Raw genomic sequence first — 121,841 nt, forward strand, 5'->3', positions numbered from 1 at the left:
GTTTCCAGCGGTCAGATGACAAAGATCTGTAAAAACCTGAGAATTATCCCACTTATAAATACATCGAACATCCCCGCGGTGTTTTATAAAAGAGAATCATCGTTTTATTGAAGCGTTTCTGCCCGAAGGAGCGAACATCACGAGTTCCAGCAGCTGAGCTTCAGTCCTACTGAAAGAAAATCTCCAGACGAGGCGGATCTTTCACGTTTAACAGTTTTCTGAAACAGGAACATCGATTCTCGCCGTAGCTCCTCTGAAATGGGAGAATCTATAATCAGCCTCTCCTTCTAAAACACTTGATTGATGCTCGATCATGTTACAGAAAAAAAAAACCTAAAACAGGACAGAAAACCCCAAAAAACACAAGAAAACTTGGACCAATTCTTTTTAAATTGAAACTGCTGTTTCTGATCATCTACCTGAAGTCTGCAGGAAATCCCCGTTCTGAGACCCTGTTTATGGTGTATTTCAGGTGAAGTTGCCTTTTGGAGCTCGGAGTGACTGAAAACACAGCAGCTTCCACAGAGGAACTGCAGAAAAGGCAGATTTCATGACAGATTCAGCAAAAAGCGAGTGTGAGGGACCGAGAGGCGACCCCGAACCCGGGATGTGGTCCAGCAAGGCTTGGAGGGATCAGAAGGTAAAACTCAAAGTTTCTCCAAAACACATTTATTCAGAGCATGAAGATTCAAGACTCAGCACTAAGTTTGAATCAGCTGGCAGCTCCAGACTGCCTCTCTTCCAGTCTCAACACCTGGTCTTCCTCTCCCCCTTCATTAGTCCAGCCCAAACCTAATTATCCAATCAGGACAGGCCTGGACTGAACCAAACAGGAGGGGGGGGGGGGTTGAGACACCATACGTTAATTTTTACTAAATCTAAGAAAATTGTTTGGTGGTAAATAAAGACAGAGTTAAATTCTCAAATCTAAACAAGACCTTCAACTGTGACCAGATCCCCTAAAATACAGACACAAACAGCCTGGTCCCTCACGCTGAATCTTTTCTTATTTGAATTAAAGCTGAAGGGAAACGCGAGCTGTCGTTACGTCACCTCCTGCTTGGCCTCAAGAAGACTGAATGTGGCTCCTGGACTAAAATGAACGGATTAATTAAGAACTCGTTTCTCTTCCCAGTTGGTCCAAATTCAAAACGAGCTCATTTTCAATTCTTGAAATGAAATGGTGGTTCTATCATGAATAAAATATGATTTTAGATGAGGAGGCAGCGGCGGAGCGCCGTCGAGCTTCCAGCTCCTTCTGGCACGGAACTTGTTGCTCTTGGATCAGAGTTGAAGGAAAAACAAGGAAAGCAGATAAACAGTGATCCAGATCCAGATAAACAGTCGCCGTGTTTCCCATCAGCCGGCCGGACCTGCCGGGTGTTTAATGGGGTCCCGTGTCTGTCGTCTGGACGTGTGCAGAGCCTCGTGTCTCCGCCGCCGCCGCCGTCGCTATCGCCATCGTCCTTCATCCCGTTTTCATTCGAAAAACTTCAAACTTTTGAGCCAAATAATCCAGAGGAGACTTCGGCGTCTACTCTGGGAGATTCATACGATCCTCCATCCTGCTTCATCCAGAGCTCAGGGAGAACATGCAGACTCCACAGACTGGAAGCTCTGACAGTCTGTTTACGCAACGTGTCAGGCGATTCGCATCTCTTTTGCATTTTCGTTTCAGAAATGTTTTGAGAACGATGTCCGTTTCCATAGAAACGCTGAAAACGACGGAGTTAGCATGCTGTAGCGTGTTGTTACCACCAATTCCCAAGTTTCCCCGTTTCCATGGAGACGGACTTCAACCTTAGAAAGTTGCATCCGAGCTCTGTTGTGGTGTTTCTGGGGGGCCGAGACTGACGGAGGACGGGAAGCTGACGGGGGACATGAGGCTGACAGGGGACGTGAGGCTGACGGGGGACGTGAGGCTGACGGGGGACATGAGGCTGACGGAGGACGTGAGACTGACGGGGGACATGAGGCTGACGGAGGACGTGAGGCTGACGAGGGACGTGAGGCTGACGAGGGACGTGAGGCTGACGGGGGACGTGAGGCTGACGGAGGACATGAGACTGATGGAGGACGGGAAGCTGACGGGGGACATGAGGCTGACAGGGGACGTGAGGCTGACGGGGGACATGAGGCTGACGGAGGACGTGAGGCTGACGGGGGACGTGAGGCTGACGGGGGACGTGAGGCTGACGGGGGACATGAGGCTGACGGAGGACATGAGACTGATGGAGGACGGGAAGCTGACGGGGGACGTGAGGCTGACGGGGGACATGAGGCTGACGGGGGACATGAGGCTGCAGCCGAGTCCCATGAGAGTGATAAAAGCATGACGGCGCTCAAACCCTCCGAGGCGTCGCTCCAGGAACAGGAAGTGTGTGTGTGTGTGTGTGTGTGTGTGTGTGTGTGTGTGTGTGTGTGTGTGAGGCTCCACAGGCTGAACAACCCAACCAACCTTCACCCAACGCAGGAATGTCGGAAGAATGTGAGTGTGGTCTGAACGTGGCGACGTGGTGCGGTGGCAAGAAGAGAGAGAGAGAAAGAAAGAAAGAAAACAACAGCAAGAAAAACAAAAAACTGCCTCCTGTTTTTCAAAATAAGACTCAGGAATTCCTCATTTCTTCACAAGGTCAATGAGTGTTAATCCCAGCAGATGGATCGGAAGATGAGGTGATGGAAACTATGAGAAAGAGGAGGAGGAGGAAGAGGAAAGGGAGGAAGAGGAGGAAGAAGAGGAGGAGGAGGTGAATTAGAGAGGGGGGGAGAAGGAGGAAGAAGAAGAGGTGAGGTGGGGAGGAGGGGGAGGGAGGAAGAGGAGGAAGAGGAGGAAGAGGAGGAGGTTTGCTGAGTCTCCAGAACTTTGTAATCTGTAGTAGACGTGACATCACTCCAACAGAACAGGCTTGTTAACATGAAGCAGACTGGTGTGTGTGTGTGTGTGTGTGTGTGTGTGTGTGTGTGTGTGTGTGTGTGTGTGTGTGCGTGTGTGTGTGTGTGCGTGTGTGTGTGTGTGCGCATGTGTCCGCCCTCAGAATTCTCCTTGTTTGTCATGAATCCCACTTCAAAAGCATTTATTCATAGTATCGGTTCCTTCGACCTCCCGACCCTCCTTGAAACAACATCCAGCGTTTCCTCCAAATCAAGAAAAACATTTTCCCTCTGGAAACATTTGCTTCAATATGAAGTCCCTGCCTGATCCGGATGATTGAGCTTGGACGACTTTCTGAAGCTCTCAGCTTTAAAGCTCGTTTTTCTGAGTCTGTTCAATAGAAACTCAATAGCGCTGCATTTTCATTTGAAAGGTTTTCGTGTAAACAGGGTTGTTATTGTGTTTGGAGGCGGGGCTTAGGCAAGCATCAATTACTTTTTCCACATTGTTATAAGTTTATAGAAATACTATATGAAAGTCTTTATTTTTAGTTTCACAATTTATGCAAGCAATAATTAAAAACTTGATAAAATATAGTTTTCTATGATATAATTCTTCACTTGTGAGACTGTGGAGCTCTTTAAGAGTGATTCTTTTCTTATTATTTTACAGACTTTGATCGATATGTAACTAGTAGGTTATCGGTATTTTCTCTAGTCACAAATGGAAGAATTTGGGACAATTTATGCAAGAAGAATTATATGTGCATGCAAAATAATATGATGGAGAAAATATTAGCTGGTACAAGTAGTTTATGAGAAATAAGCATTTATACATGAAGAAATGTATGTTTTTGGAAAAAAATACTTTTTTGAAAAGAGACATTTTTCAGCATTAATATCTGATGTTTCAGTATTTTTGTGTGATGAGGACTGAAAAATATATTGTTATATGAAAAGAAATATATCTTCATGCAAGAAGAAAAATGTAAAAATAAAAAGTAAACGTTCACAATAATATTAACTGGAGCTATAACTACATTTATTTTTCTTTTAAATTTTTATTTATTTATTTATTTTTAATTAAAGACTGTAAAACAGACACAGATGAGTTGTTTGAACCTGCAGCAGTGAGAAATAACGTGTCCGGCCTACCTGCGGGCCTGCGGGGTGCGCTGGGGATCACTCCGCCGGGTGCTGCCGCCGTGCGGGGCGGTGAGGTGAGAACTCCTCCGCGGGACTCCTGCAAGCTGCACACGGACTGTTTCCACCGACGGGCGAAGCGTGTGAGCGCTCAGAGCCCAAAGCAGCGCTCCACACAGCAAACACCGCCCCTCACACAGCAAACACCGCCCCTCCGAGCTCCCGGCGGCGGCCTTCACACACCCCGCTCACCGCGCAGTCCGCCCGGAGCTCAGTCTGCCACAAGCACATCGGACGGAAAAACTGTTTATATATCTGTGAACTTATCATTTATTTATTCAAAAATATCATTGAAAGTTTTAAAATTAAAATGAAACCATTGAAAAAGATTTGTTTAAAAAAGAGAAAAACCTCTTTTGACATCTGAAAGGACTCAACAATTCAAGTGAAAACGCATCGTTTTTCCCATTTCGCTTCAGAAAAGGTTCGTGTTTACTCAGTAATAATTTTAAAACGATGTCCGTTTACATGGAAACGCTGAAAAAATGTAGGCATGTTGGGCCAGGAGTTGATGTTGTTTGTTTTGCAGATAAACATTAACAATGGCGGAACACAGACAGTCAGACTGACTGAGGAAGAAGTTGGATCGTTGCTATGGTGACGGTCGGCTGTAAAAACCACCAAGTCCCAGAGAACATGGACTGTGGGTCAGTCTGGAGGAAAACGTTCATTTCATGTGTGCACAACTATTCATTACTGGTGCGCATGCGCAATGGCAGTCTCAAAAGTTGCGTTTTCCATTTCCATGGAGATTTAGAAATCCTCCACATATCACTCATCCTCTCAGTGACTTTCATTCTCCATCACGAGGGGCTTCATTTATGCATCAGTGTGTGTGTGTGTGTGTGTGTGTGTGTGTGTGTGTGTGTGTGTGTGTGTGTGTGTGTGTGTGTGTGTTTTTCAGGATTTAACAGAAAAACATTGTATTTGATGATCATTTAACTCAATCAACAAAGTTCAACCCTTTCACAAGTCAAATTTTTACATGGACAGTTGTTGCCATCTGCTGGTAAAATCATGTAATTACAGTGCAATAGAATAGAAATACTTCATTAAAGGGCAACTCCGGTTTTTTGACACCTGGACCTTATTTATAGGTGTGTGCATGCTCATATACTCACTCAGACAAACATCGTGCAGCTCGGAGTCCTTCAGAAGTTATTTAGATCCAAACGATGTAGCCGCACTAGCGGGGGTGCCACAGCAATGGAGCGTTAGCGCGGGACATAATCTCTGCAAAGTCGCTCATTTCGGCTGTATTTTTCCTCCATCGGCGTTGGGTTGCCTTTCGGTCGGAAGGGGGGCCTCCGGCGGTGTCCCGCGGCCTGGGTTGGAGCGCGCATCCGCCGGGCGGGGGAGATCTGGATTCTCCCGGCGAGGAGAGAGGTCCGGCCGCGGCGCGGCGGGCCGTCGTGCGTCCCGCGGCCGGCGTGGAGCGCGCATCCGCCGGGGAGCAGAGATACGCTTCCTCCTGGCGAGGAGAGACATCCAGCGGCCCAGCGGCCGCGTGTGAGCCGTGCGTCTTCGCGGGTGTCCGGAGCCTCCGTGGAGCAACTGAGGGCCGTTTTCCAACTCGGCTCCTGGAAGTCAGACGCCGGGGCACCGTGACAGCCGAGGCCGACTCAAAGTGCCTCTCTGCTGGGGAGAGGAGCTCCGCAACGTTCCCATCCGAGCTAATTGTGGCTAAGTTAGCGAAAACTGTCAGCTCTTCAGCTGAACCACCTGAAGACGGTAGACGAGCTGACTTTATGAAAACACTGGCGATGGATGAAGAAATACAGCCGAGATGAGCGACTTTGCATAGGTTATGTCCCGCGCTAACGCTCCATTGCTGTGGCACCCCCGCTCGTGCGGCTACATCGTTTGGATCTAAATAACTTCTGAAGGACTCCGAGCTGCACGATGTTTGTCTGAGTGAGTATATGAGCATGACACACCTATAAATAAGGTCCAGGTGTCAAAAAACCGGAGTTGCCCTTTAACGCTGGGGCAAATTGTGTACAGTATGATGAACAAATATACATCTTATTTCTGTCAAAAAAAACTATTGAAAAGCATAACACCTATTTTTTTCAATCAGACTCAAATATTCAGTTTAAATTTTTTTTTTTGCTACTAAGTTTTATTTTTGAGCTTCATCCAAAGTAACTACTCTGAAATAATGTTCCTCAAACAGATCCTTTTAACCCAGTAACTCCAGGTGGGAGCAGGCTACACCCTGGCCGGGCCACCGGTCCATCACAAGTGTTGATTGGTTCTTGGACCTCATACTCTAAAAGCATGAACCTCCTCACCACATGGGTCTCCTCCAAGTCCAGAAACTGGTCTGTGCATCAAGAAACTTGATGGTCGCTGATGGAATGAACACCATCAGCTTACAATATTTGATTTTGGGACATTTTCCTCTCACAGTTTTACGTTTCTTGCTAAGTATGTTGTGAACCAGTTTGAAAGGAAATATTTTATTTCTTCAAATTGAATAAATGAATGTTTCTGTTGTGAATTAAAACAAAAAATGTTTATCATCTACATTACATATTCTGAAAGCTTCATGGAGCTGCTGCAGAGCTGCAGGCTGAAGCATCTGCTCCAGGTCAACGTTCAGATCAAGGATCTGGACATACTGATCACCTCTTCCTCTCCACTGCCTCAGTGTTCTGGAATAACCCTGTAACCCATCTCTCTTGGCCAGGTTTGGTATTGATGCTAAGAACTGCAGATCGACTGCTTCTTTCCGGGCCGTCGGTGATCTGAGGTTGTTCAAACACTGATTCTCCATCGCTGCCATCAACGCCAGCCTCCTCTCCAGAGACCTTATCAATAACCTTCCACCAGTCAATCCGGAAGTGCGCCCGCTCTTGGGCGCCCTCTGCTGGTCATCTGAGGCACACGTATCAGGCTAGCTGTGGTTAAAATAGATTAAAATACATAAAAGTAAAAAACACTCAAAGTGTGTGAGGCCCCGTTGTCTCAAACTGCTTCAGCAACTAAAGTAGCAAAAACAACTCAAACAGCTTTAACTTGAAAAACTTAAAAACAGCTTAAAATGATAGAATAGCCAAAATAGGGCGACTTACAAAAAGCGTAAATGCTAAACGGCTTTAACCGCAAGAACAGTTAAAGAAAGAAAAGGGGTTGAAAAAAAGTCATTTAAAAGGGCCACAAATCTAAAATAAGACAGATTACACTCATGAAATGTGACGGAAATGGAAAGTGTCAAAAACGACCGAGCAGCTGACCAGAGGCTGTGGATCCTCAGCTGTGAATTATAAAGTGTGTGTGTATGTGTGTGTGTGTGTGTGTGTGTGTGAGATGAGCTGGAGGCGCTTCACACACTTGACCTCCTCCAGAGACCAGGAGGCTCAGAACTCAAGAAATCCTCCACATGTCACTCATCCTCCCAGTGACCTGCATTTTCCACCACGAGGTTCTTCATCCAGCTAGTGTGTGTGTGTGTGTGTGTGTGTGTGTGTGTGTGTGTGTGTGTGTGTGTGTGTGTCGGGATTAATGGAAAACCAGGCTGACAATTATTTAAATCGCTTTAACAAAGTTCAAGCTTTCCACAGGTCGATACACGGATATTTGTCACCACCTGTTGGTCACATTGTGGAATTGCTGCTCTTCTAAAAAAATGGAATAGAAAACATGTTTTATTAATCCTGGGCTATTTTTTCTTTTTTTTCCTAAATTACAATAAAATAGATTTCATTTGTTGGCATACAGTTGAAGAACCCGAGCAGATGCTGGGTTCGGTCCACTGGAATGACGGATCTCTGATCCAGGTTCTGGACCAGGAGTGGTTTTGAGCTGAAGAGGCTGGAGGAGTAAACATGGCCGACGGTCCGCAGCGGAAACTCTTTGGTTTGTTTCTCCGATCGGGACCGGAACGTCCCAGTTCAGGGTCCGTTAGACGTCTGAGGACGGCTCCAGCGTGTGCGCTTGAGTGTGTGTGTGTGTGTGTGTGTGTGTGTGTGTGTGAGAGAGAGAGAGAGAGAGATGAAGTGCTGTGCGTTCATCACACACACAGTTGAGTCTGTCTCGGTCCGATCTGCTCCGTCCGGCTCGGACTCGCAGCCGCTCTGCTAAACGCCGTTTCCGTTCAGCGCCGTGAAGTTCAAGCCGGCCGGGTTCCTCCTGGCGGCCGAGCGGCCGGCGCCGCCGCGGCCGTCCGTGGAGCCGCCGACCTCGAACACCTCGTGGATGGCTTTCCGGAAGCAGTGGAAGTTGTATTCTATCAGACCTGCGGAGGGGAGACGAGCGGAGTCAGAAAAACCCAACTTCCCTCCACAAGAGGATCGAAGAGGATCTCGAACCCTGCAGCTGGTTAGCTTAGCATCATGTTAGCACTGCAGTCGCCTGGAAACACTGGAAAATGTCTTTACTTCTTAATTTGTACTGAAAGTGTTTGTGAAATGTTCAAACTTGATCCATTTCCGGGAGTTTTCAGATCGGTGTGTTTTGGATAAACAGCGACTGATGCTGTGTTGCTGGTTTAGCAGACGGCGTGAGGTGTTCGGCGGCGGCGGCGGATGTTTGACCTTTCCTCTCGAAGCTCTCCTCCCGCAGGATGCAGACCAGGGCCAGGAACCTGGTGACCTCCTTCAGGTAGAGCACCGTGCTGTTGTTCAGCTTGATGATGGCCACCGACTCTTTATCGTAGGCGCAGCCGCCGGCGCCGTCCTCCACCAGCCTGACACACACACACACACGTCTTACACACTCCCCCACGACAGGCAGCACCTCTGCTCGCTCTGCTCTCACCCGTAGATGGAGGAGACGTCGATGACCACGTCGATCATGTCGCAGCAGAGCTCGTAGGACTGCATGTCGACGGGCGAGCTGTCCGTCGCCACGTAGATCTTGCTGAGCACGTCGAACAGGAAGGCCTTCTCGATGCCCGAGTGCTGCCGGGACACGCGCCGCGTTAGCGCACGGCGGAAACCTGACAGTGAGGACGGCGGGGCGGACCTACAGAGATGAAGATGTTGAGCAGGTTCTCCAGCGTCGGCAGCTGAGGGATCAGCTTCTGGACCACTTTGCTGAAGGCCTCGAAGATGGAGTGGTCGTAGATGCTGGTCAGGTAGAAGCTGAGAGGAGACAGGAAGCAAGGCTCAGCACGGAAAACCAACCGACTCCTGGGGAACAGGCGCTCAACCAATGAAACAATCCCACTGGAGCGCATCCAGAAAACCAAATTCACTGATTTTATTCTGTTCTGACAAAGAAAAGCAAAGAAATCCAGCCGCTTGTAATCCGCTCTGTCTAGAACACAAAAATAACAAAAGAAAGCTAAATATTAAGTTATCTTGGAACAGAGGGGGAGAAACAATCATTTCACATAAAATCAATAGAGTTGGTCAAAAAGTCCAATTCTAATATTGAACATTTACTTGTTTTTTAAAGCAGATAAGATTTGCAGCAGTGCTGTGGTTTCTTATCGGAAACATGTTTAAAAAAACGCCATCGGATCGCTCCGAGTCAATATTTGAAGGAAAACTCGAGGCTCGTGCAAGCGTGGAAGCAGGCCAGGCAGCTCAATGTGGTGAAACGGCAGATTAAAGCCAGAAAAGGGGGAAGAAAATGATTCAAACGAATCACAGGAGCTGGAAAGTGTTGAAAATGGAAAGGAGTTTTTTAAAGACGTGCAGAGAAAAGTGCTTCAACCTGCGGAGGAGAAGAGTCGCCTTGTCCTGTCCATCTGAGCGTTCTCCGTCCGCCCGGGACTCACCTGAGGTGGACCCGCTCCAGCCCGGCGTCGGCCAGGTCGTCGTTGGCCCGCTGGTGGATGTCCCGCTGCGCCTCGATCTTGTGGTCGTCCGACAGGCCGTCCACTTTGTGGATGAACACCTCGAAGTTGATGTCCGGGTTGACCTTGTGCGCTCGGCACACGGTGAGATGCAGCCGCACCAGAGCCTCCATGTAGTCGTCCTGCGGGCAGCCCAGAGACACGGCGGGGGTCAAACATGAGGCCCGTGGGCCAAAACCGGCCTGCAAGAGGCTCCAATCCGGCCAAACCAGCAAAGAAATTTTAACATTTTTAAAGCAACTATGATTTTTTAAGACATTTCTTGTACCTGAGCGTCGATGACGAAGATGAGCGCCCCGGCTCCCTTGAAGATCATCTCGCTGTCGAACGTGGGGTCGAAGAAGTCCACTTGGCCCGGGAAGTCCCAGATCTGGAAGTTGATGAAGGAGCTGCCCGAGATGTCGTCCTTGTAGATTTTGTTGGTGCTCTCCAGGAACAGAGTCTCATTCGGGGACATCTTGTGGAAAACAACCTGGGAGACAGAATACTCAGTCACTTTCACTTCATTACACAACATTTTCACCGAAATGTCAAACAGAAATTACAAAACACCGACTGTGGATTCAGATACTCCATTATTTAAAACAGCACTCAAATGATAAATCCACTGACATTATTTGGCATTTTTTAAATCATAAGAAGGAAATTAGAACTTCAAAATCACTTAAGAAGATAGCATAACTGAGCATCCTACTAAAGTACAAAAACAGTACTCAGTTGCAGTGATGTTTTGTAACATGTTACTTCCACTGTTGCAAAAAGAACAATCAAGGTGCCTGTTCCAACCATCACTTTTTTGAGATCCACCACTTGATTCACAGGTCTTTCGATAAATAAAAAGTAATAAAATCATCCAAAAAGTGTGAAACGAGGTTGTTTTTGGATTAGTTCTCCGTCACGTGAACGCACCTCGTGGTTCGGTTTATGTGCGAAACATTCTGTGTTGCGTTCACGGACAGCGGGCGGGCTCGGTAGTTGTATCACTCATCGTACCTTCTGGATGGAGGACTTCCCACTCCGTCTCAGACCCATCAGCAGGATCCGCGGCTTGTCGGCCGACGCGCTGTCCTCCTCCATCTCCCCCTCCTCTCCTCCGTAGTCAAAGCTTTTGGGGAACGAGCCCACGCCGCCATAGCTGCCTGTTAAATTGTCTTCCTCGTCCATCGTTGGTGTTGTTGTTAACGAGCTAGCACATGAAGCACTGTTTACATGTCAAAGTGAGGCTTTAAACGACAACACATCCTCTTGAAGCTTACCGTAAAAGTCTCAAAGAGGCTAATCTAACATGACAGCGGCGTAGATGTTGATTGGTGGACTTCGAAAAAGCAGAAATGATTCCTAAAAGAAGCTAACTCAATCACAACTTGAACACTTCCGCCCTGTCACGGTTAAACCCCGCCCCCTTTGAGCTGATTGGCTGTTTGCTCGAAACTTGATCATGTGACTGCAGTCCAGTGAAGATCAGCTGCCGACTCAGAGTGAGTAGTCTTTTTTAATAATTCTTTGTACATTTGTGACGATTTCAGCGTGGTTTAAGCGCATTTCCTTCACAGTGTGCGCTTCTTAAGGACGTGTTGTTGATTTAACCGGTTAACCAGTCTCACCTTTCCCCCCGCGCTTTGCAAAATGATTTTGACGCACTTCCCGAATCATCGTTTAGCTTTTTTCAGCTAATTTAATTTACTTTATATGTTTTAAACTTCTGTTTACTGTTTGCTGCCTCTGTCCCAGACTGTTTGTGCTCAGCTAGAACACCAAACAGTCTCTGGGGAACCAGGAAATGCTTTCATCTTACACAACAGCAGCTTATTTTAAGACACTTTGTGGTTTCGCTTTCTATAAATTCACATTATGATGATACATCGAGGGTAATGCATGTCGCAGAACTGACCTAAATGTCAAACCTCAGATAACGTGTCCTGGACTGTGAGTGTCAGGTGGAAGGGGATATTTTAATGCATTTAAGGGTGTTTGTAAAATGTGTGTGAATGGAAAATTTGTGAATTAATGCATTGTAGTAAAGGGCTAATAATGATAAATAACGTGTTCAATTATATTTTATGTGATTATAGACTGTTATTGATTGAGACACTTGTAACCTCAGTGTGTTGCTGAACAAGAGGTTTAAGTACTTGACACAAGAAAAACACTTAAATATGCCTTTTATAGATGATAGATTTTGTGTAGAACTGAAGAAAACCATTCGATTTATTGCCTAAATATTCTATTATTATGTATAATTCTCGCAGATTCTGCACAAGCAGCACTAATGTCAGGTTTTAAGCACAGATCTTTTGTCACTGATTTTTCATTGTTGTAAAGGAATAAATTGAAACAAAACTGTCGACTGAAGGCATTGTATAACATCAGGGGTGCTTAACTTAATCCTGGTAAAAGTTCTGTTACTTCATTACCTTTTGCAAAGTTTTTCAGCACTTAAATGATAATCTGTAGATTTAAAGTAAAAGAAACTAGAATAGTAAACCATTTCTCCGAATAATACATTTAATTTGAACACATTTTAAAATCTTAAAGTGCTAAAGCTTTAACTGTTTGTCTGCTATTTGTACACCATAAAACTTAAACGTTTCAAGCATGTTTCCAGTTGAAATAGTCATAATTATGGCCTCTGATTTTAACAAAGATTCAAACATCTGGTCTATAAAAGATTCAGACAATTTGAGATGTTTCTATGATAAAAAAACTGAAATTTAATAGAAAAAAGTTGGTGAAAATCCAGTTTATTTGTAATAAATCTGAAATAAGTTTAACTGTTTTTGTTTAGATCTTCCTGCAGACGGAGCTGTTTGTTACAAACCACCTAATGTTTTCTAATTTATTTACCTTAAATCTTTGTTCTGAAAAATGGTCTTTTCATTGATCGGCTCTGAAGAAAATGTGTTTCTTTTTTTTAATTGTTTTTTTGTAAAGTTTGCACTGAATGAGGTGGACCTTTGTTGCAGCTTTCAGGATGAGCGCCGTGCTCCTCTTCCTCCTCGTCGGGGGTCCGGTGCTGCTGGTCGCCTCTAAACCGGTTCAGGAAACCAGCAACGGCTCCGTACCGCTGGTGCTGTGGCACGGGATGGGTGAGTGTGAGCACACACACTTCACCAACCCCCCCACTGACACTGACGTTAAAGTAAACGCTTGAAGCACAAAATGTAAAGAACTATCAGGATAATAATGTATCTCTAAAAACAAAACAATGGAAATGTGCAAAAATGATTGTTTTATCAGATATAGAAACATTTTTATCTCAGATATAACACTGCACGATGCCTCGCTGCTCCTGCTGTAAATCGTGTGTGTGTGTGTGTGTGTGTGTGTGTGTGTCCGCCCGCCAGGCGACAGCTGCTGCAACCCGCTCAGCATGGGATTCATAAAGAAGATGATCGAGGAGGAGATCCCCGGGATCTACGTGGTCTCTCTGATGATCGGGAAGAACGTGATGGAGGTGACACGCACGCACGCACGCACGCACGCACACACTGCAGAGGTCTAATCTGTTACACAGAGGAAGCAGCAGATCAAATTAAAAACCTGAAAACATTTGGTCAGTTTCAGGACCGTTAAATTCCGGAACAGAGAAAAGATCCAGGAAGTGTTTTCAGATTTTAAAAGCAGCCGTTCAAACACATCTAAACTCCAGATTAAAAATCTGGAATAAACACCTAATGGTTTATCTACACTGAACCTGATCATACTGCAGTGGATTAATGTGTGTAAGGTGTGTGAGGTGGATGGTTTGGGCTCTTTGATAATAAATATGTAGTGCAATGATGAATCATCATAATAATCCTCCGACTCCAGTTCCACCAGAGAAACGCTGCTCTGCAGCCTTCTCTCCAGCAGGGTCAGAGGTCAGGGTTAACCGAGCACCAGGCTTCAGCCGCTCGCTCTGATCCGTCTCTCTCTCTCTCTCCTCCTGCAGGACACAGAAAACGGCTTCTTCATGGACGTCAACCGGCAGGTGTCGCTGGTCTGCAGCACTCTGGCCCGGGACCCCCGCCTGCAGGGAGGCTACAACGCCATGGGCTTCTCCCAGGGGGGGCAGTTCCTGTACGTCCAGCACACGCACACACACTCACTCACACACACAAAATCACACACCACTACAGGATGAACAAAAGTATGCAAACACAGAAAACCCAAGCATGAGAGGAATAAAACCAGCAAGTCCTCCTTCTCGTCTTCATTCTGCAGCTCTGAGTTACTTTATGAAAGTTCTCACGTTTAAACTGATCTCCAGAACATCTCATGACACTTCCTCCCAGGCGGCCCTGAACGCACCATCAGCGAATTCTGAAAGAAAGACTCAGCAAACAGCTGGTGTTCTTGATTTAAAATGTGGAACCATAAAGCAGACAGATTTCTCCTCATGTTGATCGATCGGCTCCCCTCTTAGTTCAACAAACTCTGGAGTCGTGTTTATTGATCCAACGAACATCATCATCAACAGTTCTCAAATCTGATGTTAGAGGATCAATTCTCATGATTAAATCAAGTTTTACTCACATATTGATTAACCCACTGGACTTGTCTGATGGCACTACTTCTTCCTCTGGCTGTGAGGTTGTCCTCACAGGTGTGCCTCATTAAAGGTCACGGTGCATTCATTAAAACTGGGGAAAGGGAAAACTCTACATGTCTGGAGTTTGGAGAAAAAAAACTCTGACATCTCTCAACAAAATAGAATATTTAAAGATTCAGCTGTGAGATTTGTTATTTATGTGAACCGTAACTGAACCAGTGGCCGTTTTACGCCATTCTGTTATGTTGCACTATTTTTCTTCTGTTGCCGTTTTGTTTGCTTTTCAAACTATCAATGCATTCACTGAAAAACACTTTTCATCCAGTTTTTTCACAGTTTTCTTTAAAAACTAGGATTGAACTTATAAAGTGGTACCGCAGACATTTGCTGCCGTTCCACTGAGGATGTTAGATTTCTTTGTGGAAATGGAAACTCGTAAATTTACCAGCTTTGAGTTGAAAGCAAAACAAAATAAAAAAATGCCTCCAAATCTTCAGAAACACAAGAAATAAAATCATAAAATAACAGAAGCAAGACAGGAATTAAATGTTATGAAGTCAGTTATATGAAGCATTTCTTCAGAAATAACTGACATTATCCTCACCGTCTCAGGATTCATGAGTTGTGATCGGTGTGATTTTGAAGTCGTGTCTCAGTCAGCCTCTCAGCTTCTCATCCAAAAAACAAACACTTCCTGTTCAGGGTCTGGGGACCTGGTCCCGTTCCAGTCCGATTTGACTGTATACATGCAGAAGGAGATCCAAACCGGGTCCAGTCGATATTTCAACTCCAGTTCAGTGTTTTCTGAGGACCTGCAGTTGGAATTAGGTTCTGATGTGGTTAAAATGGACTTTTTTAATCAGATCTTCCTTCTCAGTTCTGAAGTCTTTGACATGTCGCCCACAGGAGAGCCGTGGCTCAGCGATGTCCGTCTCCTCCAATGAAAACTCTGATTTCCGTGGGCGGCCAGCACCAAGGTGAGCCGACTCTCCCTCCACACACTCTTCCTCTGTCCGGTGCGGCTGGTTCACCGGTGTGTGTTTTGGTCCCTCAGGGGTGTACGGGCTGCCCAGGTGTCCCGGAGAGAACTCCACCCTCTGCGACATGATCCGGAAATTGCTGAACAGCGGGGCGTACTCCGACCTGGTGCAGAAACAGTGAGTGAGACCCGGTCCGGTCCGGTCCGGTCCGGTCCAGTCTCAGATGGACTCATTCTGTTGTCCGGCAGCCTGGTGCAGGCGCAGTACTGGCACGACCCGCTCAACGACGACCTGTACAGGAAGCACAGCCTCTTCCTGGCCGACATCAACCAGGAGCGGGTCAGTATGAGAACGCCGCCGCCGCCGCCTCGCCTCCCCGCCGCCGCGTCTCACCCGCCCGTCCATCTTTCTCCTGAAGGTCGTGAACGAGACGTACAAGAAGAACCTGCAGCTGCTGCAGCGGTTCGTCCTGGTCAAGTTCCTGCGGGACTCGGTGGTCGACCCCGTGGACAGCGAGGTGAGCCGGCCGCCGTCTTTCATCACGCCGCCTCGTCTCCAAACGCCAAATTCAAACCCGGCTTCTCCTCGCAGTGGTTCGGCTTCCTGAAGACCGGACAGGCCAAGGAGACGGAGACGCTGCAGGAGAGCGCGCTCTACAAGGAGGTAAAAAAAAAACACACACACACACGCATGCACACACACACAGGTTTGTATTTCTATCCTTGTGAGGACACTCATTGACATAATGCATTTACTAGCCCCTAACCCTAAAGAAATGTTTTTGCACTTTTACTTTTTTCAGTACCAACAACATGGTCAAGAAAACAGTTTCCCCTCTTTAGGACCAGAAAAAGGTCCCACAAGGCACATCGTGCAGGTTTTCCTATGTCTCCACAAGGATAGAAAAACACACACACAAAACAACTGCAGTAGTAACACACAGTAATTAGACTCACTGCTTTTTTCATTTCGATAACTGTATTTTTAACAGAGATTTTAAGTTGGTCTTCATGGAGCTTTATTTTGAAAGAAAATCCAACAAAGTGAAAAAGGAAAGTCTTTGTTTGATTCCCGATCAAGACGTTCTGGAGAGAAATCAGTGGCTGCAGACAGTCTCCATGCCGGAACTTAAAAAATGACTTTAAATTCAACTTCTGACCTGGACACTGGCTTCAAATACAAAACAACTCAATTTAAAAAATGCGATTCCGAGCCTGATTAACTTGGAAGTCAAGTGATTAATCAAGATTCTAAAAAAATAGTATTTTGAGAGTCCCATGTTTTACGTTTTTCGCCCATCCTGTGATTTTGACTCCGGGTTAAAGAGCAACAGTTTATCTGATCTGAAGTGGGCGTGGTCTAACCCCTGCAGGACCGCCTGGGCCTCGCCGCCATGGACGCCGCCGGGAAGCTGGTGTTCCTGTCCTGCGACGGCGATCACCTGCAGTTCACCAGGGAGTGGTTCAAAGAGAAGCTGCTGCCCTTCCTGCAGTGACGGCGGTCGCCTGGCGCTGCTCCGCCCGCACCGATCCTCCTGCTTCAGCTTCAGAATGAGACTTTAACCACGAGCCGGTCCCTCGCGTCGCTCTGAACCCAGAACAACTGACATGATGTCTGCAGAATCAACAGGAAATTGTGAACTTTAAAAATGTTTTCTCTGTTTTATGTGAAGTGATTAACCTGTTCATGCCTCCGAGCCAATAAAGACAAAACAACCTGCGTCTATTGCAACACTTTTAATGATTTCTCCAGTACTAATGAGCAGATTTTGGACCCAAAAAAAGAAGAGAGACAATATAAAAGAAGATTGAGCGAAGAGGCGGCGAGACGAGCAGTGATGCAGCTCATGGTTCTCCACGTTCCTCCACGTGTGGAATGTCTGGTTCCATCCTGGGAATGTGTGTGTGTGTGTGTGCGGGTTTAAGACGCAGCTGCATGATGCTAACGGGATGTGTTCACGTGCCGAAACGGGTCATTTTTACATCGTTTTCCACTACGATGGTTAATGTGGTCGCGCGCCGGACGCCGCCGCCGCTGCTCTTTGATTTTTTTTTTTTTCAAGTGCCTGGATGGTGATTTGCATAAAGATGAGGAGAAACCGATCGGACGAGGAGCGGAGCTCCTCATTGGCTACGCAATTTAGCTTCGCATGATCCGGAGAGATTAGAAAACCGCAGGCTGAGAGCGTCCAGCTGTTGGCAAAACTCGTTTTTGGGACCGAATTGGAGCGACGCCGCTCCCGCCGACGCTGTCCTCCCATTGGTTGGCGGAGCTGGGCTCTGATTGGCTGACGGAGGATCTGAGCTGTGGGGGGGGGGGGGGGGGGGGGGGGGGGGGGGGGGGGGGGGAGGGGATAAAGGAAAGCATGGGGGTGGAGGTGGTGGTGGAGGAAGAAGAGGGTTTATCCGGCGATCTCCGTCGCCGTGGTGACCAGCTTGCTGCCGTCCCAGACGGTCTTGAACTGCTCGGGGAGCGGGATCTCCGTCTGGGGGGGGGGGGGGGGACAGGAGGTGTGAGTTCCTGTTCGGAGTGCAGGCAGAAGGTGGAGGCGGCGGGCGGAGCTACTCACGAACTCTCCGTCCTTGTTGGGCACCAGGATGTTCATCTCGGAGCTCTTGGCGCTGATGATCTCGCAGCTCAGCGAGTCTTTGCTCAGGTAAACATGGCAGCCGTCCGTCTTGTTGATGGAGATGGTCGGGACCTTCCCCATCACCTGACGGAGAGGGAGACCCAGTCACGACGTGTCCAGAAACCATCTTAACACCCGGCGGAGCGGCGACGCACCTGGACCTTAACGTCCTTGCAGTTGATGATGTCGACGATGCCGACCACGTCGTGGAACACCAGGCCCATCTTCTTACAGTTATCTGGAGGAGAGTCGCGTTTAGAGAAGGGCGGATGATGGAAAATAAAACTGAGGGTTTAAATGTAAACGAAGCCGAGTTCAGTGTTGGTTTTCATGAGGTTTTATCACACACATCACCTGCTAGTTGCCCCTGGTGGCCACACGGGGGCAGTAAAGCTCCAGGAGAGCTGAGATTTTCAGAATTCAGAATTTTCAGCCTTTTCAGGTTTTTTTTCAGTTTTTTTTTTTAGCTTTTCATTCAAACTGAAGCCTTTTTAATAAATTTAAATCAGGAACATGCATACTGCTGTTTCAAAGCATTTTTTATTGTGATTGGTGTTTTTTTTTCTACTTTAATTGCTGTAGATTTTGAATAAAATAGGCCACCTTGACACAGATTTGTGTCTCAGTATTTTATCAGGTCAGAGTCTTTTAATGTTAGAGTTCTATTCAGCTCTTGAGTTAATTTATTGCAAAGTTGTAAAGTTTATGAGACTTCCTGGTTGAATAAAACCAGCAGGATCTGGATCTGGCAGGTGAAGAATGTGAAACTGCAGCTGAAAGCTTTAGTTATGAGACTCAAGGCACCACCTGGTGGTGCAGATTGGTACTGCGGTGCTGAAACCCGCTGGGTTTACCAGCAGGAGGTTTCTGTGCCTCCACCACTAGAGGGCGGTGTGTGAGCGTCTCCTGCTCACCTAGAGTGATGGAGTTGATCTTGCCCTGGACCTGCAGTGTGCTCTTGTTGCACTTGTAGGCGTAGACCACCTGCTTGAGCTCGGTGTTGCTGATCACCAGGTCCTGCACTCCCTCCTGGTTCTCCTGCGGGGCGGCGGAGGCAGAGACACGGCGGCGGCGGAGGTTAACGCCCGACGCTTCACCCACGCCCGGCCCCGCCCACCGCTCCCCCTCCCCCCTCCACTCACCACTTTCCACTTCTTGCCCTCCAGCTCCAGGACGGGGGGCTGCTTGGCGGCCGGGGCCGGGGCCGCCGCCGCCGGCCGGGGGGAGGAGAAGGGCTTGGGACCGCTCCGGACCGGGCCGCTCTGACCCCTCAGGGCCGGGTTCTTGTGGGTCTTCTGGTCGTCGCCGATGTGCTTCAGACCTGCAAGAAAAGAAAGACAACAGGAAACGAGTCAGACGCACCGGACAGAGAGCGCTCACAGCTTCACGCTTTCTGTAACATTTAAACCTTGTCCTGGTGGTTTGGCCGCATTGGAGCCTCTTGTGGGCTGGTTCTGGTCCATGGGCCTTATGTTTGACACCCCTGACCTACAGCATGTATTAACACCATTTTAATGGCAAAATAATTGTTTTTTTTTAAATGTTTTATTATTTGTTTTTACTTCCAATTACATTTGATTTGTTTTTTTTTTTTCTGCAATTTTAATTTTTTAACCCTAACTATGTGAATTCCGGGGCTTTGACACCTTTACACTCCAAATCTTTATTTTTCTGACTTCTTCCGCCATTTTTTGACGCATAACTCCTCCTACAGGTTTTGTCTGATTTGAAATATCAAATATCAAAATGTGCAGCTTTTTAAGGACGTGGGTGCCACGTTCTAGCTTTTTAAAATCTTTTAAACTTTTGGAAATATTTCAACTTTTGCACAACTTTTTGCCCCGTGTTAACAGATAGAGACATTTTTTAAACTTGTAACCCTTGAAATCCTGAAGGTCTTAACAGATTTTAACTATTGAACTTCATTGAAAAGCTCAACTTTTTCAACCTTTTCCAGGTTTTTAAACCTTTATCTACTTTTTATCAACGTTTTTCTTGAACTTCTTCTGCATTAGCATTTCAGCTCAACATTCACACTAGCATTTTCTTCAAGAAATGCAAATTTTTCTAGTTTTTATTTCCTTTTATTCATTCTTTCTTATTAATCTTTTCATGCTTTTTTTAGACATAATTTCAATTCCAATATTTTTTTTTTTTTAAATCTTTTTTGTCAAATTTCTTTTTTCCTGATCTTTCTCATCCTCATGATTATCCAAGATTTTCTTGGTTTATTTTTTAATTGGCGTTTCATTTTAGTCCCTCCTTATTTTACTTTTTTTCATGATTTATTCTTCAGTCTTTTGGTCATTTCAACGTGAATTCAGATTGAATCTCGTCTCCTATCGTTGTTAAACCCGAGACGAGACGATGTCCGTCGCTCCAGCAGGATGGGGGTGGAGGTGGAGGCGGTGAGTTTCCCGGACTGACCCTTGGTGATGTCCGCGCCCTTGTTGATGGAGGCGAACAGAGCGTTCCGGTCCTCCCCGCCGGCGCCGGAGGACGAGGAGCTGCTGGTGTCCATGGAGGGAGGAGGAGGAGGTCCGGGAGGAGGCGGAGGAGGAGCACCGCCGGCGGGGGGAGGGGGGGCGGCAGAGGCCGAGGCGACGGGGCCCTGAGGAGAGAGAGAGAGAGAGAGAGGAGTCAGGACCACTCCGGAGCACCGGGGGCAGCCGGAGCGCCGGGCACTCACAGACTTGCTCCACACCAGCCCGGTGGTGTGGTGCGTCTTGATGTAGCTCTGCAGGGCGGTCCAGATGGAGAGGTACGCCTTCACCCAGTCCACGTGGGTCTTGTCCCTGACAGGAAGAGCGCAGAGCGAGCAGGGCTCCGATTCAATACAGGAAGTCAGAGTGTCGAGTCAGGCAAACAGGAATCGGAAAGAAGCACCGACTTCTCCTTGTAGTCCTTCAGCACGCGGTTGGTGTAGAACATGGCGGCGTCCTGCATCTCTTTAACGTAGGGGCCGGGCTTCGGAGCCTGAAAACACACACACACGCACACGCACACATACACAGCGTCTGAGGTCAGAGGTCAGAGCTGCTGGACTCACTTCATGAATTATACATCAGACTCTCCAAACACTGAAACATTCACACTGCGAAACACTGAAACTCCTGTCAGCAGCGGCCACGACGCCGCCACCGACGCACAATCTCAATGTGACACACACACACATACACACACACACACTTTACACTTCTATCGAAAACACACAGCTGAAGTTTTGTCCCTTTAAGGTCTGAAAACACACACGGTTTTGTCCCTTTAAGGTCTGAAAACACACACGGTGTGTGTGTTTTCAGACCTTAAAGGGACAAAACTTCAGCTTCGTGGAAAAACAGATTTAGTTTCCTTCTGAGGACCGACGTCAGAAAAGCTTCCAGCTCTGAGCTCCACTTCTGACTCATAACTTCAGCCATAAAGCAGATTTCTGCTTCTCTTTATTTAAACGGCGAGGAGGCGGAGCTTAGGAATCCCCTCCTCGGCTCTGCTTTCACACCCCTTTTTGGGGGGAACCATTCAACCGTAAGCCCCGCCCCGCCCTTCCTGCTCACCATGGCGACCCATCCCAGCGCCGGCACGCTCTCGCTGACGGCCGACAGGTGGTTGAAGAGCGGCGAGGTGCGGTTCTGCTCCCGGAAGCTCTGGACCTGCTGGATGGCTCTGGAGACGGGCTGCAGCAGGGAGGTGAGGACCGCCTGGGGGGGGAGGGGAAGGGGGGGCGGAGGTCTTTAACGGGCTCGTTCTCGGTTCTCTTACGGTTCGGCTCGTGTGTGTGTTGGAGGGGAACTGACGTCGGAGGGCTTCTGGGAGGACGAGGCCATCCGGATCAGCTCCCTCTGACTGGAGAACGCCTGCTTCACCATGTTCGCCTGGAGAGGCGGAGAAACAAAAACGGGTCTCAGGTTCAGGATCCGGGACACTTCGGGTTCTCCGTGTCCCCCCCCCCCCCCCGCCACCTACATGCTTCAGGACGTCTCCTCCGATCTTCTGGCTGAGCGACATGTATTCGGCCAGCGGTCCCTCCATGATGGCGTCGAAGTCGGACACCAGCTGGGAGTCCGCTGCAGAGACAAACATCAGAAACACGACGTCTTAAAGACGACAAACCGCCATCCCTCCCCGACGACCAGGACTCCGCCCACCTCCACCGCCGGAGCCTCCACCGCCGCCGCCGCCCGACAGGGACTCCAGCCGGCCCACCGCCACCTCCAGCCGCTGCACCAGACTCGCCAACTCTGCCATGCCTGAGGGGAGAGAGAGAGATGGCCGCCGTTACAATCCAGCGACGGCGAGCAGCAGTCTGGATCCTCGGAAGCCGAGAAGCTTCCAGAACAGAAACACCTTCCCAGGACGGACGACAAACTCCACGAGGTGCTGGTCATCCTGGGGATTTCTCTGATCCAGCTGTTCAAACGACCCCCGAACCCTCCCACCTCCAGAAAGACCCCCGAGGGGTCAAAACCTCAAGGAACCTGTAGGTCGGGAGGCATGAAAACAGCAGGTCTCGACGCGTTGCCGTGGAAACGTGAAGCTTTTCTGTTTCAGAGGATCTGCGGTGGTGTTACGGAGCTCCACCCTCACGGCGGGCGGAGGAACCAGAGGAAACGGGCTCAACGCGCCTCGACATGCAGGCGAAGGTATGCAGGCCGCCGGCCTCCCGTCACATAACACACTCCGACACACACCGGCACACACTCCGACACACACTCTGACCCACATTAAGCCCAGTCTGGGAGAATCTTACATTCGGAGAGCAGGGGGAAGGTTACATAAGACGGCTGTAATCTGAGCTTCAGGTGTGTTTACCTGCTGATACACACTCTCACCCTCACTCTCCCTGCAGGAAACGCCTCAGCACTCCAATCACAACTCCAGCCTGACGTTCGAACATTCTCTAGAGGATCTTTACCCAAACATAACAGCAAATCTTTATCAGTTCTGCACTGACAAATATTCTGCTGAATCAATTCAGATTAACCGCTGTGAAGGCGCCGTCTGAGTTCACCTGGAGGAACCGGGATCTGCTCCGGGCCTGTTTGACCCTCGGACCACGTCGGGTTCAGAGCGTTTCCAGAAGAGAGGGGGCGGGGCCTGGAGCAGGTGAGTCAACAGCATTAAAAACAGGTCCTTAAAGGGTGTGAAAGAGTCGGTCTGACTTCATGAGGGCAGAGCGATCACGGTATCGGTTATTAACCGGCTCCGGTCACTTCCTGCTCTCAGCTGAGCGGCGACTCGTCACAGGGAGGGAGCGGCGTCTCCGACAGCAGCACTCGGGAGTAAACAGGCTCACAAAGGCGATCAGGTCTGCTCTTTCACCGGACAAACAAACCTCCTGTCTCTCTGGAGGGCGAGGCGCTCGGAGCGCAAAGTCCAGGAAGTGAAGAGGAAAACCGAGGGTTTAGTCCAGAAAACCACAGAATTCCTTTAAGAAAAACACCAAATCAAACTGAACTAAGTGGAAGTGTGTTTTAACTTCTTCACCTCTGGATGGGAGAAAATAGCTTTTAGAATCTGGGAAACTATTTTCCCTCCAATATGTGGGAGAATGAGAGTGAAGCCGCTCGCCGTGTGGAGAATTCAGTCTTCAGATCCCATTTACACGACAACGGCGCTCAGAGTCACTGAAAACACAACTTTTCAAAAACACTCCGACTCTCCATGAAAAACATTCACAACAAAACGTTTCTGAAAAGAAAAGGCAAAAGTGAATATTCTGACTATTGAAGTCCTGAAACGTTCAAACTCAGCTTTAACTTTCCAAAGAGGTCAGCTTGACTTCATTTAGACATTTTGCACATTCTGAGTCGTTTTTTCATCTTTTCTTCTCACTTTCAGAAGCTGTTCATGACTTTGCATGTCCGTGGGTGGTTTTGCATCACTCTGACGTAACTCAGAGTCTCTTTTGACAATTTGCATATTTTTTCTGGCTGCTTTTGAATCTCTTGGAAGGTTTTCATGTCTCCTAATTCTGCCTCTCTGGTGCTTTCATAATCCCATGTTTTTGCCTCTTTCTCTGTAATCTCATGTGTTCGACAGTCTTCTGCTTGTTCATGGAGCCTTGGTCTCCTCTTCTTTGTTTTCCAACCGTCTGCACTTTTAGTTATTTTACATTTCTTATATTCTTCTCAAATTAAACCAGATGTGGTCATTTTCTATGATCCCACATTGTTTTGGTTGGTTAGAGTCTTTCTAATGGTCACTGACTGGCATTCTAAGCCTTTTGTTCATTGGTTGGTTTGTGCTTCTGTATCATTTGATATATTTAAGAGTTAAACTGTGTACATGCATGACTTTTTAGTTAATTTGCTGTTTTCTTTCCTCCTCCAGTCGTGTTGACCCTCATCAGTTACACACATTTGGTGTTATTGTGGTCAATATGTGACTTCATTCATCTTTTTTTTTGTAATTTTGAACACCTATTTTTATGCCAGTCTTGTTCTGATCCATCTTCATGGTAGCTTGCACGTGCTTTGATATTTCTGATGATTTTCCTGCTTCTCTAACAGGTTCTTGAACGCAGCACAGACATCTTCATTGTAAATCTGCATTAAACTTGATATAAACACGTTTGTAGGTCAAACTGCAGCACGAAAAATCTGCAGATGGAACTCAGGGACCTACTTAGTGCAGTGAAGGGGGGCAGAGCCTCTGGGTGGGGGGGCAGTGCAGACATAACAGAGGCAGCATCTGCAGTCGAATTTTAAACTATTTTCTTGAAATAAAAAGGTTTCCACAGTGGCCAAGCTCCAGCCTTCCCCTCCGGGGGGGGGGGGGGGGGGGGGGGGGCTTTCAGGCCGGCTCCAGCCGCTGCTCAGAGCTCCATCCCCGGCTTCAATCACTGCTAGCGAGGCTAAAGGCTGCTAGCAAGCTGAACCGGGTGGGTGTTACGTTGATTTCTGCATCCCGGTCAAGATCAGCCCACAAGAGAGAATTCTGGCCGATACATCCGCACATTCAAGTCACATAAAAGACCAAGTGGAATAAAACTAGAATGTTTTCATCTGAGTGACGAGTCTTTCAGCCAAACAGAGGCTTCGGTGCCGAGGAAGCATTCTGAAGGGGTGACAGATTGTGTCGTAACACCCAAACGGCGACGCTGACAGCTAGCTAACGGCACTGCGATAAAACTCACTCTGCCGGAGCAACATTGGCTCAGAATGATCCTAACAGTGCAGCCGGAGTTAGTGAGCAGAGTCGGTGACTTATTTTCCGCCCCGTCTGTCATTGTTGGATGTCTGTCTGCTGAATGTTTCGGTATTTCCTGGATTTTTTTCCCCACACACACATTATTACACACCCCTCCCCAAGTTAGCAAAGAAAAAGCAGAAGTTCAGACATTTAACCGAGTCTTCACAGATTTAGAGGTCAAAGGGAGCGATATGGTTAAAATACATGTCAGATTACGAGTTAGCGTCACACGGATTTCAATAAATAATTTGTGAATGATCGGGCGCCGCGCGCGGTGACGCGCAGGCTGCCGGACGCGGCGACGCGCTGCCGCTTCCTCCTTTATCCCCCTCGTTCCCCTCCTGGCGCCTCCGTAAAGCCCATAAAGCGCACCCAGAGGCCAGACATCCCAACATCAGCCCGCTGCTCACCTGCTGAACCGGGTCGAGCAGTGATTCGGGGATCCGCCGCTTCAGGAGTGTGCAGAGAGCAGACGACGCAGACGCGAGCGCTGTCTGTTCTTCCTGGATGAGGGCGCGCTTCCGTTTCCGCCCCGATTCCGCCCTCCGCCGAGTCCTCTTCCATAAAAGGAGAGAGAGGCCGAGAGAAAGAGAGAGAAAAAGACCTGAATCTGCATCTGTCTGCTTCCTGTAGGAACACATCTGGATCCGCACAGCCAGGCTGTCAGAACCAGGACCAGGACCAGGACCAGAACCGGAACCACGCACGCAGCGGTCTGCAGGAAAACCTGCAAATCCTGACACTGTTCTACATGCATCGTCCTCCACCCCTCCACTGAGAAAACACCTCTCCAGTCTCACAGGACTCATGCACCGTGCACCAGTCTGCAGGGACCTGCGTGTTTCTCCTCCTGACATGTTTATCAGTCCCGGTCCGGAGAACCCACCGGCCACACCTGCCGCGAGGAAACACCTGGAGAACATGTCCTGACAGCACAGAGAAACGGGGTTTAGGGTCACGTGCACATTCTGCACTTTTTTTTTTTGAATCTCTTTGTTTTGTGGTCATTTTGCATCTTTTTTAGCTGAGTTGTGCAAAACTGCACATGCAAAAACAAATCTAAAATACTGGAAAAGTCCATTACAGCACGATTACAGGGGTTGAAATTACACAAAACACAACACTGCATTTTAAAACATATTCAAGTAGTGGCAGTCTACTATGTAGCCTGGGGTTAGGCTCAGTAATGGCCATGTAATTACAAATTGCGCTATTTTTAACTTAAACTTAACAGCATGCCTGTTTGTGGCACATTTGTAGCTTCGCAAACATTTTATCATGCTGTTGTACAACATATCTGAGCCAGACATGCATCTATATTTAGTTTGCATGGTCATTGCCCAGAAACACTGCAGGAAAACTCCCCAAATGCTGAGCTTTGTACATTTCTCTGCGTGCTGGAAGTACAGTACATTTTCCATAGCTGTACTATAAGAGCAGGGCTGCATGCGGCTGTGTTGAACCAGTTCAGTGTCTCTGTGGCAGCTTTACTCTCATTAAAACTTTTCTCAGGTTTCTTTTTGCCTTTTTTCATAATTAAACATATTTTTTGTGATAGGTCACCTATCATAGGTGTGTAACTCCTTTGTCCCACTGGTCATTTTATTCCCATTATTGCACTTTAAATTAACCACTGCCCTCAACGTACATGAATCTTCACGTATTTAAATCGTATTTTCAGTTGTTTTACATGTCTTCAGATTCAGAGGTGGGAATAATACTAAAAGTACATTCAAGCACATTACTGACACTGCACTCGGTTACAATTTAAAGTATTTTAAGTCACTTTTAGCCACTGTGCACTCATAGAGTTAGATAAAATTTAAATCTTCATTTATGGTGGGGAAAATCGATACAAATGAATCCATGAACTCCAGTTTGTGTTCAATGTCTTTGTTCAGATGAGAAAAACTCAACAAACCAAAACATTTTGATAATTTACAGACCATCCAGTTGCATCAGGTAATGCTCACAGAAAGAAGGGAGGGGAGCTCCTTCACTTAAATCAGCTTCAAAACAAAGAGAAAGAACAAAAAGAGATCGTTCCCCTGGACAGGAAGCTTCTCCTTCTCCTTCACAGTGGATTCATTTCTCCTCCAGGAACAGAGGAAACTTTCAGTGTGGCGGAAAAAGAAAACATGACCTTCAAAAAGTGTCTGGAAACAAATCTGAACCGGAGAAAAGGAAAAAATGGAGCAACACTGAACTCGTCCGGCTGTTTTCCACCACAAACACAAATCCCAACAAAACAACAACGCACTGTGCAAATAAATGTGGCTGTTTCAGAGAGTCAAACAGAGATGGCACTTGGGCGCGCTCGATTCGTTTGTGGCAGAGAGATGGCCGGACAAATTCAGGAAGCCAGAGAAAAATGTCTTTAAAAGAGAAAAGAGAAGGGTCTTTAACAGCAGGAGTGATCCGCGAGAGACGGAGAGGCTGAAACCCAGACGAGAGGGAATCTTCTTTAAAGCAGCGGTTTTCACAGAGTGGGAGGATTAAAACAAACTCCCGCTAACGGCCGTTTGCAACCAGAGACTCACAAGTTTCAAATAATTTAGAAGTTTTATACAGAAGATTGAATATTCCAAACCTTTCATTTTTCTCGTTTTAGCTCATAAGTTATGAAACTCAGAAACACTGAATCTAAAAATAACAGGATATTTCATTAAATCACCAAAACATTTGCTAAAGTGTAAAATTTAACCAACAAATACATTCATTTATATGATAATGTTGATTTATTGCAAACAGCCAATAAATGATAAATCTTATTCACGCTGGTTCAATTCTTTAGATGTTAAATATCTGGGAAGTCTTTTTTTTTTTCAATAAATCCAACTGCTACATTAGTTTATTTTGCTATGAAGTGAAAAATGTAATTATTTAAAGTGACTTAATATGAAATTGTACATTATCAAATCAAACCTCGACAAACTTGATCAGAACCATTTTCTTGAAGAACTGAATGTGAAAATTCTTTGAAATCGTTTGAAAACGGTGTCTTAATAGAATAATTCCAGTTTGATTCTCCATTTATTTCAGTCCTGAACCTTGGATGAGGCTCCGCCCACACTTTAAAACCCTCTGCTTTAAAATATCCAACAACAAAAACAGCAAAAAAAAAAAAAAAACAAACAAAAAACTCTTAAAAGTGATGAAAACTTCACATTCAAAGTGGCGCCGCGTTCAGGGAATCCTTCAGGGGAGGAAATCTACAGTTTATTCATTTAAGGTGCTTCTGGACACGTTTCCTGAACATCTTCCGTCCCGACGGGGAAAAATAAAATAAAAGTATTGTAAAATGCAGCAGAGTCACATCAGTATGGCTGATTCTTCCAGCTTGAACCTTTTGACCTTTTTTCCCTTTTGGACATTGAGACGTTAAATCAAAGTGCAGGAACTCACAGCATGAGGAGGAACGCAAACAGGAAGTGGTTCATCAAGACGTGAAGGAACGGCGGTCCGGACTCCAGTGTGTGTCGATGACAGGGTTAAAACGCAGACTTTGTGTTTTGTTTTTGGCACGGCAGCCAGAGGAATCGAACATGCAGCCCGTCGGTCCGGCGCAGCGGCCCGCCCTCGCTCCTCATGCACTCCTCTCTTTTGGTTTGTGTTTCCCGTTTTTCTCTTCGTCCGCGCATTGGTTTGAAGACAAATGGCAGTGTTTGGTAGCGTCATGTGGACCTGAAAGTGTGTGTGTGTGTGAGTGTGTGTGTGCAGTGGCTGGTTGGGTGTAAATCTACGCCGGCGTCCCTCACGGCCTCCGGTCGGCCGGAGACTCGCTCTACATTCTTCAAGCTAAATAACAGCAGAGTTTCACAGCATTCACACACAGCGTCCTCGGTGTGTGTGTGTGTGTGTGTGTGTGTGTGTGTGTGTGTGTGTGTGTGTGTGTGTGTGTGTGTGTGTGTTGGCTCAGTGGTGGAGCAGGGGGCTTCATAGTGGTGGTTCTCAGTGGGTCAACATGTTTCCAGCATGTTCTTCCTCCTCGGTCTTCATGAGAGCGAGGCTGTGTGTTTCAGTGAGTGTGTTGGTGGTGCTGGGTGGGGGTGGGGGTGGGGGGGGGTTTATCCCTCCACCCCTCCTCCTCCTCCTCCACCCCTCCCGTCCTGCTATAGCAGCTCCTCGCGCTGCTTCTTGCCCCGGGCCGGGCCCTGGCCGTTCCTCAGGGAGCCGTTCTGGGGCCGCAGCAGGTGGCCCCGCTCCGCCTCCGTCCACGGAGCGCCGCCCGGTGCGTCGTCGCTGTCCAGGTCCGAGTCCGAGTGCATGAGGGCGGAGGAGGTGGGGGCGGGCGCCGGCTTCAGGCGGGCTGCAGGAGGAGGAAGAGGATGAAAGTCAACAGTGTGAACTTCAGGCTCCAGCGTCTGTTTTCTCTTTGCTTCAGACGAAAACGTCCAAAACGAAGCAGAAGCAGGTGGTGATCATGTGACCAAGTCAGGAAACAGATTACCGATTACTTTGTTCATCTGTTGGTATTTCACTTCCATCACTGAAATAAATCCAAAAAATGTTTTCCTCATACATTTGAAATTAACTCACTATTTTGCCGTTAAAGAATCTGTGTGTCGTAATAAACTTTTCGTTTCTGCGACGTTTTCAAGTGGAAAAAACTAAACTAGTGGCTCCAAGAAGCAGCTCGGCGTGCCGACTGCATCGTTTTCACCGTTTGTGTGTTTCTCACCAGTTCTGGGCGGCTGGAGCTCCAGGCTGTCTTGGTCGTCACCTTCCAGCATTTTATACCGACTCTTGCTTCTGCGCGCCTTGCTCTTCCGCCTGCGAGACGGAGGAAAGAAACAAGAAGTTCTCCAGCGTTGCTCCTCGCCGCGGCGTGCCGACTCCCCCCTCCTGCCCTCACCTGCTGCAGCAGCACGCCACCCCCCAGACCAGCGTTGCCGTGGCGACCAGGATCATGAAGGAGGTGATGGTGACGTAGAGAACGCTCCACTCTGCGGGCGGGAAGAGGAGGTCAGTCGGGTCGGTCGGGGTCGGTCGGGGTCGGTCGGGGTCGGTCGGGGGTCGGTCGGGGTCGGTCGGGGGTCGGTCGGGGGTCGGTCGGGGGTCGGTCGGGGGTCGGTCGGGGGTCGGTCGGGGTCGGTCGGTCCGGGTCGGTCCGGGTCGGTCAGGTGGTTCAGGTGGTTCAGGGTCTCTACTGGAGCCGGTTCTCACCACAGTTGCTCTCGGCGTCTCCCAGCTGAGCCCGGATGACGTTCTCCATCCAGAACGGGTGGCAGACGCAGCGCCGAGTGAAGGAGTCACACTCCCCGTGGTTAGAGCAGTTCAGCTGGCAGACTGAGGAGGAGGAGGGGTGATGAAGAGGAGAAGCAGGAGGAGTGATGAAGAGGAGAAGGTGATGAAGACAAGGAGGAGGTGAAGAGGAGAAGGTGATGAAGAGGAGTGATGAAAAGGAGGAGGTGATGAAGAGGAGGAGGGGGAGAAGTGATGAAGAGGATGAGGAGCAGTGACGAGGAGGGGGAGAGGTGATAAGGAGGAGAAGAAAGAGTGGTGATGAAGAGGAGTGAAGAGGAGAAGGAGAGATGGTGATGAAGATAAGGAGAAGAGGTGATGAAGAGGAGCGGGGGGAGAAGAGATGAAGAGGAGGAGAAGAAGGAGTGGTGATGAAGAGCAGCAGTGATGAAGAGGAGCAGTGATGAAGAGGAGAGGAGCGGTGATGAAGAGGAGCAGTGATGAAGAGGAGCAGTAGTGATGAAGAGGAGGAGAAGAAGGCAGAGTAGTGATGAAGAGGAGGAGAGGAGGGGTGATGAAGAGGAGCAGTAGTGATGAAGAGGAGCAGTAGTGATGAAGAGGAGCAGTAGTGATGAAGAGGAGCAGTAGTGATGAAGAGGAGGAGAAGAAGGCAGAGTAGTGATGAAGAGGAGGAGAGGAGGGGTGATGAAGAGGAGCAGTAGTGATGAAGAGGAGCAGTAGTGATGAAGAAGAGGAGAAGAAGGCAGAGTAGTGATGAAGAGGAGGAGAGGAGGGGCGATGAAGAGGAGCAGTGGTGATGAAGAGAAGTAGTGATGAAGAGGAGCAGTAGTGATGAAGAAGAGGAGAAGAAGGCAGAGTAGTGATGAAGAGGAGGAGAGGAGGGGTGATGAAGAGGAGCAGTGGTGATGAAGAGCAGCGTCCTCTGGCTCTACTCACCGACGGTATCGACTCGTCGGGCCTTGAAGATCAGGAAGTCGTTCTTCTGCTTCCTCAGTTTGTTCCTCAGGCCGAGCGCGACGCTGCGGCCGGACAGCGGGGGGCGCCCCGGCCCGCCGGACACCAGGAAGACCAGCCGGGTGCTGGGGGGGCAGGAGGACCATGAACATGAGCTTTTATTCTGAAAGGACTCGCCACACTGTCAGAAAGCCGTCCTGCTGAACACGTCTCCAGTCAAACCTCCTGTTCTCAGAGATTCTGAGGGAGAGGACGGGCGGAGGACGAGGGGCGGGGGGCGGGGGGCGGGGGGCGGGGCACCTGTGCTCGTTGAAGGCGCTGATCTCTCGGACCACGATGTCGCTGTCCAGCACGCCCAGCAGGACGCCCACCTGCCGCAGCAGCATGTCCCGGTGGCGCTGGGACAGCTGGGAGACGGACACCTCCAGCACCAGCTCCACCAGGTCCCGCTGCCACACGTCTGCCGGGGGCGGGGCCAGAGGGTTACAGTCTGACTGGGTGGAGGGGGGGTGTGTGTCAGAGTGTGTGTGTGTGTACCTGGTCTGACCTCCACCGTGCCCCTGTCCCTGCTGCTCTGACCTTTGCTGTCGGTCACAGTCAGGATGAAGCTGTACTTCCCCTCCACCAGGTTCCCCAGGAACAGCACCGCCTGGTGGTCGGAGTTGTTCAGCACATCCTGGTCGAAGAGGAAAAAGGAAACGCACGGAAGTGAACAATTCTGTATTTAAAACAACAGCCTTTAAAACAACAGCAGTTTCAGCTGTTCGCCTTCAGCAGGACTCACCCCGGCAGCAGGGCTGCTGTCCTCTCTGGTCCACAGGAAGCTCACTCCTCCCTTGTCGTCGGTGGACTGGGACCCGTCCAGAGTGGCGGTCCGGGCCGGGAGAGAGACGGGCGGGCTGGAGACCACACGGGCCCTCGGGGGCTGGTCCATCTCTGGAGGACAGACCGGGACAGGACCAGCTGTCTTTAATATGACTAATTCCTCTGACAGCTGTGGCTTGAAGAGGAGGAGCTATAGTTGTGTTTTGGTTTAGATGATCGTCCTCATTAACACACACTCTCACACACACACACACACACGCACACACCTTCCTTGACGACCACGGTGACGGTGTCGCTGCTCTCCAGCTTCCTCTCGTCGGTGACCGTCAGGGTGAACTCGTAGGTGCCGACCTCCAGGCCCGTCACCGTGGCGACGGCGCTGTCCGCGTTCTCGATCTTGACGCCGTCGGGGCCGCTGGGGGAGGAGCAGAGGGCGGTGAAGCGGCGCCTCTCTCCCTCTCTCTCTCGCTCGCCCGGGGTCACTCACCTGCTCTTCTTCCAGTGGAACGTCTGGATCTTCTGGTCGTCGCTGCTCTTGCTGCCGTCCAGCGTGGTTCGGTCGATGGGCAGCGTCAGCTCCTTCTCCGGCCCGGCGTCCGCGACCGGCGGCTTGTTGTTTTCTGCGGGAGAGAACGATCAAAACGCCACAACAAGCTGAATAAATACAGATCACCGAACAGCAAATCACTAAATGACGGGAATTAGACCGCTGGTAATTTGTCCCTGCGACCACAGCCCAGATCTGTCATTACGGCGTGACGGCGGCGCCGCAGGCCTGGAATCAGAGTCTCTCAGATACCGTGACTCATGTGAGGCGGTGAGGCCTGCAGCTGGATGTTTGTGCACATGATGGCGGCGGCGGCGGCGGCAGGTGGGCTCGTTCGCTCGCCGATCCACTCGGTCTGACTCAGAACAACCCGACACGGAGGAGAGAGCGGCGCTCGCCGCACGCCTCACGCCCCAAAAGCAAGTCTGAATAAGGATCCAGGGCAGACAGGGAGCAGGGCGCCGTCTTTCCACTGAATTCTGCTCCAGATGGATTCATTCTAACTGGCTTCATGTTGAGATTAGAGTCATTTTCTGTGGTAATTGTAAAAAAATCTGACATTTTCATTGTTTATACTTTGCTCCACAACAAAGACAGAACCTAGTTTAAAGGTTTTTATGGCTCTACGTCACAGGTCCAACCGACTGGAGAGGAAATCAGGCCGTCAGTGACCCCTGACCTCCTCTGCTCTGCTCTAGCTGAAGTTCAAAGCCTTCTGTCTCTCTTCATATGATCCCAGACAGGCTCCATAAAGTTCAGATCCGGGCTCTAAATCCGTCTTCATACCGTTAAACGCTACGTAACGGCGTCGGGGTTCGACTGGAGCCCAGAGTTTGATGGTCCTGATGGAAGACCAGTATTTCTAGCAGGACAGACGTCTCTCAGCAGCTGTGGAGCCTGATCCAATTCCCAGCCCTCACACACACACACACACACACACACACACACACACACACCTGGCTGCACGATGACGGTGACCTGGGCGGTGTCGTGCTGCCCGGCCGAGTCGGTCACGGTCAGCTGGAAGGTGTAATCCCCCTCCTGCATGGCGGACAGCTGCAGGATCGGCGTGCGGACGCCCTGGGGAGAGCACACACACACACACACACACTCAGAAGGTTTAGGAATCTGAATCCAAACCACTGATAATGAGAGAAACTAAAACATCTCAGAGTGATCAATAATGCAGTTTAAGACGTGAAGTGGGTCATTGTGCAGATTATAATCCAGACGTCCCAGTTTCTCGTCTCTGTCTGAGAAGAAGCTGCTGTAAAGACGGTTTCCTCTGCAGCGTCATGAACCTGAACCTCCCGTCAGGCCAGTGGAGTCTGCATGTTCTCCCTGCTCATCAGGAGGTCCGGCTCCCTCGCACAGCGAGTCGCGTTACCCGAGTTTATTCTGACTTTTCTACAGCTTCTCCTTTCTGAGCGAACTGCAGCTCCTGCTGTGAGAATCCCGGCGTGTTGATGCACACGTCTGTGCAATTTCTCTGTAGCTGGTGTCAAAAATGTCAGGAGGAGGAAGAGAGCGAGGAAGAACGCTTTCAGAAAAATGATGAGCCGGAGATACTGACTGAAAACGGGAAACTTCGATGACGTTTTGGTTGTTTTTTTTAACATAACGGTGCTGGAAGGAAATGAAGATTTTTAGAAAACACTCCCCTTTCTAATGTTGACTGAACTGAACTCTCCAGCTGTTTGGACAAGTGTAACTAGACGAGCAGAGGAAAACAAAAACATCTCCAAAAGTATCAAGTCCCATTTTTTCTTCCTTCACTTTTATTTATTGAGAAGCTCTTTACTGTTATTCAAGCAGCGAGGCGTCAAAGCCTGAAGCAGAACCGAAACGGAAGCAGGTGAACCGTGACGCCTCAGAAACCGGCCCTCCCCCTCCCCAGCCGCTCCTCCATGCGCCTCACCTGCATCTCCACCACCTTGTCCTTGCTCTCGGGGCTGAGCGACCACTCGTAGGACAGCGAGTCGTGGTCGTCGGTGCTCTGGTTGCCGTACAGACTGATGGAGTTGCGCGGCAGCTGGATGACCTGGTTGGGGCCGGCGTTGGCCACCGGCCGGTAGTCCTTGGCCTTGTTGACGGCGAGAGCGGCCAGGGTGGAGTCCGTGGCGCCGTCCGAGTCCGTCACCGTCAAGCTGGGGAAGAAAGGCGGTGAAGACCGGTTTCACTGAGCGGCGACCGGCGGAGCGTCCGGACAGCGGGGCGGAGGACGGAACCTGAAGGTGTAGTTCCCCGGCACCAGGCTGGTGAGCGTGAGCACGGCGGTGTCGGCCGAGACCTTCTCCTCCCTCAGCGGGCCCTTCACCTCCTCCCAGCGCCACGACACCACCCTGTCGTCGTCGGTGCTCTCTGGAGGGGCGGAGCAGAGGAGCCGGTTCAAAGCCCCGCCGGCGTGGGCGTGCATGTGAGCGTGCACGTGCGGCGGGGAGACTCACGGCTGCCGTCGATCACGGTGGAGGTGGTGGGCAGGGAGATCTCCTGGAACTTCGGGGAGACGACGGCGACGGGCGGCTTGTTGACCCGCGGCTCTGCCGGGCGGAAAACACGGCGTTAGGCGAGCGGGAATCGAACCGGCGTCAGCGGCTTGTGGCCCGAAGGCGGGGAGGGAAAACAAGGCGGCGCGGCCGAGCGTGACGGCAGAGGGAGGAACATCCCCGTCCGTTATCTCCACCCGGCTCGGACACTCACACTCACACTCACACTCACACTCACACTCACACTCACACTCACACTCACACTCACACTCACACTCACACTCACACTCACACTCACACTCACACTCACACTCACACTCACACTCACACACCTGGTTTGACCGTGACGTTGACGTAGCCCTCGCCGTGGGCGCCTTCTCCGTCCACCGTCACCTCGAACTCGTACAGGCCCACGGTCAGCTGGGGACAGAGGGACAGGAAGTGAGCTCCGCCTCCAACCGGCGGCGCCGTGTTTTTCAGCGCAGGCGGTCAGAGAGACGGCGGCCGCCGTCCGTACCTTGCTGAGCTTCAGCGTGGCGCTGTGCTTCCCCTCCATCTCCCCGCTGTAATCTTTGGGATGAGTTATCAGACGCCAGTCAAATGCATAGTTTGTCCCTGCAGGGCGACACACACACACACACACACACACACACACGTTAGCAGCGTTCTCATGCACTTAATTAAAATCCATCCACGTCTGCTGAAGCGTGTCAGGGAGGGATCAGCGGATTAACGGAACCGTGACGCGTTTCCTTCCAAACTGTATCATCTTGGCGGATTGGAGACTAACGGCGTGTCGACGCCGAGTCAGGAGGAAATCTGACAAACAGGCTGGAAAAGCATTAAGGAGAGAACCTGCATGTGCCATAAATCTCACACACACACACACACGTCAGGGAAAGCTGCAGCCACAGCAGACTGGTGACGGGCGGCGGCGGTGGCGGCGGCGGCGGCGGTTCTACCTGCGGGGGGCGTGGGGACCACGAAGGCGTTGAGCTCCACCTCGTTGCTGGGCAGCGTCACCTCCTTGCTCTGTCCTGCCGACACCACCAGCTCCCGCACTGCTCCCACGGAGACGGAGACACGGGGACGGACAACGGAAGGACGGAGAATTAGCACCGTCAGGAAACGCGTCAGCGGAGTGTGTGTGTGTGTGTTGCTGCCGGCAGCATTTCTTCCACCTCGTTGTTTTGATTTTACGGCCTGTCTCGTGCTCTCCCTCCCCTCCCACCACCATGAGCTACACACACACCCCCCCTCCCCCGGTGTGTGTTTCTGTCAGCCGACTCGTCAGGCTGCTCCCCGGAGGCCGATCACGACTGGAAATAGAGCCGAGAGCAGCGCCAGCTCAGCCGGCGCCGCCAGGGAAACATGTAAATGACGGAAGGAGCCCGGCGTCGGCGCGTTTGTTCTTTCAGAGCTGCGGTTGTGTTTCGGTTCCTCGTGTGCGTTTCGGCTCGTTGCGGCGCCCGTCATCGTTTCACTACTCATCAATCTGGAGGACAATGGCAGCAGTGTCGCATCCGGCAGAAACGCCGCTCTAAATCACTCACAGCTGCCAGACGGAGGGGAAACACGTCGGCGGAGGACGGCTGATGATCGGGTTTGTGAGAACGATCTTCCAGAGAAGCTGATCCTTAAAGTTTGCTTTCCTTCGATTCCTTATTTTTCACCTCTTTTCCAGTTCAACAAACTGAAAATGAGACAAGTTTAGAGTTTTAAGTGTCCCTAAAAACCGATGAGGAATCCGGACCGCGTGTTCTGTGGCGGAAACGGATACGTGAATCGTAGGTAATCTGATTAAACTGGCGTCATGTAAACATTCCAGTCTGATCAGATCCGACTGGAGGAGATGGTGTCGATACGCTACCCTCTGATCAGAGACCCACGGATAAAAGCACAACTCAATCAACACTGGAGGACTTTTGCGTCTTCCAGTCATGAATGTTCGATTTCCTCTGAGATCTGCGCCACAAGCGTGTGAATTTCAAACTTGACGAAGGAACAAAACTGTAGGAACTTTATCGAATTGTTGCAGCTCGGTGACGCTGCAGCAGGAAACAGTTTACGTCTCAACTATAACACACTCTTTTACAGGTGTGCCATAAACTTGCCCTGACCTTAAAGCAACAGAAGCGTCCTTCTGTTGACGGTGTCGTCACCCGCCGTGACTCACACCGTTTATTGGTCATAACCATGTGGGACCGATCGGACCAGATCTTCCCGTCCGCGGAGGCGAAGCGGGACTCGGCACATTCCCGCCGCTGCCGGCCGGGCGGCTCCACGGCCGCCGCTCACGCCGCTTTCATCTGGGAGAAGCGACACGTGAGCAGCCCGCGCTGCCGTGAAGGGCGTGGGCCAAGGCATCGTAATCTTCTGCAAAGATAATACAGCGGGAATACTGTGTGCACAATCATGCCCTGTGGGCAGAATCAGGCTGCAGCCAAAGGAAGAGCCGTCCATGTTCACCTGCTGCAGCTGGGATTGTAAACTCTGCTGGATAAAGTCATAATCCAGCTCGTCTCCACAAACAACCACGTGTTTGTCGTGACTGTTTTGTTATGAGAGGAAAAAAAAGCAGTCCAATCATTAAACACAGCTTGATAAAGGGTGTAACTGTCATTCGGCCTTCTTAATCATCATTAATATATCCAACAGGCACGCATGTTATCTAGTTTAGAGCTGCTACATTATAATTAAACATGTGCAATGTGCAGATTATTCTCAAAACGCATTTCCTTGTTTGATACACAGGAGTTTCATTTGCTTTAATCAGGGGTATCAAAAATAAGGCTCGTGGGCCGAATTTGGACAGCAACAGGCTCGAATCTGGTCATACCACCAAGAAAATGGTAAAATTAGCCTCAGGGTGTGAAAACATGCAGAATGCAACCGTTTTTTGCACATTTCACTGCATTTTGCAGCAGAAGATTTCATCAAAACTGGCTTTATGTTGAGACTGGAGTCATTATCTGTAGTGAGTGATTGTTTTTTGTTAAAATATCAACATTTTATCTCATATAGTTTGTGCCAGTGATGTTTGGTGAAAGTCAGGCGTGACAGGAGTGGAGGATTTTTGATGTGTGAAACCGAAAATGTTCTCCAACACAGTACCAGTATAGCAGCATTACATTATTCATGCCTTCATAATTAAAACATGGAGCTCTATTAGCGTGCTCACTCACCGGCCTGTGTGGGAGACGTGGTGACCGTGGCGGCGGTGGTGCTGGCTGAGCTGCCAGCGCTGCTATTGGAAGACGACGACGCATCGACGGCGTCGTCCAGCGTCGAGTTCTGCTGCGCGGGAGCCGGAGCCGGGTCCGAGCTCCCGTTGGCCCCCTGGCTCAGGTTCCGGTGGGCCGTCTGGAGAAGCGCGGCGCCGCCGGGGGCCGTGGGAGCCGCTGGTGACGCGTCCTGCTCGGAGCTTTCCTGCAGACACGAACACGAGGAAGCATGTCAAAGATCAGGGCTGCTAACAAAAACATGAAGCTAACAAAAACAGGGCTGTGAAGATACGGAATAACAATTCACTCCTTCATGAGGCTCAACTTTCTTCATCATCTTAAACTCTCAGAACAATAAGTGATGTTGTGCGACGTTACCGTGCCCGGAGGATCTTTATTGGGGCTTTCTGGCTGACGAGCCTTTTGGCGCTTCAGTCTGACTGGACCCTGGGAGAGGAGACGGACAAAGAGTGAAAAACTAGAACATTCCAGAGGAAATTTTACTTTGTGCCTGCCAGCCGCTGCCAACTGTTCACTGTGAGCTCCAAGCTGAGATCAGCCATGACAGTGAGTCAGCAGTTTTTCATCCAGTTTGCATGGTTGAAGAAATTGTGTTTTTCAAGAATCAAGAGGTGAAACTCAAATTTATTTATTTATTTACTTAGTGTCACAAGGCTTAGATGGAATCATCCTGAAATGCTCATGTCTGTCGGATCATTCATTCAGCCACAGCGAGTTTGTAAAAATGTGTGAACTTTTGGATTCAGGCGAGAAAATCTCTGCCCGGCAGCACTCTTCTCAAACAAATGCATCAGGAGAGAGAACCATTTGAGATAGAGACAAAATGAAAGCATTTTGAGAATCACAATGAAGATACCTCCATTTTGATGTATGATTTGTGATGATTGAGTCAGAAATGTGTAAGTGAGAATGACAGAAAAACTTTTTTTGGTTTAAATGGAGAGCCTTTCACTCTGTCACTCTCCAATACACACCCACTATAAGCTCCAAAAACAGCTGGAATTCTGACCAAACTTTAAAGCTCACAGTTTAAATTTGGTAGAAAATATTGAAATGAGGTTTTCATATCTAGATAGAGGACAACAATTCCCACGTTTTGATATTTAAATGACATCTCTACATCAAAGTATGGCGAGGCATGATGGACTTCTTGGGGATGATCTTGTGTGCTTTTCGGGCGACTCATCCAGAATACATGGGGAAAAAAATTGCTGGTTTATGACAATTTTGTCAGACATTTTTCCACCAGAATGCTGAGAAAAGTCACAGCACACCACTCCCAGAATTTAGACACGTTTTGATGTGGTTTGTTTTCACCCAAAAGCCCTTCGCCTAGGTGTGGACTGTCTTTTTTTTTCTTTTCATAGATAAAAGGTTTGATGCATGTATTCAGTTAGTTTTCTCCTCCTGTAGATGAGGTTGGCCTAACCCTTAACTCCGAGGCGACAGCGACTCCATGGCCGGCTGGTACCTTGGAGAGCAGCTGCAGGAGGCCCAGCGACTCCTCGTGGGGCTGCGGCAGGGAGCTGATGGGGCAGCCCGCCCTCCGGGAGCAGCCGAGCAGCACGCAGCGCCCGCCGATGCTCCACACGGCGTGGCAGCTGGGCTCCAGGCAGCACGACTCCCAGCACGTGGCCCCGGCCCGGCCCTCCGCCAGCGGGTACCAGCCCAGGCCCACGGTGCTGCTCCAGTGGATGCCCAGCACGCCGCCGGTCACCCGGCACAGGTTCGCCGACACACCTGGAACAGGAAGAGCAACTCTGGAGTCGGACTGGCACTCGACCAATCGCAGCGTTTCAGTCACACGACCAGAAGACGCAGATTACGCAGATTGAATGTGTGTACGAGGCAGAGCCAGTGTTTGATCGACTCGACGGTAAGGGCGCCAAGTGGCTGAGAAGAGCAGGTCGTCTAGGAATATGCTCTATAATCTGGATGTTAGAGGAGGAAGATGCTCTATAATCTGGATGTTATAGGGAGGAAGATGCTCTATAATCTGGATGTTATAGGGAGGAAGATGCTCTATAATCTGGATGTTATAGGGAGGAAGATGCTCTATAATCTGGATGTTAGAGGGAGGAAGATGCTCTATAATCTGGATGTTAGAGGGAGGAAGATGCTCTATAATCTGGATGTTATGAGGAGGAAGATGCTCTATAATCTGGATGTTAGAGGAGGAGGATGCTCTATAATCTGGATGTTAGAGGAGGAAGATGCTCTATAATCTGGATGTTAGAGGGAGGAAGATGCTCTATAATCTGGATGTTAGAGGGAGGAAGATGCTCTATAATCTGGATGTTAGAGGAGGAGGATGCTCTATAATCTGGATGTTATAGGGAGGAAGATGCTCTATAATCTGGATGTTAGAGGAGGAAGATGCTCTATAATCTGGATGTTAGAGGAGGAAGATGCTCTATAATCTGGATGTTAGAGGAGGAAGATGCTCTATAATCTGGATGTTATAGGGAGGAAGATGCTCTATAATCTGGATGTTATAGGGAGGAAGATGCTCTGTAATCTGGATGTTATAGGGAGGAAGATGCTCTATAATCCGGATGTTAGAGGGAGGAAGATGCTCTATAGTCTGGACGTTAGAGGGAGGAAGATGCTCTATAATCTGGACGTTACAGGGAGGAAGATGCTCTATAATCTGGACGTTAGAGGGAGGAAGATGCTCTATAATCTGCTCTATAATAAAACACTAGTTCTCATAAAACAGGTTTAGTGAAATGATCAGAGAGAGATGTCAGCTCTAAACCAGCCTGCAGTTAGAAACTATTAAATTAAAAAGGGGGGGTTTTCCCACTTTATGCTAGTTATCTGTTTTTCCCTTAAGAGAAATTTTACACCGACTCTCATGTGAAATGTTTCTTGATCAAAAGGATCTCTGAGGGGAAGCGGCGGCTCTGCCACGGCTTTTCCACGTCGCCCTGCTTGGTATCAATCAGGCCATTGTTCGGCCGTCTGGCATTGTTGAAGCCGAAGGGGCAAAGCGAAAAAAACCAAGCGAGGCGAATTTCTCCTCCCGACCAGGGAGACTTTTCACAGCTCAGGCACTGACTGAACATTTCTGGGAAAAGCCGACAGGCAGCCGTAGTTTCCAGCAGTCGGCCAAGTCAGCGGCGGAGCGAGGAAGTGAGGCTTTTCCCTGACAAAACAGGACGCTGATTAAAACCCCGAGCACAGTGCGCGGCGTGCACGGACCTCCACACACACAGCGCGCAGAGCGCATCGGGCTGGAATCAGCAGGGCAGCGAGGTGCTGCAGTTAACGAGGATGTGTGTGTATATGTGTGTGTGTGTGTGTGTGTGTGTGTGTGTGTGTGTGGCTCAGTCCAGTTCGGGGTTCTTCCACCTGACCACTCGTTTCTTCTCTCGCCAGTTAAAATAAAGCAGCGACTGGAACCACTGAGTGAAAAATTAAACTGAGCTTCTGTTTCAGTTCCAATCCGGTATGAGGAAACGGTGTCCTCTCTCTCTCGGCTCCATCAAACTGGATGATCTTGTTTTAAAACAGCAACAACTGGAAACGATTGCACTGTTGCTGGTGTGCAACTAAACTTTGCACGTTAGGTAAGAATATCGGCGCTGGTTGGGTCGTTTCTTGGCGCTCTGGCGTTGAACAGTTGGAACACTCCCGCCATGGATTCAGCCGGATCTCGTCTCCCGGTGTGTGCAAAGTGTGTATTTTCAGTGTGTCGGCGGTTGGAGCTTCTGATGTCTGATTGGCAGAGATGAGTCCAGTTTCTGGATTTCGGGGTCAAAACACCAAGCGGCGTAAACAAAAGCGGCACAGTTTGAGGAAGGCCGGTCGCTTTGGCCTGTGTTCAGTCATCCTCTCTTCCCACCGCCACTCAACACACACACACACACAGAGACACACACAGAGCCTCGATTGTCCTCGCTCAGGCAGCGGGGGTGCAGGCGCTCGTCCGCCTCCCCGCCTCAGATTAGCGGGGCGGTAAACAGCGGCTCTACCAACCCAAACCGCCCGATTATCACAATAAACTCCTGAGGAGGATGTGGATCCGCCCTGAGCAAGCAGAGGCGTGGGAACCCGGCGGGCCGCCGGCTCACCTGCGGGGAGCGCCAGGAGCCAGAGGGAGGTCAGCGGCAGCAGCAGGAGGCGGGGCCAGCTCCGGGGCAGCAGCTTGTGGTGCGCATCGGACATTTTCCCACCGGGACCAGGGAACCTGGAGGGGAGACACGGGTCCGGGCCGCCGTGTGAATTCAGACTCCGAAAAGCAGAGGAGTGTGATCTGATGCGTCGTCACGCCGGATTACTCCACTGCTCTGTTTACTCAAAGCATCTGCGACTTTTTAAACCGGGTGGTGTCAAACCGGCCTCCCGGTGAGCGAACCGGCTGCAGACGTGGAACAGCTCCCATCAGAGGTCTGAATCTTTACTGGACTGAAGGTGAAGAAAACTCAAACTGACTCCAGTCATTCGGTGACGAGCCTGACTGATCGGGTGGGAGGGGGGGGGGGGGGGGGGGACCCGGGGGGTTTACCTTCCTCCCGGCCGGCCGGGCGGCGGAAGAGCGGTTAGGTCGGTAGAGACGTGATGCGGGGCGACGGGTGGAGACGGGTCAACACCAGCTCTCTGAGGAGGAGATCCAACATGGCCGCCTCAGGGAGCCTCACGGGCGCCGCTGCTCCAACACTACGCTGAGGAGAGAGGAGAGTGGGATTATTCACAGCGCCGCACGGTGGGAAGTGGGAGATACCCCCCCTTTACACATTCGGTGTTTCCCTACAGTTTCTGACACTTCTTGGCTCCTTTTCAGCATTTGTAAAATGTTTTCTGTGAACAGTATTAGTGGAATGATCATAATGTTACAGCTGTCCGGTGTAGATTCAAACCAGTTTCCAACGAAATAATAAAGCTTTTAAAAGCATGAATCTCCACTGAAAATGAGCTGAAGGTTGGTGTTCGGGTGCCGATGCTCATAACCCAGAGAGCCAGGTCTGGAAACCCAGACGGGTCGTCACCGTGTGGCCGAGAGTGAACCGCAGAACACCGACGGCACCGTTCCATCTGACAGCTTCACGGCAGACAGCGGAGCAGCTGTCAGCTGGAGGAGCAGCAATCAGCAGCGATCAGCCCTGCAGGAGCGTTCTGCAGATCGGCCTCGCCTCGCAGGGCTCCAGCAGCCAGACGTTAACGTTCCCTTCCACCGGAGCGCTGCTCACTGGAGCTTCTCACCGGTACTAAAAGTAGAATCAACACTTCCTGCTTTCAGGCCCCGCTCACCGTTTTCAGAAAGGTTTCGTCTCAGCGAGACTGCTTTAGGTTTAGACTCATTGCTTTTCTCTCTTCGTCCTCTCAGCCTCCACCTCCGAGACGCGATCTGGATCTGATGAAGCCTTGTTTCCTTGTAAAGGAGGATTTTTTTTTTTTTTCCCCAGAACGGCTGTTTTTCGGCTGAACATCCAGAACTACACAAATCACACCTCCTTAATTAAACCACCACATGTAAAACGGTGGATAATATCTACCGATTCTGCAGAAACCTGAAAGAAATAAACATCCGTCCGTTTCCTGGAGCCGCGCTCCGACCTGGAGGATCACCTGATGCTAATCGATTCTGTCACAAGACGGCATTCCTCCCTCCTCCTGCCACTGTTCACTTCATTCACTGTAAACAACTGGAGAAAAACCAACCGACTGAAGCCGGTCGTGACAGTGTGATGATACAGTAACGCACACACTCACACACACACACACACCCACACACACACACTCCAACTGATCTGAACAGAGCAGAAGTCCACAAGTAATCTGATGTTTACTTTTCCCTGCAGCTCACGTGAGGAAACCCGACAATGATTAACGTCCAGTCTGAGGCGGCGCTTCTGCACGTTTCGCTCCGACCACACGTCCCATCTGGGTCAAGCACCGCGATAAGGAATGTATGGCAGAGGAAGACTGAACATTATCCCCTCCAAACCCTCCGCAGGCTCCCACCGGCACATGGGGATCCCAAAAAGAAAGAAAAGAAAAAAAAAGAAAAGGGGGAGTGAACGTTTCCAGTCCCGGTACATTATGTTCAAGAACTGCGCTGCAATGTGGAAATAATTCCAGCTGCCTGCTCAGAGCCGTGTGGCTGCAGAGCCCTGCTCTCCATTCATCAGTGATCATTAATAGATCACTTTACTGCAGGAAATCAGCGTAGTTTAGCACCAGCAGAGACAGAGAGGCAGATTTAACGCCTACAAATGAAGGAAACGCGAGTTTGAAGCTTTTATATCGAGTTCGCTAAGCTGCATTTGGAAACTTGGGTGACAGTTTTTGCGGTTTTAGCTTCTTTTTGTCTTGTAGAGCAGCAGCGTCGGCAGTGAAGGCAGACCAGGTGCCGACGTTCACGTCTCGACAGTCCAGTTCTGTCAAGCTGTTACGCTGCAGCAACTAACCTGGAAACTCCTCCTGCTCGTTTAATGAAGCTAATTTCAGATACCTGTTAGCTGCGGGTCAGTTTTGGCCCACCCGCCTTATGTTTGACACCCCTGAGTGAAACAGAAAAGAACTGACCAACAGAAGGTGATGAACCGTCAGCATCTGCATCGTGAGTCGTCGGTTGAAACACACCTGATTGGTCGGTCCGTCTGCAGGTCTGCATTCCTGCTCGGTGGTCGTTCGGCTTCGACGGCTCCTGGATTCACGACAATCAAACGGCCGTTGATCCCAAAGTCAGAGCTCCGCCGCCATGCTCCGGGCTCCGGGGGGCCGGCGGCGACTCTCGGCGGCGCTGGGTCACCTGTGCTGGTGACAGCCGGCCCATTAGCTCCGGCAGAACAACGACCCGTGTGACCGGAGACGCCCCCTCACCAGCGTCCGAGGAAGACAGACGCTCCTCTTTCCACCGGTTCCTCCCAGGAGTCGACGGCAGGCCGCCGGCTGAGGAGCGGCTTCCAGGCCGACGAGCCGCGAAGCGTTTCTCTGCAGCGACACCGACTCCCACACACCGCTCCTCCTCACTGCTGCAGGAAGGAAAAAGAAACAACACGAATCAGCTTCCAATCTGGAAAAGACAACTGCGAACGCCAACAGTCTAGGTTCTGAGATCGTGTGATGAAGCTCTGTGTTTACGGCAATGAAGAGACGACTGATTCGCTGCATTCGGTTTTAAGTAGCTTATTTTATGATGACACGGGTTTTCTCTTTGACGGTGGATGTTTAGAGCAGATAAAAAGGCGCTACTTCAGAAAAAAGTCCAAGTTCATGGAGCTTGACATGCTACAGTGAAAAAACGGATTTTTCTTGTGTTTTCGTTTCTCGACAGTTTCACGTTTACGCGACTATGTGGTTAGCCTGCCAGACCACCAGAGGGCGCTGTTGGGTGTGTTTGCAATGAAACCACACACACATTACAGAGGGAAAACGTGGATATTCGTACAGACATCGTACAAACAGTGACACATTCAGAGTGCAAACAAATCTTGACTTTAGCAGATATTTCTTTTATTTTTCATGTCTGTAATCTTTTTGTCTCCCACAGGTTTTGGCTTCACTGTAATATTTTGGCTCATCAGAGCTCAGAGTTGACCGTTTGAAGCAATCTGTGAGGGTTTAAAGGAAAAAGGGTCCAAAATAATCCATCAAAACACTCTTCAGGGATTTCTTACTGTTATTATTACATTTTCAGTCACGACCGCCACCTGTTCACAGCCTCGCACGGTTCTGTTTATAGACGGAGGTCTGCCTTCGTGTCTCCGGGGTTTGCTGTGCAGCTGTGCAGCAAGTCAGCTTTTTCATGCAGGACTTCACTGGACTGGATCGATATCGAATAGACGTCGGCGAGCTCAAGTCTGACTGAGGCTAGCAGCTGGGTATCAGTCATTTCTGTGTTAGTCAGTAATTTAAATTTTGGTGGGATTTGGTTGAAAGCGTCTCATCCCTTCAGAACCAGCCTGTCCTGTCACACTTCGGATTCTTCTCTCTTATCATGTAGACTGAACCACAACAACGAGCGGCGACCGGGAGCTTCAAGCATTGTTGTGTTAACAGTTCTTCTGTCAGACTTCCCGGGGGACTCCATACACCACCTTGTGGTGAAAACTGGTATTGCAAGACTAAACAGGTTGGGGAAAGTTGGTTAACAAGCTGATTTTGGTCTCTGAAAGGACATTGGAACTTTCTTTTCAACCAATTTTGAATTGTACTGTTCACAGCTCGAGGTCTTTACAGTAAGCAAGTCCCCTGTTCAGATCCAGGAGCGAAGGGTCCATGAATGCTAACAGCAAGTAAAATCCACAGCAAATGAAGCAAACCTTGGAATGAAGTCTGCACCTGTCGTAACGGTTGAATTATTTCATCCTCTCTCTACTACACCTATAATTAATACCGTTCTGACAGTGTGCCCTTAAATAAAGCACATGGTTTCACATTTTATACCGTTAATTCTCAACAAATTAAAGGAAAAACTGCAGCAAAATAAAATGTTCTGACCTTCAGATTTTCACTGTCGTGAACTGCAACACTACTATGATTTGCAAATCATGAATGTAAAAAAATGCACTGAAACTATGCTGATCACACAACGTGCACATTGAGCATGTTGATATCACAATAAAGACTAACTCCAGATACATTGTGAGGAATTAACATATAATTATGATTAATGAAAGTAATAAAATCCACATATATCATATCTTTGACTGAGAGGATGACAGTGTATAAATGCGGTTCTCGTATGATAAACTGTTAGATTAACTCTCGTCTCAGTTGCTTCACTGTGACTCAATACACCACCTTGTGGCTCAAACTGGAAATGCATGGCTAACTCAGCCGGGTTAACTTGTGAGAATTAAGACATGTTGGTGGATTTAGTCACAGGACATCAGAATACTACCATCCAGATGCCACCAGGGCTGTTACTCATGGCTCGATCTGGGAATTAAACTGATTCAGATTAACACAAAATCCTGCACAAAGTGAATATTTAAAGTGTGACTGCATGGAGTGGAGGAAGCAGCATCTCGGAGGCATTTCATACAAAATGGTGGGTTCGTGCATTATGTATCTGAGGAGGCTGAGACCCTGTGAGAGCATCAGGCAGCAGGTTTACGAGCTGGAGATTGAGCTGTCAGATTATTTAACGCAGGCCGATCACTGCGTAGTGATCCGCTCTGTCACCAACCCCGCACGAGGACCGTGCAGGTCCGGCACCGGGGCTCTGATCCGGCTGCAAATCCACCGAGCAAACCGAGGTCCGGGAACTCGGCACGGCTCGACTGGAGCTTGCACGCCGTATTTCACCTGTTTAATCCGGGATCACCCGCGTTTGAGGCACCTTGAGGCTAACAGCTGCTGACACGGCTGAGCGCGGAGCGGAGCGGAGGACGGGGACTTACTGCGGCCGGACACGGCTCCGACTGAGGCCGGGCTGCCGGCGGGGGCTCGTCCCGGGGCTGCTGCTGTCCTCCGGACTGTAAATTGGGTCAGTTATTCCTCCGTGTCGTACAGCTGATGAGCCTCTCTGAGCGCCCCGTCAAGACTGACAGCTATATATGTGTATGTGAAGCGCTTCCGGTGGAGGGACTGTCGAAATTAAAGCTCCCAGCGACAAAACCTGGTGAAAATATGTTTGAATGCAAATAGGGCAGCAAATTGAATAAAAACTAAAACAAAACAATCTATAGAAATTCACTTTTCAGTAATAAATTAATGATTTCAATTAACTTTTAAAATATAGAGAAACATAAAAATGTAAACCCCACACAGTAAACTTCCGGTACGCCGCTCGTTATGATTCACTGTGGATTTAGCTTTCACAGTAAAAGCACTTATTTGTTACCGTTTATATTTTCTGTAATTTATTTTTCATTTTAAGCCCAAAATTGTCTTTTATTTGAAAACAGTGGATGTGAATGAATCCATTTGGAAATAAAAAAGGATAAAACGTTTTGACACTCAAAGCACAGCAACATATTTCAAAGAGAGTGGGGTGTTTTAGTCTTTAAACTAAACAAAAAATAATTTAGTCTTTTTTCACTGGAGCACTCTGGGGAGCAGGTGGGGCTCAAGGGACTCAGTGTGGGAACTGAACATGTAAACTGCTGATCCCAAGTCCACTTCTGTAGCCTCCCCAGAACATTAGAATTTTATTTAACTTTCCTGAAAAAAACAACAACAACTTTGTCTTTTTGGCAAATTCACTCTGTTCTGTGGTTTCCCAAGGAGATCAGTAAAGTATGCTTTCTGCTTATTTATATACAAGGAATGAAACATTGTAAAAAGACATCTCAGAATGAATACCAACACGTGTCGGTCCAAAATGTGGCTTTAAAAAACAGCACTCTTAAACAATGAAAATTGAATGTTTTCTGTCTTATTTATTAATTTCACTTTCATTTATTCATTTCTTGAGAGTTGTTTCATTTTTCGAATTTTGAGTCATCAACATTGTTTTTATTATGATTGTTGTTCTTTTCTGTTTTTATTTCAATTCTTATTTTTCAATGAAGTTGAAGGATTCTGTTTGTTGGGCATTGTTTCCATCATCTTGGTCACTAACTGCTTTTCTTTAAAACGGTTTTTAAATCCCACTGAAAAATCAGACAGCAAACCATGAAAAAACAAAAATTTTTTTCAACATATATTTTAGTCAAATTTCAATGGCAATTTCATAATAGTACACCAGAATGAGGACATTCAAAGGGAATTCATTCTTAAATCTTTTATCTGCGTTTAGAAAAAAAGAAAGCTTTATAGAATACATATGCTGAAACATTTTCTATTGTTATTTTGTTTTAGAATAGAAATAAGATAACAATTGATTTCTTATCTTGCCTCATATACAGTACATTCCTGTTTGAATTATCACATTTTTACTGTTGTTGTTGTTACTGTAATCATGAGTTTGTTTATTGTTCATATTTTGGAATGTCAGGGAATGTCCATTTATCTGTTAACTTTGTTTTCTGCTACTTCCATCCTTTCTATGCTATATGTACAGTAAAGCCTGTAGGCATTAGTACGTATTATTAAAAATGGTTAACACTCTTACTTATTTTTTTCATTCTGAATTATTTGATATTTAATTTTGATCACTATCTGTTCTTTGTGGAGGAATGCTGCAAATGTTCTAATCATCAGAATAACATTTTAGAAAGGAATAATTCAAACAATTCAAGTCTGGAGTGAGGCGACACGAACAAGTCGATTCTATCTAAACGTGCCAGTGTAAATAAAGTTTTTATCTTTAAACCGGACGTGCCAGTCCCGCCTTCCTCTGTCTCTGATTGGCTCAATCTGTTTGCTCTCCCTCGCTCTAAGTAATCACTGACTAAATTCAGCCGGAGCGATCGCTGCTGGCCAATCAGAGGCTGGAGGAGGCGGGCTTTGGCGGCGGAGCGATATAAAATGGCGTCTGGGCCCCTCAACAAGGCCCGCGCTGATTGGCTGGCGCATCAATTTGGAGGCTTTTTATTGGTGCGCGGCGGCGTTATTTTGATAGCTTTCTTCCCGGCAGTGCTCTGGAGCGAAACGTGTAAACGCTCTGTCCGTAAGTTAAATTTTAACTCTTTTCTTCCTTTTTAAATCCAGTCGACGTTGCTGTTCGGTTCTATGAGGATTCACCAGAGCAGGCCTGAAGCAGTTATCCGGGCCCTGCCGCGGTGAAGGCGCAGCGTGTTTGTAGCTTACTGAAGTTAGTTTTTTTTTAATTGTTTGGTTCATTTTTTCCTCCAGTTCTCGAGGTCACAATGGCTGATAAAGCAGGCGACCTGCCCGGGAAGGATGCGGGGGGAGAGGAGCGCGCAGAGCGGGCAGAAGCAGGCAGTGGAGCCGGATCGGAGGAGGCCGGAAGACCCCCCATGACCGAAGCCCAGAGGGTCGTCCTGGAGAGATGCATCCGAGCCCTGAAGGAGGCCACGAAGGACAGCCAGACCCTCGCTGCTCTCCTGCTGGTCAGAAACACTCCATCTGTCCACGTGCACATCCTGATACTGCCCGCGGTCATTCCGTTTAAAGGCTATTAGAAGTTAAGGCTCTTTTGGCTCTTTTGTGTACCAGAAAGCATCTACTGGATGGACAAAAGTTTTTACTGAATTGTTAACAATCTGTGGGGGGGGGGAAACTTTTTAGAATCCAAAACTGTTTCCTGATCCTCCCATATGGGGTTACTCCTGAACCTTTGGTCCATGTCCTGATTGTGTTTCAGTTGTGAGGCAGAGCTGATCAGTCTTTGTTTCCTCCAGATCACTCGCCTGTGTCCGGCCAACGACCTGGACAAAGACACGCTGCGGCGGATCTTCGAGGCGGTGGGCCTCAGCCTCCCGGCGCGGCTCCTGGTGACGGCCTACAGGAGGAGCGAGAGCTCCAGCCTGTCGCCGCTCGACCTGCTGTCGCTGGGCACGGCGCTGCTGTCGGCCCTGAGCACCGACTCGGAGATGGCGGAGCACCCCCAGCTGCTCACCACCGTCCCCATCCTGCTGGGCCTCGTGGCCAGCGGCCCCATGCTGGAGGACCCCGCCTCCGGGACCGAGGCCACGTCCTGCGGCGCCGCATCGCCTGGAGACGCTGAGACGGGAGCCGACGGCGCCGCAGCAGCAAGCACAGCGTCCGCGTCCAAAGAAACTCGCGGCGGCGGTGGCCGTCTGGACGAGGCCATGGCCGCCGACTGCTACCAGGTCCTGATGGCGGTGTGCGCCTCGCCCAGGGGGCCGGACCACCTGCTGAGCAGGGGCGCCGTGCCGGCCCTGTGCCAGGCGGTGGAGAGGAAACAGACTCTGAGCCGCGAGAAGGGGCTGCGCCTGCTGGGCGGCCTCCTCACGGGGAAGACCCGGGAGCGGGCGTGGCGGAAGCACACGGTGGAGCTGCTGGGCCTGCTGCTGCGGCTGTGCGGGGACTTCGCCCAGGCGTCCCCGGACGCCCGGCTGGACTCGTGCTCGCAGCTGGTGCGGTTCCTGCCGACGCCGGTGGTGGCGGCGAGCAGCGGCGAGCTGAAGGAGGCGGTGGGCCGGGTGTGGACGGCGCTCAGGCCCATGGTGCAGTCCAGGCTGACGGCCCAGATGCTGGGGCCCGTCCTGGTCCTGAGCGCCTGCCTGCTGGACCTGTACGGCTGGCAGCCGGTCGGGCCGCCCAACTTCTGCTGCCTGCTGGTGAACCGGGCCTGCGTGGAGGTCCGGGTGGGGCTGGAGGGACCGCCGGGCACCGAGCTGAGCTCCGAGCTGCAGCAGACGCTCGCAGGTAAACGCAGGTGACTGTCATGTCGTCCGGCGTCTCGGTGCCTCGCTGAGCCGCCTCTCCGCGTTCCGCCCGTCCAGGTTGTTACCGGATCATGGAGGCGGCCTTCGAGCAGGCCTGCTGCCAGCGGGACGCCGAGCCGGACGCCGAGCCGCAGAGCTCGGGCCCGTCGCTCAGCCTGCAGCAGAGCCGGCAGGTCTTCAAGGTGCTGGAGGGGGGCTTCGCCGCGCTCATGTACTACCTGCAGCAGGTGAGGCGCTCGCCGCACTGACGTGTCGCACAGCAGGGGTGTCAAACATGGAACTGGAACGGCCCGTTCGTGTTCTTCCTCCTCCTCAGGTGAACGCCGCTCAGTACGACGACCCCTTCGTCTTCGCCACCTACCGCTGCGTGTGCCTGTGGCTGGCCGAGGAGACGTCCTGCCTGAAGGAGGAGGTGATGGCGCTGCTGCCCTTCCTGGTGGGCTACGCCCGCAGCCACCTGCAGAGCGCCGCCTCCGGCGAGCAGCTGGCCGCCTGGATGGAGCTGATGTCGATGGACGAGGACAAGGACACCTGGAACGGCCGCGAGGCTCTGAGGTAGCGAGACGGCGAGGAGACGGAGTTTAGTGTTCAGGAGTGAGACAAACCGTGGCCCCGCCCCCCCCCCCCTCCAGGTACCTCCTCCCGGCGCTGTGCCACCTCTCGGCGGAGGACAAACCCCGGAAGGTCCTGCTGTCCCTGGACGTGCCGGCGCTGCTGGTGGACTTCCTGTCTCAGAGCTGGAGCTCGCTGAAGGAGAAGAGCTGGGCGGTGCCGGAGCGGAACCCCAGCATGGAGAGCATGTGCTCCACCCTGCTCAACTTCGCCGTGACGGAGCCGGACAGGGTCAGGTAGGCGGCGGCGCCCCGGCGTCCCCACGCCGCCCGCCGGGTCTGAGCAGTCCTTGCGTTGCAGGAGCGACCCGTGTTTCCGAGTGCTGGAGGCCCACCTGAGCGACGCCCTGCCCCAGCTGGTGAGCAAGCCCGGCCTGCTGGTGCTGGCGGCCAACTACTGCACCCTGGGACTGATGATGGCGAGGCTGAAGACGGCGCCTGCAGGTCAGACTCTCAGAATGAAACGGGGGTTTGGCGTGTGGTGTGGTGACCCCTGGTGGACAGATGGGGAACAACAGGCTCTTGTTTTCCTCTCCAGGCCGCATCGAGGCGGGTCAGCGGCGCTTCTTCTCCATGGCGCTCCGCTTCCTGCGCACCGCCCTGGACTCCAGCGGCGCGCCGGGCCCGGTGCAGGTGAGCGCCACCTGGAAGGAGAGCTGGTACGAGGTGGCGGAGCTGTGGCGGCTGAGCCTGCAGGCGCTGTGCGCCTGCCTGCGGGAGCAGCCGGGCCTGGCGGCGCTGCTGCGGGAGGACGGCTGGCTGCGCCACGTGCTGGACACGCTGCAGCGCTGCAGCGCGCTGCCCGACCCGCAGAGCCAGGCCTCGCTGGAGGAGGTGCTGTGCGCCGCCGCCCGGCTCTGCAACGTCTGCCGGGAGGACGTGGCGGAGGCCGTGAAGAGCCAGACGGGGGCGCTGAGCAGCATGAGCAGCCTGAAGAAGACTCTGGGCTGAGAGCGACCAAACTGACGCAGACTCGCCGTTTTTCTCCCAGTGAAGGACGTTTTAGGGGATTTTAACGTAAAATGTGACTGAATTCGCTGTTCTGCTTTTAATATGCTTAATAAAGGTATTTTGTTTACATATTAAGCTTGTCTCTTACTTCAGCAGTTTTAATGTGCCAAAAACAGGACGGATGTGTCGGAGCTGCTGTTTTAATCTGGGCGGTTATTCTGCTCTCGTCGTCTGAATCACCAGTTTAAACTGCATCTTTTAGTTTTCCTAATTTATATCTTTAAGAATCCAGAGGTGTTGTAGCTTCCAGATCAAAGGTCAGAAACGCATCGAGACTCAACGATCTTGAGTACAGGGGTGGTAAACATGAGGCCTGTGGACCAAGACTGGCCTCTCCAAAGAACCAAGTGTGGTCTTTCTCTTGGTCAGTTTGCATTTTATGTGTTGGGAAATGAACGCCTCAAAAAAACGGTATCTGAGGGGGAGAAACGTGTCCTCAGACCTCATGTTGGGAACCTCTGATGCATTTTGAGGACTTGTCACCACAAGGTGGCGCACTGGGACTTCATGTGAAACTTTGTCCTCGCGCTTCCAGAGAGTTTCTGCATCTCTTCAATTTTGATTTGATTGATTCCTCCGGAACAGAAATACAAAAGACCACCGGGGCGTTTCGTGGTTGAAATATTTGTATGAGGAAGATTTAATCCGGTGAAAAAGTAGTAAAATGTGGAAATGCTTGCTGTAGATCACGAGTCCTGCTGCTGCCCTTCGGCGTTCATCCCCTTCATCAACACATTCTTCTCCTCTGAATCAGCTCACCATGAATCTCAGATAAAATCTGACCCAAAAAAATCATCTCCGAACAGCAGTGTCTGCAGACGAGACTTTAAAATGCTGCTTTTATTCTCACGTGATGCGTCTAACCTCTGGATCATGTTTCCAGTGTTTTTGATTAAACTTTCCTGATGAACTCAGATCATTCAAGTGAGCCTAAAACTGTCTTTAAAGACTCAAAGAAAGATGTGATTCTTATAAGAATAAGAAAACCTTCATCAGTCGATTTGCGACCACAGCAGAAGCAGTAAATAGATTTATGTCTTTTTAATATGGCTCATCAGGCTCTGAAAATGTCAATTGTCCAAAACATTTTGATCCAAATGAAGAGAAAAGATGTGTGAAGCTGGAAAATGTTCCTGAATGGGTTGCAGGAAGTGAAACTCCAGATAGCTTCATGTGTTTAGTTTGTTGTTGTTAGTTTTAGATGTCCCAACTTGTCTGGAGGATGAAAATTGATTAAAGATCAGTAAAACTGGGTCAAGTTGATCACTTTCAGCATCTGATGTGTTGGAAAATGTTCTTTTTCTTGTATTTTCTGTTTCCAAAAGTCCCAACCTTTCCAAAACAGGCCCGTTTTAACTCGGAATCATCTCTGAACGTGTGTCTGTATGCGGTTTATCTATCCTCTGTGCCGCTTTATCCAGCTGTGGATACAGGGAGAACACAGGGAGAACATGCAAACTCCCAACAGAACAGAGAAGCCTCCACTGTGAGATGGTTGGTGACACACTGAGCCCATAAACACGTTTCAAACACATTCAGGATCATGTTTACTTTCCTTATAATTAAAAATCATTATGGTTATTACTGCTTTATATTGATTTCAGTTTAAATAATGACTGAAATTTGCAACAAAACATAAATCTTTAGAAATAATCTGTGTTGCAGAAGAAGAGCAGCTCCTGATGTGACTCTCTGAGAAGATTAGAGACATTTGGAGGCGTTGGCACAGTGAGAAATTAAAGGACACCATCTTCTCCAGCGCCAAAGTTTTCCTCCATCAGCCCACCCTCTGCACCTCCCGTCACCTCCCGCCCTCTTTTAAACACCCCCCCCCCCCCCGCGTCCCCCCACCCCCCACCTCTCTGACTCACCCGTACAAACTCCCGCATCGCCTCTCAAACTAACTCACTCCTCTCTGCACCTCCAGCCGCGCTCCTTTTCCGTCCACTGCGTCACTTTAACCCCCTCAGCTGCTGCAGCCTGTGCGCGCGCGCCACCATGCTCTGGAAATCCCGATCCAAGACCGACGACCTGCAGGTAAAAAAAACCAAACAACAAAACAGCAACGAAAACACCACAAAACAACAACACACTTTGTTTTTCCGTGACTTTGTCTTCAGCAGGTGTTTCACTGGAGCAGCGCGCTAAAGGCGGCACAAAGACTCACAGTCTTCTCCTTTTTAAATATAGACATCAGAAAATCTAATTTACTTAATATTGATTCGTATTTATATTTGGAATTTGTTTTAAGGTAAATAGAATGTTTTAAATGTAGACGTGTGGCTGTATGTTCCGGAGTGTCCGTGCGTAAAACAAACAAAAAAAGATGAAAAAAGAGAGAGAGACGTTCGATATACATGGCAAGGATGTGAAAAATTCTTTGTATTTCTCTGAAAATGAGCAACAAACAAAGCGTTTGTCGTTTGTTCTGCGTGCGTAAAATCCACATCGTAATGAGGGGGAAGGCTGAACAATAAATCAAAAAGTACAGCGGGTCTTTGAATTAACGGGCGTCTGAATGAATATATCTCTTTAAGAGAAGTGGACCCTGTCGACCCCTCCCCTCGGCCTGTCGGGTGCGCGCAAAAACCTATAAGTAGTGCGCTCATGGAGAGGCTGCAGGACTCCGTGTGTGCTGGTGCGCGCTTGTGCGTAACTGGCAGCAGCTTCGTTTCATCTGCGCGTAAAAAAAAAAAAAAAAAAAAAAAGAGTCAGTGTGACAGAAACGGGGAGAGGGAGACAAGGGGAAGTGAATACCGGCACCTCTGAATTTAATGGACCGTTAACAGAGTCTGGATTACTTCTTTTTCCCTCCACTGACATCGTTCCAGTCGTCGGAAGCCTGCGCGTCCTGTTGAATTTCAAAATTGGGGGAAATCCAGAGTGGTCCAGATGTTAATTCACACCTATTCGGCTATGGTGAGTTAAGAACAAAACAAAACAAAAAAACTCCTCTTTATAGTGTCTGTCAGCTGATGTCGCTTTATTAAACTAATAAAACTCAATTTTATGAGTTGCTCGGAGAGTCTTTAGATTCCATCTTAAAGGTTGTGCGTAAATGTTGTTGTGAGGAGATAACAAGGCACGAGAACACTCCATGGGATTGTTGGAATTTAGGATAATTTGGCAGCATTGTGTTCGAGTGTCTTCTGCTCTGTGTGAAATGTGGCTCGCGTGTGCTCGCGCTCCCAGAAGGAACCTTTCTGACTCCTGCCTCTCGGTGCGACGCGTCCGTCCGCACAGATGCTCTTTGTCTGCTCGGTGTCACCGGATGACAGGAGGGTGTCCTGCCGCTGCCCAACGTGTGGCACGCGCCACAGAGCACTGTCTCTCTCCCCACTCAGCGTCAGTGCGTCTTTGCGTCCTTCCAAATAAACTTCACCAAGGTGGAACTGGACAGGTGCCGCGTGCTGGCGGCCAGGGGACCGATGTGCGCTTTTAAACGTGGCCTTCTTTTGGCCGACAGTTAATGGACACTGTTCCGCCACAGCAGCATTGATCGGGTGACCCAGCTTCGAGGAGAAAAATCCAATTCCACCGGGGTGTGTGTGTGTGGGGAGGAATGTAGGCTACCGGACTGCGGTTTGGTTTTTTTCTTTTCTTTTTTTTTTTCCACAGTGGCATCTAATCGAGCAGTTTGTTTTCTCGCGCCTCTTCAACACATTTTGCAGTATTTTTTTTAAAAAGGATTGTTGGGGTTCCATTGTGTTTTGTTGCCACAGCCGCGCGCTCCCGTGCCGCTGTGTGCTCCCTGTCCTTTGTGCGGCTCCTTGGTGGCCGTGACCTTTCTGACACCGTTCACAGCGGCGCCGACGGCGTCCTCTGCCAGCGCGCATCACTTCCAGCCCTGCTGCTATTTTCAGCATCTCTAATAACATGGAAATCCATGCATTTATGGATAAAAACCCTTTCTGCTAAATTACACTTTTTAAGTTTTTATATTTATTGTCTTTTTCCCCCTCATATTTAGTTAAATTCACACAGGGAAGATTGAATTTGTCAGAGCGCACGAGTTGAGGACTTTATCTGACATCTATTGAAGTCGTCAACACGGGTTTTAATCTTTTGGGGAAAATGTTTTAGAGAACCTAAAGGTTCCGAAATGAAGCAAACTTTTTTAAAAATGTGTTGCAGGAGCGCGCGGACGGACTGAGCGGCTCTTCGCCGAGTGGGCGCCTCTCCCAGCTGTCCTCCCTCAACCAGGCCGCCTACTCCTCGGCCCCCCCGCTCTGCCACACTCCGGCCTCCGACTTCCAGCCTCCGTACTTCCCCCCTCCCTACCCGCAGTCCTCCCTGCCGTACTCCCAGAGCCAGGACTCGGCCTACTCCCACCTGTCGGACCCCTACCCTTCCATCAACTCCATCCATCAGCACCAGCAGGCCGCATGGCACTCGCAGAGGTCGCGCTCGGAGGAAGGGGGGCTGCTGTCACAGTCTCACCGAGCTCTGAGCCTGGACCCCCGCCGGGAGTACCCAGCTGTCCCCCGGCTCTTGCACGGTCTCGGGGAGGGCGCAGCCGCGCTTGGAGACGGTCCTCTCGGGATGCACCTGGGGCATCACGGCCTGGATGATATTCAGGTGACTCTAATGATCCCTTTATTTTCTCTGTTGCTGTGATTTGATTTTTTTACGCAGCGGAAAGTCTGTGCGTAAAGATCACTCGCTCGAGACGCACGGAAGATTTCTGCTGAACAAAACCTTCTCCATTCGTTAGAATAATTTATCTTTATTTGTCTCATTTTATAGAGAAGGGGCTCAGGAAGCTATGACAGCCTTTAATATAAAACGTTTCATTGGTGGTAACAAGGCCTCGGGGCAGATTCTCCCCCACTTGACTTCATTTTTAAATCACACACTTCGTTTTTATGAGGATTTTACTTCCAACACTTTTGAGCAAAAATGTTTAGTTATTAACTACCATATTTTATGAATAGTTTCTTTTGATGAATGTTTGATATTTCCTCCTGCTGCTGTCTTTATGCTTTCTAAAGCACCTCGAGGCCTTTTCGCCTGCTTTTCCTCCAAAAATGATCAAGAAGAAAAACGGGTGCGCGTTTAAGGCGAGCAAATACATCACGTTTAAAATAATTTTGGGATAATTTTCAATTGATTTATGCGAAGTGAGCTTGCGTTTAACTTACAAAAATAGGATATTTCCTGTGCGTTTTTATTTTTCTATTTTTTTTAAGGTAACCTCAGATTTTTACGCATGAATTGTTCTAACCTGAAATGTAATAATTTTCGTCAGAGGTTTCGTTTAGAATCGATGTGTTGCAAACACGCAAACGCAAATCTCTTTGTGAAGCAGGATATTTTAGAGATGAAGTGTCCTCTCTGTCTCGTGCGTCCTCCGGTCCGGTGCGTCGCGGAGACAAAGTGACCGTGCAGCCTGCTGCACGCTGAAGAAAGAATAGTTTCTGTGCGTTATTGAGCAGTCAGCTTCCCTGCAGCAGGTGCAGCTGCAGACGCTGTTTGTTGCCTCCTTGCAGAATTAAAAAAAAAAGAAAAAAAAAAAAGAAAAGAAAAGAAAGAAAAAAGAAACACACCGAGACCAATTGATGTGCACGCCCATTAATGGGAAAGAAAGGTTTGAGAGGCAGAGCCAAGCGGAGGGAGAGCAGGGAGTCAGCGCGGCCGTGTCGCTGCTAAACGCTCCCACTTGACAAGGACCTTTTTATTTGATTAATGGATTATATCCTTCGTGTTTGAACCCTGTTATGGAGTCTGAATAAAGGAGACATCCGAGACGCTTTTCACCCTCCGAGAGAGAAAAGATCAAATGACTTTCAGTCAGTCTCTCCAACCGGAGCGCGAGTTATTTCTTTTATTTAACATGTTTAAATTCCCCAGAAAGAAATTCACTCTTATTTCTGCTTTAAGGTTATTGTGAATCGGTGCGTCTTTATGTTTATATTTTACATTTTCTCCAAAATTCACAGGATTTTACTTGAAAAAGCACCAAAAAAGACTTAAAATTCATGAGAAATGACGTGCCACTGTGCGTGTGTGTGGCAATGTGTAGTGTGTGGCAATGTGTAGTGTGTGTGTGTGGCAATGTGTGTATGTAAAGTAAAATATCTTCCTCACTAAAAGCAGCTCACACTGAATCAAAATCAGTCTGCATGTTTCCTTTTTATCTGCATACTAAATGCAAGAAAGAGAGAGAGAGAGAGAGAGGGTGTGTGTGTGTGTGTGTGTGTGTGTGTGTGTGTGTGGCTGCTGGATAAATGATAGTGACTGTCTGTCTGTCTGACACAGGGAATGGAGGAAGGATCAGCCCTGGGCATCCTGGACCACTCTGTCATTAAAAAAGGTAAGAGGTGGGAGAGCTTTGTGTGTGTGTGTGTGTGTGTGTGTGTGTGTGTGTGAGAGAGAGAGAGAGAGAGAGAGAGAGGGGGGGGGGCAGAGGGGAAGAAGAAGACCGAGTGTGTGTGTGTATGTGTGTGTGTGTGTGTGTGTGTGTGTGTGTGTGTGTGTGTGTGTGTGTGTGTGCACCTATATAATTGTGCTATACACGCTGAAGGGGGTTTTATGTTTAGGGGCACTCTAACACCAGTTTTTGACACACACATACACACATACGTGCACGCACACGCGCGCGCACACACACGCGCGCGCACACACACACATACAGAACACGCACACACACTATAAATAATTCTGTTTTGCTATTTCATTTGAAGTCAAGAAGTCCTCTAATACTCAGCTGCAGACTTCACCCCAAAGGCACACATTCTTAATGAACTGTTCATGGTCATATGAGAGTGTGTGTGTGTGTGTGTGTGTGTGTGTGTGTGTGTGTGTGTGTGTGTGTGTGTGTGTGTGTGCGCAGAAAGATGGCTTGGAGTGAAGAAGAGAGAGCGAGAGAAGTGGGGCAGAGAAGAAAAGGGAGGGAAACATGATAAAAGAGGAGTTGTGGGGAAATGTGCGGAGTGTGATGACTGGAACATTACCGGCTCCGGCTCCGGCTGGAGACACCGAGGCTCCGCTGGAAAAACCCAGAGCTGCATCTCTGCTGCCGCTGGAGCTCAAACCTCGCTTAGCCGAACACTCCGACGCTCGTTCATCTCTCTGTGCGTGAAGGAAGGAGGTTTGTGAGGAAATCAAGCGATCAGAGGTGAATTTAAACACATCAACAGTCTCAGATGCTGCAGAATGAGAGGAGATGCTACATGCAGTTGGATCTTTATCAAACTTTGCTCCCTGACACACAAATGTGGCTCAGCAAGAAGAAAATGAAGGATCTGTTCAGTATAAACCCTCCTCCCAGGCCGGACTGGTTCAATCAGCTATAAACAACTGGAGTTAATAGTCACTGATTCCTCTTCTGCACTTTAAACCCTCTTTGTTCAGAGAGACACAATTGCAGGTTTTACGCTGGATTTTTGTAGCTGCTGAAAGTAAATCTTGACTCAGGTGATATAAAGAAAAAGAGGTTTGCGCACAAACAGGCCTGAGTTTGTTCTTTAAAGAGTAAATAGTAGCAGCGACAGCAGATCCTGCTCCCGTGTGCTGAATTCTCCTTCCTGTCAGAAACGTTGCATCGTCTTTTGTCGATGCTCCACAGAAAGTCGTTTCATCCCGTTTGATTCCTGTTAAACTGCCTCCGGTTGAAATTAGAGGAGAGAAAAGAAGAGATACAGAAAATTCTTCATTAACCGCCAAAGTGCAAATTATTGAAGGAAATTCGCTGCTTTTGTAAAAATAAAATTGAAACAAAATAAATTAAAAACTACTTTTTATGGGGACTCAATGCACAGAACTAATTTGAGAGAAACAGTGAGAAAAGGTCTCCAGCAGCCTAAACCTAAAGCAGCGTCACTGAGAAAAGGCTCCAGTCTGAACGCCAGTTTTAAGGAAAATGACACTTTAAAGCCTGAGACGGTGTCAGCTCCACATGTTTTAATCATTAATGTGAGCTCAGAAGATAAACCTGCTTAATCAAGATTCCAGGGAGCAGTGAGAAGTTTAACTGGATCTCTTTCTTCTAACAGCTGGTTCTACTCCTCCATAGAATAGAATAGAATAGAATAGAAAAGAATAGAATAGAATAGAAAAGAATAGAGCAGAATAGCTTAATATCATTGAAAATTCATTATCAGCTTCTTTTTTAAGTGAAAATGTTCAAATACGGACTTCATCTTCATCATCTCTGATGTGATTGTGTTTTCATCTCAAACATAAGGTCCGTGGGCCAAAACCGGCCCACAAGAGGCTCCAATCCGGCCAAACCACCAAGTCAATTTAAAATAAAACACAATTTTTTTTTCAACAAACATCTCCAGAGTGGCTACACACACACCACTGAGAGTCGAGCTCAGATGGCGGTGATGCTGCCATGAAAGCTAGCTAGCTGGTTGCTATCAAGCTAGCGGTCAGGGGGAGTTTGGAAAAACATGCACAGCGCATGTTTTTTTTTTTTACATAATTGAAATTATTTTCAAGTTGACATTGTAGTGATTTTCTACAGTAACTGTCTGGTTTTGTGAAAACAGATATTTTCATCTGGTATCCTCGGTTTAAAGGTTTTCGCGGCTCTACTGCGCCGCTTCGGTTCGCTCAGACGAAACGTGGCGTCTGAACTGAAACGTCTTTGATTCTTCTGCTCCGGTTTTTGCTCAATCTGCTGCAGCTGAAGAGCGGAAAGCTGCTTCACTGGTTCTTCACGGCGTTCCTCGTCCTCACGTCGGATAAAGTTCGGGTAGTTTAGAGTCTCGTCATGGAAACCGGAGGTCGTGGGGGAGAACATGCAAACTCCACACGGTGAGAAATCAAACATGGATTTAACGCAGCGACCGGAGGAGTGCTTCCACCTTCCCGCTGCCGTCTGATGAAGTGATTCCACTTGTTTGCCGAACGCCGAGAACCGATCAATTACCGCGAGCGAGACTCTGACAGCAGATAGCAGCAAACCGAAAGGCCTCATGAATACGAAGATCCAACAGGGAGGGAGGGGGGAGGAGGGGGGGGGGGGTTGAGGGAGATAAGAGAAAGAGAGGAGGAGCAGTCAGATGACAAAGGAGGAGGAAAGAGAGAGAAACTCTGCAGCTCTGAGGCCTCGCTGTGAATGAGGAGCTTTTCATCCCCCCCCCCCACCCGCCCCCACCCCCCACCCTCAGTGTGGGGAAACTGTGCCACGCAGCAGGGGGTGGTGGAGATGCCACCCGCCCACAGAGCGAGCTTCATCCACACGGCTTTCTCTCCTCCATCGAGCAGAGTGACCGCCTGCTCATCCCTCCGTTCTGACCGCGGTGCGTTCAAACGCAGCAGGAAATCACAGCGGCGCCGGTCAGGAAACGTTTACGCGACAAAACGCAACTGGAAAAAAAACAGACTTTGAAAGTGGAACTTTTCAAAAGCAGCCTCCGTCGTCATGGAGATGGGCAAAAACGAAACCTTCTGAAAACGCTCAGGCTCATCTTAGTGCAGACCACGGGTGTTCAACCTGTGGCTCTGGAGCCACATGTGGCTCTTCGGTCCCTCTGTAGCGGCTCCATGAAGCCTTCACAACATGATACGTGAAGAAAAATTAAACTTATTTTTAAATTATTAAATGATTCGTCACTCTTGGTTCAAAAGGGATTGAAAAATGGTTCAAGTAAAATTGGGTGAAAATAGCAAAAACTACAAGAAATGGGGAAAAAAATGATAGAACAGCTTTAAAAACCTGAAATGTTTACAATTTCTAGCATAAGAAAATGAAATATGGCAGGAAAAAAGAATAGAAAACTGTTTAAAACGAGGGAAAAGCTCTAAAACAGCTAAAATGTCAAGACTGTCAACAAAAAAAGTTTGAAAAGAACAAAACTGTTAAAATCAGGTACAAAAATAGGTTCAGTGTAATAAAATGTTCACTATTCTGAACTGTAGTTAAAACTTCATGAATGCGTCTTTTATATGAGCATCAAAACCATCTTCCATTCAGATTATTATTATTATTATTATTATTATTATTATTATTATTATTATTATTATTATTATTATTTGGTTTCCGTGTTCAGAGAGCGTCAGAGTCTCGCGCTCTGCGGAGAAGCGAGACTGAGCGGAGCCTCGGAGATGAGGCGCACAGCTATTTGAGAATGCGCCGTTAAAGTGAGCCCACCTGCAGCAGGAACAACGGGATCAACAAGCGGCGCTCCAGATTTAGATTTAGCCGCGGACTCCGGGGAGAACATAGCGCCGAATAGATTAGAGCGCACAGCGCTTCGCTCCTGACACATGTTCAGGTGGATGATCTTTATTCATCATCCGACGCGCCTCCGCCCTCCGCCGCCGCTCCACCTCACACACTGGTCTCATTTGTGCAGATAATTAAAAGAAACATCATTCTGTTTTGTATTTATACTGTTTTGCTACAGAAGAATCTTTTTAGAGTCACTGACGGCTCTTTTAAGATCTGCTACGCCTTCTTTTAGCACATTTAAAGCTCAGAAACTCATTTTAAACTCAGCTCAGTCGATTTAAGCTCCTATCAGCTGTTCTGAAGCTTTTTACAACTTCTGTTTCAAGCATTTGCAAAGCTGTAATAGATATTTTCTAGCTGTTTAGAGCTCTTTTCGTGGACTAAGAGCTCTCTATGAAGCACTTTTAGACCTTTTTCAGCACAGTATAGCTCTCTGCTACTCATTTTGGAGATCTTTTCAGCTGGTGTTGTCGTCCTCGGAGCTCTTGTTTGGGTTTTTTCCAGCTCAGTCCAGCTCATTTAAAGCTCAGTAGAGCTCTCAGCAGCTCATTTTAAACTCAGTACAGTCAATTTAAGCTCCTATCAGGTGCTCTGAAGCTTCTTACAGCTTGTTTCAAGCATTTGCAGAGCTCTTTTAGATATTTGATCACTCTTTTCATGGACTAAGAGCTCTTTATGAAGCTCTTTTAAACCTCCTATAGCTCTCTACTACTCATTTAAAGCTCAGTGCAGCTCTCTGTGTCTCATTCTGATTGCACACACTGTATATTCTGAGGTTTAAAGAGTGTGTATGTTCCTCCAGAGCTGTGTGGGGTCCGTTACAGTCCGGCTGAATGTGTGTGAGGGGGGGGGGAGTGGTCTGTTTACGTTGTGCTCTGCCGCCCTCGCCGCCTGCTGCAGGTCCTCCCGGCTCTCCTCTGTACAGCTGGAGACCCTCGCAGTGCGGCGATAGGTCGGCAGGCTCTCTGGTAGAGCGGAGGCGGGGGGAAGTCCAGTCTCTGGTGGGCTTTCTTCACCTGATGGGAGATGTGTGTGGTCCAGGTGAGGTCGGCCGGGATGTGGACTCGCAGGGGATGTGACGCTCGCCGTCCCTCGTGTCCTCCTCTTGGTGGCGCCGATGTCCGGACGGCTGTCAAACCCGTGTCCTCTGCCTCCCCCCGCAGTTCCCATCCCGTCCAAGCTGAACGGCTCCTCGCTGTCGGCGCTGTCCATCGGGAAGGAGGGACTCGGCATGGGGTCGGTGTCCAACCCGGCCGAGGTCTTCTGCTCCGTGCCGGGCCGCCTGTCGCTGCTCAGCTCCACCTCCAAGTACAAGGTGACGGTGGGGGAGGTGCAGCGCCGCCTGTCGCCACCCGAGTGCCTCAACGCGTCGCTGCTGGGCGGAGTCCTGCGCAGGTGAGAACCACGGGAAGGCGGAGACACCCGGAGGAGCCGGGAAGGCTGGGGCCTCGTTTCCGTGACAACAGAAACATTCGGGTGTCTGTTTACACGACGACGCCCAGAGCCACTGTAAAATGCAACTTTTTGAAAATGCTGCAACTCCGTCTCCGTGTAGACGGCAGAAACGCTGCTACTGGCCACGCCCACCACGGCAGTAGATGTAGCTGACATCGTTTTCCAAACGTTGCCATGTAAACGTGAAACTTTTCTGAAACAAAAACGCAAAAACGACCTCTTGAAACACTTTGTTTTGATAGAAAGCAGCTATGAAACCTGTATTTAAAGGTGCTGTAGGCAGGATTCCGCATCTCTGCCATCTTGCTTAGGGTTACCTAAGCAAGATGGCGATTTGACCCATCTAAGATGACGATTTCAAACCCAGCACAGCCAATCCTGTCCTGTTTTCTCTGACATCACGCCCTTACGCAAGTTAAGCCCCTCCCACAACAACGCGACGAATGCCCCTCGACCAATCACGGTTAGAGCCTCATGGGCTCTTCTGATTGGTCAAAGATACCTGGAGCTGTCGAGATTCCTTTTCAGTTCAGAACAGAGACAGATGGAAACGCTACGCCCCTCGCGGTAGTGCAGTTATGCTACACTCCTAAAGGATTATCAATGGATACTCTAACATTTAATCCAAAGAAAACAGAAAAATTAGCATTGGCTAGCAAAATCCTGCCTACAGCACCTTTAAATCAGTTATCTGAGAATTCAGAGATTTGTTTGCTCCTGTTTATTTCATTAGAAGTAAAAACAGATTGTCTTTGTGTTTTGATTCTCACTGAATCAGGAGAATCTTCATATCTGCTATATTTCACCTCAATCCCACAATTTTTTGAATCATCTTTTAGTATGTAGTTTTATGGAGTATTTTTTAAAAGTATGTAATCTTATTTATACTTAAGAAGCACTTTTATTTAAGAAATTGTACAAAAAAGTACTCATAAAAGTACGGAAACACTCAGATTACGAATTACTTTTACTGTCAGGTACTTTTAAGTAGTTTATTTTCCTCCTGCTAAACTTTCAGTGTATTGATCTGTGTCTGGTGGTTCGGTCGGCCGGATCAGAGCCTCCTGTGGGCTGGTTTTAGACCCTCGGGCCTTATGTTTGACACTCCTGCTTTAAAATGAACCGAGGCGTTTCTATTTGACCCTAAAGACTCTGAACAGGACAGAGTGACGGACTGTGGCCCGTTGGAGGGCTAAACTGTCCCCCGTCACTCTGCTCTTCGCGCCACCGGCTCTTGAAATGGGTCATGAGACTGAATCACACGAGGCGGCGGCCGAGCGCTTTAACGAACGCCGGCCTCGGGCGCAGCGAGAGAGTAACTCAGAGAGTAACTCAGGGTAACTCCAGGACTCCTGAAGGCCCACATACTTTCAGAGGGCATCATTAAAACATCCAGAGAGTCATAAAAAGACACGGTTTCCTCTGCAGGGACTTTCAGACGCTCCGCTCAGAACAAAGCTCCACCTGTTCTCCTCCACCTCCAGAGAGAGGGAGCATCGCTCGCCCATATTTAATCACATCATCAATTAAGAGATTTTTAGTTGAATTGACCCCGAGACACCGAGATAGAAGTTCATTTTAGTTGAGAAGCATCAATCAGGAGCTCAAGAAGAAAGAAAAAGATACTTAAAAAAACACATAAAATGATCATTTTCGATCAATTAGAAAAATCCTCTTGATTTTTCTGTGTGAAATAACTCGACTGAGCTCACACTGACTTCATCTGAGACTTATTCCTGCATCTTCTGTTGAGAGGTGTTAAATAAGAACAAAATGAGCTGAAATTAGTTTGTGATTTCAACACTGTTGCAGGTGTAACAGCAGAAATTCCCTGTTAGCTCGTCTGTAAAAGGCAACTTGACATTAAAAACGGATTTATTCTGAGCTTATTTGAACATTTTCTCACTGTTTTGATGGAAAAATGTAGAATTTCATCAATATTTTTATTGATTAAATTACATTTCATCAGTGTTTCAGGTATTTTTTTGTATGAAGTAGTACTAGGCAAGGCTATCAAAGTTGTTCTTTAGTTTATTCTGGATTTCATTTTACTTTAATTGAATGCTATTGTAAAAATGTATTTTATTCAGTGTTAAAGTGTAAAGTTAAAGGTTCCTTTTAATTTTCTGTGTCCAGTGACTCGACATGACTGATTTATTCTGATTTCTTTGGATTTTTTTCTTCGTTTTGATAGGGGAATGTAGATTATTATCAATATTTGTATAAATGTATGTGTAATTTCAACAGTGTCACTGTTAAAAGTTTTAAAAATCTTTTAAATTTCTTTGTATGAATCAACTAGACACAACTAAACATGGAAAACTTTCATTTTAATGATTCATTCTGAGTGTCTTTACATCTATTGTATTTTTAAACAAAATTTAAATGCAAGTTCAGGATGTTGCATCTGTAGCTTCAAGGAAAATTGTTTAATTTGAGTGTGTTTAAATGTGAATCTGAATGTCTTGAGGAGTATTTACTTTATTGATCAGTGGATTTTAAGGCTGTACATGTTGTTGTATTCAAATAAAGAAGGACTGAGAGCAGAGGGAGCAGAGGATAAAAGGCAAAATAAAAAAAAAATAGAGGACACTATGTGTGCTGACAGAGAACAGAGGGAGATTTCAGCTTAACACACACACAGCCTCAGATATACAGAGATAAGACACACACACACACACACACACACACACACACATCTCCTAAAAACTGCTCTCTCTGTTTCCCCCTCAGGGCGAAGTCAAAGAATGGTGGCCGCTGTCTGAGAGAGCGTCTGGAGAAGATTGGCCTCAACCTGCCCGCCGGGCGACGCAAGGCAGCCAACGTCACTCTCCTAACATCTCTAGTGGAGGGTAGGGGGGAAACACACACACACACACACACACACACACACACACACACACACACACACACACACACACACTCACACACACACTGTGACCTGCATATACCCTGACAGATAGAGACACATATTCACATAGAAATGTGTTTGCATGAGCACACATGAATAAACAGTGGACGCGTGCGTGTGTGTGTGTGTGCGTGTGTGTGTGTGTGCGTGTGTGTGCGTCTACATGGAGGGTGTCATTTAAAGAGCTGCAGCACAAAAGCCAAAGAGCAGTGAACTGACTGAGTGGGCAAAGTGAGAAAAATGGCCGCTGCGTGTCTGAAGTGACCTGAGACGACCCGGGCGAGTCGCACCGATCGACCCCGAATCGATTCGACACACTGCAAACATGTTCCACCGATCCTGAGCGCCATTCTGAACTCAACAGTTTTCACCCTTTACAGGAAATATACTGAAATACTTCTGAGAGTGAGATTTTTTTGACATGTGGAGTTCCGCACGGCGCCGTCCTCGGCCCCTTTCTGTTTAACTTCGACTTACTCCCAGGTTGATGGGAGCAACAACAGGCATTTTAATGGGTTATTTTTCACTTTGTTAACCTTTTAAAGCTGAGGAAATTTCCATCTTAAGCTATTAACATGAATTCTAAAATTTATTTTAAAATGTCAAACATGAATCAAACTTTTTTAGGTACCTAATAAAAAGTGTGTGGTGTCTGAAGTGTTAATGCCTTGTCTCCTTCTCCTGCTCCCCCAGGTGAGGCCGTCCATCTGGCGCGGGACTTTGGTTATGTGTGTGAAACAGAGTTTCCGGCCCGAGCCACCGCCGAGTACCTGTGCAGGCAGAGCGAGCCCGACCAGCTCCCGACGCGACGCAGCATGCTGCTCGCCACCAAGTGAGTTCCCCCCTCCGCCCTGTCCTCAAATCACCCCGTCTGCAGGAGGAAGCGGGCGGCGGTCAGTCGTTTCTGAACCCGTTGAGTCATTTTACAGATTGACTCTGGTCTAAAAAGTCAGTTTTAGGTGAAGATTAGGACGTCGCTGTGAGGGGTAGGTGTTCACAGGCTGACAAAAGGTGTAATTCTCAGCTCTCAACCTGAGGCTGGTCAAACATGAGAACGAGGCGCGACTCTTCACTTAGAGCTCTTCTCTCTTTTGACGATTTGTGGCCGTGGCGCACTGTGAAGCAGCAGCGTTTTCAAAAAGTTGCATTGTCCGTGTCTCGGAGCAACCATTACCCTGGAAACAGACACTGAAAGCAAAGAAATGTTTTGGTTTTCACTTGAAAGGGTGGTAAACAGGTGGTTAAAATCTGGATTTTAGCTGTTTTTCAAAAAGTCCATTTGGTGTTTGTAGAAACGTAACTTTTTGAAAGCGCTCAGTCTCAGTGTAGACGGGAGAAAACACAGCTTTTCTGAAACTCTGCTGCTGCAGACGTACAACAAGGTAGTTTGTTGAGTGGGCGTGTCCAGTGGTGGGTCTTCTCTTTGTCCCCTCCTCCCGGTGTTTTCACCCTGACGCCTCCTCTCTCTCCTCCCAGGGAGATCTGTAAGGAGTTCGTGGACCTGATGTCTCAGGACCGCTCCCCGCTGGGCGGCAGCCGGCCCACGCCGTGCCTGGAGCCCGGCGTCCAGGGCAGCCTCACCCACTTCAGCCTCCTCACCCACGGCTTCGGCACGCCGGCCATCTGCGCCGCGCTCTCCGCCTTCCAGAGCTACCTGATCGAGGCCATCAAAATGCTGGACAAGGGCGAGGGCGGCGGGAAGAGCCACCACGACAAGGAGATGAAGCACCGCAAGTAGAGGGCGGGGCTAACCACGGGCGGAACGATGGGGGGAGCAGAGACTGACTGATGCCCCAGCCCCCGCCCCCCGACCCGGGAGTCTGCACCTTGGCCCTCAGGATGACGAACACTGAGACTTTTACCTCCCAGAACCCCTTGCGGCGCCTCTGGGCGAGGAGGCGGGGTTTGTGATGATATCTGTACTGTAACGTGTGTCCACCTCACTCGCCATGACGCATGGACCTCTCTCTAACTCCCCACAGCTGGCTCGCCATGACGGCGTCCGCACGCCACCTCTTCAGGACCACTTTTATTTATTCCCACCCCTCCCCCTCTTCTTCTTCTACTTCTTTTTTTTATAAGCAAGTGGAATCCTACTACACACACGTCACACACACTGAACTCATCTGGGAAGCGTCTTAAGCCATATCGGAGGCGGCGCCCGGCTCTTTGCTCCTCTGGAACTTTCTACTGGTGTTTGGGGAAGACGTCAGACTGCGCCTGATTGGACGAGCTCTGTGGCGTTGGTGGGAAATCGAGCAGAAGTGAGAGGCAGCTATAAGGAGATTTCTTTTATTTTCAAGTACTTATGTGTTGGTAACTTAAGTAAATAAAAACAAATCATTTTGTACTTTCTGTGTAAGTTTATTATTAATGTTATTACTGTTGTTATTATTATTATTATTATTATTGTACTACGGCATAAATGTAATATATTATTAAAGAATTAAGAAGAATGGGCGGAGTTTCATGGGTCTGTTTTTACTTGATGTGGAGTAGCGGGTCGCACTCCCGCCTCAATGCCAGATACCTTGTTCGAGTCTGGGCCTTTCTGTGTGGAGTTTGCATGTTCTCACTGGGAAATCATCTTCATCTCAAATACAAAACCTGTGTTTCAACTGCAGTTTCACCTAGAATTGATTAATTAGTATCATATTGACGTGTTTTTCAGTAATCTTATCGATAGTCAAGTTTAAAAATCTGCATAATAAACTGAACTAGAACCAGAAACATCTGGCCGAAAGAGAAGCTCATTTCTTTATGTGAAAACCTAAAAAGAGAATAATTACTTTACTTAAATGCATTTCAGCTTTATAGTGAGTGCTTTTTAGATGAGATGTCAAACATATCAATGAGATATCAGTGAAAGCTAGCGACGTGGTCGCTCTCAAACTAGCCTCGAAGCCATGCTGTCAGGGTGTCAAAACTCCCATAATGCAACAGTCACAGGAGACTTTTTTGGACATTTTATTGTATTTTGCACCAGAAAGTTTGACTAAAATTGGCTTTATGTAGAAACTTCAGTTACTTTTAGCAGTAATTGTTTCATTTTGTGACAATATAGACATTTTATACTCAACAAAGAAAAATTGGAAATTTAAATTTGAATGTTACTATGGCACGATTTTACCCTCGAGATGAAATTGGGCTGAATGTGGACCCTGAGTTTGACACCCCGTGATTCAAGTAAAACAATAAAAAAATGTAAACGGAGAGTGAAGAAGAAAACAGTTTGAGCTTCATCAAGGGCCTGATTAATGCGATAGATCACAGTGTCATCGGCATAAAGACAGAGCTTTATATTCAGCCAATCTTGCAAGTTATTCCTACTGTTACTAAAAAAATATTAAACGAGGAAGATTCCAGAAGGGAGCCATGGGGATCTCCTCTGTTAATCTATTACGGTAAAAACTTTTACATGCATACGTACTTAAAAAAAGAATTAATGAAAAAAAAATGCTCAAAGTTGTGTTTGGAAGCACGTTGCATTTTTGGTGTCTGTTTACACAACAACAGCAGTCGGAGCAACCGAAAATGAGCGTCTGGAAAGGGGGAACTTTTTGAAAACAGTCTGACTCCGTCTATGTAGAAACAGAAAATGAGATTTTCTGGAGCGGAAATGCCGAACTTTTCTGAGAAGTTTTCACTTGAAGCGTTGTGGTGTAAACGGGGTGGAAGGATCTGTCCTCTTCTGGAGCGGAGGCCGCCGGGGGAGGCAGAAGTCGTGGCCACACACCAGTAATCGAGTACTGCGACCTCCAGCGCCCAACGAGACATAACTCATTACCTCGCCCTCTACCTCCACCCCCCCCCCCCCCCCCCGGACCTCCTCTCACTGTATTTAACCGGGGGGACGAACGCGAGCCGCCTCATTCCGACTACCTGCCTTATCGCCACCCTCTCCCTCTCCTCCCATCTCATTACCCTCCTGTGTCACACCCCCCCCCATCTCCCTCTCAGTAACCTAACCCCCCCACCTCGCTCCACCACCCCTCTATCTGACACTCAGCGGGCCGCTCTCCATCTCTCCCTGAGCCTCCAGGCAAACATATGCTGCTCTTCCCGTCAGATTCCGGTGTGTTTGAGAGAGGAGGGATTGTTTAATGTTTATTAATCACCTGTCTGCGGTGCAGACACACACACACACACACACACACACACACACACACACACACACACACACACACACACACACACACACACACACACACACACACACACACACACACACACACACACACACACACACACAGAGTGATGTTGGCCTGATTTCTCTTTCCAGCTGCGCTCCAGCGAGCTCATTTACAGTAACGAAAACTAAGACAATAATTTCAGGAGTGTTTTATCAAAGAATACATATATATATTATACACAAACACACACACACACACCTATCAAAAGACTAATAACTAAGTACTTTTAAAGAAACTTGATTTTGAAAGAAAAGTTGTGAAAGTGTTAAAAGACAAATGTGTTTCTGGTGTTGTTCATTTGTCTTAATTAATAGTTTAAAAAAATAACACTAGTATTTTTAAATATATTGTAACTTCACAGTACTTGTTCATGACCTTTTTTGTTCTATATGTATAGGAATGTTTTTATTTGCTCTACATTACATGATACTAAACTTTAGGGTAAGAGTCATATGGTGAACAATAAAAAAGTTATTTAATTTCATGAAAGGAAATAAAGCACAAAATCAATAACATTCTAAATATTTTTTGTCACTTGAATTTTATTCTGTACCGTTTCTTAAAATAGAAAAACAAAAAGGATTATTCTTTTCTTACATGTGGGTGTTGGAAATCAGTTTTATAGTTAAGAAATATTATAAATACTTCACATTGTGATGATTTTGATTGTGCTAATTAAAATAAATAAGGAAATCTTATTTACTTCAGGGTTTTTTTGTCTAGGCAAGAGCCCTATGTGTTTCTACTTTTCCAATAAAAAATCTTAAATGTCTCATTTTTTTTTCTAAACTTTAATTTGACCATGAAATGCCACTCTTGATATTTCACCTCAACAGAAAGATTCCCACGGTATTTTATTGTTTCATTTTATATAATCCTATCCAAGTGTCTGGTGATATAAAAGACAATATATTCAGAGATAAATCTCTCTAAAAACAACCACAGCCAGCGGCATTGTCTCTGAATGTTTTGAACAGCAATGAGAAAAGAAAAGAAAGAATGTAAACGATCATATATATACACACACCAGAAAAACTGGATTTTCACATCACTTTATATCGTAAAGTCGATAAACACGATTTTCAACTTCACGGTTCAAAGAAATGAGGACATATGAGTCATCGGCTGTTATACCAGGTTCAGATGAGAAGATAAAGGCCACTTTCACCATTTCCACGTTTTTTATTCTTTAATTAAAGGTGCTGTGCATTCAATTTGTGTAATACTGCGTTTGTGCACTGGGGGCAGTGGTGAGTGACTTTAATTTTTCCAGACTTATTATCAGACCTTCATTCATTGTGATGATGTGAACCTCTTCTTTTCACTGCACTGCAGAATGCGTCACTGCGCCACCTTGTGGTTCCACATGGAATGAAAACTCATTCCTCTGGAAGGGATTTCCTCGTGAAACGAAGACATTTCTTTCAGATAAACCACACATATTGTACAATTAAAGTGTGATATGTAAGTTTACAGTTCACTTTAACTCAAATGAATATAACTATGAGACAATATTATTTTCAAATATCTTCACAACCCTGTCCTACTGCGCTGTAAAATGTTTTCCACCATACCGCAGCCTGCTTAACTCTTGCAGTACTTATTTCCACCAGTAGGTGGTGTGTTGAGTCAGTGAGATGCAGCAGGATAAAAACAAGAGCTGAAGCTTTGCTGTGTTTACACGTTCAGCTGAAACCCCTGGAGGAATTTTCAACTGAACCTGCTTACTTCCCCTCCCACTGAAAAACTATGTAGTTCATATGCCAGGCCACAAGTTGGTGCTGTTTTCTCTTTGTAATGATACCATATAGACAAGTACACAGACAATAATAGGCTATATAAGCAAAACTATTGAAGTGGATGCCAGTTGGGAAGACCATTTACCACGGAAATGGCGTGCAGGAGCAGCAGCAGCGTTTCGTTTTCCGTTGCTTCGTCCATCACTGGTTCCATTGGAGCATCTTCTCACTCTAGCTGCTGTAGGTTTAGAGGTGACTGCCTCTGTGGCCTCTGGATCTCTGACGGTGAACCTGGAGTCTCTGAGGATCTCGCATCTTGAACTGAAGCAGCCTCAGAGCAGCAGTCAGGTTTCTGTTTGGGTCACCAAACGTCACATTTCTCTCTCTCTTCGAATTCAGGCGGCGTCGCGTCAGAAATAAACAGAAGGTGTAGAAAGACATGATCCAGCTCCCGAAGCGTGCCCGGGCTGGGTTTTATCGCCGAGGCTGCTCATGTACACGGTTTGAATCTCAATGAAAACATCTGCACATTGTAGCCTGATTCATTAGTTCTGCAGCTGAAGCCAAATCATGTTGATTTGCTCGAATTGCATCAGAGAGTCGCTCCGAGCAGCTTTTAAAGACCATCCGAAAAGGGGCACGTTGCCGTTACTCACTTCAGGGATCAAAACGGAGAACTCTTTCTGACGTTTTTTTGTGCTTTAACATGAATTAGATTGGTAAAGTTTGATCTTTTATATCCATCTACACATCACAAGGAAAACAATCACACATTCATGCATTGACAGCCAACAGCTGACCTTCATACGGTGAGCAGGAAGGGCAGAACATGAAAACTCCCCACAGAAAGGCTGCAGTCTGGAGTCAAACACAAGTCTCTGCACTGTGATTCAACAGCGCAAACCACTGCACCGACGTGCAGAGGGCGGAGCTGCAGAATTTCCTGTTTATGATTTTGTGTTGTTTCTCTCTGTGATGTTATTTTCCTTTATTTTGAAGGCTTCATATAGTGACAGTAAACCTCTTAATGACTCAATATTTTTACTCACCTGATACTGACCACATGTTCAGGACAGGAAAGAGACAAAACTCATCCATCTGCATGACACATTTACAGTATCCACACACCAAATAAATGAATAAAAATGGACAAGTTATTTCAGAAAAGGGCAGACTGCTCAAATTTTTAGGGATTATTATCAAACTTAAGAAATTCAAAAGTTTTAGTAATAGTAAAAAAAATAAAAAATTGTATTAGTCTGATAATCTTTTTTAATTGCACACACACAACCTGTCAGTTTCTGATTTTTTTCTAATTAAATCCAATAGCTCCTGCATCTAAAACACCAAAATGCACACATATCGTTCTTTTTTTTCTTTTTTTAAATCACACGTGCCCGAGCGAGTGTACATTTCCCAGAAGCCCTCTCACTGAGTACAAGTGTAAAAGTACACAGCCAGGAGGCTGTTCCCTTTTCTCTGAGCCGACACAGAAAACACCACGGGGACAAAGAGCTGGAGTCTCAACGCTGTGTGTCACGTTTTATTGGAGGAGGAGGAGGAGGAGAGGAGGAGCAGGGAGGTCATCGGTACAAAAACGAGGAGGAAGAGAGGCCCGGGGGCGTGGCGGCGGCGGCGGCGGCGAGCGGTCACTTGGTGCCGAGGGTGAGCTTCTCCAGGTCGTGGATGCCCTCCTTGTCAATCAAACGCACGGTGAAGGAGTGCAGGTTGAGGATGAAGCGCTTGTTCAGCTTGGAGAGGGAGACATGACGCGTGTTATTCGCCGCTGTGGGGCGGGCGGAGTGTGATCGCCACACAGCTGCTTCGCGGCTCCCGCTGTTTAGACGCCGCCGACTGATTAGCAGTACGTGTCGGCGTTTTAATCAAGACTCGCACTTTTTCCCTACGTATATAAAAATAATGCTGATTCCTTCTTGTGAAGTCTGCTTTTACCGTCTGATGCCGGTCGACGCACTGACACTGTTTTTAAAACGCTTTCTGACGGTCAGGTTCATTTCAGCAGGTCAAAAACTAACTTTTTTTTTCTTTAATATTGAAATGGTTCAATATTATTTCATTATTTAATGTTTTTTTATTTATAAATTGCAGTGAAAATGTTTAACTTGCCTCTGAAACAATTTATCGATATGAGTTTGATTTTCTTTGAGCATTTTCTATAAAGGTTAAGATTTCTTTTCTGTCAACTCTTTAAAACGACAAAGTCCAGGAGAATCTGGACCTTGACCAGGAGAATGTGGACCGGGAGTCCCGACACTCCGGACTGCTCTTACTGTCCTACTGAGCATGTGCAGAACTGCCCTTCACTACGGCCGTGGCCGTTACAATGGAACTAATGTGTTTTCAAATAGTTGTGTTTTCAGGGAATCTGAGCACCGTTGTCATGGAAACGGACACTGAAAATGCAACAAAAGTTTTTTTTTTTTGTTTGTTTCAACTCGGGATGGGTACCGTTCACATCTGGACCGACACGGTACCGATTCCACGGTACCAGTTTTCAGTACTTTTGTGTGTTTATGTGGTAACAAATGCTAATTTGCTGCTTCTGGCTGCAGACAAGTCGCTAATGGGTGCTAGCTTGCTAACGCTGCTGAATGCAGGAGCTGTAGCCGTAGATCTGAGGCTGGTCGCCCCTCAGCCTGGAGACAAATCTTGTTCTTAACCCGGAGCTTCCAGATTACAAGTTTTCCTGCAGAATGCATCGAATTTTGAAAAGTTAAGCCATACTTTAACGCACTTCCTAGTCACGCCTGCTTTGTGGACATGCTAGCTACTGACAGCACTATGATCTTGTGCATGCAATGCTTCAGGTCCGGCATGGAAAATCTCCTACTCTTCCACTCCATCAGTCACAAGGATGCATTCAGGTACCGTTTGATTTTACATCAATCAAACAATAATCGGTACTCACTAGTACCGAAGGAATTCGGTCAGTACCGATAAAACTACTGATTTCGGTTCACATCCCGAGTTTCAACTTGAAAACGAAGTTTAAACGGGGCCTTAAATGAATCTTTACTTAAATGCTCATTTATTTACCTGATCAAGTATTTAGTTTTTGTGATCTTTTTCTGGCTAGTTTAGTGGACAACAAGCTACTTTACTGACTTATTTACTCGATTCCTCACTAACTAGTTCTACTTTTCTGACTTTGTAGAAACTATAAAAGCTTTTTAAATGTGAGAAATGATTAAACTGGGTGAACTTGTGATGCGGTAACACCTCCTCACCTCCTCGATGCACTTCTTCAGCAGATCGGCCGCCTCGTCTCGAGTCAGATCTACAACAGAAAGCGACAGAACCTCCATCAGACCGGAGCGACGGCAGTGTGAATCAGCTCCGGAGCGCTCCAGTCCCATGATGCATCTCTGTGCCGACCTGGTCTGTAGTATCGGTCGAGGATGGACAGCGTGAGGAAGGCGCCGTAGCCGTGGGCGGCGAAGGGGGCTTTGGCCAGCGAGGACAGGTAGTCCATGTAGTAGAGGCCCGGACCGTCTGCGTCATCGAAGCCCGCCAGCAGCAGGTTGACGTGGTACGGAGTCTGGACAGGAGGAGGAGGAGGAGGATGAAGACTCTGGGGTTTCAAACCATGCATCTCATTTCTGAAAGAACTCTTTATTACAAATCAGGATAAATAAAAACACAATCTAATCAGCAAACAAGCTGCTTTCTTTCACTCAAACTCTTCATAATGAGCATTTGTCTCAATATTTCTGCAGATTTATCAGCAGAAGAATCAATCAATTAACCGTTAGAAGCTGCTGGAGGAACAAAATCTGCTAAATCAGGCTAATCTTTCATCAACTTTAGGGACAAAAGTAAGAACAACTTTGCATGATGTGAAACAATGGTGCAAAAAACAATTTCCATTCTTTCAAAACACTTAAAAGTGAGCAAATCCTCAATGCTTGTGCGGAATCCAGGAGGTTTTTTCAGCAGAATGGTGAACAATCCGTGTTTCGGTGCAGGAGCAGCAGAACCGAAGTGACTGAGAGTCACATGTAAACACGGAGTGATCCGTTTACCGTCTGCACTTAAAGAGTCGCTGCTTCTCACCAATTAGAGGTGAGAACGTTCGGTAGAGGCTGCCGAGCGTCCCTGGAAATAGAAACCAGAAGTACAACTTTTCGACGGGGCGCAGACGAGCGGCGAGGTGGGTGGGGTGGATGGCGAGGTGGGTGGGGTGGATGGCGAGGTGGGTGGGGTGGATGGCGAGGTGGGTGGGGTGAATAGCAGGGTGGAGAAAGCGCGGCAGGACACTGGAGGAGGCGGCTGCGCTCTGAACCACGGCGTCACCAGCAGTGTGACATCTGCTGGAGTCGCGAGCTTCATCACTCCCCCTCCCCCTCCTCCTCCTCCCCCTCTCCCCCTCCCTCACCCTCACCCTGTGCCCTGGAGTCACGCCAGGGCTCATTAAAACTTCTAAAGTCGTTTCTCTTGCCCCTTCCCCCCCTCCTCCCCCCTCTGCCTCCTTTCAAATTACATCTTTTACGCTCGCAGCCTCCTCTTCCTTCTCCCTTCTTCCCGCCGCCTCCTGCTCTAAAACAACTTGTGGCCTGAATTCTGGAGCTTTGTGATTAAAACGCGACACTTTCTTTCTGAGCCGACCTGCGCCACACCTGCCCTCCCCTGTTTGCCACCGGGGTAAATAGGATCCCCGCGGAGTTCGCTTTAGTGATTTAGCTTAGTGTTAACCAACCACACACACACACACGCACACACACGCACACACGTATGTGTGAGAAAGAGAAACAATGTGTTTGTGAGGGCGTGACTCTCAGGATGAATATCTTAATGTGTGTGTGCTTTGACTCCTCTGTGGGCCGTGAACCCCCCAGTGGTATCACTCCCCCCCCCCCCCCCCCCCCCCCCCCCCCCCCCATACACACACACATCCACACACTCTCGCACCCCCCCACAGCTGTCTCAGTGGTAACAATGTAACAATAATACGGCCCGGCGTGATAATAACCCTGGCTCGGCTTCCCCGTGCCACCTCGGAGGGAGGCAGCCACCTTGTTAACCCCGCCGCCACCTGAACTCACACCAAACAACACGCCGGCTTCTGCCCCACCTCACCCCGCCCACCTCACCCCGCCACACCCTCACTATCAAGAAAAACACATTTCCTAACCATACCCCTCTCTCTCCTCCACCTCACTATTTACTCATTTCATCTTCACAAAAAGTTAATTGTTCAAGTTTTACCATTTTATCAAGAATCTAGTCAATGTTGAAGAAGAATGACTCCATTATTCTAAATTAAACTCTTAACTGCGGTGGGTTTCAGTTCACAACGAAGTTATTTGTTATCAAATAAGATCAATTTCCCAATAAAAAGTCCGTCATGCGACTTCTTCACTCGCAGCCACAACAGTTTATGAGATCCGTGACATTTAAGAGCGGTTTTAAAAAGTTAGCATGATAAAATATATTAAGCCAGCTTTGTTTGGTGCTGTTGTTGTTTGGTGTTATATCGGTATCTCCCATAATTTAATGAGTTTGAACAATTTACTCTGGGTGAAAATGACCTTTAAGCCCCCAGAAGGCGTGAAAACACCACATTAAATATGACTGGTTGTACGATCTGCGGCTCCTCGCCTGTAAAAATGCGATCACGAGCTTTATTTTGAAATGTTTGGTTACATACTGCAGATGTAACACCGTCATAAAGACTCAACTAAAAACATGTTGAAATGTATGACATACGAGTATTGTGAAGAGGCCGGGTGAGGCCTTGAAGCTACGCTAACCTGCTTCACATTTACCATTAATTTGATATTGATTTTGTCATTTAAAGCTAATTTAAGAAAAAAAAAAAAAACTGTTTTGGCTGTGAGACAAATTAAGGTCAGGCTGCTAAAAAACTCATCCCCAAACTCTCCTGGTGTACGTTCCAGTACACCCCCACCCCCTCCCCCCTCCCTCACCCTATTTTTGCACCCTGCCCCGGGGTATGTTCTCTTTATTGGCATTTCTCCTCAATCTGCTGTATTAATTGTTCATCTGTGCAGGAGCAGGGGAGCCGCCTGCAATATGGCGCCAGTAATTATTTGTGCCCACTGTGTGCCCGCGCTCACAAAACATGTTGGGGGAGCGGCGTGGAGCCAGCTGTAGATCGCCGCGGCGCCCGGCCGCTAAAACTGTTGCGGACCGCAAGACGTTCCCCGTGTCGGCAAAGAGCCACACCGGAGAGAACCGCAGGCCTGCCGTCAGCGTTCAGAGAATGAAGAGGAACATGTAATAAATGCAGGACAAAACTAATAGATAATCAATTAACACGCGCAGAATCAAACTGCATCAAGCAGAAGAGTAACAGGTGCTTCCTCATCAATACACACCAGGAAGTCAGTGAAGAGTTACTTTGTAGTGGGATTACTGGATGTAATATGATTAGCGCCAGCTGGTGGGGGCTGTGGGAGGAAACTGGATACTACCCGGAGCAAACCCCCACAGGGAGAACATGCAAACTCCACACAGGAAAAAAAAACCCAGCTGGGATTAGAATCCAGACCTTCTGGCTGAGGCCAGAGCGAGAACCACTTCCCCGCTCTGAAAACGGCGGTCCGAGACTATGAAAACGGAAGTTTCAGAAAGCAATCCGAATTGGTTTCCATGGAAACGGGAACGGAAACGCAACTTTTCTACAACACTTAAAGGTGGAGAATGCTGCTGCCACACCGCAGCAATAATAAACAGTTGTTCTCCATTGTTTTCAGCGTTTCTGAACGTTGTTTTCACAACGTCCCCGTTTAAACATGAAACGTTTCAGAGAGCAAGACTAAACTAAGCTAAACCGATGTGTTTTCACATGAAACGGCCTCGATGACTGTAGGCGCGATATATCTGGCTAACAATGCTAATAAACCCTGGTATGGTGTGCTGGGTCGGGATGAATTATGCTAATGCTACCTAGCTGTGGCTAACAGAGGAATGGATTGGTAGCTTAGCCGCGTCTGACTCGATTTATGTTCATGTTATCAGGATGGAGAAAACATAAAAGAGGTTGATCAGTAACAGGATGGCGTATCTGGCTAGGTTATGCTAATGCCACGTAGCTGAGGTAAACAACTCTGGAGCGTCATGAAACCCAACCGTGCTTGTTTACTGCGCAGTCTGAAAGCTCCTATCTGTGGTTAACCTCATGTTAGCATGCTGCACCGTCTATTAACTTAATGAGTTTTCATCGTAAGCGAGCAAATTAAAGGCAAAAAATGCACGAGGGCGGAAAGTCAGTCCAACAGGAGCTGCGCCGACGCCGGCTGAAAGCTGGAGCTGCTGCGAGCTTCATGTGTATCATTACTGCCGTGCAGGCGGCAGACCCGAGGCCTCAGGTGATCGCTGCTCCTCTCTCGGTTCCTCTGAAGCCGGAGCGAGCGCGGGGCTCCAGAGGTTAGCGGGGTTGTTTTTCTGAGCGGCGGCGCTGGTACGAGTGCAGCGGTGTGGTTCACTCCGAGCCGACATGCTCTGCTGACTCCGGCTGACTGCGCCTCCCGGAGGTCTGCGGTCTCCGGGGGGGGGAAAAAAACGACATCTCTGCGTCTGTAATTCCTCCTGCAGGAATAAGGCCGTCAGAATTAACTCTCCACCGCCGATTCATTTATCAGCCAGCGCTTCTTAACCCAGGGCTCCGGCCGTGGCGGCGGCAGCACACTGTACGGCTTTTTGGTGGGGTAGCAGGACGATTAAAAAAAAAAAAAAAAGACATCAGATCATTATCTGCTCTTTCTGTCTGGGCTGAACTGTAATCTGTGATGATTGAATCAGATTAATTAAAATATTCCCCTCAGATGAGGATGGGGAACCGTTTCTGGACTACGGGCACTTTTTTTAAAACATTTAATTTTGTTCCAGTCCGCCAAGTGCCTCAATCTATGTCTGAGAAGTAGGCCCGGGAGGTCAAAGTTCAACCAGAATATACATCCTGCATGCTGAGAGAGATTTTTTCCTCCCCTCTAACAACTACTGATAAAGTTTGTCATTATTCAGCATAAGAAAGAAACGATTTCACAGAGAAGAGTCCACCGTGTGTCAGAGCAGGAAACCACTTCGGATCGTTTCATGCTTCACATTATGTTAAAAAAAGGGGGGGAATAAAGTCATCTACCACTGCTGGAACTGTGACGCTTCTGCTCATCTGTTCACTGACGCTTATTTCAACAAAATCATTTCAGCTTTAATCAATTCTTACATTTTTTAGATTGAAAATTCCATCTGGAATCAGTTTTCATTGCTATTTGCTGAATATTTGTGTTTTTATAAAGTTTGTTTTCAGTAACAAAACCAAGCAGTTTAGCTAGCATAACTACACACTGTTATTATTATCATATCAAATTTGTTCAGTATTACTGTATCACTGAATTTAATTATTTAATATCTTAGTTTTTTTCAGACATCAAACTGCTTGAACATGCTGCAATAACTAAAAAAAAATAATCAATTTTTTCCTCAAAATTTACATTTTTTTTAAAAAAAACTAGTCATATATCAACAATGAAAAAATCTTTAATGTTGATTATTTGCACACAGTTGGTTTAAACTAAAAAAGGTTCAACAGTTTTCAGTGAATACATTTTAAAAAAATCTATTATAATATTCAAAATTTGAGAATATTGCATTTGTTTAATTACAGTGGAGATAAATCTATAGAACAGATTAAAAAAGGTTTGAAATATGTGACTTTGAGTTGTGAAGTATCATTAATCTGGTCTGTTATTGTAATAATTGAGTCTTTAAATCAAAGCTTCATCTTCTTCAGCGTTCTAAAAACCCTGATTTCAGAAACCATCAGATGAGCAGCTTCTTGAAAGAGGAACAGAAGCGTTCAGGCGTCTTTACTTATTCCTGCTTTAAACAAGAAATCTGTTTATACAACATGATTTGCAAGTGTCCTTGTGCTCCTGCGGTGGATGAATGCGAGAGCAGCGTAGCTGCAGGAAGGTGTGGGCTGCAGCGCAGAAAGTGCTGGAGCTTCAGTTTTCCGAGCTTCACTCCTGAGAGCGCGGCGGCGGCGGCGGCGGCGGCGCTGCAGCGAGGCGAGGCGAGGCGAGGCGAGGCGGCTTCATCACCGTGAGGCACCAGCACAACCCGACGCAGGCATGAATATGAATGCTATCCTCCGCAACAGGCGCCGCAACCTTGACTGGATGGAGACGATCCTGATCCTGTGTGTGTGTGTGTGAGAGTGTGAGTGTGTGTTGTCTGCTGGGCCTGCCGCTCCCCCCTCCCTCCCTCCCTCCCTCCCTCCGGGACCTCCAGCGCCGCCCTCCTCCTCCCCTGCCCCCCTATCCCCCGTTCGATGTGTCCCACATTCCCTGCTCTGCCACACTAATTGTTTTTTGTAATTATTTTCACCCTCCTGCTATTGTGACAGGCAGCGGCTGCACCGCTCGCAACAAATTAGAGCAGCCAGACGCCGACGAGCAACACGCGGCCACAACGCGTCCGCGTCCACGTCCAGGGTTAAAATTAGCGGCGTTCTGTTTGGATCCGCGTGAGACCGTGGGGAAGAGGAACCCGGTTTAAAGCCAAACGATCATTGATTATCACACAGGGGTCAAAAGGGCAGCCCGAGAGTCGCGGCTAACGTTTAGCGCAGAGCGCTACAGGGAGGAAACCGTTCTCTGCAGCTCAGCGTCGTCCTCCTCCTCTCAGTGAGAAGCCAAAGGGACTTTTCCAGGAAATACAGAGTCAAAACCGAAAGTTGCACCACTTTAGTGAATCTCGACTACTGAGTGAAACAGGAAACATTCGCCGAACACAACTGAAAACCGCGGCGTCGGCGGATCGCGAAGTGGAGCTGACTGGACATCATTCACCCAGAGACACTGGAATCACGTGATTAAAGAAGCTTTTAACTCATCTTCAAGCTTTATGCTGAAGTCTCCGTCTTTGATCAGCGTTAAACTGACCCTCGAGTTTCTAAGAGAGAAATTCTAAGTCGGATTTAACAAAGATCTCTGGATTGATTTTTCAGTTCGATCGGGTACAAGTTGACCGATGATCAACATTTTCTAACTCCTCCGCGATCCATGGTTGATCAGTGTATTTATGTTTGGCGACCCTGTTTTACTGGGTAATTTTTTTCATATGACGTAAATATACTTAGAAATGCTTCATATGTCTGATCAATGTTACTTTCCTGATATTGATTAAAGCTAAATCAGCTGTTTCAAAATGGAACTTTCAGCTTTAGGTGTCGTATTATTTGCCTACAGAAACAGGAACCAGATCAGAAACGTGTCAAGATGGGTGGATCACTGGCAGACTGCAGTTAAAATAAGACTTAACCATCTCTCCTTCGCCTAATCTATGAACTCATCAAACACAAACAGGAAAAAAAAAAAACAAAAAAACAATGTGACCTCAATACATAAAGAAGCCCTGGTTCTGGTTTGGAAGCTACCACAAAAATAAAAAGTGAGCAGAAGAGGCTGGAGCTGGAGGCTCAGGTGCTGTGAGGACGTCTCTGGGGAAAACAAACCTCAGTCACCCTCCAACAACAGGCCGACTGGAGAACCTGCTCTGTCAGAGAGGATCTGCCGGCTGAGAACGTTCCACGTTCCCCGCTCCACGTTCCCCGCTCCACACTGCTCTGCAGCTGCATCACAGGCGGGTCACGCCATCCAGCCAAACACCAGGGCCTTTAAACTCCTTTCTCCACGCAGAAAACACTGAATTCCCAGCAGGAAGTGGAGGAGAGGGAGGCGAGGGAGGCGAGGGAGGCGATCCGGCGCGGCGGACGCTCCTCCTTCAACCGGGTGGAATTAGCTGCTGATTTTTATCAGTCGTTCCCTAAAGCCAAACGAGATTGCAAATGCTGGCGGAGGAGCTGTAATTAATTTAAAATAGAAATTAAAATATTTATAAGTGTGTTCGCTCATTACTCGGGGATGAATGTGCTCAAATGAGAGGGTGACCACCGGTACGCCGGATTAATGAGTGGAATCAGAGAATATACGGAGAGACGCACAGGTAGACATGTCGAGAAAGACGACGAGGGGAAGATGGCAGGCAGCAGATGGCTGGTGTTTTCACTCACATTTACATTTCAGGGGTGTGTTGGGCTTGTTATCTGTGAATAATAATGTCTGTATTTGTTTGCCTACGAGCTGCACAGACTCAGAAATCACACAGATCAGTGTTTAGAACAACAACCGGTGCAGGCGACACACTGCTCACCTGCTTCCCTCTTCTTCTTGGACCCAAAATCTAATGAAATGTTTATGATCACTTGGACTTCTTTTTAACGTTTAATGCCAGATAAAAAAAAAAAAAAATAAAAATACATGGGATAAAGTGCCCATTCAGCCAATTTCAGACTAGCTTTTCTAACTCGAGGCTAATCTATTCACCAGACTGACTTAAAGTTTTTAATCTCATCCTTACATTAAACTTCCCCAAAAAAATATCTGTTTTTTTAAAAGGCGTTTTCAGAAGACTTTTGGTTTTTCATCACAAAAATAAAGTGACTCTGATAAATTCACTGCTGTGAAGTAAAGCAGATCAGGGGCGTCGAACATGAGACCAACACGCTCCGATCAGACCAAACCGCCGAGCAAATTGGAAACATTTCTACAAAAACACTCATTTTTTAAACGTGGTTTTTAAGAGTAGCCAAAACAACAAAGCCACACGATCAGGGTCTAAAAACTCCCACAATGCAACAGTTATAGGAGATGTTTTAAGTACATTTCAACATTGAAAACTGAATGAAGTGACGCTGAGGTACAATATAAAGAACCTTAAATTTATATTTATGTAAAATGAAGAGCAAAAGGAAAACGCTACCGTTATTACCTCCGCCAAGGAGGTTATGTAATCACGTCGGTTTGTTGGTTGGTTTGTTAGCAACATTTCGGAAAAAGTTATGGACGGATTGCAATGAAACTTTGTGGAAAGGTGGGTCTTGGGCTAACTTAGAATCCATTAAATTTTGGTGACGATCCGGATCACTGTCTGGATCCGGGAATTTTTTAAAGGATTCTTTATCATTGAGAGACAGGGCAGTCTTTGACATAGTTGGGCATAACTCAACAATAAATGACAAGGGGGCTTAGCAAAAAATTACAGTGTCAGTTCTTCAATGAGTCTAACAGATATCAGCTGCTGATCCAGATCACGGAAGTATTCCGGACACCAGGATCCAGAACAGACAAAAACAGGGGGATTCCGGAGTGTCAGTCACTGTGAGGAAACACTGAGATATGAACAAGCAGCAAACAGCTTTCTCCCAGACACTGTTTGTGTTGGGGGGGAAATAAAATGTTTTTTATTATATATGGTGTTCTTATTGTTGTTGGCAACTGATTTGAGCTGTGGCGGAGGTCTGCGCTCTCTGAGTGCCAAATTCTAGTTCTATCTGGCTTAGCATCTAATTTTATTAAAATACTAAAACAATGTGTAGAAAACTGAATCTGTGTATTTGAGGCTGTTTTTTTTCCAGTCTGCCTCATCCGAAAGATGTTAAAGCGAAATGAAAAAGAGGAAGAAAAAAAAAAACGCTTTCTACAACTTAACATTCTCCCCTCTTGTTTTATTGGATACTGAAAAATACTGAGTGAGTGAATGTTTCCGGGGCTTCGGGAATAAAGGTTACGATCACGGCTTTATGTGAGTGAAGCTATTTAACGGCGCCCAGAGTGAAGAGGCGAACACTCAATTAAGGCCGGTGCCGAGAGGAACGCGCTGCCTCAACGGCAACAAATGGAAAAGCAAACAGAGGAATAAACAATCAAAAGGACATTTTTTTCCTAACTGATGTGTCATGTGGTGCGTGAAGGATCGAACTCCCTTCACTTCATCTCTAAACAGAAAAATTAGGTTTCATACTTCATTCATTTGAACCCGTTACTACATCAGCATTGTATCCTCTGTTCCCGATATTGATAAAAGTCTAAACGCACTGAAAATCTGATCACTTTATGTCCATAAATGAGAAGTTAGAGTGGCTCTCGGGACTTCTCACATTTAGAACATGAGTTATAAACACTCACGACACACTGATCAATTACTCGACAGACATAAAAACCTCAGCAAAGTGTTAACTGGTGATTCTGTTTGAGACAGAATCGTTTGTGTGACTGAAAATAAAATCCAAAGAATAGAGAGAATTAAGTGCAATAAAACCGTTAATTGGCTGTATTTCATATTTACCCTATGAGAGGAAAAACATCTAATCTACAGGGGAACTGATCGATCCAGCACTGTGGGAATCCGGCTGGTGCTCACTAAATTGGTTCACCAAAAAAAAACAAAAAAAAAAACTTTTGGTTCTTATCAGAAGTGTGAAATAATAAAGTGTGAAGGTTGGATGTGTTGAAAAAGGTAAATGAAAAGGAAAGTCACCCTGCTTCTCAGGTAGTCTGCCAGGTTCTTTCTCGTGAAGTTTGCTGCTGCTGCTGGACTGAGCTCGTAACCTGGAAAAGACCAAAACAACAACAAAACACCCATATAGATTAAATTAATACAAGTTTAAGAGCTTCAGGCTGGAGCTCAAGATGTTGAAATAAACCTGCTTCATCAAGATTTTTTTTTACTTCTTCCTAGTATTTGTTCATGTGTCATTTAGATTTCTGTGATTTATTTTGTTCAATTACATATCTTTTATTTTCTTTATAATGCATCAAATCACAGATGTGTGTTGGCATTGTTTATTTTAATTTCTGCGAAAAAAGTGAACCATGAGTTTTAAAGTCACATGTCAGTTCAGGAGGGTTAAATGTATGGCTCGAGGGCCAAAACCGGCCCATAAAAGGCTCCAAACAAACAAGAAGTGAGAATTTAAAAAATTAATTAATAAACACTGATTTGTTTGCTACTATCAAACAAGCCTCAAAGCCAAGCTGTCAGTGTCAGTTTGTGTGAAAACCTCAAGAATTTAACAGCTCGTGTTTTTTTTTGTGTGTGTGTGTTTTTACATTTTTCTGTATTTTCCATCAAAAGCTTTCATTAATTAAATTTCGGTTTCTGTCGAGATTGTTCTCATTTTCTGTTATACTTGTTTTTTTTTTTTTTGGAAACAGACATTTTCATCATGTAAACTCTGCACCAACACTAAGAAAAACAAAAAAGTTTCAATCTAAACTTAATTTTGGTGCTATTTTATCAGCCCAGCCTACTCGCGGTGAGCCTCAACTGATACATGTTGGTGACGATTATGTTACTGTATCTTGGAACGCAAGGTGAGTAAAGCAACAGCGTAAAGTCAGTTAAACTGACCTAGTGTCATTTATAAAGTTAAAAAAAAGAAACTAAAACAGAATCTTAGCTCGGAAAACTGGATCAGAGAACTGTCTATTCTCTGGACTAGTGTCAGAGCTTCACTGGAGCTTTACATAAACGTCAGTCAAACATGAACATCACTGGATAAACGTGTTCAATCATCTTTAATTACTTTGTGTTGAGGATAACAACAAGTGTGAAAGGGAAGCTTTACATGAGTGCAGTGAAACCTGCTATAATGCATGAAGACTGTGTAAAAGGCTGAGCTGGGGGGGGGGGGGTATTGAAAATGCTGAAAGCAGAGGAGGACGTGGTGAAATGGGAGGATGGAGATGTTTGCAGATGACCTCTTCTCCTGGGGGGTGGCATCATCACATTCAAGCTTCTGCTCACCGTTCCGCATTTTGTAGAGCTGCACGTTTTTCTGGATGTACTCTGCAAACTGCACCGTGTCTCCTGCCTCTCCAACACACAGCATCAGAATCTTCTCACTCAGTTTGAACATTTTGTCATAGTCTGCAACACAGAAAACACAAGTTAAGTCTTTCATAACTGAACTTGAGAGTTTCTTACTATCAATATATGGATCTGACTTCAATATTCACAAAGCAGCTAGTTTTCAGAAGATGCTCAGGCATGCAGATCATATTACATTATACAGTTATCATATTATTAACAAGTCAGTACTGATGGAGCCCAACGCAAAGTGGAACCTCCTCAAAGCTTCACGTTAAACTTGTACAGTTAGATATAGGGTAAAACCTTCAGGTAAATAGTGATAGAACAACGCGACAATGCAAATAATTGCTATGCACAAGATGAAATCTATAGAATATCTTCATGAATGCTTGTCAAACTAATAATGATGAGCAACGACAAGCCGAAATTACTTTCACTTTCGAAGTAAGGAACAGACTCGTGTAATTTATCTTAACCTGCACTTACGCTAGAAATGTAAGATGCAAATTCTTGGTTAAAATTAGGTTATTTCACCAATCAGACGTTATCTTAATGGAGAAAAACAACAAATTAGCAAAGATATAGTTATTAAGAAGTAATGGGTCACCGTTAGCATAGCTAGCCCATGATAAACTTTCAACGAGTTGTTACTTGCCTGGTGTGTGTGTACGTTAGAAAAGCATTTCATTGCCACAACATGTATAGAGATACTTATATGCAGAATAGCCCGTGTTTAGTTCATATTAAAATAATAAAAAAATGGCATATTTAATAAACCGGTAGATGTGCTAATGCTAAGCTAACGCGTTGACATACCGTGTTTCATCTGAATAATGCTGCTGGCGGCAACATTATCGGCGGCGACGAGGACAAAATCTGGTCCCTGTATCCCGATTAAATATTCCATTCTGTGCGTGAAGTCTAAAGTGGGAGGTTTATTTAAAAATCTCTGGATAAGTAGACGACAATCAGCCTCGCTTGCGCTGGATTACACAGCAAAAGTTGGAGCGCAGGTTGGTTACGTCACCGGAAAAACAGACATCAATTCTACGCGACAAGAGTGCGACAATTACGAATCCTACTAAAGCTACGCTATGACCCGCCTCTCTCGGTCTGTGATTGGCTAAAAATAATACACTAACCAATCAAACCACGAATAGTAATGAGTACTAGCCAATCAGTGGACGATCATTGCCTCGCCGTAGTAGAATTGGTAAACTCGAGTGTCGGGCGGGTAATTTTGAACGACCTTGCACAAAGTGCTGTCGTCGTGTCTGCCATAGCGGAGATATCTATCAAAACTCAGCCCAGGACGGGTTGTTTGGATCCAAAATGAACGAAGCGACGCCTAAAAGCGTAATGGCGGAGTTTAATAACCTCAGCGGCTCACAGAGACGGCGGTCACCGCGGTTGGCCTCACCTCCGCAGGACACCGTGAAGACAGAGGCCAAAATGGCGCTGGGCTCTGGGGCCGCTAAACGCTTCATCACGGTGAGGAAAATAGTTCCCAGGAAGACGGTGCTGCCTTCGGAGCACGATAAGGAGAACCAGCCGAGGCGCTCTGGGTCGGGGGAGGCCCAGCAGAAGAAGCAGAAGATCTCCACTCCTACAGCTGTCCCGGAGCGCCGCCGGGCCTCCCCCTCTTCATCCCCGGGTGAGAAGAAGAAGAAGGCCGCCGTGATGCCCTCTCCGATCCTCCCCTCCTCTCCGCCGCCCTCCACCAACCCCCCGGTGGACCCAGAAGACGCGGTGTGGTCGCAGAAGGTGCGTCGGTCCTACAGCAGACTCAGCGACAGGTCCCGGGACAGGGACACCCTCTTCGGCTTCGAGAAGCTCCAGACGCCGCAGGTGATGCGCGGATCCCGGCCGGCGGCCCTGGAGCTCTCCGGACCCTTATCTGGGCTGAACTCGTTCACGTCTCTGCTGGAGGCCGAGGACTGTGGCTCGGGTCTGCCGGACCCGGACATCCCCGGAGTGGCGGTGGTGAAGGAGAAGAGGCGGAGGAAGAAGGTGCAGCAGATCGCCTCCGCCGATCTGGACGCCCTGGCGGCCCGCATGAACGCGGAGTTCGAGGAGGCTGAAGGGTTCGAGCTGGTGGTGGAGTGATGGACCTTCATCCTCACACTCAGGAAACTGATGCTTTCTGTCTGTCATCCTGTTAGACTCTCACAGTCACAGCATGTGCATCATGCTGAAAACACCCACACCTTTGTACATGTCCCTGTCTTTCCCCTGTAAATTTTTATCTAACTGCTCTAATATTGTGTGTTTGTGACATAGTGTTAAGTTTTTGCCTTTTAGTCACTCACAGTTATTCCAAACGTGTGTTTTATCTGGATTACATCCACATATGTGACTTCTGATGTACAATTAAGCAGGGATTTGAGGGAATAAGCACCACAGAAAGGTTATATTTCTGTCTCTTAAGGCTAAATTGGCGTTTTAGGAGCTCGTGTTATGAAGGATGTCTCTTCCTGTACACTAAATTGGGATGTGTTGTTTAAGACATGACTGAGAAGCAGCAGATTTAATTCACATCTGTCACCATGAGCGTCTTTCTTGAAGTGAGCATGGTGTGTTATTGTGTTTTTTGAGCTGACAGAAACTTACGGCTGCTTCTCTGTATATTTATTCTTCACTGTTGGGTTTGTTCATGCTGATTTCGAGGTGTTTGTCTTCATAAATATTCATGATTCTTCCTGTTTTTCATCCTCAGAACATTCACATTGTTGTATATTTCAGTCTTTCTCTTGTCAAAGTTGATTGTGTGCATAGAGATCTTCAAAGTGATGCCAAATATGCGATTTCTTATGGTTTTCTTTGATTATATATCGGGTAAAACTAACAGCAATGATGAGGAGGGAACATCAACGTGTTTCTTTTTGGATAAATTGGTATTTTGTAGATTTACTCTTGTGAAAACTGAGAAAAGGCAGATTTAGACAGTACTTCTGAGATGTGTGTCTTGATTTTCCTTTGAAAATGGCTCATTATGACACTTGGAAAGTACCTATAGTGTTTTTCTTGGACTCTTCTTCACCATAAAGGAGGATTGATAGATTACTTTTGTTAATACATGTAAATAAACAACATTTTGTCACCCTAAAGGAGAATTCCCTTCCCATGGTAAATAATAACTTGGTTCTGCATCTATCATCCAGAATGTAATCATTTCCTCTTCTGCACATGATATTGGTCAGAAAGTGTTGAAATGACGGTAGAATGAGGGTTGATGTGGTCGGAGCAGACACACAGCGGTGGTCTCAAGTCGCCGTAAAGAGGCCGACTGAGTGTGTTAAAGGAATACTCCACCCAAAAAACGATTTGGCCTCATTTTCTACTCACCCTCATGCTGAGAAACACTCTGGAGCACTTTTTTGACGTTTCAAATGCAGTTGGAGATGTTTGGGGATTTTCGTTGTCAACAAACAGGGACCGACAGAGCCCGACAGAAAAAATGGTCCATAAAATCCACAAAATGTTCCCATTTTCCTTCATACTGCTCGTCCGCTGTAATCCAAGTGTCCTGAGCGCGTAACGTCCGTAATTAATTCTTAACGAGGTCATTTAGTACATTTTAAGAGCCCAAACAGGGCGCTCTCATACAGCTCCATTGCATGTCTGCGCGCGCACCCTGAACTACGGAAGCCGCGGCAGACCAAGCCAGATGCTTGCGCGCTTTCAGCGACTACTTTTCTAAATTGCAAGCGTAGAAGAAGAAGTTCCGCTGTATATATTCTGCTGTGAGTGACCGAGCTGTGGACAATCACAAAAGTGATTGGCTACTGTTTTAAAGCTTTGAATTCGGTGTCCTGCTGAAAGGGCACAAGCGTGTTGCTTGGTCTGCCGCGGCTTCCGTAGTTCAGGGTGCGCGCGCAGACATGCAATGGAGCTGTATGAGAGCGCCCTGTTTGGGCTCTTAAAATGTACTAAATGACCTCGTTAAGAATTAATTATGGACGTTACGCGCTCAGGACACTTGGATTACAGCGGACGAGCAGTATGAAGGAAAATGGGAACGTTTTGTGGATTTTATGGACCATTTTTTCTGTCGGTCCCTGTTTGTTGACCACGAAAATCCCCAAACATCTCCAACTGCATTTGAATCGTCAAAAAAGTGCTCCAGAGTGTTTCTCAGCATGAGGGTGAGTAGAAAATGAGGCCAAATCGTTTTTTGGGTGGAGTATTCCTTTAACAAGAGGAACGCAGCGATGAGGGTTTTCCTCTGGAGTCACTTCAGGATGTCATTTAAACCAACAGCTCACAGGAAGCTTCCTGCTAACCGAGGCTTCAGCTGCCGGCCCGGGTCTCTGCTCATCGACATCCATACCTCTGTGTTTGATGATACGAAGCTGAGAACAGTGAAAATGTCTTTAAAAGATTGATGAATTACTTCCATGTTGTACCATCCATTGAATGAATGAATTAACTTTTTTCGCTGTAAAAGATAAAGAACAGTGTCTTTTTGCTCTTATTGAATGGGGAGATGCAGACAATCTGATACCCAATTTGCCTGGTTTTGACTTTATACTGTTAAAAATATTGTAAAATGTCAACAATGAATTCCCCACGCCACACCTGCGATGCAGCTTTAAACATCTTGTTGTGATCTAAGTTCATGATCCTCGTGTTTTCAGGGGGTGAAATAAGCAGAACTCACAGTTTTAGAAATTTTCTCCTCTAAAATTGAAACTCCTTTTGGTGAAGTTGTGTTACTAGTCCAGCTATCATCAATACATGCCAGAGTTGCTGTGATTGCTCAGGAAGTTGCTGTTTTTGTTTGATTCACCGTTAAAATCACCTTTTTATATTTGAAAACTTTGACGTGTTTTCTAAATTGAGGCCTTTTTCATGTACTTGTGAAAAGATCAGAAATCAGTCCATCTTTTGTTTAACATCTATAGCTCCCTAAAAAAGCAGGAAATCACTTTTGTGCTGCAAATTGAAGAGATTGCTATTATTCACGATAACAAAGGGTTAACAAGAGATCGGTCTGTCTTCATTAAATGCTCATTAAATTAGCAGAAAATGATGATAAAATGTCCTCTTCACTCCCCAAAGCCCGAAATGCAACTTACAATGTTTTAATTTTCTCCAAACAAGAGTTCACAATGAGAAATATTCAGTTTAATGATGGAATGAAGCAGGAATCCCCATTCTAATGACATTTTTTATGAAATTTCCCTCCCATAAATAAAGGCTTGAACATAACATAACCACAACAGTTCAATATTAATTGACTAATATTAGCTGTAATTAAACAGACTGTATGATAAGCAGCGTTGAAGTCAGGAGAATATGGAAATTATGATAAATAAACCCAGATTTCATCATTTGAATCTCAATTTATGCGAGTTACTGTACAGAATGTCTTCCTGACAAAGAAACGCAAGCTGGAGTCGGATGTTTACCTCCCCTCAGAGCTGTGTGTGTGTGTGTGTCTGTGTGTGTGTGTGTGTGTGTGTGTGTGCTGCAGAGAGGGGGTAAATCCACAATTTGCTCACGCATGTGAAGGTGTGCAGCTCCTGAGTTTTCCTCCTCAGGTCTCATTTCATCTGCACGCCTGCCTTCATTTTGCAGCTCAGACGTTGTTTTTCTACCTTCTTCTTCTTCTTCTTCTTCTTGTTTTTTTTTCTGCAGAGCTGCACACATGGCGCTTTGCTCTTTTTTATGTATATTTTAACAAGATATCTGAGTCTACTTGTCATTACGGGTGAAAGTTGCCGGCAGAGTGAAGGGAGCGGGGTGTGTTTTTCTGCTTTTTTGAGCTGCCAGAATCTGTTATGCAGAACGCTGCTGCCTCCACTTCTGCTTGTTTTTACTGTTCACACTGATTTTCAGGAAGTTTTTCTACATATCTTCATTCCTTTTTTTTTTTTTGTTTTTCTGTGTCACATTAGCATTTTTCCTCATTTCCACTGATTTATTTTGTAATTGTTTATATTTCTTTGTGTTTAAATTGTGGTTATGTGTGTCATTATGTGGAATTAATTTTACATTTGTTATGTTAAAATGAATAAAATGAGTGATTTCTTTTGGATTGCCTTGATTATGTGCACTTTATGTGGCTATAACAAAGTTTTTAAGCTTGAAATGCATGTTTGTGTTGACTTCAGTTTGGCTTTAGACTCATTTATATGAAAAAAATATCATTTCAACAGGATTGTATCATGAGAAAGACACAATTTGTTAAAGTTGAGGCCTAATCCAGCAGGAAAAAGGGTAGATTTCTCCTCATTGTCTGATCTATCTGTTTATGGTTTCTGCTCGTGATGTTTAAAATGCAGAATTACACTGGAAGACTTGTAACCAGGTCATTCCTTTCTGCTGAATCTGCTGGCTTGTTTTCACTGTTGTCACTGATTTTCAGGAAGTTTATGCTCACATACTCATGTTTTTTTTCTCTCTCACCTCTCAAAAACATTCACATTTTTCTATATTTTAATCCTCCTTCTCATGTTAAGTTGTATTATTTGTAGTTGTGTTCGGTTTGTCACTCAAACACTTTAAATTGTGTTTTTTTGTGTCATTATGTGGAAATGATAGTACAGCTTTGTATAAAGATGTTATAGATTGTGTTCGTGTGTTTAAATGGAAACAAGTTAAGTTAAGTTTTGATCCAAACCAGGAAATAAAATCATCCCGGATTGTAACGTGGAGGCTGCTGTAAAACATAATTCAGCAGGAATTGTAGAATTTTCTGTCTGTATTTCTCTTCGTGGGAGAAGAAATTGACATTTTTATCTGTATTGATTGTTTATGATAATGTGAGGCAGTAATCCACAGACGGATCTTCTTCCTGAAATATGTTTTTTGGGTGTTTTGAGCTGCTGGAAACATTTTTTTTTTCCTCTATCACCTTTCAAAAGATTGAAATTTTATTACATTACCACCTATTTCTCTGGCTTTGCGTGTTTAAACTGTCATATAAATGCTCCTTTTGTGGTTGTTCAAGGCACTATAGCCAAGTAGGAGTAGAGTTTTGATCCTAAAACAACTGACAGATAGGGAATTTGTTTTGGATTATATTTGATATAGATAAAATACTGAAATATTAGCCAAATATCATTCCAAATGGATAGTCACATGTGGAAGGTGCAATTTGGAGCCAAGTTTTTACAGCTAAATAGGTTATTTTCCGCCCTGTATTGACAGTTTGTGCTCAGATGAGGCTGTGATCAGACACTCCGGACCTGGAACCAGGACGTTTGTGTCTTTCTGAGCCCCTCCTGTCTCCACCTCTTCTGATTTTTCCTGTTTTACTGTGTTTGTACAGATTTTCAGGAGGATTTTGCACACAGATTCTCAGCCCCCTTCATCCTCAGCTCTCTCCTCCTCTCCTCCTCTTCTTCTTCCTCCCTCCTCCTCCTCCTCCTCCTCCCTACATTTCACTCACGGCAGTTGTCGCTGGTTCAGCTTGACTGCTTCGTTAGGGCTCATCATTTGCATTCAGATTAATTATCTAATTACCGACAAATGTCCGGCGGCCACCCCACACTCCGGCTCGTCAGCTCTCAGCCTGTAATTATTTTAATCATTTACTTTCATCTGGAGCGTTCCTGCCATACTCCTGTGTTTAGAGGCCATTCTTAATTACCCTGCCAAGACACTCTTTTCATGAGAGGGGAGGGAGGCGGGGGGAGAGAGGGGCTGGTTGGAGGGAGAAGGGAGCAACCGGGTGAGGGAGGATGTGTGTGCGTGTGTGTGTGTGTGTGTGTGTGTGTGTGTGTGTGAAAGAGACAGACCAATGGGGACATGATCCAGAGGCTCTGACAGCACAGAGGAAGCTCCCTGCTCTGCTGGATGCTCTTTCCTCCTCTCCCACTTCTTTCTTCTCCTCTCTCTCTCTCTCTCTCTCTCCCTCCCTCAACCAACTTCCACATCGCTCCCCTCCTCCCCCCTTCCTCCTCCTCCTCCTCCTCCTCCTCCTCTACACCCTCCTCCCCCTCCTCCCTTCTCCCTCTCCGTTATACTTCCTCCCTTTTTCCCTTTATCGCTAGCACACACAGGAATCGCCCGTGGGCTTCAGTGCTCCGACTGCTAATACACTGACACACACACACACACACACACACACACACACACACACACACACACACACACACACACACACACACACTCACACAGACAAAAACAGGCAGACGAGAGAGAAAAAGAGAGGGAGAGGGGGAGTCGTGCGCCCTGTTTGTGGCACTCATCAGGATGCACACATCTCTGCACTATCTGCCTGGAAAATCTATACTCTCAGCAGCTCCATCCCTCCACCCCTCCACCCCTCCATCCCTCCACCCCTCCATCCCTCCATCCCTCGCTCTCTGTCCATCAGACCTGCATGGCTGCACACTCTGTCTGCCACCCGTCCTTCTTCTTCTCCCTCCTCGTCGTCTCACGTCGGGCCTGCTGCTCCCCGTCCTCCATGAGAGGATGATGGGTCATCTCTCTCTCTCTCTCTCCCCTCTCTCTCTCTCTCTCCCCTCTCTCGCTCGTCCCTCTCTCTCTCTCACCCCTTCTCCTCTCCTCCCCTGACTGTTCTCGTTAAGGAGCGAGGGAGCGAGGAGGAACAAGCTCTGTAATTGGGCTCTTGAATATATAAGTCACTGGGGATGAAAGTTTAATGAAAAGATGATTATCTACCAGTTTATCACACCACTGTTTCATATTTCATTTTTCTCCTTCTCACTCTGAGCAGCGGCTGGTCCGACGGAGAACCGGAGGAGGAACGTTGAGGCCGTGATGCATCTGAGACGCTTCAGGGAGACGCACGCAGGCGACACATTTCGTCGCTCGGCGCCGCCAAACCCGTCTGTTTTTCACCTCCTTTTTTTTTTTTTTTTTTTTTTTTGGGCGGGCGGGTTGTTCTGGGTGGGTTTGTCAGGCTGATCAGGGTTTATGTGTCCTGAGAGAAACGCTGCTGTCAGGCCTCATTCCTCCACTCGCCGTCATTAAAGCAGACTCCCGATCCCGGCTGCGGCGGCTGTTCAGGGCAGATGTTGAGACAGAGCTGGAAAAAGACGTGATGGAGGGAAACGCCAAGGCCGCCGAGGCCGCCATGACGAGGAGACGCCCAGAGGAGACGGAGGAGGGAAGAGTGGAGGATTGTTTTAGGAAGAATTTCCTCCTAAAAGTAGTGGATGGTTGTGATTTGGAGGGATTCCCAACTCCATCGATCTAATTAGTGTTAAAAAAAGAGAGCAAACGAAGCTTCATAATATGATTTCACATTTTTGGTTTGATCCTGTTTCACCCTGACAGTAAAATCCAAGTGGTTCCAAATGGAAGCCAACACGGAGAGAAACGTGAACCGAGAGTACAGTAGGTCTGAATGGACTCTCGGAAGGGTTTCCAGTCAGTTTTTGGTGGCTCAGGTTGTAAAGGTTGATGGTTTGAGCCAACATCCGGTCGTGTTCAAAGCAGGAAAACAAAGAAATCAAAGAGAAAAAAGTCACAGGACACTTTAAACTGCAAAAAAAAAAAAAAAAAAAAAAAAAAAAAAAAAGGTCCAATGTGCTTTTAAGTCAAGTCTATTGATCTTACTGTAGCGATTGCAGAGCCGGCTGCCATGGCTGAACGGTCGTGCTGCAATGCACCATGGGAGTTTGCGATTCCAGTGTTGTTATTGTGTTTTTTAGTATCAGTGTTAAAGTGTTAGTAGTGTCATTACGTGTTTTATTGTGTTTTTGTAGTTTAGTTATCCTAATCAGTTGAGTTTTATGTTGTCAGAGCCGTTAGTAAGAAGTGTAGAGAGTCTGATCTCCTCCTGCCGCTGTTCATGATTAAACCGTTTCAAAACAAAAGCATCTGTTGGCTGCCAGTTGTCAAAAAACAAAACTACGTCTCAAACTGTTTTACCACACTTATTTAAACTGAAAGGCCAGTTTTGATGCTCAAACTGCTGTGTTATCATATTCTTCCACTTAACTCAAAAAAGTAAAACGTTGAGTTCATTGTGAACAGAAGGAATTGAGTACCATAGAAGTTTAAACCTACAAAATAAGGGTATTTTCGATTTATGTAATTAGACTTTCCAGCATTAGAATCTGAGTAAAGATGCAAACAGCTTCATACATTTCTTCTGGAACAAGAACAAGAACAAGCAACAAATCAGTGTCTTAGCAAGGTCATTCCTTCTTATATGAAACATAATGAAAATTAAAGAAGTTGTGAAAAAACAATCAGCTTAAGAAAGTTCATTCCCAAAAAATACAGTCATAAAAAACTGTGTCTCTGTTTGAATTGACTTTCGTTAGAAATCCAAAGTTTAATGTGTTTAAGATCACTTTGTTGTCATTTGAAATCAACAAAATGTGATCAATAAACCAAATTTATGTCTATATATGTATAAATATGCACAAAATACAAAAATCAAATCAAAACACACGTGTCAAAGGTAATAATTAACTTTTCATTGGATGTCTGAAGGTTCAATAAACACTTTATTTATTAACACTCTATTTCATTGTTCAGGGTTTACAGGGTTAAATATATTGAACTACTTCAGATAATAAAATGTTAAATATCAACAAAGTAAAATAATTTTAAAAAATTGAATTCAGTGAAAATACTAATTCTTATACATTATCATAGCATCGTAAATCTTGGAAACATTGCAATGGACCCAGGATGGAGCCCTGAGGAACTCCACATGCAATTTTTTGGGGGGAAAAGACTTAAAATTACCTCTTTTCCCAAATTAGGACGATAAATATTTCTTACTATTTAATATTACACTGTGGTCATCATTTCAGTGCCGTGTGCCAACACAACAGATTTAAATCAACATATGCAAAAACAGTTTCAATTTGAGGATATTTATATCCAGGTCAAGTGAACAGACGTCACTGTGAGCTAATAATAATACAGAACGTTATTTTAGCAGAAACAAGAGATATTTTGTCAAAGCAAAGAATCAAAACCCACCAAGTCATTTTTATGACTTAAAATTACGAATTTAGAAGGAATTTTGATGAAATTCTGATGAATGACATAATAAATGAGAGTTACTCACTTTATTAAATGAAGCATACAAGCAGTCACACGACAGGCTATAGCATAAAAAAAAACTTTTATTTTCCATTTACTCTTCTGAAAAGTGTATTCATCTTGTGTTTTCACTGAGAAAACAGTGTTTAGATTCAAACCACTCACGTATGAACTCACTCAGTTCTCTTAAAATTGACATCAACAAATAAAATACCAACTATTTCTTGTTTTTTTGTTTTGTTTTTTTAGATCCAAGCAGAATTGCTCAAATCCAACATTTACAAGAAATAAACTGAACTCAACTGACAAAGAAAAGCACCAGTGGTGGTCCGGCTCGGTTAAATGTTCATTTAAGTGGTATTAACCTGTTTTTGTTTATTTCTCGACACACAAAATGATTTTTTTTTTTACCGTGTCAGACATTAAATAAAAGATGAATTGTGGGTGAAATCTTTAGCTGGGAGCGCGAGGTGCCGATAAAAGCTGATTCCAGGCCGTTGTGTTGATTATACGTGACCTCCAACAAACAGCCCAGAGACACGGTTCAATACGGCGCACAAGGTTACTCCTCGCTTTATTTTAATGGAGTGGGATAAACAGGCGGCTGTTTGTTATTCATTCTCATTATTCATAATGGTGAGGACATTAATCCCCTTTTTGCTGGAAGATGGTGTGAAAAAAGCTTTGTAGCACTTTCAACTGGAAGCCCCGGTGGAATAAGAGGGGCCGGTGGAGTTTGGAGGGGGATTAAGAGCAGGGGCCACACATCGCCCGGGGCCGCCATTTGGAAAGGCGACACAGTCAGGACGGTGGAGATTACAGGGAGAGCAACGCTCAGCACGAGAAAGGCCTTTTCCAGGCAGACGTGGAGCTTCTGCGGCGCCACGTTCTGGTGTCAAGGCTCAGATTTTACTGTGAAAAGAGAGATCAGATGCAGGAGATCGGAGGCCGCCCGAATCCTCCAACCCTGTTCTGCAGCAATTTGTTTTGGCAAAGTTTCATGAGCTTCCTCATTAAGGAGCTTCAGCTTTGTCTACAGGCGACCATATGTTGAAGCCTGCTCTTGAAAAATCCAATAACCTGTGTGAAAGAGGCCTCTGGGGATCTGCGTTAACCTCGCCGCTCTGAGGTGTGGGGTCCGCGTCTCTCTGCCGGCTTATCGGTTTAATCCACGATTTCACGGCGCCGACCTGCGCCGCTTGTGGCTTTTTGTGGCCGGGGTGTCACCGTTTAGCCCGGCGTGCCTCCCCGGGGCCGGGGCGGCCGGGGGAGACCGGGGGAGACCGGGGGAGACCGGGGGAGACCGGCTCCACCTCCGGGCCGGGGGAGGAGCGCAGGGACGAAAAAGAGCAAGTTAAATGGAAGTGACAATGTGCAAAAACATTCCTGCCGGCAGCTGCGCCACATTCTCCATAGTCCGCCGCCCTCCACCGTGACCCCCCCCCCCCCCCCCCCCCCCCCCCCACCACTCCCACTGGCCCGTGACCCCCCCCACTGCACGGCACACGCACCTGCCGCTCCCAGCCGGGCTTTCACCGGCCGCCAGATAATCTGTGGGCGGGACCCGGGCCGCGGCGCCCCTCAATGCGCTCCTGAGAAAACCCCTTATGCGTGAAAAAGCCCCCTTTCTCCTGCTTTTGTTCGACACCGTTTTATGGGACAACATCGGCCATTATGAGGTTTGGGGGATTTTTCACGGGACTCTATAGAAGGGTATAATCCTTTCACGCACGAGACGAATAAAAAAGTTTTAACCTGCTGTTTTCATATTTATTAGCTGGTTAAAGCAGACGAGGCAGCTGAACCGTCAACACACACCCCTCCTCCTCCTCTTCAGTCACACACACACACACACACACACACACACACACACACACACACACACACACACACACACACACACACACACACACACACAAGCTGGAAGTCCTGGAATCAGAGGTTGATAGGATGCAGCGTCTTGAGAGGAGATCTCAGTAATGGACCTGATGGCTTTAACTGAATGAGTCAACAGAGTCAAGTGGGCGAGAGACTCTGGGGTCATGAAAGGCTCCAACGCCGCGCTTCTTTCTGTTTGTGTCAACAGGTTGGAAGAACAGACGACCAGGCCTGCTAAAAGGGGATCTAACTTGTTTTTGGGGCACTTTTAAAAAATAAAAAAATCTTTATTCCACACATTCACACTTGTCAAACAGTAAAGTCAAGTGAACCCAGGATGGAGCTTTGGGGAACTCCACCTGTTCAGAAAATTCACAAGAGAGAAAAAGTGAAAGAAACGACTTCAGCTGAAACAAACAGCAACACGTTTTCTTATAAATGAAAATTTGGGACATTAAAAACTGTTAAACAGTAAACAGTAGTGGACCCAGGATACATCCCTGAGGAACTCCACATGCAAACACTTGAAATAAACGTTTCACAAAATATAGTATTTCTTTTTCGGTCAATAAATATTATTGCAGTTCCACCATTATCAGTATTTAAGCTCCGTACTCTGTAGATTTGAAATGAGCAAATGCAGACTTTCAGACTCAGTTTTGAGGGTTTTTACAAACAAATCAAGTGATAGAATACACATCTTTCACATTTTTAAGAAACCATCAGTAATTACACAAACTAATGAAATTAAAATGTTGCAGGTACCTTTAGCAGAATATTGGTCTCTTCATCCTCAAACACAGCCTTCAATCAGGAGCTGATAGGATGCTCTGTCTCCAGAGAGAATCTCAGTAATGAACCTGATGGTTTTAACTGAAGGAGTAAAGAGACTCAAGCGTTGCCCTGGTCTCTGTTTCTGTCAACAGGTTGGTATAACAGCCAATATTAATAATAACCATTTTCAATTGGTGAAATTAATCTTTCTAAAAAAGATTTTCCTTTTCCTTGATGTGTTTTAATTGTTTTTTTTTATCTTTGTATTCCAATCCCCGGATTTTAAAAAGCTGACCGGTTCAGTACGTTGACATTAATTAGCTTCCTGTGTTTTTGTGGCTCGTCTGCATTAATGTGCCTTCAGTAAACATGGATGGATGATAATGTTTACGTGTTATCAGATATGGTTTAAACATGTAGATGTTAAACTATAATGTGACAAGGATGGAGCCTTGGGGAACTCCACTTGGAATCATCGTCAGCACAGACTTGAAATTAATTCCTGGTGGAAAAAAAAAGTCTGGTTCATCGATGTTTTACACAGTTTTCAGCATATGAACTCTGTAAATCACAACAGAATTAAAATAAACCTTTAGGCACAGACTATTATCACTGGATTGACGTTCAGATCAGGGGAAAGAAATGCAACATGTCTTATATGTATTCATCTTTTCACGGGATCCACAGTAATAAAACAGACTAATATACTCAAGATGTGTTGTGGTGACTTGGAGCAAACAAAGCAGTGAAACCATCATCAGGTGGTCCACATCGTCAATAACTAAAGTTGAGAGTCTTTATAATTTCAATATCTCTATCGGGAAAGGGGACTGAAGTTACCCTTTCCTGGTGGAGATATTAAAAAAGACTGGGCCCAGGATAGAGCCTTGGGGAACCCCAGATGTAATTTGGTTCATCTCAGACTTGGAATCAACTTGTGTCTCTGTTGCTTATAATCTTTCTGAACTTCACTGCAGTTGAAATACTTTACATAATAATACAAATATCTGATATTGATATTGATTGATTGACTCACTCTGTATCTGTTCTTCTCTTCACCTTCTGTCATCCCAATGTTCATGTTTCTTCATGTAAAATACTTTTATTTCTAAAACATACAGTACAAATGAAATTGCTTTAGATTTTTCTGTCATTTTGTCACTTAGAGTTTTGATATTTGGGTTTTTAGCAGGCTTCGATTGATCCTATCGGAGACAAATGTGTGTTGAAAAGCGTTAGACTTCTCGTATGTGGAAGAGGAGGCTGTGAACATGTTAAAGGTGAGAACTGAGCTCCGGAGGAGGAAACTCAACCTGAACGCAGTGAGCATTTAATTCAACACGAGGAAAGTTTCTCTTCAACACATTTCCAGGCGGTTTAAGGTAGTGAGAGAGAGTTTATGTTCACATAGTTTTTGTTTTCGCTACTGTTGTATTCTAGTAGTTGGATCCAAATCTCATAACTCGTAGCTTGTAGCCACATAAAGTCTTTTAGTCAAAAGATTTTGTAATGTAATTCTTCTTTACATGCTATATCCTGATTTTTATATGTTGTAACGTTTTTCAGTTTCTTGGAAAGATAACTATGCTAAGGAATGCTGAGCAGAGGGGTCAGGCCATTTTCTGATTTCTATGTCGACTTTAGATTTATGGCTTGCAGCCACAGTCGGCGCCTTTCTGGTTCCGTACACTCACTTGGTATCATATAAAATGATAGAGTAGGATTTTTCCTTTTATTGTTGGTGCAGCCGACCACAGAACAACTTTTAACCATCTTAGAACCTCTCTCGTATTGTACGTCTTTACTCTGTCGAAGCTAGCGAAGACGATGGCGTTCCCCTTTGCAATGGTTGCTATGGGCCGATGACTCGGATGTTGGCCAAATACCCATATGTCCGCCTGTATCAATTACAGTTGGTATTAAAAAAAAAACAACCTTGTAATTCATCATTTTGAATTATAAGGTATAGAAAAATGAGAGTATAACTCTTGGCATTTTATTTTCAACCCTGGAGTGTGAAAAATCTTGTTGTAGTTTCATAATGACAATGAAACTCTCGACGTGGCTGTGTGCACACTTTGATTGACAGCATGAGAATGTGGAAGCTCGAAATCTATTGGCTGAAGCTGACCGGCGCTTTTTCGGATAACACGGGGGTCTATGAGACGAAGGCGGGGCTCATAAATAAATTTTTATATTGCTTTATGCTAATATTATATTGTAGTATCGAACCAGACTGACACATTTAAGCTCTGTTGAAAAATGATACATACGTTGGAAACAAACGGAAACTCCGGACACGAGCTTTAACTCGACAATTAACAATCCAACTGGATGGCCTGGCAAGACGGACATCCGTCTTCTCCCATTGTTAATGTTAGTGTCTTGTTCTCTGCAGCATGTCTATGGTTTCATTACAAAAACAGATAACAGCACCCACTAGTGGCCTGGCATGCTAACTACGTTCAGTTTCTTTTTCAAAATGGCTATTTTTTAATATCTTATAAAGAACTTTGGTGTTTGTTTTAAAACAGTTCTTCTAAAAACCTCTCTATCTATCTATCTATCTATCTATCTATCTATCTATCTATCTATCTGTTTTGCTCTGTTGTTTCTACGTTGACGACAGGTCTTTCTATCCAGTTCATCATCCCGAGGCCTCGGGCCCCAGCCTCCCCTCCGCCCGGCTCCTCCTCACCCGTCCTCCCCCCTCCTCCTCCTCCTCCTCCACCACCACCACCTCCACCACCCCCTCTCTGTCAGAGCTGATTGTTTCCACGCCAGCAGAGTGCTGCGGGCGAACACACTGTCACACTACATCAGGCAGAGGGAGGAAGGGAGCGACGACCGCAGCCTCCTGCTCTGGATGTATTTCTGTGTCGGGGAGAAATCTCGGCACAGCAGGCCGAGCCGTGGCGGCGGCGGCCGTGGCTGAGGCTGGGATCCCCAAAACTTTTCCATGTCAAGGGCGTCCGGCGGGGAGCGCCGCGTTTTGTCCCGGGGAGCGTTGATGTGAGCGGACTGTCAGTGAGTGATGTGACAGGCCGGAGCTGAAGCTGACAGCAGCTTCACACGGTCATGAGAGCACAAAGCATCCGGCGCCGCATCGCGTCGCCCTGCAAATACCAGGACCAATCCGCCAACGCACATCCTCTGCTGGGCTCCTTTTTGGCTGTTATTGTTGATATCATGTGTGAAAATGGCTCAAAATGCACACTAACATGGCTCAAAATGGCTCAAAATGCACACTAACATCAGGTGTTTTTAATTTGCACCATTATTCTACGAAAAGTTTATAATAAAAATGGTTTGAAATTAAGTGTAACATTAAAAAACAACTATAAAAGATGACAGCTATAGCATAACATAGCATAGTTTAGCATAATTGAAGGGTAAAATATAAATATACTGAATTGATTAATCAAATTTGACTGAAAAACTTTGAACACTAATTATTGACAAAAACAATGACTAAACATCACACACAGCATAATGGTGATATATCTACACTTTCTGAATAAAAAACATTTCATGAGAAGGATGATTCCAATGAGACTGGGTTTAAAAACAATACAAAACTGTTCATTTACCAACTGAAACATAGCGTAGCGTAGCAGGAAATGAATTAGCTGCTGCATGACATAACTAATAAATGTACACTTTATAACAAAAACAAAGGTTTGAGAAAGATATTTCTCATGTTCTATAACCAGGTTTGTTTAAAAAAGAAACTGTATAATACAAATAAAAAAGCAGTATCTTTTCGATAACGCTAGTGTGGCACACGTTAGCATAAAACTGATCAGTGTTAATAAATCTATAGTTTACAGTTAAAAATTTCTCTGTGAAGAATCTTTTTAATGTGATTTAACAAAGTAACACTGTAATTAATGACTTCAAAAATAGCATATAGTGGCAAAGCATGGCAATAGAAGATTGAAATCTTATATAGCTCAACTTTATAACAAAATTTAGACAATTTAAAGATGTTTTCATTGTTTCTTTGACTTCACAATAAAAGAATAGCAGCTGGAAAATAAGAAGAGTGGGTTTAAGTCTGGAAAACTACTCAATGCCATTTTAATTACACTGAATTATATTGTCACTAAGAGGCAAGTGATTCGATTTACCTGGGAAAATGCCTCAGAAAAGCAATGAACTGTGTTAGAATCATCAAATAAAGGTGTACAACAGGCTAAAATAATGAAGATGTGGCTCCAGACATGCAGACAAAACCAACTGAATACTCACACATGCTCAGTAAAAGTTAATTACATGCAGTAGATTATACTGGAATAATTGTAAAAGCACAAGTACCCAAAAATAGTATGAAGACGCTAACACATACATATGATTGAATAGCTTAAAAACAGCAGGCACAGACGTGCCACGTGCAAAAAGAAAGATTTTTAACAAATTTAGTTAACTCTTTTTTACCCTCATTTTCTTGGAAAACAAAGGTGAGAGTAAAGTTTTAAGATGTGATTCTGTGTCAATCCTCTGGTGATCAGTAACATTCATCACATTCTCACTGATTGTTCAACATGTCAGTGAAAAAAAAAGAAGAGAGTGAGAGCTCACCTTTCTGGATCCCTGCTGGTCTCTGGATGAACACACACACACACACACACACACACACACACACACACACACACACACACACACACACACACACACACTGCTGCCCTCTAGTGTCAAATCATGGGAACAAACGCAGAACAGAACCGGCCCCAGTCTGAGTGTGTATGATGGAGGATCTCCCCCTGCTGGTGTGTGTGTGTTTGTGTGTGTGTGTGTGTGTGTGTGTGTGTGTGTGTGTGTGTGTGTGTGTGTGTGTGTGTGTGTGTGTGTGTGTGTGTGTAAAATGCAGTAATCTGGAAGACCATCATCAGTCCACTTCAGTGTTTTATCATAAAATAACAAAGCTAAAAGTAAGAATATTTCATCCAAACACACTTTCTGGACTGACGAATAAACCTGTCCGACAGTTGAAGATGAGATTTCTAAAGAAAAAAACAAATATTTCCTGGAAAAGATGTCGACTGGAGAAGAGTTGTGCTTTTAATTTCCGATTCCAAAAGCTGTGGACAGAAACTGAAAACAACAACAACAACAACAACAACAACAACAACAACACTGATTGTTAAATCGATCAAAAACAAACTAACTGATCAATCTGTCCTGGCCTGTCTGGCGTTGCAGTACCAGTTTGCACCACATGGCGGTGCATTGAGTCAGTGGATTGTTGATGTTTATATGTTTTATTGTTTCTACTTTGTCTTGTCACTGTAATTTAGTCAAGCTTCATTTTAACAGGGATTAAAATGAATGAGTTATTTCTGTATTTTTTAAAACTTAAAATCAGAATAAAAGACATGACTAAAGTTTCCACAAAAAATTTCCAGCATAATGCAACTCGTTAATCACACACATCTCTAGAGCATTTTTTCAACCACTTGAAGGCTGTTATAAATCCTCTTTCATACTTTTGAGGGACTGAAAAAAATTCAACCCTCAGGTTCAGCTGAAGATTCTCATGTAAGTCCACTGATAAAACTCAGACTCAATTCCTGAACTTATAGCCTAAAAGTGTCAATAAATGTCTCAAGTAAAACAACTGAATGTGTTATTTTTAATGAATCTAGTGTATATCTGACTCACTGTGTGTAATATTTTCTTTTAAATGGCATCATACAGCACTTTATCAAATATTGTGAGATTTTTTTCACATTTTTCCATATTTCAAAGCAGCTTTGCTGCATATTCTGTCCACGCTTTTATTTTATTAATTTATTATCTCACTGCTAAGTGTTCAGGAAATGTTATTTATGTTGGAAGAAATGAGGAAATGACCAGATATGGTCATCAGGCAGGTCACATGATCAGTTTACTTTCTCACGAGAGTCACAAAAATTGAATATTTTTTCCTGCTGAGACCTTTTTAAACAAGTGAAAGTGACACGTGAACTCAACATGTGAGATGACCATGTGTTTTCTGCCTGTATTTCCATGTTTAATGCACTGTCTGGGACACAGAACTGGTTCCTTTGTCTTGATTTTTATCAGTAAAAACTGTTTTTTTTCTGTGATTTTTGTCCCTTTTGTTTTGTTTATTTCCACAATAAACTTCTATAAAAGATAGATTAATTACACACAACCTGAATATTTCAAACCTTTTCGGTTTTCTGAGAATCACAACATTTTGGAATATTAAGCAATTTCACATTTAATTTTTTTGGTGCTTCTTTTTAAACAAAGCCAAAATTATCACAAATAAAATGTCTTTAAAAAAAATTGTAATCTTGAACTATAAGTTTCCCCAATCTTTAATTTTTGGATTTTCCATTGTGAATATTGGTGGCTTGTTATATAACACAGGACTGGGATATGAAGAGGTAAATAAGTCTGTTTAGAGATTTTTTTCTCTCAGAATATTTTGCTTTCAGTGTTATATTCTGTTTCTCTCTCTAAAAAAAAAGCAACATTTCTGCTGCAGATTTTAAAAATAACATCAAAAATCTGAGGTGAGAAATGACTGAAGGCAGAGTTCAGGATGCATTTCTGTGGTAATAAAAAGAAACGTTTTTAAAGGCGGTGAAGCTGCTGTGGCTGGCGGAGACGCTCCTGCGGGCGCTGCGTGGCTCTGCGTGTCGCTGCGGGGAGCCGCCGCCGCGCGCGCACCGCGCACACTTCTCTGCTCTCTTTAAACGGAGGAGGAAATGAAGAAACATCAAACCTACAAACACCTGGCGTTCTCCTGTAGTTTCACCTGTTTTCAAACCATCTGATTGTGCAGGTTAGTCGGGAAAGAAAGAGGCGCGCTCACGCGCACATAATGCGCTCGCTGGCCGTGTGTGCGCGCGCTGCAGGGCCCCAAACGCTTTGGATATGTGTGACACCATAATGGAGGTGTATGAACTCTGCCCTCACGTGAGCTGGATACGCCAGCGGAGCCAGTTTCTTCTCATATTAATGAATCAGTTCCAGAAAAAGTTTTAGTTCTAATTAAAACTCTGTAACAGTCTTGGCAGCCTTCACAGAGATCAAAACAGCGAAAGAAATCAGGATTTCTTCTCTGTTAAAAGATTTAATTAATTAGCTACAAACATGCAGATCAAAAGGTTTCTGTTATGTTTTCAAATTGTGAACAAATTAAATTTTTAAAGGATCTAAATTGTAACAAAAATAGCTGCAAGTATATAAAAAAACTGACTTAACAGTGCTGCTCGTATCAATCAGCGGGACTTCTGATTTTTATAAGTTTTGAAGTAGATCATATTTATGAGTGGAATTACCTAAATGTGACTTGAGGAGTAATCCGTTACTTTCACATGTCAGCTGATGCAGTCACAGTAAACAGAGTACATGTGTTTCATTACCGTGCGCGGTGGAGACACCGTGACCGTGTCCCGGGTGGTCTTCACGTGTGTTTCCACGATCCCAGTCAGTCCTGAGCCGTGTGAATTCGCGTGGCTTCATCTGAACCTCTAACCACCCTGAAATCAGGCTTCAGACGCGCCACAAAAGGCGCGTTTGTTCCCGGACGCGCTCTTTCTGCGCTGCTTGTTGTTTACAAGTCACCGCCGCGCCGTGAACGTGTTATCCGCCCGGCAGACGCACAGCCGCGGATCAATATGTAAATGGATCATCCAACAGAAAGGCGATAAGCTTTGGGAGAGAAAAGGAAAAATAAGTTGGGGATTATCCCTAAACTTGCCCCGGGGGTTTGGCTCCTGTGCGTAAAAACCGGACCGCTGCGTCTGCGCGCCGCCGCGGCGGCGGCCGGTGTGATCGGACCTGCAGGGCCCCGGGGCGCAGACTGGCAGGTTCACAATCCCCCCGGAGGGGCCGGGCAGGCGCGGGAGGGGGATTATAGAGGTGCAGCGTCGGGCTGGTATCTCCCTGAACACGCGTGCACTCTTTACGCGCGCATTGGGGAAGAGGTGCGGTGATCTCGGAGTGCCCGCAGGCGGCGGCGGCGGCGGCAGGCCGCCCCCCGCACCGCCCCGCACCTCACCGGGCCTCACACGGCTGTCACACTGTGAGCAGCCCCCCCGGACCCCCCCCCACAGCCCGTGTGATGAGCAGATACAACAACACTTTGTCCGCAGCACAAAGCGCCAATTGTGCGCTCAAATGTCACGCGCCTCAAGGCACCAGGACAGCAAGTACAGGGGCTAAAAAAAACTATTATCTCAGTCATATCTGCAGCCAGGAGGCCTTGATAAACATGAGCTGAGCTCAAATGGAAAAATCTGGTCCAGAAACAGAGATTCATTAAGATTACAGCCAATAAAAGAGAAACACGCACAATCTGAAGATCGAAGCTTTCTTTATTCTCTCCATCAGTTAGAATTATATACGACAGAGGTTTTCAAAATGCTGGGCAGGCCTCTGCAACAGGTAAGATGTGGGGGTCAGGGGTCAGGGGATGGCTCCAACACACTCTCAGAACTGAACAGCTTCAGTAGAAAGACATGGGGGAGTCCAGTGGACTGATGTTTCAATAAATTCAACTGTACTGCAGACTGAACACTGGTTTTCTGATCCCAGCAGCTCACGAAATGAGAGCTTGTCGTATATTCAACCCAACAGAGATCTATTAGCTTTACTTCAAATCCACGACTTTAACACTGACAGGCTGAAGAGTTTGTGAAGCTTTACCGTCCATTTTGAAAACCTGCGAATTCATCATCTCAGGGTATAAATAATCTCTAACATTTACAAGTATTCTTAAATATATTTTGGTCCAGCAGATGATTTTTCTTTTTTTTTCTTACAGGAGACAAACAGCCACAGCGAACACACACACACACACACACACACACACACACACACACACACACACACACACACACACACACACACACACACACACACACGCATCTGTCTGCAGATAAGAGTTCTTCTGATATACACATCTTATTATGATCGTCATTTCTGTAACTGGAACCACTGAACACCAGTTTGGATTTGGAGCAGAAAAGGTGAGAATAAACTGTAAAAAAAATGGCATTTGCAGTATCAGATACTTTTCAGAAGTTTAAAATGCAATATCAACAACTTATTTTCAAAATTTCATTTCTTTACTTGATTTTTAAATGGTCTGATCTAATTAATTACCATTTCACAGGAAATTTTACTTTAAAAAAAACATAAGGTGCTTTTATTTTCTTAATTCCGTTCATGCTATTAGACATGGGAGTGAAGTTTGGACAACTTTTTGAAGTTGAAGCCGATTTCATCAAATGGTGCCACTTCTGTACAGTAGGTGGCGATAGTGAGACACTTTTTAACATTTTTTTAGTTGTGTTTACAGATTCTGCGGAGACAAACTGGATGCTGGAAGTTTCAGACTGAATAAACCCAGGCTAGCTGGTTAGCATGCTAACATCACCGCCAAACATGAAAACGAGTAAATTAACACCAACATTCACTTTTTATCACGACGAATTCAAACTCTGTGAATGTTGCAGGAGTGTCGTGAGAACTGCTGTACATGGATGGAAGGTCATTTTATACGCAGATGATGGTCTTTTCTTCTTGTCTTTTATGTTTTTAATGACTGGACCCTTATTTATTTTTTGTTGTTCTTGTCATAAAGGCAAAAAACATATTTTCAAACTTTGTAATTTGTGGAAACTTTTGTTTTTTGTTGCGAATTTTCAGAATGTGTCACAACTCCGTAAGTTCATAACTGTTGAGTCTGTTATTCTAAGTTTTAATTAAAAGAAAATACATAAAGTGCCTTGAAGCAGCCGGTTCTATCAGCTTCAGCTCAGCCGTCTTTATTTGTTGATAGTTGAAGGAGTGGAAATGAACATGAGTTCTACTGAAAAGAGTCTATTTCATGAATTCTAATTTGAGATAATTAACAACATTGAATCTTTTTTTTTCGCTTGATACCTTACAGTGTGTTGTTTGGAAACCAGTGAATAAAAACAGCTTTTTTAACTTTTGATGTGTTTTTACAATCAGTAAGATGAGAGTGAAGTTTGAAAATGTCCGACAGGAAGTAGGAGGATTGTCTCTGCTGAACCGAACTGGGTCAAGGTGGCGTTTTTCCAGCCTCTCTCAGTTCCTCCTGGCGTTCCTCCGCTCAGGACTGTCCGACGGCGGCGGCAGCGGGCGGGGCGGCGGCGGCGACGGCGGCGGCGGCGCCCATCCGCAGCAGCTCCTTCCTGTGGGTGAGGATGACGTCGAAGCTGGACTGCAGCCGGCTCTGCTGCTCCTGGACGCGGCCCTGCAGCGTGCGCACCCAGCGGATGAGCGCCAGCCGGCGGTACATGGTCAGCTGCACCTGGTGCTTCTCCATCTCCTGCGCCTTGAAGCGCTCGCGGTCCCGCAGCGTCCACACGGCGTCCATCAGCTCGCCGTCCGAGTCGGAGGAGCGGTCCTGGCGGTCCTCCCGGTCCTCCTCCAGGCCCTCGGGCCCCTCCTCCATCACGTCGCCCAGCACGCCGCCGCTCAGGGACTTCCTGCCGAGGCTCCGGCGGGCGAGCGCCTCGGGGTTGGCGAGCCGCGGCGCCTCGCCCGGGTTCACTCTGGGCTCTCCGACCCCGACGCGGTCCCAACCCGACATCAGCATCCCCAGCTCGCCGCCGCTCTCCAGGTTGAGGGAGGACACGCTGCCCCCCGAGCGGAGGCTGAACTCCGACTCGGAGTCGCTGTCCCCCCACTCGTTGTCGTCCTCCAGCAGCTCGCCGTCCTCCGGCCGCCCCCTGAAGCCCAGGCTGCTCCTCCTCCTCGGCGGCTCCGCCCGCTTCCCGTCGTCCTGGAAGGCCACGCCCCTGCCGCCCTCCTCCTCCTCCTGCATGCGGCCCTCCTCCGCCCCGTCGGGCGGCACCCGGCCGTACCCGTCGTCGCCGCTCTCGATCTCGGGCAGCGGCTCCAGCGGGCTCCAGCAGGGCAGGCGGGAGCGCGGCGACAGGACGCCGGCGTTGTGGTGGAACCCGGAGGACGGCGAGGAGCCGGGCGGGTCGCGCCCCAGAGGGCCCAGGGTACGGGGACGCACCTGGTTGCGGTTCTCATCTCCTCCTCCTCCTCCTCCTCCTCCTCCTCCTCCTCGGCCGCCGGTGAAGCCCTCCTCATCTTTGCCCGACAGGAAGTTGAAGTTTCCGTCCTTCCTGTTGCGAAGCGAGGACGAGGAGGAGCCGTCGTTGGCGCCGCCGTAGGCGGAGTTGACCGGGTGGTCCTGATGGTGGAGCATCACTGACCTGGACTGGGACTCACTGCAAGAACAGAGGACAGGCAGACGTTTAACCACGAGTCCAGCGAGACGCTACAGCAGACACCGCCCGCTCCCCCACCCGGAATCGAACCCATGTCCCTGCAGTTAGTGCCACACCACGACGTTTCCAGGGAAAACGCTTCACTTTTAGAAAAGCTTCATACCTTTAACGTACGTCTCCCCCTGGAAACACCATGCAGACTGTTTATGTTGTTAAAATGTCCACATTTAGATGTTCTGAGAGCAGAATAACGAACAAATCCATGAACTCCTCAGTGAAATTCACATTTTCGGGAGCAGGAGCTGCTTCTTCTTCATGAATCCCTTTAAGGCCTGAGGCAACGTTTGCGTGTGTCTTCACCCTTTGGAGTAGGGCGATTTCACTCTTCTCCACGTGTATTTCAGCGCGTCGCCACGCGTTTCAGCGCACTTGAAGACGATTTCATCATCTTAAACACGCCGGCGACAGACGCTCATCACTCCGGGTTTTTAACCCCTCGGATGCCAGAAGACTCGACCTCCAGTGAGACACAGGCCGGAGACGCTTTGTGGACGGGAACCGTGAAAAGAAGCACTTCAGTGTCCTGTTTTATGTGATAAAGTCTTTAAGTCTATAAACGTGACCAGTGGACCCATATCCCCCGGTTGTCGCTCACATTGTGCTTTTTTGAACATTTCACTGTATTTTGCACCAGAAGGTTTCATTAAAACCGGCTTCATGTTGAGATTGGACACGTTTTCTATAACTGGTTTTGTGTAAATAACAAGATTTTTTATCATGCATACTCTGCACCACAACAAAGAAAAACTGAAAAAGTTTAAATTTAAAGGTTATTATGGGGCTGTTTTACAGGCGTGGCCTCTCTCCAGATTAAATGTTGCTGTTTGCGGCTCCTGAATTGAAATGTGTTCAGCATCAGTCTTCAAACTACTGAGTCCAGCAATGATATGAGTTTAGTTTGCAGTCATCAGGGAAACATTCATGCAGTCATTATGAACCAACCAGGCATCGGCTAGATGCAGTGACTGTAAGAAGCCTGAAGGGGCGCCAGAGAGCAACATCAGCAGGCGCAAACCTTTTTTCTTTTAACTTCTAATGATAAATTACGATAAAAATAAAGGACAAGCATGATATTAAAACACACTGTGAATGATTAAAATACTAAAATAAGTTTCAGAGCGATTCCCAAGCTATTTTAAATTAAAATCATCTAAGAGCAGCAGGTAAATTCTGATTTGTAATTCATGAGATAGATTAGTAACTATGTGAAATCACATTATTTGTTAATACACTGTTAAATTTGCTTAATATGCATTAGAAGGAATCTGAACTAACTAAAACTAAAAGCTGCAGACCTTTTCTCGCCTTTTAACAATACATCTTCTCTTGTGGAAAATCAGACGGGACTTTGAATTAACCACGAATTAGTCCTGGAAGTGAGACACGTTGATTTTTTTATGATGTATTAATCTCATAGCATACATTTTCCAATTCACAGTTATTTCACAGTAGAAATGACACTAATGTCAAAATATTTGGATTATATTCTGCTTTCAACAATAGAATTTTAAGTGAAAGCTCATTTTTTAAGTTAAAATTCCAACAAAATCTCTCCTTTCTTTCATGCAATGTTTCATAACTACCTGTCATTGACTCTCTGTTTCTCTGTACTCTATTTATACTAGAAATGTAGCTGTCTGTCCTATTTCATTCTCTTTCTGTCCTCTCACCCCAACCGGAAGAGCAGAGAGCCGCCACCTCTGAGCCTGGTTCTGCAGGTTTCTTCCTCTTAAAAGGGACTTTTTCCTTTCCTCGGTCTCTTCTTTCTCATGTGGTTCTGCTGGGTTTTCTCTGTAAAAGTGTCTAGAAATGATTATGTTGTAATTGGCACTTTATAAATGAAGCTGAATTGAATTGAACAAAACAAAACAATAAACAGAGACAGATTCAGTGTGTTTCTCAATCTCCTGTTATCATTAATAAACTCCGCTTCAGTGAATTTTCATCACAAATGTAAAGTAAATTGAGATTCTTTTAAAAATATGGGCGGTTGCATAAAACACAAAAACAGCTAACTGTAGTGCAAAGGAGATGAAACACACACACACACACACACACACACACACACACACACACACACACACACACACACACACACACACACACACACACACACACCTATACTGTCTATAACTACAGGCTGGTCTATACACACTCTGCTTCTATTAGCATCAAATATGTACGTGTCTCCCCCAGAATGGAAATCTCTGTAATCCTCACTGCAGGCTGCTGTCAATCAATCCTCCCGGCTCCGGTTTTTTTTTCTTTTTTTTTTTTTACGCGCGCGTTCACGCGGTGCTGAAGGACAGCGACCGGCACTCGGACGGGAGCGCGCCCGGAGAAAAACACATCCGCCACGATCGCAAAGAATAATGAACAAAATAACGGAAAATCCGGGTCAAAATGCGCACATGATGTGAACCATTTTGAGACCGTAAATTAGGCACAAGGTTTATGCGTTTAAAAAAGAGGAATGAGGACAGCAACGCAATTTAAAGATTAATAAGGATAATAATCGTGATAATAATGGTAGTAGTGATAAAAAATACCCGCAGAGGTGAGCAGCCGGGTGGATGTGAGCCCTCTGTGAAACCGCACGTCTGCAGAAAACGCACCAGACGCGTCCAATGGCGCTCATGTTGACATCTTATGACGCACCGTTCGGCCAGGAAGGAAAGAAAAAAAAACCCCAAAAAATGCAAAATTCGACGCAAAAGCATGAATGTTTCAGAAAAAAAGAAGCACCGAAACCCCGTGTGAAGGTGAGAGAATAATAAATAAAGGCAGTAAGAAGCGGGATGGAGCCGCCGCGCCGCGCTGCGTTATGTAACGCTCACCCCATGTCAGTGCCGTCTCCTCTGCTCAGCCGCTCACATTAAAACACCTCCAACCTTCTCCTCCATCTCCTGCTGCCGGCTTGTATAAGACACCCACACACACACACCACACACACAAACACCCATGTGAACCCATTTCTCCCGTTTTCTTACCTTTTTGCGTCGGTTTGGAGAGGAGCTGGCTGTTCTCCCTCCTCCTCTTCCTCCTCCTCCTCCTCCTCATCAGACCCTCCTATGCGATGCTTATCTCCCTCCTCTTCCTCTTCCTCTTCCTCCTCCTCTCCCTCCTCTCTCCGCGGCTCCACTTCCTAAACTGGGCTGGGACTGCAGGGAACGGGAAACCGAGGAGAACGACCGGGAACAATAACCCAAACCCGAACGAAGTGCAGATACTCTGATTACTCTGATTACTCTGTACAGATATGAACGACACTGAAACAAGTGTGTGTATTAGCAGTGTCAATACTCACAGAAGTGGAAACAAGTGTTATTTTTGAGGCGTTTGTGTCAGTTTGGACATAGAATGTGATTAAAAACAACTGAACTTTGAGATTTTTCCACAATACTTGTTTTATAATAATCATAATGGAAAACACATAAAGTATATTTTTCCACCTCTGGCTGCATTTAATGGTTACGCTGGTTTTCTGGTACCTTTAACATCACGCAGTTTATCACTGCTGAACATTATTTGTACATTATTCCCATGAAATCCTTTAAAAACCGATTAAAAGTTCCTCAAAAACACTGATGAGTAATGAACACTGTGTACGGTATGAAGAGTTTTAACACCCTTCACATCCACACAGGCGTCCCTGTGTTTCACTGTACATGGAAAAACCTGGGTCTGAACCCCGTGGGGGGACGGTGACAGAGAATCCATTGTTTGGAGGACTTTCCACTGACTGTGAAGTTGGTCAGACTGCAGGAACAGCTGAGATCCTGCTGTCATGTCACCGAAGGCCAAACCAGCAGATCAGGATCACGAGCTCGGCCTCGGCCAACGCCGCTGTGTCTCCTGTACCTTATGTAAGGATGAGAGGTGGAGCTTTCTGAATGATGAACACTGTTTTCACAGGAACACAAAGTCAGGTTATCGTCAAGCTCCTCTGGTACAAGACGACACACACACGTATGCTGTTTTTGTGAAACTCACACATTTCTTGCAGTTTTTTTTTTCCTGACACACTGTGTGTTAGACTGATGAAGGCTCAATATTCACTGTCACTTCTGGAGCTACACAAATAGTACAAATATCACACAATTTGTAGAAATGTCAAATCTGGAGAATATATAAGAGTCAGAGTTAAAGGACAAGTGGAAATTCTACACTGTGCGAGAACTGAAGAGTGTGTCAGAGTTCAGGAATTTATCAGCATCCCAGATCACGCCACAATTCAAAAATAAGACAGAGATCTAGGTTTTTGTCATAGTGGGTGAATTCACATGGGACTTGTAATTCCTCTTTAATTTTGAAATAAAGTTAATTGTGCTTTAAAATGACAATGTAAACAACTAATACACAACAAATTCTGTATAAAGTGGTCTGCTTATTTTCATTCTTAAGCAGAAATAAATGTACATTCAACACGCAAACCTTCTATTCCACCTTCACTTAGGAAAAATGCTTGAAAGATGTATCCCAGGTTGTTTGCTTATAATCTTTGTTCCAATAAAAACCTTATAATAAAAAAAAAACCCCTTAACTTTAGTCCAGTTGTTCTGCGCATGCTCCTTCCCTCGCTATGCTGCAGTATTCCAAGATGGCGGCCCGCGTCAAGAGTTCGACTGTACGGAGACGATTTTTCGAAGAATTTGATATAATGGCTCGAGCAGATGGACGGAAGAATAATCATCGGACAATTTTAAAGCTGTAGCATCAAAGTCAGTCGAGAAAGAAAGTGAGAAAGACGCCACCACCAGGTTTTGTTTACTTCCGGTAGAGGTAAGTACGTTACATCCGGCCGACGTCCAATCAGAACGCTCCACCATCGGCAGCGTTAATGCGGGTTTAATGATTCTTTTATAAAAAAATTAATTAATTAATTAAATGTAATGTCGAATTACTTAATTTGGAATCGAGTAATTCTGAATGAAAACACGTGGCCACTGGTGAGCTCACTGTTACTATCAGAAGTTAAATTACCGGTTTGATCTGTTTTCACTTTAATTTCCATTTAACTTAAAGGTCTAATACACGATTTTCTCGAAAAGACGAAGCCCCACGTCTGTTACTCACTTTTTGAACAACGCGCATGCGCCAGACCATCCGCCCGGCTCTCCTGCTTCTCCCAGGAAACGCGGAAGTGTACGAGCGCGATCTCCTCTTCTCCGGCGTGCACGGCTCTGTACAGTTTCTGCAATCCGCCTCGCTCATAAATAAAGCTTTTTTTTCCGAAACAGTTACAGTTTCATTATGTCAGACTCGCCATCTGTAAGTACTAGCTCAGAAGCTCACCGGGTACATAAACACTCTGAATGCGCATGCGCAAAAGGGAGAAGCTGATTGGGCGCAAGCAAGTAGAACCGCCTTACGAAAGCAGCTCGTCAGAATGATTGACAAACAGACCCACCAATTATTTAGGTGATCCACCCGGAAATCAAAATGTTGTATTACACCTTTAATTGATAAACAGTTTTTAAATAACTCCAAACCGCAGTGATGTGGAACAAATCGGCACCTCTGACGACACAGTTTCTATACACACAGTGAAATAAACCACCTGAAGGAAGTTGAGTGAGTTTTCATTCAGATCAACACATTCCTCTGTGGTTCCTCCCTTGTGATTTCCTCTCATCTGCAGCTTCAACAAACAAGCAGAGCATTTGAAGTTTGTTGGCGCAGTTTGAAGGGGATCACTTGTTCATGGTTTATTTTAAACTGCAGGTCAAATTAAATGCGGAAGACGCCGCGTCTCGGCTGGAGAGGTTTCTCATCAGAACATCTGTTAAATGAGGAGGGGCTAAGCCTACGCCTGAATCCCCTGCGGTGCTTCTACCCGGATTTTTGGCTGACACCTGAATGGCCTGAAGGAAGTCACTGAGGCAATTGTTCACGACTTTGAAATGTGTCCACTTATTTCCCTCCGCACAAACTTCAAACCACAGCAGGACATTAATGCACACATCAGTCTTGTGAGTCTTCCATCCTTTGGCACCCAGATTGCTCTTGCTCCTTCTCTAATGAACAGTTTATTTCCCATTTCTGATTCATTGAAGTCTCCACGTCAATGTGACCTTTGGTGATTTCCTCCTGCTGTTCCCGTCTTCCTCAGAAACGACTGGAGCAGCTACCACCCCCATTCAAAGTTCAATTCCTGTCTCCCCCTGTCTGCATGCTGAAGTGTCCCTGGGCAAGGCACTGAACCCGAAATAGCCTCCAGTGAATGGACTGAGCACTGACCTCCACTGGTGTGTGAATGTGTGTGTGAATGGGTGAACGTGATAATGCAGTGTAAAGCTCTGTCAGTGCAGGGTAAAAAGGTGGGGCAGTAAAGCAGGGTAGTCCATTTACCGTTTATGAAGTACCGGCGCTCAAGAGGAAAGAAAGTCAAGGACGTGCGAAAGGAGCTCACAGATTTCTATGACTCCAGGACGGTTCTGCCACAGAGGTGCCGACAGTCTACGCTCTGTTTCAGTAGCATGAAGCGTGAACACAGGAAACGTGAGGCAGAAGAAACGCACTATAAATGTTATCAAGACCACTTTGTATTCTGCCACCAAACCCTGTATCTTTTCTCTTCAGTTAGAAGCTTTGTTGAGCTTACTTTTTCTGTCACTTTGCAAACACTCCAATTTATGTGCCAGAGCTTTGCCAGAGCACTCACACCAGAATGTTTGTTGTGCACAACGCGCTTTTCCACGTAAACACTATAGTCTGAGTCAGTCAAACAGAAGCCAGCGTCGTATTTTTTGTTCATTCGTTTCAGCAACTAATTCACTGGATTTATGCTGTTAATGTGTGCACACCAAGTTTTATGGCCACTCTGGTAGCGCGGAGGAGTCAGCTCCATGATCCATCCAAATGAAATCCCACGGCGTCCTCCGCGCTGCGCCAACGAAGGAAACGCACACCTGCTCCTCGCCCGGCTCCGTCTCCGACACTCGCTGCCGCTACACCCAATCAGAGGTCCGCTGCTCGGAACTGGCTCCTACAAAATGTTTCAGTGGTGAGAAAGACGAGCCCTGTTAGTGTGAGTGACAGCATTTAATCAGAAAGAATAGGCCTGGCTGTCAGTCGCTGGATTTTGACTTTTGTTTATCGTGTAAACAAACATGTTTTCCTCCTCAACAAGCCGAGGAGGCTTGTGTCACTTGTGTCAAACCTGAGTGAGGTTTATAAATGTGGTTGCAGAGAACATGCAAACTCCTTTCAGGAAGGATCCAGACCCACTCACTTCCTCTTATAAGACAAAGATCTCATGTTTCAGTGAGCTGTAATTTGGTTTCATCATGTTTCCTTCTTCAATAGACATGAAAGCAGGTCCTCATCCAAGATGGCGACCGTCCATCAGTCAGCGTCAGGTTCAAATGTCACTGATCTACAACACTGTGGCTGAAGAGTTGAGTTTTAGTTCTGGAATAGTGATGCCTTTTTGAGATATTTTCTTCAATATCCTTTGTTTCCTTGATGAGGTTCATCAGATTGCCTCTAAGCATTCTGGGAAATGAAGTTCTGTAAGTCACCGTGCCACAGACCGAGAAGAGCAAGAGTGAACACTCGACCCCCAACAGACCGTCTCAGGTGGGCTGAGAAACAACTGAAATATTACCCACAATGCACCACACACACACACACACACACACACACACACACACACACACACACACACACACACACACACACACACACACACACACACACAGAGTCAGGGAACTGTTGCGTGATTTGTTGCAGTGTGATATTTCTGCAAACGGCCGAGTGACGGCTTTTCTTATTGTCAGGCTCAGATCAGAAGGACACGGCAAGTGGATCAGAGTGTGTGTGTGTGTGTGTGTGTGTGTGTGTGTGTGTGTGTAGAGAGAGAGAGAGAGAGAGAGAGAGAGGCTACATCAGACAGACTTAACAAGTGTTCGTCGTCTCTCCTCCCTGCTCTCATCCCCCTGACATGTTGTTGCTGGCGGCAGAGGACAAAAAAAAGCTTGCCCTCCTCCCTCACACACGCACGCGCACACGCACACACGCGCACACACGCGCACACACACACTTCTCTCCCTTTCCTCCCTCCTCTCCTTCAACAACATCCCCATTCAAGTGCATCACCTCCAGGCGCCCCCCCCCCTCCTCCTCGCCCCCCCTCCCCCCTCCCTCGTTCACCAGTAGCCTAAGCACATAAAAAATACATCAAACACGAGCGTGCGCCCAAGGCCTCGTCACACGCAAAATCATCTCTCCCTCCATCTCGCCGTCTCTGAAAAGAAGAGAAGAAAAAAACCCAAGTTACAAAAGACAACTCCAGAGGACAGTGATGGACAGATGGGTGGACGGAGGGATGGACGGAGGGATGGAGGGTCGTCTCCGAGGCCTCCTGAGGGAACACACATTATTGTTACACACACACACACACACACACACACACACACACAGGGATGGC

At 46.6% G+C, this 121,841-nt stretch overlaps 10 protein-coding genes across 18 annotated transcripts in view; 4 read left to right on the forward strand and 6 right to left on the reverse strand.

The window, feature by feature from the left end:
- fhl3b (four and a half LIM domains 3b) overlaps positions 1-4,141 on the reverse strand; it is a 17,284-nt gene extending 13,143 nt beyond the window's left edge. The window contains exon 1 of the mRNA XM_030121006.1: positions 4,027-4,141. The gene's annotated coding sequence lies outside the window, so the exon portion shown is untranslated. The remainder of the gene's footprint in view (positions 1-4,026) is intronic.
- A 3,460-nt stretch (positions 4,142-7,601) lies between these two features.
- rragcb (Ras-related GTP binding Cb) lies at positions 7,602-11,275 on the reverse strand. Of its 2 annotated transcripts, XM_030121331.1 has the most exons (8): positions 11,137-11,275; positions 10,874-11,066; positions 10,149-10,352; positions 9,803-10,002; positions 9,047-9,161; positions 8,836-8,978; positions 8,613-8,764; positions 7,602-8,314 (listed from the first exon to the last, which is right to left on the reverse strand). In XM_030121331.1, the coding sequence occupies exons 2-8, from the start codon at positions 11,042-11,044 to the stop codon at positions 8,157-8,159; spliced, it is 1,143 nt and encodes a 380-aa protein (XP_029977191.1). In that variant the 5' UTR covers positions 11,045-11,066; positions 11,137-11,275; the 3' UTR covers positions 7,602-8,156. The 2 variants fall into 2 exon arrangements, with proteins under 2 accessions (XP_029977191.1, XP_029977190.1); XM_030121330.1 differs by having other exon boundaries at positions 10,874-11,268.
- Positions 11,276-11,310: 35 nt separating this feature from the next.
- On the forward strand, positions 11,311-17,111 carry ppt1 (palmitoyl-protein thioesterase 1 (ceroid-lipofuscinosis, neuronal 1, infantile)). The gene is made up of 10 exons (XM_030120153.1): positions 11,311-11,358; positions 12,844-12,966; positions 13,225-13,334; positions 13,812-13,939; positions 15,318-15,388; positions 15,466-15,568; positions 15,640-15,730; positions 15,810-15,908; positions 15,983-16,054; positions 16,764-17,111. Exons 2-10 carry the CDS (start codon positions 12,852-12,854, stop codon positions 16,884-16,886), a joined length of 912 nt encoding a protein of 303 aa, XP_029976013.1. The 5' UTR covers positions 11,311-11,358; positions 12,844-12,851; the 3' UTR covers positions 16,887-17,111.
- Positions 17,112-17,353: 242 nt separating this feature from the next.
- cap1 (CAP, adenylate cyclase-associated protein 1 (yeast)) lies at positions 17,354-25,760 on the reverse strand. The gene is made up of 13 exons (XM_030120147.1): positions 25,622-25,760; positions 22,166-22,267; positions 21,984-22,084; positions 21,815-21,892; positions 21,575-21,718; positions 20,911-20,996; positions 20,710-20,815; positions 20,448-20,631; positions 19,163-19,341; positions 18,935-19,058; positions 18,176-18,258; positions 17,961-18,104; positions 17,354-17,876 (listed from the first exon to the last, which is right to left on the reverse strand). Exons 2-13 carry the CDS (start codon positions 22,263-22,265, stop codon positions 17,793-17,795), a joined length of 1,413 nt encoding a protein of 470 aa, XP_029976007.1. The 5' UTR covers positions 22,266-22,267; positions 25,622-25,760; the 3' UTR covers positions 17,354-17,792.
- Positions 25,761-27,123: 1,363 nt separating this feature from the next.
- Positions 27,124-47,977, reverse strand: kiaa0319l (KIAA0319-like ortholog). 4 transcript variants are annotated; one of them, XM_030120145.1, is made up of 25 exons: positions 47,827-47,977; positions 45,302-45,450; positions 45,062-45,230; positions 42,984-43,140; positions 42,550-42,665; positions 39,945-40,213; positions 38,831-38,899; positions 38,414-38,657; positions 36,191-36,289; positions 35,746-35,843; positions 35,561-35,648; positions 35,190-35,282; positions 34,971-35,103; positions 34,661-34,889; positions 33,699-33,822; positions 32,683-32,815; positions 32,462-32,610; positions 32,155-32,306; positions 31,908-32,046; positions 31,671-31,830; positions 31,353-31,495; positions 30,378-30,500; positions 30,067-30,157; positions 29,893-29,984; positions 27,124-29,520 (listed from the first exon to the last, which is right to left on the reverse strand). In XM_030120145.1, the coding sequence occupies exons 5-25, from the start codon at positions 42,641-42,643 to the stop codon at positions 29,324-29,326; spliced, it is 2,919 nt and encodes a 972-aa protein (XP_029976005.1). In that variant the 5' UTR covers positions 42,644-42,665; positions 42,984-43,140; positions 45,062-45,230; positions 45,302-45,450; positions 47,827-47,977; the 3' UTR covers positions 27,124-29,323. The 4 variants fall into 4 exon arrangements, with proteins under 4 accessions (XP_029976005.1, XP_029976004.1, XP_029976002.1 ...); XM_030120144.1 differs by having other exon boundaries at positions 42,984-43,135; positions 45,302-45,453; XM_030120142.1 differs by having other exon boundaries at positions 45,302-45,453.
- Positions 47,978-49,915: 1,938 nt separating this feature from the next.
- Positions 49,916-53,375, forward strand: ncdn (neurochondrin). The gene is made up of 8 exons (XM_030120146.1): positions 49,916-49,979; positions 50,165-50,382; positions 50,674-51,664; positions 51,742-51,911; positions 52,001-52,239; positions 52,317-52,532; positions 52,597-52,739; positions 52,834-53,375. Exons 2-8 carry the CDS (start codon positions 50,179-50,181, stop codon positions 53,244-53,246), a joined length of 2,376 nt encoding a protein of 791 aa, XP_029976006.1. The 5' UTR covers positions 49,916-49,979; positions 50,165-50,178; the 3' UTR covers positions 53,247-53,375.
- Positions 53,376-55,235: 1,860 nt separating this feature from the next.
- On the forward strand, positions 55,236-69,888 carry tfap2e (transcription factor AP-2 epsilon). 4 transcript variants are annotated; one of them, XM_030120148.1, is made up of 8 exons: positions 55,236-55,343; positions 57,441-57,884; positions 59,565-59,619; positions 64,390-64,530; positions 64,653-64,884; positions 67,678-67,796; positions 68,549-68,687; positions 69,332-69,888. In XM_030120148.1, the coding sequence occupies exons 1-8, from the start codon at positions 55,305-55,307 to the stop codon at positions 69,591-69,593; spliced, it is 1,431 nt and encodes a 476-aa protein (XP_029976008.1). In that variant the 5' UTR covers positions 55,236-55,304; the 3' UTR covers positions 69,594-69,888. The 4 variants fall into 4 exon arrangements, with proteins under 4 accessions (XP_029976008.1, XP_029976011.1, XP_029976010.1 ...); XM_030120150.1 differs by lacking the exon at positions 55,236-55,343 and adding an exon at positions 55,980-56,225; XM_030120151.1 differs by lacking the exon at positions 64,390-64,530.
- A 5,415-nt stretch (positions 69,889-75,303) lies between these two features.
- On the reverse strand, positions 75,304-89,521 carry psmb2 (proteasome 20S subunit beta 2). The gene is made up of 6 exons (XM_030121359.1): positions 89,304-89,521; positions 88,422-88,544; positions 87,153-87,223; positions 77,184-77,346; positions 77,036-77,085; positions 75,304-75,538 (listed from the first exon to the last, which is right to left on the reverse strand). The coding sequence occupies exons 1-6, from the start codon at positions 89,392-89,394 to the stop codon at positions 75,437-75,439; spliced, it is 600 nt and encodes a 199-aa protein (XP_029977219.1). The 5' UTR covers positions 89,395-89,521; the 3' UTR covers positions 75,304-75,436.
- A 253-nt stretch (positions 89,522-89,774) lies between these two features.
- cdca5 (cell division cycle associated 5) lies at positions 89,775-91,846 on the forward strand. Its single transcript, XM_030120847.1, has one exon. The coding sequence runs from the start codon at positions 89,820-89,822 to the stop codon at positions 90,591-90,593; it is 774 nt and encodes a 257-aa protein (XP_029976707.1). The 5' UTR covers positions 89,775-89,819; the 3' UTR covers positions 90,594-91,846.
- A 20,240-nt stretch (positions 91,847-112,086) lies between these two features.
- c19h1orf216 (chromosome 19 C1orf216 homolog) lies at positions 112,087-116,384 on the reverse strand. Of its 2 annotated transcripts, none has more exons than XM_030121193.1 (2): positions 116,248-116,384; positions 112,087-113,350 (listed from the first exon to the last, which is right to left on the reverse strand). In XM_030121193.1, exons 1-2 carry the CDS (start codon positions 116,250-116,252, stop codon positions 112,219-112,221), a joined length of 1,137 nt encoding a protein of 378 aa, XP_029977053.1. In that variant the 5' UTR covers positions 116,253-116,384; the 3' UTR covers positions 112,087-112,218. The 2 variants fall into 2 exon arrangements, with proteins under 2 accessions (XP_029977053.1, XP_029977052.1); XM_030121192.1 differs by lacking the exon at positions 116,248-116,384 and adding an exon at positions 115,960-116,096.
- Between the last annotated feature and the right edge of the window lie 5,457 nt (positions 116,385-121,841).

This window comes from Salarias fasciatus, chromosome 22 (assembly GCF_902148845.1).
Source record: "Salarias fasciatus chromosome 22, fSalaFa1.1, whole genome shotgun sequence".
In the NCBI taxonomy this organism is placed as follows: Eukaryota; Metazoa; Chordata; class Actinopteri; order Blenniiformes; family Blenniidae; genus Salarias; species Salarias fasciatus.

Excerpts from the sequence above, each read along its gene's own strand:
- c19h1orf216 (XM_030121192.1), bottom strand. The coding sequence starts at position 116,048 with ATGAGCGCCATTGGACGCGTCTGGTGCGTTTTCTGCAGACGTGCGGTT. Across the intron at positions 113,351-115,959 it reads CCGGCTGCTCACCTCTGCGG|TGAGTCCCAGTCCAGGTCAG; the intron begins GTATTTTTTATC and ends CTGTTCTTGCAG.
- ncdn (XM_030120146.1), top strand. The coding sequence starts at position 50,179 with ATGGCTGATAAAGCAGGCGACCTGCCCGGGAAGGATGCGGGGGGAGAG. Across the intron at positions 50,383-50,673 it reads CCCTCGCTGCTCTCCTGCTG|ATCACTCGCCTGTGTCCGGC; the intron begins GTCAGAAACACT and ends TGTTTCCTCCAG. Across the intron at positions 52,240-52,316 it reads AACGGCCGCGAGGCTCTGAG|GTACCTCCTCCCGGCGCTGT; the intron begins GTAGCGAGACGG and ends CCCCCCCTCCAG.
- tfap2e (XM_030120148.1), top strand. The coding sequence starts at position 55,305 with ATGCTCTGGAAATCCCGATCCAAGACCGACGACCTGCAG. Across the intron at positions 64,531-64,652 it reads GGGAGATGTGTGTGGTCCAG|TTCCCATCCCGTCCAAGCTG; the intron begins GTGAGGTCGGCC and ends CTCCCCCCGCAG. Across the intron at positions 67,797-68,548 it reads CCTAACATCTCTAGTGGAGG|GTGAGGCCGTCCATCTGGCG; the intron begins GTAGGGGGGAAA and ends CTGCTCCCCCAG.
- psmb2 (XM_030121359.1), bottom strand. The coding sequence starts at position 89,394 with ATGGAATATTTAATCGGGATACAGGGACCAGATTTTGTCCTCGTCGCC. Across the intron at positions 87,224-88,421 it reads GCTCTACAAAATGCGGAACG|GTTACGAGCTCAGTCCAGCA; the intron begins GTGAGCAGAAGC and ends GGTCTTTTCCAG. Across the intron at positions 77,347-87,152 it reads CAGACTACCTGAGAAGCAGG|ACTCCGTACCACGTCAACCT; the intron begins GTGACTTTCCTT and ends CCTCCTGTCCAG.
- cdca5 (XM_030120847.1), top strand. The coding sequence starts at position 89,820 with ATGAACGAAGCGACGCCTAAAAGCGTAATGGCGGAGTTTAATAACCTC.
- cap1 (XM_030120147.1), bottom strand. The coding sequence starts at position 22,265 with ATGGCAGAGTTGGCGAGTCTGGTGCAGCGGCTGGAGGTGGCGGTGGGC. Across the intron at positions 21,893-21,983 it reads GAGGAGACGTCCTGAAGCAT|GCGAACATGGTGAAGCAGGC; the intron begins GTAGGTGGCGGG and ends CCGCCTCTCCAG. Across the intron at positions 20,632-20,709 it reads GGCTGGTGTGGAGCAAGTCT|GGCCCCGTCGCCTCGGCCTC; the intron begins GTGAGTGCCCGG and ends CTCTCTCCTCAG.
- rragcb (XM_030121331.1), bottom strand. The coding sequence starts at position 11,044 with ATGGACGAGGAAGACAATTTAACAGGCAGCTATGGCGGCGTGGGCTCG. Across the intron at positions 8,765-8,835 it reads GACGTCTCCTCCATCTACGG|GCTGGTGGAGGACGGCGCCG; the intron begins GTGAGAGCAGAG and ends TGTGTGTGTCAG. Across the intron at positions 8,315-8,612 it reads GGAGAGCTTCGAGAGGAAAG|GTCTGATAGAATACAACTTC; the intron begins GTCAAACATCCG and ends TCCCCTCCGCAG.
- ppt1 (XM_030120153.1), top strand. The coding sequence starts at position 12,852 with ATGAGCGCCGTGCTCCTCTTCCTCCTCGTCGGGGGTCCGGTGCTGCTG. Across the intron at positions 15,389-15,465 it reads CGTGGGCGGCCAGCACCAAG|GGGTGTACGGGCTGCCCAGG; the intron begins GTGAGCCGACTC and ends TTGGTCCCTCAG. Across the intron at positions 15,731-15,809 it reads CCGACATCAACCAGGAGCGG|GTCGTGAACGAGACGTACAA; the intron begins GTCAGTATGAGA and ends TTTCTCCTGAAG.
- kiaa0319l (XM_030120145.1), bottom strand. The coding sequence starts at position 42,643 with ATGTCCGATGCGCACCACAAGCTGCTGCCCCGGAGCTGGCCCCGCCTC. Across the intron at positions 38,900-39,944 it reads TCCTGCAGCTGCTCTCCAAG|GGTCCAGTCAGACTGAAGCG; the intron begins GTACCAGCCGGC and ends CTCCTCTCCCAG. Across the intron at positions 29,985-30,066 it reads GTGGCGTGCTGCTGCAGCAG|GCGGAAGAGCAAGGCGCGCA; the intron begins GTGAGGGCAGGA and ends TCCGTCTCGCAG.